The 141,325-nt window shown below is 41.5% G+C and overlaps 10 protein-coding genes, 3 long non-coding RNA genes, 1 other non-coding gene and 3 pseudogenes across 16 annotated transcripts; 6 read left to right on the top strand and 11 right to left on the bottom strand.

The window, feature by feature from the left end:
- Positions 1-7,682: 7,682 nt before the first annotated feature.
- On the bottom strand, positions 7,683-10,132 carry LOC123475769. 3 transcript variants are annotated; one of them, XM_045178800.1, is made up of 3 exons: positions 9,900-10,132; positions 9,493-9,830; positions 7,683-9,425 (listed from the first exon to the last, which is right to left on the bottom strand). In XM_045178800.1, the coding sequence occupies exon 3, from the start codon at positions 8,997-8,999 to the stop codon at positions 7,842-7,844; it is 1,158 nt and encodes a 385-aa protein (XP_045034735.1). In that variant the 5' UTR covers positions 9,000-9,425; positions 9,493-9,830; positions 9,900-10,132; the 3' UTR covers positions 7,683-7,841. The 3 variants fall into 3 exon arrangements, with proteins under 3 accessions (XP_045034735.1, XP_045034736.1, XP_045034737.1); XM_045178802.1 differs by having other exon boundaries at positions 9,030-9,425; XM_045178801.1 differs by lacking the exon at positions 9,900-10,132 and having other exon boundaries at positions 9,493-9,834.
- Positions 10,133-27,979: 17,847 nt separating this feature from the next.
- On the bottom strand, positions 27,980-29,672 carry LOC116916227. The gene is made up of 4 exons (XM_045178848.1): positions 29,045-29,672; positions 28,371-28,984; positions 28,205-28,297; positions 27,980-28,121 (listed from the first exon to the last, which is right to left on the bottom strand). The coding sequence occupies exons 1-2, from the start codon at positions 29,669-29,671 to the stop codon at positions 28,613-28,615; spliced, it is 999 nt and encodes a 332-aa protein (XP_045034783.1). The 5' UTR covers position 29,672; the 3' UTR covers positions 27,980-28,121; positions 28,205-28,297; positions 28,371-28,612.
- Positions 29,673-37,341: 7,669 nt separating this feature from the next.
- On the bottom strand, positions 37,342-42,899 carry LOC116936766 (annotated as a pseudogene).
- A 5,972-nt stretch (positions 42,900-48,871) lies between these two features.
- On the top strand, positions 48,872-52,793 carry LOC123475678 (annotated as a pseudogene).
- A 2,613-nt stretch (positions 52,794-55,406) lies between these two features.
- LOC123475677 (uncharacterized protein DDB_G0288805-like) lies at positions 55,407-57,075 on the bottom strand. Its single transcript, XM_045178677.1, has 7 exons — positions 56,988-57,075; positions 56,842-56,928; positions 56,691-56,777; positions 56,540-56,626; positions 56,306-56,476; positions 56,001-56,248; positions 55,407-55,938 (listed from the first exon to the last, which is right to left on the bottom strand). The coding sequence occupies exons 1-7, from the start codon at positions 57,073-57,075 to the stop codon at positions 55,759-55,761; spliced, it is 948 nt and encodes a 315-aa protein (XP_045034612.1). The 3' UTR covers positions 55,407-55,758.
- Positions 57,076-62,125: 5,050 nt separating this feature from the next.
- On the bottom strand, positions 62,126-66,121 carry LOC123475676. Its single transcript, XM_045178676.1, has 2 exons — positions 63,239-66,121; positions 62,126-63,118 (listed from the first exon to the last, which is right to left on the bottom strand). The coding sequence occupies exons 1-2, from the start codon at positions 66,119-66,121 to the stop codon at positions 62,126-62,128; spliced, it is 3,876 nt and encodes a 1,291-aa protein (XP_045034611.1).
- A 10,197-nt stretch (positions 66,122-76,318) lies between these two features.
- On the top strand, positions 76,319-77,461 carry LOC116930525. The gene is made up of 2 exons (XR_004398453.2): positions 76,319-76,408; positions 76,481-77,461. It is a non-coding gene; the product is annotated as an uncharacterized LOC116930525 (long non-coding RNA).
- LOC116930526 lies at positions 76,636-77,863 on the bottom strand. The gene is made up of 3 exons (XR_004398455.2): positions 77,010-77,863; positions 76,840-76,944; positions 76,636-76,773 (listed from the first exon to the last, which is right to left on the bottom strand). It is a non-coding gene; the product is annotated as an uncharacterized LOC116930526 (long non-coding RNA).
- Positions 77,864-80,379: 2,516 nt separating this feature from the next.
- LOC116930518 (dedicator of cytokinesis protein 3) lies at positions 80,380-105,375 on the top strand. Its single transcript, XM_045179254.1, is given in 28 exon segments — positions 80,380-80,770; positions 81,893-81,979; positions 82,337-82,377; positions 82,454-82,506; positions 82,701-82,785; positions 86,701-86,849; positions 96,644-96,728; positions 96,816-96,851; positions 96,928-97,085; positions 97,207-97,288; positions 97,434-97,749; positions 97,819-97,951; positions 98,097-98,211; positions 98,766-98,928; positions 99,002-99,310; positions 99,441-99,631; positions 99,708-99,808; positions 99,900-100,152; positions 100,220-100,654; positions 100,734-101,012; positions 101,095-101,238; positions 101,323-101,490; positions 101,567-101,652; positions 101,914-102,076; positions 102,146-102,345; positions 102,450-103,043; positions 103,111-103,331; positions 103,334-105,375. Coding segments are annotated over 28 exon segments (6,090 nt in total). The 5' UTR covers positions 80,380-80,733; the 3' UTR covers positions 104,740-105,375.
- Positions 87,789-90,710, bottom strand: LOC116930521 (innexin inx3). The gene is made up of 2 exons (XM_032937907.2): positions 90,507-90,710; positions 87,789-89,424 (listed from the first exon to the last, which is right to left on the bottom strand). The coding sequence occupies exon 2, from the start codon at positions 89,394-89,396 to the stop codon at positions 88,203-88,205; it is 1,194 nt and encodes a 397-aa protein (XP_032793798.1). The 5' UTR covers positions 89,397-89,424; positions 90,507-90,710; the 3' UTR covers positions 87,789-88,202.
- On the bottom strand, positions 91,769-93,248 carry LOC123475984 (innexin inx3-like). Its single transcript, XM_045179256.1, has 2 exons — positions 93,088-93,248; positions 91,769-92,891 (listed from the first exon to the last, which is right to left on the bottom strand). Exon 2 carries the CDS (start codon positions 92,885-92,887, stop codon positions 91,808-91,810), a length of 1,080 nt encoding a protein of 359 aa, XP_045035191.1. The 5' UTR covers positions 92,888-92,891; positions 93,088-93,248; the 3' UTR covers positions 91,769-91,807.
- Positions 93,396-94,988, bottom strand: LOC116930520 (innexin inx3). The gene is made up of 2 exons (XM_032937906.2): positions 93,962-94,988; positions 93,396-93,825 (listed from the first exon to the last, which is right to left on the bottom strand). The coding sequence occupies exons 1-2, from the start codon at positions 94,916-94,918 to the stop codon at positions 93,526-93,528; spliced, it is 1,257 nt and encodes a 418-aa protein (XP_032793797.2). The 5' UTR covers positions 94,919-94,988; the 3' UTR covers positions 93,396-93,525.
- A 23-nt stretch (positions 105,376-105,398) lies between the features above and the next one.
- On the top strand, positions 105,399-106,895 carry LOC116931308 (tax1-binding protein 3 homolog). The gene is made up of 5 exons (XM_032938879.2): positions 105,399-105,579; positions 105,687-105,815; positions 105,896-105,932; positions 105,994-106,034; positions 106,328-106,895. Exons 1-5 carry the CDS (start codon positions 105,532-105,534, stop codon positions 106,436-106,438), a joined length of 366 nt encoding a protein of 121 aa, XP_032794770.2. The 5' UTR covers positions 105,399-105,531; the 3' UTR covers positions 106,439-106,895.
- A 315-nt stretch (positions 106,896-107,210) lies between these two features.
- LOC123475983 lies at positions 107,211-115,229 on the top strand. The gene is given in 30 exon segments (XM_045179255.1): positions 107,211-107,380; positions 107,482-107,505; positions 107,577-107,725; positions 107,814-107,960; positions 108,084-108,266; positions 108,340-108,579; positions 108,728-109,236; positions 109,319-109,487; positions 109,584-109,898; positions 109,965-110,090; positions 110,168-110,266; positions 110,434-110,507; positions 110,581-110,797; positions 110,856-111,138; positions 111,222-111,374; positions 111,456-111,564; positions 111,627-111,936; positions 112,010-112,238; positions 112,329-112,468; positions 112,565-112,753; positions 112,814-112,954; positions 113,034-113,204; positions 113,299-113,596; positions 113,691-113,807; positions 113,810-113,835; positions 113,908-114,075; positions 114,261-114,344; positions 114,404-114,597; positions 114,671-114,881; positions 114,961-115,229. Coding segments are annotated over 30 exon segments (5,301 nt in total). The 5' UTR covers positions 107,211-107,328; the 3' UTR covers positions 115,135-115,229.
- A 12,547-nt stretch (positions 115,230-127,776) lies between these two features.
- On the bottom strand, positions 127,777-131,921 carry LOC116935171 (annotated as a pseudogene).
- Positions 131,922-138,144: 6,223 nt separating this feature from the next.
- Trnas-gcu lies at positions 138,145-138,226 on the bottom strand. The gene has a single exon. It is a non-coding gene; the product is annotated as a tRNA-Ser (tRNA).
- A 1,381-nt stretch (positions 138,227-139,607) lies between these two features.
- LOC116935169 lies at positions 139,608-140,092 on the top strand. Its single transcript, XR_004401164.2, has 3 exons — positions 139,608-139,705; positions 139,772-139,865; positions 139,964-140,092. It is a non-coding gene; the product is annotated as an uncharacterized LOC116935169 (long non-coding RNA).
- Positions 140,093-141,325: the final 1,233 nt, after the last annotated feature.

Raw genomic sequence — 141,325 nt, 5'->3', positions numbered from 1 at the left:
TCTTTTCTCGCTCTGCTGTTTGATAGTCTGGCCATCCTCTTCTATGTCTGGGTCTGCTTCGTAATATAACAGTAAATCTGTTATGTCCAGTTTTCCCGCTTTCACAGTCATATGAAGTAGTGTTTTGCCATCAAACATCTGGTTTAGAAATTCTGCCTTCGGATAGTAATCCCATGCAGTGGGACCCAATTTATTGATGCATCTTCTTATTTTTTCCCTTGGGGCGTCTATCAACCCTAAGAAAATTTGTTGATCACGTAGTCGTGTGATGGCTTGCGTTTTTTTACGAATGGCGTCTGCTCTTGCTGCGGATAAAGTTGGGTGCATTTTCATTTCACAGTTGCTACATTTTGGTCTTTTGTGTTGCATTTCGATCGAATTTGAACGTTGGTGGACAGTTACCGTAATCTCCGAAATGTCCTTCTCGTTGTGTTTCACAATCTATTTCAAATGTCACTTTCTATCCCTACGTAATATATTTCTTGTTGATTATCACTATCTGTTGCATCACTACGTTGCAATGCATCTTCACTGTACCGTTCCATCACTATTGTTTCTTAGTTGTTTTCCTTTACTACATTGAAACCTTCCATTTTCACTTAACACTTGATTGTTCGGTGGCTATTGTCGCGGGTGAAAGAGAAATTGGTTATCTCTTCGCAGAAATGAGTCATCCACTCCTTGGACAACGCTGCGATATGGTGAAGAAATTATCGGGAGAAGCCAGCTCTAAGAAAGATACGCAAATACGCAGTCCGACAGGGGATTAATTCGCGCGACGGTATAAAACGCTGCCCCGAATCTGCGTTAGATGAGTCTCCATCGGGTGAGCTCCCAGAGCTGAGCTCCCGGAGCTGGGCTCCGTTAGAGGAGTTCCCTGGTTTCCCTAGAGATCTTCAAACGCTTCTCCAATTTTTGGTAATGATTATCCCCTTTTGTTCGAGTAAAACCATTGTTTACATTTAAGTCATCACTTGTTGTATTCATTTTCTAATAATATATAAATATATAAATATATAAATAAATAAATATATAAATACAACTCGTGTGATTCTTTTTAACACTAATAGTATAGTGGAGACAAATCAAGTTTTTTTATTTTGATGTGTCACATTTTGAATTTAGTACACTTACTTCTTTTCTTCTATCCCCTTTCACCCATGCTACATTAAGAAAGTTTTGGGTCTAGTTGTTTTTTGTTATTTTTAATGGTTAGGGGAGAACGGGGTCAAAAAATTTCTTTCCTCTATATTTAGATTTCTATGTTCTTTTTCTAATATTTATTTTTAGTTAATGGTGCAGCACCTTCTTGGGTAACTCCACAATTTTTTTGTAATTTTTAAGTTTTAAAATAAACGAGTTATAAGGGTTTTAATGAAGTCAGGTTTTTTTAGTTTTTATTTAAACGGCGGGGCGAAACTGGACAGGGACGGTGTGAGATTGGACACTGCCAGTTTTCCTCATAAGGAGACATAAAATAAATTTTAAAAAAATATGGGTAGACTGCTTATTCAATATTTTATTCATTCATATTGAAATATTTGCAATAGAAATGAAAAATAGAGAGTTATGTCATTTTTACGAAATAGGGGGCTGAAATGGACAATTTGTAGGCGGGTAGAGTAAAATGGGAGGGCTTAACAGAGTATCGAGTATCGATTTGTCAAACGGGCGTATATGGCTTCTCCACAAGCACCTCCCACTCCAATATCGAAGTTGTCCGATATGACCCCAAAATTGTGTGTCCAAAATGACCCAACCCGGTGCTATTTAGTATTTGGTTAATAACTTAACACTGGAAAGGCATTAAAATTTAAGTTTTTTATCAATCATCAAAGAAATGAATTGGCTATTTCACATATCATTATTTTATTCAGTTGTGTTTTTCACTTTAAAAATGCTTACAGTAATAGGGAAGAATATTACATCAAACAGGGCCATTTTTTTAATTCTGCGATAACAAGAACAATAATGATTCGATTTTAATCAATATTTTTTCTAGAACGTTAAACATTGCAGTCTATACAAAAATATAAAAAAAAAACCATTTTTCCATAACATGTAGCACTTAGGGTCTTTGTCCAATATGAACCGTGTCCAAGTTGACCCCGTTCTCCCCTACTTACTTTTAGATTCAGCTTCCGTTGAGCATCTGCAAAAGTCTTCCCATACTATTCCATAACCCACAACGCAAGTGCACGTTGTGTGTTTTCTTGTGCATCTGTGAGGTTGATCCACTTCCCAATCTTCTTCCACTTTGGGATAAATAATTCGTTGTTGCCGTGCGCTTGGTTGGGCAGGGTGCGTTTGTGCAATTATTTCCATGGTAAGTGGTATTGGTGCGACTATTCTATTAAATGGTTGTTCTATAATTTCTTTTGTTGCTTAAGTGTTTGAATTCACAATCATTGAGGTTAACTAGTGAGCTTCTTCCAGGTTGATTCCGTATCTTCTCAGTCTTCTAGTTTGACGGATTCTTTCCATGATTCTTGTGTATGGGTCGCATATATTAGAAATATGCGTAGGCATATGAGGAATGCAATAAATCCGATAATAGAGAGAATAAAAATTTTTTATGTGTCGAACCATGAAAACATGGTACCGATCTGGTTATCTTGTTTTTCTGACATTACTATATCAGACACTGAATTTGCTTCTGAATCTTGCATCCTGCGATATCGTTCAGAATATTAAATTGTTCCATTTCCATTGTTTCGTGTGCTGAATGTCATTTCAGTCCATAGTCGAAGTCGTTTAGGTGTAGTTCTTCAAATTCTGTGAAGAAGAGGTCCAGGTTTGGTATGTGGATATTTGCTTTTTGTTTTATCCAATCTCTGTTGTCGTCCAATCGTCTGTTGATTTCCCAGGTGAGCGGGAATCCATTTAAATTTACTAAATGAGTTTTCCAGAAACAATCGGAGTAAGGATGAATAGACCCTCCGTCTACTCCAATTGTGCAGTTTTTATCTTCGTAGGTATGGCTGAAATCCACATTTTGATTCTGTTGCGGAGATCAAGATCCTTTTTGCTTTTCATTGTTGAAGTGTCATTTTTTGTCCAAAGCCTTGTAGCCTCGAGCAAATTGGAAGTCCAATCGTTGACGCAGCGAGAATGCCGTTACCTTCGGCTAAAATCACAGCTTGGTTTCTCTTTATCGTAGAAAATTGGCAGAAAGGTCGCGGATTTCTTAAGCGAGCTTGTTCTCGTGTTCAGTTTTAATGCTGATTTTTTATTGCTCGTACATTTTTGTGATCTCGAATTTAATTTTGTCGTTGAATTCATCTATGTTTTTGGGTAAGCCATTTTCCGGAGTTTCTTCTTTTATTGGTGCCTCTGGCACCTGCTCCATCGTTAAAGATGCTGCTTCAGGTATATTTTGATTAGTTGGTTGTTCAATGTCAATGATTTCTATTCCTATGTCCTCCATGGAGAAATGATTGTTGAATGGTGTGAATTGTTTGACCTTTCGTGACTGGAGGTTCATTAGCTATATCAGTTGTTGTATGCTGTCTTGTCGTTGGACTTGTTGATTGAGTTGTGGTTGTGGCCGTAGTTGTCATTGAAAACGTAGTAGTTGATGTTGTCGTCGAAGGCACTGTAGGTTTTGCAGTTGCAGTGGTAACCGGTGAAATAGGACCAAACCGAAACAGGATGGAGAAATAGGACTGGAAATTTTCAGTAGAAATACACAGCAGCGGTAGAGTACTTAACGTAACATACTTAAGTGGGCCAGGATTACTTACAAGACGAAACTGCTTACGAGCTTAAGATACTTAAATATTTTTTTCATACTTATATTTGTAAGTAACGATTAAGCATGTAAGTATGTGCCAGAAAAACCTCCAACATACTTGCAAAATTGTCCCTACTTACCTCATACATTACCTACTTGCACATTGTGGCTATTGCTAGCCTACTTGCCATTCAACCTATTAAACTATTAACCTGCTTCATAATGAAATCCAATGAATAGGCCCACGATTAAAAATTTCATGTTTATTTCCATGAAGAACAGTTCCAGATTACATTATAGTATGACACGTTATACACAGCATGAGACTTGACTGACAGTACTGACTTGGGTTGATGGCATCACTTCACCGAGGCAGCAGCATTTAAAAAGGAACCACCATTATTATAATAAGCGGGACTGAGAGCGATACTCAAATAACAAGAATGATAAACTTAATCGGAATCACGATCACTTTCGGAATTTTCTAACGCCAAAGACTCCGCAACTTCGTCTACGATAAAATTGTTGAACTTATTTAAGAAGTCTTTAAGACAAGTGGGAATTTTAACTCTCGACTTCTTTTTGGGATTATCTTTGGTCAAACATTTAACATCGATAATGGCGAGAACAGAGTAGGCGGCTGCGTAATCTCGATCAATGACGTACTACGTTGCCAACAGATTCAACAAAGCAATGCACACACTCTTAGTTTGGATGTTTTTGAAATTCAACACCCCCCGCCAAAAATTAACATGGAATGGACATCATCGCCCTCAAAAAACAACATTACACTGGGAGTAAGGCCATTGTAATTAGGCTCAACAGGCTTACCAACCTGACGTTTTTGAATAACCGGTGTAGAATCTGAAACCCCACGCTTTGTTGAGCACAAACTATTGATTGTAAGTATCACATCTACATCTCCACGATTTCCATTTGAAAAAGTATGTCCTCCATTTTTTCGTTTCGAAAGAAACTGGCGAAAATTGGTAATAAGTTCATCAAAGTTTTCACAAAATTTATCTATACCAAGATCACACATTGGCTAATTCTAGCAAAATCTTCATAGACCTGGACGAAAAAGAAAAAAAAATGTTAGCTACTGGAGAATTACTAGGGACTAAAAGCACTTTACAATTTCAAAATTGTTGTAACTCGGGATTTTTTCCAACATTGCCTTTGTCGACAACTTTTTTTTTGAATTGACAATTTCTCTTCTAGCCTTAAACTCTTCAATTTTTTTTTTCTTTTTCCTTATTCACCGAATCGTTGTTGGGGTGCTCGTCGTCGATATCATCTCCTGATGGTTGGATACTATTGCTAGCATCAAGAACATCGTTTGCTGTGACAGCGGCCGCCTGTTATTTTTTGGCATGCTTCTTTTGATTCCTGGCCAGCTTGCGACGTGCTCCATGTTGTTGACTATCTAAACGGTTATTAATGGCACGAATCACCTTTTTTGACAGTTACCTGCAATAGATAACGCAATATTTAACAAAGGAAACAATTACACAAAAAGATATGTATAAAATTACATATGAGATCGGGCCGTGGTCTCTCAGAACGTCGTATTTCGTCACAATCATGTCGGCGTAGCTTCGGTACAAACCCTTGTTACCTAAGAGCTGAGTCCTTTTGAAATGCATCACACAAACTGCAATGAATTGATTTTGGTGCAAAAGCAACGAATTGTTTTTAATTGCCAGAACAAGTTGTGGGTTAATCTCCCAAGATTCAGAACCTTTTTGGGGGAGCGTAAGTGGAACACGGGATTCTGTTAACAATATTGTAACGGGCAATCGACGTCAGAGCCGTTTATTTGGAAATCAAAGAGAATTGACTACAGAGTAAACTAAGAATAAGGGAAACAAGGTTTAAACAAGTTTGACACATATGAATAACTAAGACGGAAGGAACCCAGATCCAGCCGAGTGGTCTTCTTTTATACCATCGATGGACGTTTTCTCCTGTTCTAGGAATTTAAGTAATTGGGTGATAACCTTCCTGTGACATTTAATAATCATCAGTTTTATCTAACTCTCGGGAGTTAACCATGAGATAAATTCTATAGGTTGCATAACCCTACGTCAGCTGTGCGTTACAATATTAAAAGAATTAGCCCAAAATAGAACACCAAATCGGTCAACAGCCACAAATGAAAGACAAATTATTTACTTAGTTGTTTTGAAATTTCCGGTTCAGTCGCCTGATCTCTGGCTATCTCTCCGTCTGAATCGGCTTGGAGATGGTTTCTATTTACAGTGGTCTTAGAACCAGAAGGCCCTAAAAATAACGTTTGTTATGTGGGAAAGTGAAATATTTAAGAGAAAGGGGTTAAGAGGATTTTTCATCGAAGTGGTCAGCGTCGTACAAGGAACACGAGAGTTGCTTGCAGTTACATCATTCAGTGAGTTTATGCTGCCATCCAACTGACCAATGTCTACATATGTGCTGTTGTCCTCAGCTTCAGAGCTTTCTTTGCGTTGGCAAAATTTCTTCACTCTCTTGGTATTGACTGTCACCTACGGTGCTGCCCTCACGGGCAGGATTGTAGGTGGCAAGGGCCCTTTAAATTTATGTTAACGTTAAGAAGCCCTTGCCCCCTTTGAATTTTTTTAGTGTAAAATCAAGTATCGAGGTAAAAGGTACCCCTAGTCTCTCTCTCTCTCTACCACGTCGGTAAAATTGTCTCCCCCACCACATCTACACAGAAATAAAGTGTTCTTTCCCTCAAGTCATATTTCATTGTAATTATTTTTTCATCCTCCTCATCTCATCTCTGCTACAACGTCTCCAATGCACGTGAGCGTTAGTAACAATGTCAACGGTATAGAAAAGAATAATAGAATAAACAGTAAATATAGTTTATCTCCACAAAGAAGAATCTTATTTTTGTTGCTTGATGAGGCCCCAGTTAGTTCTAGTGAAACAGAATAAGGTGTACTTGTATACATCCTGTCTTCTTCCAAGCTGCTGTTAAGAAAGTCTGTACTTTCTGCATCTTCACTGATGTCACCATTGTTCGATACATTTTCTGAAATTGAAAGAAGTTTTAAGTTGTGTTTAACATTACATCTACTTTACAGATAAGTTCGAACAAGTTTTCTTACCAGTTTCTGACCTGGCTCCTCACACTCACTGAATTCAACTACAGGTTTACGCAGCCTTACCATTACTATGTCTTTATCAAACAAAACCACATCTGAATGAACTTCAATTGGTTGCCCGAAATCCTCATCGTATTTACAAATGATTAGATCCTCAACTCGTGTAAGCTTTGATGTGTTGAACTGTAAATCAAGAATTGACATGTCATCTAACATTTGTCTTAGCAAAGTTTCCTTCAGAATAACCAAATTCCTTCGCGTACTAGGTGCTGGCAACTTAACGCAGTTTGTTCTAACAGGATTTTTAAGTGACTCAAATTGTACGCATAGTTTGCGTATTACCGACATGCTGGAATTTCGAACCTCAGGCTCGATAGCCGACAGACAAGACGATTAGACGAAAAGCACATGCCTGGTTGTCTGCTAAAAATGGCAGCAGATGGGGCAGCAAAATGTAAATCCCTAAACACGTTAAATCAAGTTTTGTTTTCAAACCAATGTATTTTCATCACAACATGTGATAGTAGTTTGGGACCACATGTAATTCGCTTTCGTATTCAAATGAGTGAAGAGGCGCGTCAAAAGATAAAGCATGACGTTCGACGACACAAAATGTTTTTTGGGATACAGCAATAAAAGAAAATCGATCAAGACAAAATAAACGAGTCTCCATTTCTTCCATGATAAAATAAATGCCGTGATCAGAAATAATCGCGTCTGCGATTCGAAAAAATACTTTCTGTTTGCAATGATTAGGTAACTGTCTCAAAAATACAGTGCCAATTTTACATTTCCTCCCAGCCATGGTGATTTGTTTAATGGATTGAATTTTTGAATTTCCCCCAATGGAGTAGCGTCGCACAAGATATTACACCATCGCGCATATTTCACAGCAAAAGGGGTATGGCTTTCATTTACTGAATAATCTTCAAATTTACCAAAATAGTGACCTTCGCCATCAATTCTTATGTCCATGCCAACAAGTTTTTGATGGTGAGAGGCTAACGTCCAAGGGACGTAATGGAAGTTACAATTCCTTCGCATAATTTTCTTAAACGGGGCGTTCTTTGACTCATAACGGAAACACCACGAGAAGCGGGGGGGCCAAACTGTTTGATTTGGCTGGGAAAATGGATAAGTGTATGTAGTTTAGAAAAGATCGCTTTTCCAGCGGAATCAGTTGGCTTCGGATATAAAAACACATGATTTTTGTTGTGAATCTCGATATTTTTCTGTAGCACTGCCAATTGCTTTTCAGTAAAGGAATAAGACTGAAGGGACGTCATTATTTCGAGAAGCAGAAGGAAGTTTGCAAAATAAGGATTTTCGCTACTAACAAATTCCCCCAAAACAATTGCAAGACACATTGCAACTGATGACATCTCGGAAGACGAGAAAGACAACTTTTTTGAATCCAATATTTCACTTTTTCTAAATGGAGGAGGAGATGTGAACTCTCGGCCACTCTTAAGCGTTGAGATGTTGTAATTAACTGTTGCAATAATGTATGAGTCATCAGGTATGAGAACTCGAAGCAGTAAAGCTGTTTCGAGATTTAGAGTTCCTTCATAAAAAATGTGCATAAGATCATGCATGAAACATTTAGTGGCATAAAAGTATCTCAAAACGGAAAAAGGACACCTACGATTTACACCGTACTGACAAGACAAAGCATCTCTTGCGGCTTGTGTTTGATCGACTATTTCTAATTCCAAAACTTGTTTTTCATGGGACAATTTATCACGTAAAATGCAATCGATTTCGCAATGAATTGTTTCCAAGTTGTCACGATGAATAGTACAAGTTCTACATGGAGATTTAGCAAAACCCACCCATTCTTTGAACCCACCCACAAAGTTGTAGGCTGGCATATCACCAGCAAAATTCAGTAAAACACCAAACCACTTTTTTTTTTCGTTCCGGACTGTTAGAGTTACACCATTTTCAAAACGAATCAAATCCTCTATAAAAGATCTTAAAAAAACATCAGACCCACGTTGCTTCAACAAATCACAGCTGACGATCCCAAGTAATTGAATGCTACGCAGGGATGAGCGAAACTGAGGAGGGAGGTTCAACAACACCCAGTAAAATACGGAAACTTTATGTTTACCCTCCCTTTTACTACCCAAAGGGTTTGCGAGCTCAACTTCGTCCATGTAAATTTGAAAGCAAAGGATTGCACCATTTTCACGAATGAAACTAGGGATACTTTTAACAAAAGTTCCGTCCCAAATATCAGAGTAGTAATTCTCAATATCGGTTGTGTGAGATTGGAAACTTGACAGTACAGCGCTGTCCACTTCTTTTACTGACAGAAACTGTTGTAAGGACTCTAAAAAAGGGTACTACATACCCTGTCTTGAAGACCTCGTTCAAAAAAGTTTCTCATCTTTTATCCATTCATACAAAGGCTCATCTTGATTGAGAATGACCGACTTTGGCATAATAGTAGGAAAGAAGTTTGTCCAAATTTTCTCTAGTCGATGACGAGTGAGCTGCTCTTCTTGGTTGATTCGCAGGAAAGCTGCTTTAAACTTGGTACTACCAGTTACTTCAGTAGATAATAGGGCAGCAAGTTTTTCCTACAATTAATGAAAAAAGGAGTTAGATTCGTTGAATAAGTAGTTTACATGTATTCTAGAGTTCTACCTGAACGATGGCCATATTTCTTGAATAATGCTCATGGATGGACTCAGACACAAAGAGCAGGGCCTCGTAGGCCAGGAAATATCTTTGTCGCAATATAAGTAGCAAGCCAGCCTCCCATTCAAATTCACTAAACGCAGCACCAGGAGTGAAAAGGAGGGATTCAATTTCACGATGAGCAGGAACCAAATTTTGCTGGCCAGAATGTTAAGGTTGTTGTTCGTGATCAAAATCATGCCTATCTTCAGCTGATGATTGTTCAAGACCAGCCCTGACGTCATCAGTTGTGTTACTACTAGCAACAACCACATCTTCAATGGACGCGGGATCACTAGCCTTGTCTGAATTTGAATTTAAACAGATATAAAGGGTTACACACTTTTAATTTAAAAAATATATACTTCACTTACCATTAATGGTTTGAACAGCAGCAGCATTTTGTCTAACTGTCGAAGTTTCTGGATGGCATTTGTTCCAGTGCCTTTTAAATGACGCGAATAAATGGTACACACCGTCGCAACCTGGATGTTTACAAACAACATGAAAACCTGCCGATTTACCATGGCTGAACTTAACGTGTTCATAAAACGTTTTAGGGCGTCTTATTGAAATTGAGACTGAGCACATGGAACATGAAACTTTCTCCGACATTGTAATCGTGACAGTTATGTCGTCTGTACACCTCTCGAAAGTCGACTAACAAGTTGAATCCAGTAATCGATATATATAGGCTAATCGATATGGGGCTCAATCAAATTTCAAAAGTGAGCAAAAGTTTATTCGAACTTACAATAAATACACCATAATTCCCTGCCCTAGTGGAGTTTTTTGGTGTGGATCTGGTGTGGTGTAAAACACTTATTTCAAACCCTTCATTTATGGTTCAAATTGGGTGTGTTTCACGCAACCGAGGAATTTCAAATGAAAAGCCTCGTTTAACGTATTTCTGAATTTGCGATGTGAAAGCTGCATTTGATACTCTTCGGATCCTCGTGTTACGGAACTATTTTGCCTCATTTTTACTTAGAGTAAAGGTAATTTTTGTAAACCAGATTCAAGAGCATTCCTAACGGGTGCAGGACACTCCTTAATGATATTTCCCCCTCTAGTTGATGGCATTTTTCGGAGGGTGTCTGACACCAATATGAACTTTAGGTAGAACTAGATTTAAGCACCATAAAAATTCATCTAGTTGGTGTTGGGGATTTATTCGGGGAATATTGGTTTCATAATAGTGTCACACACTTACATTTTTTTGTAGTTTCTGCGCCTTTTTAAGTGTGTGTGACACCAGTTTGAAACCGTGGGTAGCCTAGTTAACGAAACAGCATATTGGTTTACTTTTTCTGCGATAAGGACTTAGAAATATTCATCAAAGTGGTTGACATATAGCTTTTAAAATTACATCTATATGCATTTCATATTGGTTTGCCACACTCATATTTTTTATTTCAATTTGTTACCACAGTTTGTAAGGAACATATTGGTTTGACACTGCAATGAAACGCGTCTACATCTCGTTTCATAAATAAAGTTTTCCATCCAATGTTTACTGCGTTTCAAACGCTCTTTTTACAATGTTGTAAAACACAAGTGGGAATGCAGACGACGACATATTGTGGTAGCCATGGATACCAGCAGTAAGAATGCTTTTGCTGTCGCTTATCAATCGTCTTTTGCTATTTGACTTTCCATACCTTTAGAATTCTCCGAGCTGCAAAAGCGCAGTCGAACTTGGAAAAAAGACTTTTCGCGTGGTGATCGCATTTAGTGGTGAATAACGCCGATGGTAAAACTAAGCTTATTAATTTAATATTTCCCGACTAATGTTTAATTATTCCTCGTGCATGTCAGTTGGGAATTCCTGTTGGCGAGTTTGTGTGAATTTGTTACTTCAAGCATTAGTTAACTGTTTTAGTCTTTAATTTGTTTTGTCGTTGGTATACTAAGAAGATTCCAATGTTAGGTTTTTACATTGTGACAATTTTTATTTAACATTTCATGGTTATTAGACCTTCTGGACTGCATCAGTCAATCAATTACTTGTTTTGTGCCCTAATGTCATGCTTTTTCATTCAGCAGTACAATAGAAATAAAATACGTGGCAGTAAAAAGCACTTGTCTGTTTACTGAAAATGTCTAGCTTGTTTGCACTCGTGAAAGAGACGGACCAAGATTGTAACTGTGAAAACTGGTATGTTTGAAGGGTTCAAAACCAGTGCGATGCACCAAACAAATGCAATAGGGTAACACTAGTGTGATCTACCAACAAATAGCATGAGATTAAAACTGGAGAAAATCACCAGTACATGTAAAGGGTTTGATACGGGTTTATGCACCCATTATACAAAAATTTCAGCTGTAGAAGTGCACCAGTTACATATTAGTGTATTACTCCGGTTAATATAGTAGGGATAATCAGAGAAGTACACTGGGACCAATTTGAGCTTTATACGGGTATATTTAACTAGAACAATACCGGTGCAAAATAACTATAAAATTTGCGGGTAAAGCTTTATAACTTACACCGGTGTTAAACCCGCCCTATCACGCGAACAAGAGGTGTAACACCAGTGTGTTTCACCAGTGTCACACTTCACACGGGTGAAGCACACTGGTTCAACACGGGATCCGACCCGACAAAACTCCGCTAGGGTGTTGGTAAAAAGAGGGTGTTCGTTCAATTTCGGGAGTTTTTCCCCATTTCCAACAATCTCAAATTACACGCAAATCTCAAAATTTTACGTGACTGAGCATTCACTTTCGTTCATCAGCCAAATGAATTTTTTGTGCGTGAATTCACGCGTGCAAATGTTACTTGCACTTTTATAATGGAAAACAGGGAAAGAGCCATTTCCCGAAGACGCCCGAACGTGAAATAAGACTATTTTTTAAAGTTGAAAGTTGAAATTTTTCTGGAGAGCCCCATGTTAAATGGGAGGGAAATCATCGAAAAAAGCGGGTTTGCTTATATCCTTAAGTCCTTGAAAATTACCGTTGACAAAATGTTAGCGCTTAATTCACTTGCAGCTTAAGAACTCCTTATAATTAAATTTTTTTCAGTATTTTAACCGAAATTTTTACAATATATAGTTCTTTTATCAAAAATTAATCATTTATAAATGTGAGTGTGATTTTACTTTGGTTATTATTTATTCTTCTTACGACTTGCATCATAGAGGGGCTACGATGGGTGTGGTCCTCACCCTTTTAGGGAGGCGGATGGTTCACCAAAGGGGCTGTGATTCCCAGATCTTAATGATCCCTCGCAATCCCCTCTGTGTTGCAAGATGTACGAAAAACTTACAGTAGAAAAAATTAAACAACGTTTAGATTTATCAAATTTAATTATTTGTTAAATGAGCTGTATTCAGTCAAAAATGATGGTTAATATTCTGCAATAAAAAGTTAAATAGGATAAGGAATTCTTAACATGCAAGCAAAGTAAGCGTTGGCATTTTGTCAACGGTCATTTTCAAGGGCGTTGGCATATAAAATCAACACTCCTGTACTGAAAGTTACCCCTCATCTTGCCTACCGGTCTGAAGGATCCTTGTCCTTAAATGTGTAAGATAAAGACAAGCGAAATAGCCTCAACTCCAAGGAGAAATAGGACTGGTCAAAGGAGAAATAGGAATGTTCTAAATGTGAGAAAATTGAAAGGGTCCGTTCCATCGATTTATGAATTTTCCTGCTGCCGGTGGCGCCTTCAGTAATACGTAGTCACCTATGTTGTATTTAGTAATTTTCGTGGTTACGTCGTAGTATTTTTTTCTGTCTTGTTTGGGATTTGAAGAGATTTCTCTTGCCAGTTTTTGAGCTTTTTCTCACTGCTGTGAATACACCATACTGATATCCTTGTAGGTCTCGTATCTTCTGTTAATCTTGATATCGTTGGGCATTATTGGTTCTCGTACAAAAAATAGAAAGAATGGTTTTTCTTGAGTTGAGGCTGGTTTTGCTGTGTTGTAGGCAAAAGTAACGAATGGAAGGTATTTGTCCCAGTTAGCAGGTTGGTCTAAGACATAACAAGCTAGCATGTCACCGAGAGTTCAATCCAACCTATCAACCCATCCATCGGTTTGTGGATGATGGACCGTAGTTCTTATTTGTTGGATTTTGAACAGTTTACACACACTAGTATCAGGATGGATAGAAAGTTAGTACCTTGAACTGTTAGAACTACTTCCGGAGATCCATATTTAGTAAATATCTTATTAACCAAAAACTTTGCAATTGTTTGGGCAGTTTGATTTCTCATAGGAACTGTAAAAAAAACTACTGGCATAATCTGAAAGAACTAATATATTCCTGTATCCCTTAGCGCTTTCTTGAACTGGGCCAACTATATCCATTGCAATCCTTACCCATACTTCTTCAACTAGAGGCAAAGGGTGCAATGATGCTTTACTTCCACCTACCGATTTTCTTTTATTACGCATCAAACAACTTTTAACGTATTCTATTACGGCGACATGCATATGCATGGCCATGTATACTGTCTTTCAAGTCTAGCTAACGTTTTTCCTACTCCTAAATGTCCTGCCAATATATGATCGTGATTTTCCTTTAAAATGTGTGGTATCAGTCTCACTGGCGTAACAGTTCGTCTTCTGACATCTGCTTATAATGTTTTTTCGTTTATTTTAAATTTATTTTTGACATCCTTACTTGGATTGACCTTTGCTATTTCTTATAATATTACTCGGCAATACTCGTCTTTGTGTTCGATCCATTTTTCCGTGTCCTTGAACTTATCATTTTCAATTTCGAAAATTGCTTGTTTTGCTCTAGTTTTTTTGGATTGTACTTTTTCGTTTTCTACTTCTGATTTCACTCTTGTACCTGTTGACCTTGTTTCTACTTTTGCTAACGGTACTATTAGTGTGCGGCTAAGAGTGTCAGCATTTTGGTGTGACTTTCCTGGCCGGTACCCAATAATGATATCAAATTCTTGGATTTTAAGAGCCCATGGAGCTAATCTTTCTGCTGGTTCTGTCTTACTCATTAGCCATTCTAAAGGTCTATGATCTGTAAATACGGAAAACTTACGCCCGTATAGTTACGTCCTAAACACGTCGATTGCATGGATTATTGCGTATACCTCATTCTCTGTGGTTGACCACTTGGCCTCGCTGTCGTTCAGATGTTTAGAGGTATAGGGTATGACGACTTCTACGCCGTCTGATTCACGGAGGTCCTGTCCGACGGACTCCGCTGAATCCAACGATTGAGGTGGAGGTTGTATTTGTGCCAAGACTGCTCCTATTCCATATCCTGAAGCATCCGTGTAGATGATAAATTCTCGAGAAAAGTCCGGATAACCTAGCAAAGGTCTAGTGATGAGAGAGTTCTTAATGCAATCAAAGGCGTCCCTTTGTTCCTCCCCCATTTACATTCCGCTGACTTTCTAGTGAGTGCAGTTAGTGGATGCGCTTTATCAGCCAAAGCCCGTATGAATTTTCTGTAGTAGCTAGCTAAACCTAAAAATGATTTCAATTATCTTACTTTCTTGGGAGCGGGATATCTAATAATCGCGTCTAACTTCCTTGTGTTGAAATATATATGCGCAATCCAAGGAACCCGACAAGTTGCCGAAACCGACTAAAGACAAAGGATGCTGTTTAGACTCACCCTTTGTCTCACTACTATATATACATCTGTCAAATCTTATTTCTCTCTCTTCTCTATCTGTCCAGACTGGATCACTGTAAGAATATTAATTAATCTGTATTTTCTCAAGAAGTTATTTAGTGATGTTATTCTCTATAACAAAATAATACATCTATAGTTATGCAAAATACAAATAACATGTCTAATATACTTATTTAAACTCAATAGGTTATGGGCCCAGTACTCTCACTGACTAAAGGAGTAACATTGAAATGGAATCTTCATCTCTAAAGGATATTGGACATCTAACTAAGTTCAATGGAAGTAATTTTCCCCGTTGGAAGTGTGGTTTGAGACTAATCTTGGAACAACATGGTCTTTTAGACATCATTGATGGAGTGGAACTCAAACCCGCAGAGGTAATATTGTACAGTAGGCCTAATTTATTTTACGAGCCAAAAACAACTACACATCTTAAGTTAAAACCTATCCTCTATTGCAAACTTAAATGACACTAAAATTTTTTCATCGTAAAATTGATTTTCGCAGTCGCTGTATATTTCAGACATTTTTTTAAAAATTAATTTGCATACCAACAATCATCATTATACTCAATAGTAAAAACAGAAATGTTACCATATCCTTATTTCTTTTCTTTTCGAGAAAAATCAGATATTTCGATTTTACTCATGGACTTTAAAGAGCAGAAAGAATATAGTAACTTCGAGAAAATCAGATATTTCGATTTCTCTCATGCACTCCCAAAGAGTAGAAAACAACATAATATTTAAACAGATAAATTTGACTTTACTCATGCACTCATATTCAAATCAATCAATGCATTTATAACTCATAAAAACAATTTTTTAAAATATTTTTTTTTTTTGAAAACCAGATAATTTAATCTTTTCTTTTATACATGTAATCATAAAAAGTTGGAATTATTATCACTCACTTAAACTGCTTAAACCTGACTATGAGTTAGTAATTATCTACGTACTTCAAGCATCACAAATGTTAAACTATTAAAACAAATAATAACCAAAAACTGTATTACAAATTTTAGGCTAGAGGAGAAAATGGTATAGTCACAAACGCCAATCTCATCAATAAATGGAAAGAGAAAGATGTCACTGCAAGGAATTATCTTTTCGCTACGACCGATGACGAACTTCGTGACACCTTGTGCACATCTCTTACTGCTGCGGAAATGTACGACAGGATCAGAAATCAACATGCTCGAAATGCAGCTGACAATAGGCTCATCTTACTTCAGCAATTCACTGAGTATAAATACAAACAAGGACACAACATGACAAGCCATGTCACTGCTATTGAACTCCTGTGGTCAAGACTCAAAGAAGTAGGTGAACAAATATTAGAGACACAAGTAATGTCGAAAATTCTGTCCACTCTCCCATCTACCTATCGTCATTTCTACACAACATGGAACAACTCACCCGAGGAAGGCAGAACTGTCAAGCTACTTCTCGCAAAGCTTCAGGAAGAAGAAGCAATCTCTCAAGCCTTTACTACGAATCAAGATGGGAATACATCTCAACAAGGCGGAGCCTATGCAGCAACTAATTTTCAAAGCTACAGCCATCCCAGTCAATTCGGAAATCTTCCTCAGGCAGTATGCTTTCCTTATCAGCAGATCGGCAGACCTCAACCTTACTTCATTCCACGCGGAACGAGAAGAGGTGGATACCCAGGTTTAAGAGGAGGTAGTCGTGGATTTGGAGGAATGTATCGAGGACGAGGAGGAGTTCCACCATATCAACAGCAACTTTGTGGTTATTGCGGTCTTGGTCCACACAAGGTCTCAAACTGTAGAGTGAGATTGAGGCATGAAGCAGAGCAACATCAAGCAAACGCGAATCTCTCACTTCTAGTTCAACCAGCAGATCAAGATCACAGTTATCTATCGTCAACTAGCTTTGACTTCGAGACCTATGGTTTTGTTGCCGACTCTGGTTCATCTGAACACATGACTGATAAAAGATCAATCCTTGTTAACTTCAAATCAATCAAGAAAGGAACTCATTCGGTCCTCGGTATCGGAAACACTTGTTTACAAGCTGAAGGAAAGGGTGATGTGGAAGTAACTAACAGTATTGGAATATCCCTCTTACTCACTGACGTGCTTTACGTTCCTGGCTTAGGAATAAATCTTTTTTCTATCAGTGCTGCCACAGCATATGGAATAGAAGCCATTTTTTCTGATGATATGGTATACTAATTTATCTTTCACATATTCACCTAAACAAAGATCGCTAATCAACTTTCTTTATTCCTTAGGTAACTTTCTTTCGCCACGGAAAGTTAGAGATGACTGGCAAACGCGTTAACGAAAAGCTATATTATCTTGATCTCACTGTAAAAATTCAAACAACGTCACATGCCGCCACCAGCCTGTCAATTTCTACTTGGCATCAGAGACTCGCACATACAAACAACAAGACCATCATGAAAATGGAACGTCAAAATGCAGTTTGCGGTCTCCACATTAATCATAGTAACTTCCCATCATCATTATGTACAGGATGCATGCTTGGTAAAATGCATCGTCTGCCGTTTCCAAATGGAAGAAGAAGAGGTATCAATGTAGGCGACCTGGTACACTCTGACATTTGTGGACCTATGCAAACGATGTCTCCAAACAAATCTCGTTACTTCGTTTTATTCAAGGACGACTTCAGTGGCTGGTCGGAGGTATATTTTCTTCAACATAAGTCCGAAGCCCTCAATCAATTCACGAAGTTCGTAGCCATTTTTAAAAATCAACATAATCGACAGATCTGCACACTACGATCCGACAACGGCGGAGAATATGTGAATCGAGAATTTGAAGAATGGCTTGAACAAATGGGAATCAACCATGAACTTAGTGCCTCATATACTCCAGAACAGAACGGCGTCTCCGAAAGGGCAAATCGTACTATAATGGAAGCAGCACGCAGTATGTATCTTGCACGAAATGTTCCTGATTACCTATGGGCTGAAGCAGTCGCCTACGCAGTCTACATACAGAACATGATCCTATCAAGAACTGGAAGTGCAACTCCTTATGAAATTCTGCATGGAGAAAAGCCGGATGTATCGCACCTGCGTATCTTTGGTTCTGTTTCCTTTGTACATATTCCTGATGCGTTACGACGAAAACTTGATCCTAAGGCTGTGCAAGGCATCTTTGTTGGTTGCTGTGTGTCCACAAAAGCTTATCGAATATGGATCCCATCAAAGAGAAAAGTTGAAATCAGTCGAAACGTCATTGTAGATGAGTCAAATGGGATCATTCCCGAGGTAAACAAACAACAAATATCTACGCCTTTTGACCCTCTTGTTTCCAGAGACATCAAAGATGCTGAAACTCAACAGACGGAGACATCAAATACAGCTGGCGAGCCGGCCGAAATTGTAGAGCAACAATGTCAAGTCGAGGAAATGGAGTCTGCAGAGGAGATGGTGGACACGGAACAACCTGCAAGTTCAGAGCAAATTAGGGGTTTGGAACAAACCGCAAGTTCAGAACAAACTACAAGTTTCGAACAAACTACGGGTTCAGAACAATCTTCAAACACAGAAGAAAGCATTTCAGCAGAATCAAGATCCGATCAGCAAGCAATAGCCCTACCTCGACGTCAATCATCTCGAGTTCCAGTCCACAACGAAAAATTTTTAGAATGGAGGAGGAACATAGCAAAGAAAAATCAGAAATCGTCATTTGGGATGGAAGCGGCAATCTCTATTTCTCCAGTTGAAAACCTTGAGCCGAAAAACTACAAGAAGCTATGAAAAGTGATGAAGCTGAACTATGGACCAAGGCTATCGAAGAAGAATACAAGTCACTTATGGCAAATGAAACATGGATACTTGTAAAACGGCCCACCGAGAGAAATATCATTGGCTGCAAATGGGTGTTCAAGATCAAACCCGGCTATCCTGGTGTATCTGAAAGATACAAAGCCAGACTAGTGGCAAGAGGTTTTGCCCAAAGCTACGGTATTGATTATAGTGAGACTTTCGCTCCTGTTCTAAAATATGACTCTCTTCGTACCATTTTAGCCATCATTGCAGTCCGAAACTTAGAAGTCACTCTGCTGGATGTAAAAACTGCTTTTCTTTACGGAAAGCTGAAAGAGCAAGTTTTCATGGAATAACCTGAAGGTTTTGCAGTAGCTGGAAAAGAAGATCATGTATGCCTGCCTGAAAAAAGTCTTTATGGCTTAAAACAAGCACCAAGAGTTTGGAATGAGAAGTTCAACATGTTTCTTGTCGAATTCGGACTCTCAAGATGTGAATCTGATCCCTGCGTTTATTATAGACGAAGAAGAAAGGATATTCTAATTGTTGCTATCTTTGTAGACGATGGGATTGTGTGTGGATCCAGCCTGTCCAATGTAAAGCATATCATTGATTTTCTTTCAAAGGAATTCGATATGCGCTGTCTACCAGCAACCCGCTTCCTCGGCCTTGATATCCATCGTGATCAAGAACAACGAAAAATCTTGATTAATCAGCCAGAATTTATCAAGAAAATCCTTGTCAAGTTTAAAATGGATACCTGCAACCCCACGTCTACCCCTGCTGATCCATGCACTCGTCTCAATTTAGAAATGTCGCCAACATCCGAAGAGGAGAAACTCGACATGTCACATGTGCCATATCGTGAAGCAGTCGGATGTCTTCTCTACTTGTCCATTACCTGTAGACCAGACATCTCATATGCCGTTAATCAAGTCGCGAAATTTTGCCAAAATCCAGGCCGGGCACGCTGGAGTGCAGTAAAAAGAATTCTTTCTTATCTTTCAGGAACGACCGAATTTGGAATTCTTCTTGGCGAAAACTCAGACCAACCTCTTGTTGGATATACAGATGCCGATTTTGGTGGTGATATAGACAGTCGCTGTTCTACATCTGGATTCACTTTCTTTGTATATGGTAGTCTTGTATCCTGGAGCAGCCGCAGACAAAAATGTGTGTCCCAGTCTACAACAGAAGCCGAGTATGTCGCAGCATCAGAATCTTCCAAGGAGGCTGTTTGGATCAAGTGCTTGCTGTCTGAAATTGGAGAAACTGAAGACCAACCTGTCCCTATTCTATGTGATAATCAAAGTGCGATCCGCTCTATTCATAATCCTGAATTCCACCAGAGAACTAAACATATAGACATTAGATATCACTTTGTCCGCTTCCTTCAAGAAGATGGTGTTATCAATGTTTTGTTTGTACCCTCTAAAGAACAGAAAGCTGATATCCTGACCAAATCCCTTCCAAAACCCGATTTTGAGAAAATGCGTGAAAGTCTTGGTATGTGTGAAAATAATCATTGAATTCCAGGTTCCTTGGTTTGAGAGGAGATGTTGAAATATATATGCGCAATCCAAGGAACCCGACAAGTTGCCGAAACCGACTCAAGACAAAGGATGCTGTTTAGACGCACCCTTTGTCTCACTACTATATATACATCTGTCAAATCTTATTTCTCTCTCTTCTCTATCTGTCCAGACTGGATCACTGTAAGAATATTAATTAATCTGTATTTTCTCAAGAAGTTATTTAGTGATGTTATTCTCTATAACCAAATAATACATCTATAGTTATGCAAAATACAAATAACATGTCTAATATACTTATTTAAACTCAATACCTTGTACTTGGTGTTATTCCTTTCCCGGATACTATGTACCCTAAATAATCTAATTCTTCTTTAAAAAATTCGCACTTCTTCCTTTTCAACTTTAAACCCGTTTGTTTAATAAGTTCAAAAACTGCTTCTAAGTGTGTCACATGATCAGTAATTGAATTACTGAACACTATGATGTAATTTAGGTAAACCAAATTGAATTTTTACAATACCGTTTTCAAAATTTTATTCATTTCTCTTTGAAAAGTGCTTGGTGCATTTGTTAAGCCAAACGGAATCCGATTAAATTCGTGTTGGCCAAATTCACAAATGAAAGCTGTTTTGTGTTTGTCCCTTTCCTCGATTTCTATCTGCCAGTAGCCGCCTAGTAAGTCCAATGTTGAAAAATAAACAGAGATGCACAACGCGTCGATTGTATAATCTATCCTAGGTAGAGGGTATTTATCTTTAACAGTAATTTTATTCAAAGCTCTGTAATCGATGCACATACGCATCCCTCCATCTTTTTTAGGTACCATTACTATGGTTGCAGCAAAAGGACTGTGACTTTTCTTATTATTTTGTTGCTTAGCATTACCTCTATTTTGGTCTTAACAACAAGTTTTAGGGCTTCGTATGTTTGTCTTCGATTAATGGGAGCGTGATGGCTAATGTTGATGTGATGTTTTACTTGTGTTGCTAGACCGAAGTGGGATTCTTGGTCTGCAAAAAGACATTCAGGTTTCTTTAGTAAAATTTCAATTTTTGCTCGTATGTCGTTTGATACATTGAGTACTTGTTCTAGTTTTCCAGCAATCTTAGTTATCTGCTCAGTTTTGTTGTTAAAGTCTAATTGAGTGAAGGATTCTAAGTTTTGATAATCTTGTTGTATAAGATCTTGGTGGTCTTCTCTATCAATTGGGATTAGTGGTATATGGATGCCTGCTTTGCTAAATGGTATGCTATAAATGGGCATGGTTTACTTCCAAAATTATGTTCTCATCCAAAGTGATCATAACATATTTGTCAATTTCTAGGGTTAATCTTCACATTATTTTTTGATAAGAAATCTAATCCTAAGATACAATGTTCATTTAAGTTGCTCGTAACGTAAAAGTGATGTTTAATAATATGATTATCGTTAATAGCAACTGCAAATTCCAATTTTCCTATCGATTTAAGTTCTTGTCCCGATACCGTCCTTAAAATTGGAGTATTCCTATTTTTCACTTGCTCTAAGTTTTCATTACTTTCTAGAGTATCTAATATTTTATTGGATACTAAACTAGCGGCGGCGCCAGTATCCACTAAAGCTATAATTTCCTTATGAAAAATTTTAGTGGGAATTCGTATCAGTTTAGGGATTTCTACTTGTACATCTGATCCTAAATTGTATGTTAGTGGGGAGTAACGTATTGGTTTTATGGTGGTTATCGGGGACCTGGATTGTTGGTACGGGGCATATCTGTCCAATATTCTTTTGCAATATTTCCTCTTCGGTTACTCTTGTATTAGGTTATTTCTCAATTTTCAGTGGTTCGAGGATTGTTGCCAGAGTTATGTTGTTGCTGTAGATGTTGGTTGCTGTTATAACGCATTTGATGTCTGTAGTTGTTAAAGTTTCTTCCGTTGTAGTCTCCTTGGCGGTAGTGGTATCCGTTCCTATTTGGAGGACGTTGGTGGGATGAAAATCTGGATTGCCTATATCCTGAAGGATTATAATTTCTTCGTACTGACAAATTGTAGTCTCTGCGATAGGGACTGTTGTCTCTGTTTTGACTGAGACTTCTTCCCGGACTGGATTCTAGGCTGTTGTGATTGTCAGCAAATCGCACTCTCGATTCACGTGATCTTGAGTAGCATTCACTTGAACATGGTCTTAATATAGGTGTTCGTATTAGTCAGTCGCAGCTATGGTTATGTCGTTTTCCTGTGAGAATCAACGTTTCGTATTAATACATTTAAATTCTGACAGAGCTTCTTTTAATTTTTGCTCAAGTAGTTTTTTTATCGTCTTGTTGTTTTTATGATGCGTTATCCCTGCTATGACAGCTGACATCTCTTTGTCTTCTGTAGCTTCTTTTGTGTGTAGAATTTTTAAAGAAATGTAATGTTGTTTACATAATGCGTCAATGTCTTCGGGATTTTCTGGTTTTCGTAGATAAAGCCCCTTGGGCGCCTTCGGAATTTAAGGTTAGTTTTAGTTGTTAAAGTTGCTGTTTCCAATTTTGTTTACTATAAGAAATAGTGACATCTAGTTTTTTAATTTTGAATAAGAAAAAAGTACAAAGGTGCCCCCTGTTTCCTAAATATTGAAGCACCCCAAACAGTCCAACATGGCCGCTTGTTTACTTTGTTATATACGAAAAAAACAAGCTAGTTGTCACATAGTTTAACAATTAAGACAATAAAAGGACGTGCATTACCATTTCTTACCTTTGTCATACTTCAAATCTACGAATTTCACCTTAAAATATCGTTAATGCTGTTTTCCCCCTTTCCTGCATTCCTATTGGTGGAAAAAATTCCAGTAAAGTGTTTCGGGGCCCCATCTGGAGGGGGAGCCTTTTCTAAGTTGTGCTGCGTTAAAGGCCCCTAAACCTTCGGTAATTTAGTAATTTAAATCCCGAAGGGATAAATTTCTGCTTTGTATTTTGGTAGGAGGCCTTGCAGTAATAGGGGAGACCGGGGCTGATTAGTACTTTTTTTTAAATCGTCATATCTCGGCTTTTAATAATGATATCTGAAATATTTCTAGTGTCAACGATAGACAACTATGTTTTCTATCTCATGATTTTTTTTTTATTATTATTTGTTTAAAATTATTGGAGATAAGAAAATTATAGTGTAAACCCCCATTCTTGGAAAACCCGAAAATAGTGGGGTTGAATGGACCCTCGTTGGTTTTGAATAAAATAATCATTCTTTTAATCTACAATTTATAAAAATCATGTTTTGTATTTTAGTACTAAATTCTAAATATTACAATATTGTCGCGGGTGCAAAGGGAGATTGGTTATCTCTTCACAGATATGAGTCATCCGCTCCTTGGACAACGCTGCGATCGTGGTGAAGAAATTATCGGGAGAAGTCCGCTCTAGGAAAGATACGCAGATATGCAGTCCGGAAGGGGAGTAATTCGCAAAAATAAAAATAAAACGCTGCCCCGATTCTGCGTTAGATGAGTCTCCATCGGGTGAGCTCCCGGAGCTGGGCTCCGTAGGAGGAGTTCCCTGGTTTCCCAAGAGGTCTTCAGACGCTTCTCCAACTTTTGGTAATGGTTATCCCTTTTGTTTGAGTTAAACCATTGTTTAGAATTTAAGTCATCACTTGTTGTATTCGTTTGTTCTTGTTCTAATACAACTCGTGTGACAATATGTGTAAAAAGTTACATAAATCTGCTTTCTTGTTAAATTATCGTGATGGGTTTGATTGGTTGATGGAAGATGGTTCTATTAATCATCGATTTCTTTAAAAAATAGATTGATTTCTAAGAATCTCCCATTTAAAAAAAACCCAGGAGCAATCTGCATTCTGAACATGGCCTTCGTGAAAAACGGTATTCCAATTGTTTAAAAACATAATTCACCCAACGTTTATCAATTAATACATTTTATTTTCAACCAAAAGTCTATTCAGCTCCTCCCATAACTCCTCCCCTTCAGTTCAGCGAACACTGCCAAACAACCCCGTAGGTGTAACTTACCCCAAATTTTTTTGCAAATAAACTTAAAGTTTCTAGAGAAACAGGACACATTAAGATTAGTGTAGAAAAATGAAGAATTTAATTTTCTACAAGTGTTACTATTTTTTGTTTTTTTATATTACTTACACTAAAAAATTATCTTTAAAATAAAAATTAAAAATTTTACAATTTCAGATACCTGTTTTTAAATTTTGTTCTTACTAAACAATAAAGGCGTTTTCACTAACGAAAATTCATCCCCCCAAGTTTTTTGGCATTTGCAATAAGCAAGTGCAAAAAAAATATTTTTACAACTGGTTTTTGAATAACATAAAAAAACCATGCAACCCCTAAAGGCCCAAAGTCCAAGCAGCCTCGAACTCCCCTATTTAGCTTTTTCTGTGATCTTGCATTTTCTTTACTTTGTTTAGTAGTTGGCCCTCGACGATAGTTTGGTTATGGTTAACTTTGTATTCTTTACCTGCGATGGTATCGTATAGATTGTTTAACCTTGATATGAAAGCTCTGCAATTTTCTTCCGGCTTCTGATTTAGTTTTGAAAAGTTTTTCTCCAATGCTGCTAAGTCGAATGTGTCTTGAAATCTTGCAAAGAGTGCTTCTCTCCAATCCTGTCAATTCAAGTCATCGCCTTCTTCCTCCACGTAGTTTTCATGCCATTCGAAGGCTTCGCCTTTCAATCAGTCATAGAAGAAATGTATTTTTTGGTTGTCACTCCACTCGTTGTTTCGCGCCACGTACTCGGCTCCTCGTAGCCACTCTGTTACTAGTTTGTCAGTGCTGTTTCCTTTAAAAGTTGGGATCGTCTTTTTGTCTTCCCTGGAGAATAGTTCTCCTAGTGCCATCACAATTGGTTTAGTGAGGTATTTGTTTACTTTTATGGCGTTTTCATTATCTTCATCAGTTTCTGGATTATCATCGTCCTTGGGTTTTCTTGGAAATATTTGCGGACATCTTCTGTGTTGTGTTTTTTGTAGTGTCCTCGTCATTGTGTGTTACGCCCATGTTGACCTTCTTCCGTATTTGCTGGTTTTCTTGCTGTGGATAGATGATAGTCTGGTTTAGGAGCTCTATCTGGTTCTTTAGGTCGTCTACTGTTTGCTCGAAGTCGTTAGTTTGTTCTACTTCCAGCTCGTAGTGGAGTGACTTGTCTCCACTGTCTGTCGGCAAGGTCAGCTGGTTTTTATCACTAAGTAGTTTGGATTTTTCTCCTGATTCGTCCCCAGCTAGCCTTGAATCCTTACAATCTTCGTTCTCGATGAATTGAACTTGAAGCTTTTGGTATTTTTTTACTCGCTTCTCTAGAAAATGTATTTGGTCTTCTTGTGTTCGTACTCGTTCTTGAAGTTCTTGAATTTCCTTTTCAAGGTTTTTGTTCGTTGAGGAAAAGTCTAACAGGTTTTGTCTTAAATTGGATTTTTCTGTCAAGTTTTTGTCGAGTTTGTCTTCCAAATTCTTTATCTTTTCCTGGAGCTGTTGTGCTGTTTCTAAGGCTCGTTTTGTCTGTGTTTTTGCAACATTGAGTTTCTGGATCAGCTGTGTCTTGTCACCTTCAAGTTTGTTGATTATTTCTTGGCCTTCTGTCTCGACAGCTGCGTTGTTTTCTTCTTTTCTTTCGAGAAGGTTTTGTAGCTGGGTCTCTGTTTCTAAGGTGGAAGCAATGCTTTGCAGAGATAAGGAGAGGGAACACTGTCGTGTTAAAGCTGCCATGACACTTTTTGTCGCACCATCTAGCGGCTAATGCCTTCCCTCCATCATTAGCAGACAAGTTTCTGTCATCTCGTTTGCCCAACTTAAAACTGGAATGTAAACACGGTGTAAAAAATTTAAGTTTGATATTGAAATAAGAGTTTTGAACACAATTTGGTTTACAGATTGTTGTTTAATATCAGCTTAGTTAACTGGTTACGTTTAGAAAATTCTTGCGATACATTTTGGTTGGATACTTTGATATAGGATAAACATCATACTTTAAGAAACCTCAAAGCGACAGATTTGACCAGGTTTTTGACTTGGCCCTTTTCAGAATGTGCTGGAAAATGAAGACTAGGAAACATGGTATTAACATCCATAATTGTTAGTACTTTATGGTTTGACATGGCAATTATATCACACAGAGTAGATTTTAATCCTTTGTTGATGTAAAATATGTGCGGAATCTGTTGACATTAAATAAATATGGCAAACCCTTCTCTCCTTTCATTCTTGTGAAATTAATGCGCTTGGGTATAGGGATGCTGTTTAGCACTCCCTACTCTCTCTTCTCTCTCAGACAGCTTTAGACAGCTACTGACTCTATCGCGTGCTTTTTGATTTCTCAACTAGTGGTTTGTTTCTACATCTAGTAAGTATAAAAGTAAACTATAGGGGAGACCGGGGTTATGTTGGACGTTTCCAAGGTTGGACAAATCAATTTGTCGTTAAACTAGTAGGAGTTAATGATTCAAAAAAATATTAGTATGTGTAGAATTGAAATCCATATTTAGGGATATAATTTAGGAATTCTACGTTATTTAGTTTTGAAGCTATGAGAAAAAAATATATATATGGATTTCTTTTGTAAATTTTTTTTTACACACTTTTTGGGTTGTACGTTAAACAAATGGTTAAAAGATCATAAGCAATACGCGATGAAATGAAAAGTGCATTTTTCTATCCACAGCCACAAATTTTTTATCATTTCCGTTTAAAATAAAAACATTATTTGTCGTTTTTCTTGAAAACCATGGTCTTTTGTAAAATTGGACATGCGAAGTGGGGGAAAATCGGACACTATCGGGGAGGAGCGTTGCTGTCAAGCGATTTTCTTTTTTCTGCTTTCTTCAAAAAATTTTCCACAGTTTAGTTCCACGGTCACTGTTGTAGTCTGCTCTTCCTTTTGACATTTCTTATTCTATTGTTTTATATTTTATTTGTTATTCTATTTCTCATTCCATTTTTTAAATTGTATTATTATTTTATATAAATAAAAAAATGTTCATTTGAATGATTCTGTATTGACAATTCTTTATTGACATAAGGAAATGAATCAGAGTCGGGCAACGCACGAGCGCGCTCGAGCGTGCTCGTTTTTTTTTTTTTTTTTTTTTACACAAAGTTAAGAAAGGATAGTAAAACAGCTTACAGCTTCTTCTTCTACCCCCTGGACTTTACCTTTGTCTGTAAGCTGTTTTACTATCCTTTCTAAACTTTGTGTAAAAAAAAAAAAACGAGAACGCTCGAGCGCGCTCGCGTGATGCCCGACTCTGAAATGAATGGATATATTACTCGTTGTGTTTCAAAATTCTTCACACGTTGTGTTTCAGGGTAGGCTTGATAACACGACCGAATCTTGAACGAGTCGATGAAGGTCCTTCCTCGGTATCGGAATGGTCTTGGATGTTTTCTTTGTCTGCCTTATCCTCGTTGATCTTGTTTTCACGTTGGATCCTGCGTTTAACTGTAGGGCGTGTAGCAGGAATGTTACTTTGGTGTTGGTTGTTTTCCTTCAATGGAAGTAAACGTCGTTTAACTGCATCTTTCTTGTTCTCCTTCTCTTTTTCCTCATGTAATCTTCTTCAATCTTGTTGGTTTCGGGTGAATCTGTCAAGATCCGTGTACTTCCTAATCTACTAGACGGCCTGCGTGAACCCGTGGATGGTATCACCTTTGGAAAAGGTCGAATGCTCTCCAGTGTCACATCATCACCTTAAAAAAACAAAATGTTTAATGATGAAATGGAATTGAAATTGGTGAAGTTTATGATTAGCCTACTGTATTCTTTATCATACCGATTGTGGAATTTACGTTGTTGCTCTCAATTGATGAACCAGCGAAAGCCTAATCTGCGACGTCTTCAGTGGTGTTTGTATGCTGAGTTGGATCTAAGAAACAAAAAAATATTTACGGATGCTAAGAAACACTAAGCGTCAAATACAACATGCATGATTTAACTACCTGGTCTATCCGTTACTCGACTAGGAGTGAATTGAGACGATGGAATAGCATTTCTATTAAACGGCCAAATTCCTGATTTCTTAAATCCTGCAATGATGTTTTCGGCGACAATTTTGGTGATAAACGGAACTTGTGTAAGACCAGCAATATCTTTTATTCCAATGCGTTTACCAGGATTAGATTGTAACCACTCATTGTGGCTGTGTCTCAATGCCCGCTTGAATGGGAAATAAACTGCAACGTCAAGAGGTTGGAGTTTGTGCGAACAATGCGGGGGAAAATGTTAGCAAAATTATCGAGTTTTCTTTTGCAAATTTCACACATGGAAATTCAAGGTGACTGGAATGATTATCCATTAGCAGTAATACTGGATTCTTCTTTGTGGCCTTCACGTGGTATTGAAAATGAATTAAGCTTTCGAGAAAATTTCCCCCAGTCATCCAACCAGATTCGTGATATAATCCTAACGATCCAACGGGAGAGCCAAGTAGCAGATTGGGATTTGGTTTCTTGCGAGGAAAAACGAATATTGGTGGAATCCTAGAACCACTAGCACTAACAAAGGCTAGCATAGTTACATTTTCCCCTCTCTCCGCAGAAACTGTTTGCTGGACCTAATAAAGAATTAACGTTAAAGTAACTTTTCTACAATCAATTATCTTCTTATTCATTACCTGTTTCATTCCTTTTGGTGCTATGACTTCTATCGGTGGAAGAACTGTCGGGTTTCCGGTTTCATCTCCATTCCAAACCCTGTGTGCTGGAAATTTGTGCTTGACGTATACTTCGTCTAATTTATCGTAAAATAGTTGCACAACAGGCTCATTAAATCCAGCAGCACGGGCTTGACTGGTGGCTTCTGGTTTCCTTATTGACAACGACTGATTACGTTTTAAAAAACCTCCCAGCCACTCTGATGACGCCTCTTCTTTTTCTTTCCAACTTTCAGGAATATTAAGATTATTTGCAATTGCAAATGACAACGCTAGCTTCTTCGTCTCTTTTGTAGAGAGGCCATGATTGAAAAGGCAGCATTCTTTTAAATACGAAACAAGCTGGCCTTCTTGTTTGGAAGTGAATATTTTAATGTGATGATCTTGTCTCTTGATAGATGTGGCTGCCATGACACTCGCATAAGTATGCTGTGATTTGTAAAAAGCCACAGTAGATTTCTTGACATTGTAAAGTTCAGAAGCTTTTCTAATTGTACAACGTCCACTAAGAACATCAGTGACAGCACATCGGAGTGATTCTTCAGATGGTTTTGGATTAATAGATTTTCTCAAATAATTTCTTGGCATTCTGCTAAAAAACAGAGAAAGAACTTTAGTAAGTTATCGTTAAATAAAAATTGTTAATCAGACATAGCCAGTTTTGGTTTGTATAGCAATATGATTAACACAACTTATCGCGTAAGATTGGTAGGCTACATTCTAGACATCAACATATGTTATACAAATCAAAACCTGGGGAAAAATAAAAACATACTTATGATCGTTATTCTAAACGTTGCTGACCATAAATAATGGAGTTATCGGAATAGGTGTTAGTCTCACACACGAAAAACTCAGCTGTGGCAGAATTGAAATGCTTTCCAGAACAATCGTCAAATAACCAATATGTTAATTCTCCTAATTTAGAGAAAGATATAATTTAGAAACTATCAATAACTTTTTTGGAATTAATATTATTACCTGTGACAAAATCAATTGTGTAAAAAGGAATTTCACCAAGGAACAAATTTTGATCAATGACATGTGAAGCCATTTGCCCGTTTGACTAAACTGCAAAAACTTTAGGAAGGAAGGAACAATCTATTATATATCGATACACAATACACCAATAATTCCCTCATCTAAGTATGGCTCCTCCCAAATTTGTCCAACTTTCCCCCTTCATTTAAATCGATAAAATGTCATAGCTATTAAATTGAAATTAAAAATTATTTGTACAAAGTCGAATTGTGTATTGGATGAAGTAATTCATTTACTTGTCAAAATTATTAGAAATTAATCGTATCGATATCTGTCCAGCTTTCAACCCTGCTTGCACAGTTTTACCCCCGCTTTTCTACTTTTTTTTTTATTGGTGTGTTTTTTTTTAAAATTCAGCTGTTCATAAAGTTACAGTCGTAGAGCTTTGAAAAAAATTGAAAATGACTACAGTATAATGAACTTCTTTATATTTTTTAATTTCATGTTCATAACTTTTACCGTTAATGGGAAAAAATTTAAAAATGTCCAACATAACCCCGGTCTCCCCTATATTGTAATTTAAATATATATATCTGCTGTTTGAACTTATTTAGTAAACTATCACTACTCGATAAACTGCTTGTCAAATATTATTCTTAACAGGTTATGGGCCCAGAATAACGTTTTTTTTTCACGAGGTTTAAAAATGGCCACTCAAAATTTATCTGCTAATGAATTGAGGGATTATGCAAAGTTTAACGGAATTAATTTTCCCCAATGGCGGTATGGTGTCATGCTCAAACTCAGAAGGAAGAAGTTGGAAAAACTTGTGCTCGGACAAGATCCAAAACCAGCAGAGGTAATTACTTTAACAAAACACTTTGTTCGCATGAGTAGATCAATTTTTAGAAGCATATGATGGTATCGTTATTTAAAGTTTGATTTCCACTGAGTAGGAAATAAGATTTCCACAGTGAATTCTGTTACGTCAATTTTTGGGATTCCACCCATAAGGTGATGTTGGTCATAGTAAATGTTCAGATTTATTTTTTTTTGATACCACCCGTGAGGTGACGATCACATCCCAGTGATTTTTTTTTGGATTCCACCCATAAGGTAACGAGTGAATTGGTGATGAGTGAACATTTTTTTAAATGCAATTTTGCTGGATTCCACCTTTAAGGTGACGAGTGAATTGGTGACGAGTGAACATTTTTTTAATGCCATTTTGCTGGATTCCACCCATAAGGTGAAGAATGTTGTTGAGAAATTAATTTTTTCTTGTTGGAATTTCCAGAATGAATTGATGGTCATTGGGAATCCGAATATGAATATTATATTTTTGATTTTGACGCAAGAAAAACAAAATTATTAAATCAGATGTTTTTATCTCAATACAGACGTTTAACGATGAAAATGAAGTAACGAATCAAGATGTTATCGACACTTGGATTGAAAGAGATACTGATGCCTGTTCCATTATTTACTACAATATCGAGCCAACATATCAAACTTCAATTGAAGGATCTGCCACGTCAGCTGAAATGTGGAACAGACTGGCTCAGGAATATGCACAAGTAGCAGTGGCTAATTCAAGTCAACTCACAGCAAAATTCTTTCAGTGGACCCTGGTAAAAAAAAATAAATAAAAAAAAAATAATTTAATTAATATAGGGGAAGAACAACAGTTTTATATCAATCTTTTACGTAAAATAGGACACACTGTATCAGCTCATGTCAATAGAATGAGACAGATGGCAGAAGAACTCAAGAGTGTTGAGGCTCCTGTCACCGATCAACAACTTATTGAGAGGATCCTTCAAACGCTACCTCCGAGCTACTATAACTTTATTTCGGCATGGGAAAGTGTTCCGCTTGCAGAGCGTTCGATTTCCAGTCTTACATCACGTCTAATACTTGAGGAAACAAGAATGAAAAGCAGAACCAACGGACCAAATCCGGCAGATATTGCCATTTTTGCGTCTCACCCGAACAACAAGCAACAGCAGGCAGCTGATTGTAATTCAGAGAACGCCTACGCAGCAAGCAAAAGTTATAATGGTGTTAGAGGAGGCTATCCAGGCTTAAGAGGTAATCGAGGCAGCTCTTCAGGTTATCGAGGTGGTTATCGAGGTGGTTATCGTGGCGGTAACAATGGTTTTCGTGGAAGAGGTACGAACTTTAAATTCTACAAATTTTCAGACCAATTTTTTTTAAATTTTTTTTTAAATATCAATTTTAAGGCTTTCACCGAGGCCCTAACTTTGATCAAATTTACTGCTGGGCGTGTAACCAACCAGGACATAAGTCTTTTACGTGCAGAAACAAAGGAAGAAATGAAGAACAAAGATCTTCAAGGCAGAACAAATTCGATAACAACCGCAACCTGAACAACGACAACAATGGTTTTTCTGCCTTGTCTTCCTTCTGTTTCGTAGCAAGAAAGCCGACAGACTGGTACGCTGATTCTGGCGCAACGCACCACATGTCTGAACAACGAAATTTTTTTACTACCTTCAAAGAAGTTCCTCAAGGGACATGGCACGTCAATGGTATAGGATCAGCCCAGCTGTCAGTACTTGGAGTAGGAAAGATTCAAGTGTACTCCCTTGTGGATGGCGAGAGAAAAGAAGGAGAACTCACAAATGTTCTTTTCGTCCCAGGACTTGGTACAAATTTATTTTCTATTGGTGCAGCAACAGAAGTTGGCATCACCGCACACTTCATCGACAATGATGTCTATTTCAAGAAGAACAGTAAAGACGTTATGGTGGGTCAAAGGCTTGGCCAATCCTTGTACCATTTGAAGATAGTTGCCAAAAATCCAAGCAAAGAAGTATCTACGGCTACTGCTGCAAAGGCTCAAACCTCCCTCACACTCTGGCATCAAAGATTAGCTCATTTAAACAACAAAATTATTTTGAAGATGATATCAAGTTACTCTGTCGACGGTTTTACCCTCAAGAAAGAAAATTTGGAACACGGCCTATGTAAAGGATGCATTTTCGGTAAAATGCATAGGTCTCCATTTCCTACAGGTCGTAGCAGAGCCAAAGAAGTAGGTGAAATCATTCACTCTGAGGTCGGTTTTGTCAACGTTCCAACACCAAATGGAGAGATCTGTTTCGTTTTATTCAAAGTTGACTTCAGTGGTTGGACTAAGGTTTATCTTATGAAGAGCAAATCAGAAGCCGACGACTACTTCCTTAAATTTGTGGCATTTCTGGAAGCAACCACGGGAAAGAAAGTAAAGATCCTGAGAACTGACCAAGGTGTGGAGTATAAGAAGAACAGAAGCTGGCGAGAAGAACGTAGCATTATTCATCAAACAACAAATCGTTATACACCCCAGCAAAACGGTGTGAGCGAGAGATTGAATCGCACTGCAGTGGAGTCTACACGCAGTGCTCTTTACATGAGCAGAAACAACCCGTCTAATTTGTTAATGAAAAGCAACAAAAGAGTATTAGAATTATGGGGAGAATTTCTGCGAAGCTCTTTTTATGTCTTGAATCGTACACTCTCAAGATCATCCACCGAGACTCCATTTGAATTATTTTACAAAAAGAAACCTAATCTAGATAATCTACGAGTGATCGGTTGTCGAGCCTATGCGCATATTCCTGACTGTTTAAGGAAGAAACTGGATCCAAAGGCAGTGCCATGCTGGTTAGTGGGCTACAACGAAGAAATAAAAGGATGGAAGTTATGGGAACCAGTGTCAAGAAAATTCATCACGAGTCGCGACGTAATATTCAATGAAGATCTACTGATTAACGACTTTGACGGTGATGAAGAAAAACTAAACGAAAGCAGTCTATTTGACCCACTTCTTCTCACAACAGAAATCCTTGGCTTGGTAAAAAAAAAAAAAAAAAAAAAATAATTTCATTGTACCAGACTTTGAATTTTTATTTTTTTCTTTGCTTTTGCATGTCAGCTGGAACCCGTTCATGATGTGACGCAAGAAGTTGAAGAAATGGCTGCTGCAAACGTCCAAGATCATAATGGGGTAAATTAAAATTTAATATCGATTTTTTTTTGTATTCATAGTTGAGTATTCTCAATTTTTTTTCGTTAGGTGATTCATGATGAGGTCCAGCCAGTAGTACGAGAAGATGAGGCTATTGTCGAAAATGATGCTCAAGAGATATTACATGCTGCTCCACTACTGCATGTTGAAATGGAAGAGGAAAACTACGATCAACATTCAGGAATTATGGAAAATGATCCGCTGATCCCAATAAATGAGCTTGGTGAGCACAACGAGTGGAGCAACCATTCGAGTTCCCGCGTAGATCCTCTCGTCCAAAACAATACAACGCCAGATACGAAGAATTTCGGCAGTCTCTAGGAAGACCTCTTGCAAAAATTGGACTCATTGGTACATTAATAATTTTTTCTCTATTGCTTTGTGTTTTAGAATACAATTTCTTCAAAGCAAACTCAATCGAGCAATAGACTAATTTTCTTTTTCCTTTTTTTTTGCATTGTATCATTTATACAAAACAGAAACATTCATAAATAGGCACGCATCAGCCTTGTTTACTGAAGCCTTTGAACCACAAAATTATCAGCAAGCATTAGTCTCCCCAGAATCAAAAAATGGATGGAAGCGTACAGAAAAGAGTTTAATTCCCTGATGGAAAACAAAACATGGGAACTCGTACTTCACCCACCAGGATGCACAGCTATCAACTGTAAAATGATTAAGAAATTGAAGCCAGCATACGAAGGAGTACCTGAAGTTTATAAGGGAAGACTTGTAGCAATTGGATCGCGACCAAGATACGGCATCGATTACGACGAAACTTTTGCTCCCGTTCCACATAGTGAAGCAGTGAAAGCCACACTAGCTGAAATTGCATCACTGGACCTGGAGATGATACAATTCGACATTAAAACAGCATTTTTGTATGCTAAGCTAGACAAACCTATCTATATGAGGCAACCAGAGGGTTTTGTCGTTCCTGGAAAAGAAAACTTTGTTTGCAAACTCAACAAATCACTGTATGGCCTCAAGCAAGCACCTCGACTGTGGTTTAAGAGATTCGACGACGTTTTACTTAAATTTGGATTGAAAAACAGTGCTGCTGACCGGTGTGTTTACGTTCGCAGAACTGAGGATGAGACCACTTTTGGCGTAATTCATGTTGACGATGCCATTTTTGGTAGCAACAAACCGCAGGTTTTAATTGATATCAGGTCTCATCTTGGAGAGGAATTTCAGATCCATTCACTTCCGCCAACGCGATTTATTGGTATCAACATCAAGCGTGATCGCCAGAACAAACGCATTTTTATGTCACAACAACATGTTATTGAAAAATTGGTAGCAAGATTTGGATTCCAGGATTTAAAGCCAAGAACCGTTCCTGCAGACCCAAATGTGCGCCTCATCTCTCATTTGAAGTCGAAGAGCGAGGGAGAGAAAATTGAGAACCATCGTGAACCAGTTGGCGCTCTTCTCTACTTGGCTCTGCAAACGCGCCCAGATCTTGTATATTCTGTTGACCAAGTGGCAAGGTATTGTCAAAACCCAAAAGTTGAGCACTGGCAAGCAGTACTTCACATTTTTGGATATCTCAATGGAACAAAACACTACGGCATCTGGGTCGGTGGAGAAAGAACTGGACTTGTCGGATATTCGGATGCGGATTTTGCTGGAGATGTCAACGACCGCAAATCAACTTCTGGCAGCATATTTTTTTTTTCACGGTGGGCCAGTAGCCTGGGCCAGCAAAAAGCAGCCTTGCACTGCCCTCTCGACAACAGAAGCAGAATATATATCTGCTTGTGAAGCTGCAAAAACTGCTTTTTGGCTGAGTTACCTACTTCAAGACTTCACCGAGAGGAACAAAAGAAGGTGCCACTATATTGTGACAACCAAGGAGCTGTCAGACTGGTCTACAATGCTGAATTTCATCAGCGAACCAAGCATATTCAATTGAGATGGCATTGGATCAGGGAACAGGCAGCCAATGAGATAATAGAAGTCAAATTTGTAGGAACTGAAAATCAGCTTGCTGATATATTTACAAAAGCACTTGCAGGACCAGTTTTTCATAACATGAGAAGGAGGATCGGCGTCGGCAAGCTATCCGATTAAGTCAATTCGGGTTTGAGGGAGAGTGTTGATGTAAAATATGTGCGGAATCTGTTGACATTAAATAAATATGGCAAACCCTTCTCTGCTTTCATTCTTGTGAAATTAATGCGCTTGGGTATAGGGATGCTGTTTAGCACTCCCTACTCTCTCTTCTCTCTCAGACAGCTTTAGACAGCTACTGACTCTATCGCGTGCTTTTTGATTTCTCAACTAGTGGTTTGTTTCTACATCTAGTAAGTATAAAAGTAAACTATATATTGTAATTTAAATATATATATCTGCTGTTTGAACTTATTTAGTAAACTATCACTACTCGATAAACTGCTTGTCAAATATTATTCTTAACATCCTTGTGACAACATTGTTTGGAAGACAGACAAGTGACAGTTGGATGATAAAGAAGCTATCACACCACCACTTTTTATAAGGAGAAGCTTTCTCATAATATACTTCACTTGAATTGCAGTGGAATTATTATTTAACTCACCCCTTAATGGAATAATGCTTAAGAAATGCTCAAGTGGATCTTGCTGAGTAAATCTTGTGCATAGACAATCTAAGGAGTTAGATTGAGTTAACACATCCCATGCAAGTGCTATAGTAGATTTGATTGTTGTTGTAAAGCCAACTGCAACTGCCTTTCGCCTACTAGCACTAACAAGTGTACCCGTAGTGAGTTTCAGTGATGTAAGAAATCTTTGCAATCCCAATAATTCTTTTTCTTTTTCTGCCAGGTTTGAAATTGTCAGTGGAGCTTTATCGTTCATTGGTTTCGGATTTCACAAGTTTAGCATGTCGAATAACTTGTTGAACTTACAGCAGTACTCCTCTGTGGCCTCACTTCCGACAAACTAGAGGAACGAGTAATTTTTAAGGGTAAAATAATTCAAACTTGCTTTCGCAACGCAACTAAAAAAAAATTACCTTTGGGTGTTTCAGTTCGTCGCGTAATTGGCGGAGAGCATCCGCTGTTGAGTTACTCAATACTTGCACAGCAAGTACTACTTTCATCTTGTGTGTACTAATGTCGTTGTGACTTTTTGTTAATTTGTTACTAAAACAAAATCCTTTTAGGTTCTGGTATTCAAATAGCTCGGTGATGTACGATCATTTTGCTGGATGAGAAAAGCCAGGTATCATGATTCCTTTTTCGGTTTTTGATACAAAATTACGTGCCAATTTTAACATATGGCTGGTATCTAACATCACGTGAATGAAATAAAGTTTTCATCGGTGCGTACTTGATGCGGTCGGCTTCGGTTTGCTGAGGAGTCCTCTTCCTTGGCCGTCCTTGGCCGTCTTGGAATGAATGTTATCTGGAAATTTGATGATGGCTCCAAGACAATTGACCATCATCATGTTTGCAACCAACCCGTCGAAAGTAACTACTTTTACATTTACGTCGAATTCGTGACAGGCGATAATTGGAAATTGTTCGAGGGAGCGCGTAGCGCTCCCGATGGACAATTGAAATTATATAAGGAAAGGAGGAAGACTTAAACAGTGTTGACCAATTTCTTTAATAGTTCTTTGTAGCCCCCAAAGGGGAAAAGAAAAGAAAAATTAGGGGCGTATTTTTAAAGGGGGGGAAAGAAGGGTTTTCCCCGTTCTACCTCCAGACCTTTCTTCCTCTGTGGTCTTGTCTACCAGTGGCCAACGGAGATTCAGTTAGGCGCTCCTCTGAAACGACTCCCTCCACGATTTTGATGAAAACTGAAAGAAAACAAACAAAGGAAACTTGATAATTAAAGCGCATCAGGAGACCGGGGTGGTGTGGGTGGGCAAGAAGACTGTTTAAGTCTTCCTCCTTTCCTTTAATAATTTCAATTTTCCATCGGGAGCGCTACGCGCTCCCTCGAACAATTTCCAATTATACTCGGAAACTTGTTCGACTTAAACAGTGACTTTAAAGCAGATTCTCTTACTCACTGTCGCCCCGCGACGGTCAGTATCGCATCTGATACCGTCTGGTTTGTCGATGGTTCCGTCTCCATGCGGTAAAACCTTGTGAAGGTCGATTCTGATGCCCAATTAGCCAATTCTAGGATTGATTGAACTGAAACTCCAGAGGCCGCTGCCTTGGTAGCTGCTGCGCCTCTTGTAGAGTGGTCGGAAAATTTCGCTTAATCGATGCCTGCGTCTCCTAATTGTCTTTTGATCCAACCCGAAATGGTTGAACCTACTACAAGCTTGTGTGGCTTCACTGAACTGATGAATAGATGTCTGCTGTTCACGGCGTTGCCAAAGTTGCTAGTCGAGTCCAAGTAGCAAGTTAAACATGCCACTGGATCTAGTTGAGCGTCTGGCAAGGCTTTTAAACGAAAATTTTGAGGCCCCCCCCCCCCGCGTGTTGACCTTTCCTAGGGCTCAGGAGAGAAAAGGAGACCGTGCCCGGGAAAAAAACTAATTGAATCCTTTGCTATGCCAGCTAATTCGGATACTCGAAGCATGCAGGCTAGGGCCAACAAGGTCGCTAGCTTGCGAGAGAGAGGGCCTTTGGTGAGCTCATCGTTATTCAAGGACTGTAAATGATTAAGAACCAAATGAACGTCCCAAGTGTCCTTATATTTCGCTTTCGGCGGGTTAATGTTGTAGATGCCTCTCATTAAGCCAGTAACATACGGATGCGATCCAATTGTGTGTCCGTCTACCGGATCTAAAGTAATTGATAATATGGAGCGGTATACATTAATAGAGCTGTAAGATTTTCCCTCCTCCAACGAGTCGGTAAGGAATTGGAGAATCGTACTTATCTCGCCTGACAAGGGATTGTGATTGAATCTAAGGCACCAATTCTTCCAAGAGGGCCAGGTTGACTGGTATACAGCGATAGTGGATGCACGAGAACCTGCAATGATTGTCTTGATAACCTTTTCCGAAAGACCGTCGTTTCTGAAACGATTCCTGATAACATCCAGGCGGTCAACTGGAATGAGGGACTCTGGCACAATGGATGAAGGTCCCCTCTCACTGATGTCAACAGGTCTAGCCTCGGGTTGAAGATGATCGGAACATCGCATGCCAGCTCCAATAGTGTTGGGAACCAGGGTTGGCTCAGCCAGTAGGGGCATACTAACACTAAGCTCGCTCGATCCTGACTGATCTTCGACAGACAGTCCTTCACCAAGGAGAAGGGCGGGAAGGCGTAACCCTTCACATTGGTCCAGCTGATTGAAAAAGCGTTTGTTTCCCAGGCTCCCGGTTGAGGCAACCAGCTCACGAAGGACTGTAGTTGAGCGTTCCATTTCGAGGCAAATAGATCGGTATCCATCTGCCATCTTCTCGAAATCTCCTAAAATGCTGATGGTGCCAGCCTTTATTCGCTCCAATCCGCTGCTCGCCTCGATTCCTGATCTGCAATAACATTAAGACGACCTGGAATGTGAACGGCCTGAAGGGTAACACGTAGCTTCTTGCACCAAGCTGCTATCAGCAGAGCTATCTTGCATAAGGCGTGACATTTAGAACCCCCTAATTTATTAATATAGTAAACGGCTGTAGAGTTGTCAATTTTTAGGACAATAAGGCAGTTTCTTGATAAATCAGCATAACTCTGCAGGGCAAAATAAGCTGCCTGCAATTCCAAAATGTTGATGTGGGCGTTCGATTCGTCGGCCGTCCACGGTCCCCCTGTCCGGACACCGTTACATACCGCTACCCAGCCCGACAGGGAGGCATCAGAAAATATAACAAATGTGGGCGCCTGCCTTGCCAATGATTTGCCTGTACACGACATAAGATTTTCGATCCACCATTCAATGTCCTCCCTTGCATTCTAGTCGATCAAAACTTTCGATTGCATTACCCCTCTCGCGGATTTGAGCCCGGCGATATAGAGATGCTGGATCCCCCGCACATGAGCCGGAGCGAAAGGACGGAAACGGCGGCCCAGGCAAAATTACCTAGAAGAGTTGCCTGATCTCGTAATGACGCTCCTGTGTCGCTTTTAGTTTTTTATAGAGTGCTATGATCGCCGCTCGCTTTGAAGTTGGGAGGGAAAGTGACATTGCCTGGGAATCTACCTCTAAGCCTAGGAATTCTATTACCTGTGTGGGAACCGGCCTAGATTTCTCCAGATTGATTACAAAACCTAACGAATGAAGAAGATTCTTTACTGTGTCTACCTGCTGGGCCAGTTTACTTCTACTTACATTCAAAATTAAGAAGTCATCGAGGTAAACTATAATCGTAATGCCTTGCTCCCGAAGAAAGCAGACAACTGGCTTCAACAGCTTTGTGAAAGCCAATGGCGCCGAAGATAAGCCAAAGGCTAAACACGTAAACTGAAAGATCTTACCTCCCCAAATGAATTGCAAATAATGCTGATCTGTGGCGTGAACGGGCACTGTTAGGTATGCATCCTGAAGATCTAATTAAGCCATCCATATGTTTGGCCTCATTAGATGCCTCATATGCACAAGACCATCCATCTTGAAGTGATGGTGAACGATGAAGCAATTCAGTTCTTTTAAATTAATCACGGGTCTGAACCCACCCGCGTTCTTAGGAATAACAAAAATTCCGCTTACAAAAGGGGCCGTGATCGAGACACAGGTTCAGGGGGAACCTGTGTCTCGATCACGGCCCCTTGTGAGACCAAGGTTAACACTTCCTTTTCGCAAATAGCTATCTGAGCAGCATTCATGCACATGTTCAGGGGAATCGCGACTTGAAACGGGATCGATGTAAAATCTAGCTTTAGGCCGACCGATACGGTACTCAAGACCCAAGGATCACCTGACACAGTTCTCCACTCTGCCGCAAAAAACCTCAACCTGCCTCCTATAAGCGGAAACTTAAAGCTATGCTGAACTGAGACACACTCTACATACCCTCCTCGAGTGGCGTTGAATCCTGATATGCCGGGATTGAAGTTAACGGTTGGATTCACCTGCTGGCTGCTGCGTTCGTCTCGATCCTGCTGTCCATTTAATTCTGCTCTCTGGTTAGTCCTGTAGGCGAGATGGTAGCTGTCGGCACCTCCTTGCCCGCGGTCATAGACGAAGCTTTTCCCGCTGTGATCGTGGCCTCTTCGGCCAAAAAAAAAGACTCTCTCTTGAGTTAGTTTTACCGCCATTGCGATTAGGTTGCCCTTCCCGGCTTAGGTTGCCCAACTTGGCTTGAGTGTCTGCTGATCTAACCATCGAGAGTATAAATGAGGCACCGAAAAGCTAACTAAACTGGTCTGGATCGAAGTTGTCGGGATTATTAGATATTATTGATTAGATAAACAAAGGACGGGCTAGTCTGGCGTAGAATATTATGGCGCCGTTGCTGCGTAATCTCGTGAAAGAAGTCACCTAACAGCTGAAGAGCATCCCTAATAGCCTCGTGGTGGGATTCCTTCTGTACTCGCTCGTCCGCTAAATAGAGAAGAGGCTTCGTTACTTCTAGTACCTTCTGCTGGACCTTGTACAATGAGCGCTCATTGGAATCGATGGAGCTCTTTGAGGCTGACGACCCTTTAATCAACATCAGACGCTGATAAAGACAATCGTCTAGGGAGGGGCATTGGAGTTTGGCCGATTTCTTCTCAAACGTTGGGAAATAACGAGCCTTAATTTCCTTACCCTCTGAGTCCTCTAAGCCTTTACCCATCCACTTGAAAAATTTCTTGCCCTTGCTCTTTGAAATTCCAAATCTATAAATGCCATCGTCCAGTTTTTGCCTTTTCTGCGGATTCTCCAACCAGTCACCATGAGGCTGAAGCAGGGGATCGAGGGGTAACACTGGGGTAGTGGACTCCTCGTGTTCTGAGACCACGCTTTCGAATGTCTCCCTACCCATGCTCACTTCCCTTCCTTTACGTCTACCGTGGATAGTGTCGTCTCGAGACGACCCTTGCCTACTGTCACTTTCACTACTAGACATGGTAATTTTGTCGACTTATTTACACAAGAGCTGAGAAAGGTCTGGAGATAGAACGGGTGAACCCCTTACTTCGCGCGCTTTGCATACTACGCCCCTAATTTTTCTTTTCTTTCCCCTTTGGGGGCTACAAAGAGCTATTAAATAAATTAGTCAACACTGTTTAAGTCGAACAAGTTTCCGAGTATAATAACATCATTAAGCACTTTTGACTGGCCTAGCCCCATTAAATGAGTCGTGAAGTAGTAAGCTACGGGAGATCTCCATTTCCCATCCAATCCAACGACGTAGAACACTAATATTTGAGTAGCAAAAAGTTGATGATCCGTTTCTCGACTGGATTGTTTATCATCAGGAAAATCTGTGAATCCCAAATATTGCTTCAATTGTGGATCGTAGCATAACGCATTCTTGATAGACATCTCATCCAGATTCAAAGTGACATCTTTGCCGTGATTTCCGTCTGCGATGTCTTCTTTTATTTGGGATAATGCATTTCTTAAAATTCCGGAATGGCAATCAACTGGAGGAAGGAAGCGCCGCAGACTCCGAACAGATGGCAAGGTAAAGACCGATCCAATTTTTCATATGCGTTGTTGGAATAATAACTTAGGTTTATTGCCAGGTTACGGAAGAACGACGAGTATCTTTGTTTTCCCATTTTCTTGCCAGAATTAAACTTCTCGTTCACATAGAGTTGGTAAGCTGTTTCAGAGATGTCTGTTTTCCTGATGGTGTTTTTTTCAGCTTTCTTGAGATCGTGACATTGCTGTATGGACTTCTTCAACTGCTCAAAATTTTAATTTTACCCTCTTTGACGTTTAGTTCAATGTGGCGCTTGCGCTCACGGGATGACATTCCGGACAATTTTGGTTTTTTACAAACATTCACTTGCTTGAGGTAGTCTATTTCACAATTGTACTTAACATGTAGTTTATGAGTTTCTCTCTTTATATTGTCTATGTGTTCTTCGTATTCTAGTCTTAAACGATTCTTTTCTTCTGTAAGTCTGTTGACGTCATCAATAAAGCTATTTCTTTTCGGCGAAAAACTATCTTTGTCATGTAATGAAGCTTTTTCTGAGTTGATGAAACTTACACCGTCCACAGCTGCATCGAATTCATGATCATTGTCTATTGGACTGGTACACTTCCTAAGTGGAGTTTCGAGTGTTTTTTAGTTTTAATCTAACCTTGCTCTTTTAATTGGACTCGTAGAATCAGTGATGAGTCGTCTCCGAACAGTGTGAGAAGAAACCGAGGGGGATGTATCATGTTTGTCCTGTTCTAAGTTTACCGATAATACAGTCTACACTTTTTACAGACATTTAATACCTAGGGCAAAAAAAAGTGTCTGGACTGACATTACCCAACCTCCCTGATGACGATTTTGCGCCAAAACCGCCTACCTCTCCTTAAAAAGGTAAACTATTAATATTTTCTACCCACAGATGGCTTTTTCAATATAAATCGGTGTTCGCCTTTTTGTGCAGGATACTGCACTTGGTTGCTGAAAAGCTGTCAAATTTTCCTGTGTTTCACCCTTGTGCGATTATGTCGTCTTTAAGTGTTTTAATAGTATTTGCGATAGTTTCGGCGGTTACACCATCTTCTGCTTTTAAGGTTTGTTCTAAAAGGTAGTAGTAAGTATAAAAGTGCAGCAAATTTTGCGTCGCTAGATGTGCTTTTTGTTTTGTCTTTGTATCTGTTGGGTGTTTTCAGTTGTTGAGGTTGTCTGATACGTTTTACTTTTTTCTAAGTCTTGCTTATATTCTAAGTCTATGAAGATCTTCCAATGGTCCAAAAAATTTTCTCGATGGTGACTTAGGTTTTCGTATTGGTCAATTAAATCAGATTCTTGTAGTACGGGGTATAAAGATGGTAGTGTGTTTTCGTTGAGAGTAGTCTTTTGCACAGGTGAATCAAACGGCATTCGCTCACCTCGATGGTGTTCCGATGTCGGTTGCTTGAAAACTTGTTGATAGCAGCGTAGAGCACTTGCAGCTGGCAAATGAAGCACAGATCAGAAATTTTTATTCCAGAGTCTTGTTGGGACCTCCAAATGTAAAGGTTTCCAAACTGTGTATTTACCAATAGACAACTCTGATTATGATGTTACAATTGAGTCTTTTTATACTGATCATTGAAGGTTAAGATGGGAGATGGCAAATCAAATTTTACTAGGTAATCATTACTACGGATTAGATTTTATAGGTTATCAATACCCTCCATTTAAAAATACTCATACGAAACAAAAAGATTTAAATTCTTGAAATTGAAAATAGGTCTAAATCTGTCCTTAGTCATCTTAGAAACGACAAAAAGTGCATAGCACTATACCTTCGTGTAAATTAAATCTAGAATTGTGAAACAAAATGATGGTGAAAACGAGCCGCGTTCATCGGTGGCTATTGCAGGTGCGTGCGACGATCCGCTGCCGAGATTGGCGTGTATGTTTGTAAACTTTTCTTTCGTTTTCTTGGAAAATGGAGCAGTGAGGCGCTGGTTAATTACTTGACCCCCAGCTGACCTTCTTACCTTCTTGTATTTTGTATATTTTTAAATCATGACGGGTTCGGCACCGTTCGATGCGTTGGCTCACGCTGATTCCGGCAGTATGAATGTCAGCGCTAGCAACGGTACCGTTCGGGAGTTATGATTTTTTTGCCCGTTCACACCAATTCCCTGACTCCCACAAGTGCCTGGCTCGTCTATCCCATTGCGTCCAACCCCCATGGGATTTTTTCTATCCAAATATTTTTTCGGTCTCGAAACCGGTATCATTGGATGCGGCTCGTCAAACTCGTTCCGATAGTGAAGGTCCCGCCGTGATCGGATACACCGTTCGGCCGCAAACGATTTTTAAAGCTCGAAAAATGATGATGGGCCTCTACCTGCCAATTCTAGGAATTCGACGTCAAAAGCGCAGCCGTGTTCGGAATTAATTTTCAAAAATTCATAGCAGCTGAACGGTGCGTCGGATAGCGAAAATTTTTCGACAGCTGCGATCGCGTGATTGCGCTTTATCCAGCGGTACCCGATGAGGAGCCGTGCGACCGCTTCTTCCGGTAGCTGACTCGGCCGGTTTCGGCATATCCGATTTTCATGCGGATTTCACGGTCCAGCTGCTCCTGCCCGGCTTAATTTGTCATTTTCCCATTCGTAGGGCGATCCGAGTTCACGTACAAAAGTTATTCACGGTCAAACATGGCGACAGTGCGCTAAAATTTCAGCGGAAAAAGGCCCGTTTCCCGGAATTTTGTAAATGGTTCTTATGAATTTTGCCGCCTTTTTTCCGCCGAATTTCTCCGGAACCCGGTTTTGGTCTGGGTGTAGCCCCTTTCCCTCCTCGTCCCTCCCCCTTGTCCCTCCCCCTTGCCTCCCCCTTATCTTTCCTCCTCTTTTTTTTGTGTCCGTATTGTAAATTTTCGGGCATAAATCCGGTAATACCTTCGGTAATATTGAAATACTAAAGAATATCAATATTTACACTCAGGGACAAGAAGTGCATAGCACTATACCTTCGTGTAAATTAAATCTAGAATTGTGAAAAAAAATGATGGTGAAAACAAGCCGCGTTCATTGTTGGCTATTGCAGGTGCGTGCGACGATCCGTTGCCGAGATTGGCGTCTATGTTTGTCAACTTTTCTTTCGTTTTCTTGGAAAATAGAGCAGTTAGGCGCTGGTTAATTACTTAACCCCCAGCTGACCTTCTTTCCTTCTTGAATTTTTTATATTTTTTAATCATAACGGGTTTGGCACCGTTCGTTGCCTTGGCTCACGCTGATTCCGGCAGTATGAATTTCAGCGCTAGCAACGGTACCGTTCGGGAGTTATGATTTTTTTTGCCCGTTCACACCAATTCCCCGACTCCCACAAGTGCCTGGCTCGTCTATCCCCTTGCGTCCAACCCCCATGGGATTTTTTGTATTAAAATATTTTTTCGGTCACGAATGATCACGAAACCGGTATCATTGGATGCGGCTCGTCGAATTCGTTCCGATGGTGAAGGTCCCGCCGTTATCGGATACACCGTTCGGCCGCAAACTATTTTTTAAGCTCTAAAAATGATGATGGGCCTCTACCTGCCAATTCTAGGAATTCGACGTCAAAAGCGCAGCCGCGTTCGGAATTAATTTTCAAAAATTCATAGCGGCTGAACGGTGCGTCGGATCATGAAAATTTTTCGACAGCTGCGATCGCGTGATTGCGCTCTATCCAGCGGTACCCGATTAGGAGCCGTGCGACCGCTCCTTCCGGTAGCTGACTCGGCCGGTTTCGGCATGTCCGATTTTCACGCGGATTTCACGGTCCAGCTGCTCCTGCCCGGCTTAATATGTCATTTTCCCATTCGTAGGGCGATCCGAGTTCACGTACTAAAGTTATTCACGGTCAAACATGGCGACAGTGCGCTAAAATTTCAGCGGAAAAAGGCCCGTTTCCCGGAATTTTGTAAACGGTTCTTATGAATTTTGCCGCCTTTTTTCCGCCGAATTTCTCCGGAACCCGGTTTTGGTCTGGGTGCAGCTCCTTTCCCTCCTCGTCCCTCCCCCTTGTCCCTCCCCCCTTGCCTCCCCCTTATCTTTCCTCCTCTTTTTTGTGCCCGTATTGTAAATTTTCGGGCATAAATCAGGTAATACCTTCGGTAATATTGAAATACTAAAGTATATCAATATTTACACTCAGGGAAAAAGAGTGGTAATAAAACCATTGTTGTCGGGAGTAACAACAATCGCGCTTTTACTAAATAGAGCATTGACCTCAGTGTTACAAATACTCGATTTTTCTTCATCCATTACAATTTCAGAGGGCCACTTTTCTTGAAGGGGAGGTTGGGTAAATTCAATATGGTAACCTGATTCAATGATATCTAAGATCAATTGATCGCCTGTAATTGAACGCCAAGCGTCTAAAATTAATGAAAGTCGTCCGCCGACAAAATAAACACCAGACACGGGTGAAGAAAAATCCACGTACTTGTTATTGGGGTAAGAGCCTTGCTGCTGTTTTCCTTGCTGCTGCTGAGGCTGCTGCTTTCTCCAATTCCAGTTGCCACCACCATTGTTGTTGTTGTTGGAATTGTGGTTAGTGCGGGAACCGTCACCCTGTTGATCACATTTGCGATGTGAATAATTGCTCTTACGGCTAGAGGAATGACCGCCAGAGCGTCCAATTTTATCCATTTTGGAATCCATTTCCGCTTCCTTATTCAGAACGGTAATAAATTTCTCTCTAAAGAGATAACGGTGTTCTCGGGAAGAGAAAAGCAGAGGGTCAACCACCATGCCGGAGAATTTCGGAGCCACATAAACGCATGGCGTTAAAGCGTCGTATCGGAGTCATATAAGAAAAAACATTGCCCAACAAAGGAGTGGCCGTTTGGCCAGGCAAATAAGCATCATTGGAATGCGGAACGGAATTCAACAAATGAATGAGAGGCGGAAAAACTCGCGTTCGGATACTTGTGCACTGATATGCCGGCCAGCGGCTACAAGTCATAAAAATTTAAAAAAAAATTTTTTAGATACCTTTATCTATTATTAGGCCACAAAATTATTTTCATTGACTTAGGTGGATTTTTTAACCCTCTTTTTCTCAATCGCGCTAAGCGCGCTCCGTCATTTGAATCCATGCTAAAATGGTCCGAAAACGCGAAGTGTTCGGATACTTTTGGCACCTACTGTATATATTTTTCTATAATACCATTATACAAATATAATACCATATAATTCCTTATATGGTAATTTATATGTTACGTACAGTACCCGCACTTAGTATCCGAACGCTAGGGTTATTAAACCCAGCGTCTTATGGCGAATGGTGTGTAGCGCGGATAGGGAAATGGGGTAGTAAAAATTAAAATAAAGCTACAAAAAAATTGTCTAGTCTTAAATAAACAATAAGCTATCCAGTACATTTTTTTTTTATCTACAAGATTTGTTGACTAGCATGTTAGTCATCAAATAGCCGAACACAGTCGGATGTCCAAATCATGGCCAACATCCGTTAGATATCCCCGTACTCAATGGGTAGTTCCAGGGAGGTCCACCGGCAATCATATTTTAAGTGCAATGGATGTGCCAAAGTTACATTCTACTGACTTCCTTCCAACAGCCAAAAATTTTTAAATTGTTCCATTTGGGGATCGGACCAAGCCAATCGGGGCGCTTTATTGCCGATCGGGATTCGCATTCGGGCCATCGGTGCGTGGCTCATGGTGGAAAATTCTACTCATTAAATTCAATTGGGGTTCCATCAGGGTACTTAATCGGGGCTGTTACCCCGATTGTAATCAAACGATTTATGCAAAAACACAATGTATTGACTTTTTTACCCGATCGCTCTGATAACAACCCGGATTATAGCTCGTTTTACCCACCTGCCCTGATTTTTACCCTGAAACAGTAAGAACGGCCATTTTTAAAATGGGGTCGGGGCAATAGGGTAAACTCAATTTTTTCCCCGCCCTGCCACGGTTGAAAAGGCAGCAAACCAATTCAACTCGAATGGTCTTTTCTCTGCGGGGCGGTTAACCCGTTTAGAGCTAATTTTGGCCGATCGCCAAGTTTCATTGTTTATTGTCAAAATTAATTTCGTTCCAAAAACGGGGGAACATAACCGTGTTCAAATTTTTCCCTAGAACCTTTTTTTATTTTAAGTCTACCATTTACTAAGAAAAATATTTAAAAATTTAGGGGTGAATATCTATTTGCGGGTACGGTTTTTTTCTAATTTATTACTATATAATGGAATAAATATACAGTACCCTCCCAAAATAATATACACTTAGCAGTTTTTGGCCTTTTTAACATGGCTTCTTATGGTAAAACATGTCCCCGGTTTTTATTTTTTAACGTTTTTTGTAAGAGTTATGTCAAAAAAAAAGAAAAATTGCATACTCATCCATGAGTTGGCTTTCGTGTAATGAGTGGCGCATCCATGTAAATGATTTACCCTGAATGATATTTGTGCATTCAGGTGTATACGATATCCCCCTGTCCCCGTTTTGCGAGCCATTACTTTGTTAGTGGTTAACAAAAGAAACAAAATCTTTTTTATTTCGTGCATAATTTTTTGTTAAGAATCGCACGAAGTTCTAGTTTTCCTCTCGTATTAAGAATATGTTAAGCTTTTCTTTTTATAAATATAATTTTAAAAATTTTAACGTCATATTGTCCTTTTAACAAAATTCGTTGTAGGAGCCCAATTTTGATTTCCAAAATCCATGTATATTATTTCATGGTAGGTTAGCTTAGATTTCATTTTTGGCCACTAAAGGGGTCTGCTACATCGCTTGTCAGATACCTCCGTTTTTATATTTTCCTGAATCTCAAGCCAGTTTACCTTAATATAACGTCTATGGATTTAGAAAACATTATTTTGGGAGGGTACTGTATGTAAGTCGTGAGTTTGTTTGCGCGGGCTTCCGTTCACCTTACGGGAACCAAGCCGTCGGTAATTAACTTAAGCTATAAAAAAAATTGAATTAAAAAATATATATATTTTTCGGCATTTTATAATATTTGAAGCAAGCATGATAATGATAGAATTTTAATTTCAAATAATAAAAATTTTAAACTTAAAACTTAATAAATCATGCTGAAGTTTAAAATTAAAAAAATATTTAGCATAACTTGTTCAATTCCATTTTATACACTTCTGTTTTACCTTAAGTTCGACAGTGACTTGACTTTTTAAAAATCCTGTTGATGATTTGTTATCGAAACTGAAGTGTTTTACAAAAATTCGATTCGATTATTCGCAAACCACAAAAATTTTATATCTGTACATTGGTTCAGTGGAAGAAGGTTCTCAGTGAAGACCAAGGGGGAGTCAACTCCAAAAAATAGAAAAAAAATGAACCAAAAAAGTTAAAGGTAAAGTGGTAAAAGAAATTTGTTGGCGCGAAATGACAAAACATTTGATAGGAAAGGAAAAAAGAAAAAGAACAAGGAAAAAAATTTTTCTCTTTCCGCTGACAAAAAGAAAAAAAAATTAATTATTTTGGTGAAAAAGCAATTTGTTTAGGGGGAAAACAAAAATTTTGACCATGCTTGAGGGGAATTTGATGCACGCGACACCTGGAACAATTCCTTGCAGTTTTCATTAGTCATATCGCTACTTGCGTGTTTCTAGGGTTGTAATCAAGGATGAAAGTGAACTAGATTATCCAGAAAAAAAAAGGTAGTCTCTAAGATGCAATTCATGAATGTATTAATGATCCCATGTTTTTTAAAACTGACGAAGAAAAGTTAGTTTTTTTAGGTGAGAAATTTGCGAATGATCCATTAAGATTTAAATTCTCTTTTCGAGAGAAAATTGCACTTCAAGAAGCGGTCACGATGTCAAAACGCATTTTAGAAGAGTACTCAAAACAGTACACCTTTTCTCGTACGACGGAAAAACGGAAGCGCTCAGTTCATCAGGATACTTTAATTCAAAAGAAACCTCGCCTTGACGATGTGCTATTGGACGTTGGCGTTGGCCCATCTACGGCTGCAGCAGAAGAATTGACCACTACTGTTGCTGAAGCATCCACAGCACCGCTCACCAGGAAAGGGAAAAACCTTCACGAATACGTCATGAAGTGGTTCAAAAACACAAAGCAACTTGTTGAGAAACAAATTGCCTATCTTCCAACTGACTGTGAAATAATTGCTGAAAGGAGTTCAATAAAGTGTTTGAAGTGAAATTTAATAATTAAGACTGATGTAGAGTAAAAGGGTTGCTGGAAGATAAGTCGCTTCGTAAATCATCATCTTCCACGTTTCCACAAAATAGCTCCCGAGCCGCAAGAAACAATCTTACACCAACCTGTCATTTATCCAACGCATGGACTCAAGATAACACCGTCAACAATCACCAATAACGAGGAAAACATTATTAACTTGAAAAACCAAAATTTCTTAAGGCCGAGAACGAAATTAAAGCTCTCGTTCCCGGCTTTTCAACGTTGCTCAAGTGGATGTAGGAACAAAGTGTGTTGAATCACAACAAAAAGTCTAGAGGACGACTCTTTAGAAATGAAGCAATTATCCACTTTTGTGTAAATTTTTATTGTATGGCAGGTAAACATTCTTAAGAAGTTCTTTATGCCAATTTTCACAGTGCCTCGGTGCCATACCTTGTCTACGTACAATCAAATAAAGGTTCTCTCGATACGACGGATCTGTGTCGGAAGGTATAGTAAACGTCAAGTACTTAAAGGATTTTTTCATTCAAAACAATTTGCCTCTCATCGTGTCTCTTAGTGAATACTGCACCGCAATTGTGTCACAGAGAGATTATGACACCGCTTCCAATTATGGGTGTTAGTCTGCCAATGGAAGTGAATGGACTAAGAAATCATAAACGAGCAGTAGTCACAGATATCAAATCAATTATTGACGTGTTTGAAGAGTTCCGTCGAGCCACGCTGATGCTTGTAGTAATGGCACTACCCCTAGTCGACCGCCTTCCACCGATCCGCATTCTTTCTTTTTGCACGGACAACAAGTTCACAGCGGAGGACGTAAAGGCTCGCATGCATTTCATTATATCCGCATTCGCAGCTGAAGGGATTCTTGCTCTAGTTTGTTCCGCAGACGCAGATGCCCACGAAATGAAGTTTATGCGTGAAACGGAAGAGCTGGGTCTCCCCGTTCCAGAAAATATGCAATTATCTGTTATTTTCTAAATATTTAAGTTCGTCTTCTATTTGTTTGATTTTTTTAAATCTTTTGTAAAGCTATTCCTGGCGGCCAGGAAATGCTCTATTCTCTTAAACTGACATATTTCTATTTTGCTGCTATTAGGATTGGATGTGGCATACCAGTTCAATTTCCTGTTCATCAAGGTATAAATTAATCAACTGGTTTAGTAGTAAAAATTAATAGTAATGAATGTCAGTTGTTCTAGTGGCGAAAGAGTGAATGAGATTAATAAGATCAGAAAATGTTTTAGCGAATGTCAATTACATTGCTTCTCCCGTCCACTTACAAACACTTATGAATCAACATGATAAAAGTCGACATCTTCTAAAACCTGAGGATCTCAACGTGCACTGTAAGATGAACTATGGATCGGCAGAGAGATTAGGTCAGCTCCATGTTCCCCAACTGCTCGAATATGTTGAAGGTAGTAGCTATGAAGAAGAATTCTTTAAGAATCAGTTATAATCTATGTTAATTTTTTCGAATTTAAATAGGTTCGGAAGCGACACAGTTTTATCTAAGGCTGATTTATTACTCAGCTTTAAGTTATGTGGATCAAAATTTGTCGCCACTGGAGCGAGTATATCGAATGTGGTACGTGGTGTTCAGTCTACGACTTTGGCGCTATTGGATCACCTGTGATACAGCTTACACACTGGCAGCCAATTTTATGACACTAAACGTTTATCTTTGCGTCGAGTTTAACGCCCACGCTTTAGTACTTATGATATTATCTTTAAAAGACAATCCAGAAGCTTTCAAACCATGGCTGTGTACCAGCTAGCCATGTGAAAGCTCCTTCCGAGGTGGCCGCTCTTGCACTGCGAACTGCTCAACAATGGTTAACTTCACCACTCGCGAGTTTTTCAAATCTCGATGCCGCAAAATTGATGCAGCCAGTCGCCTGACAGCATATGGAGTGAAGGATGGCCTGTCCTACCCTCGTTTCGAGCACCCTTTTGACCAGCCCCGAAACCAATGCTCGTGGAAAATGCCGTCAATGGAAGAGATGGACTATAAAATCCGCGTTGCTCTCGACGTTGCCGACAAAGACTTTTAAAAAATGTGCCAAATCGGACTCTTCTAAACTATCTGCTTATACATTTTTAAATCACGATGATAGTTTAACTCAAGAGGCAGATAGCTTATAGCTACATATCAAAGAGATTTGAAATCCTATTTGCTTATTGGCAAAAGAAAAAACAATACGAAAAGTGATCAACTGATTATTTACCTGGTATCCCAGGAATGCTTTTATCTTTTATAGTATCACAAAATTCCTCTGAAGCTTCCTCCGATAAGGTAATGGCATTATCTATAGATAATTCCGTTGTTGAAAGCAAAGGTGCCAAAATTCTATCCTGTTGCAGTTCACTGTCCGAATCACTGAAATCACCTTCTATTTCAAAAGTATCGTTTTTCCTTCCCTTAACCTGGTTTTTCTCCCACCCGCTACCGATTTTATTGTTTTATTACCTTCTTCCGTTTGACCGAGGTGTCAATGTTTTCACTTTATTTCTTGACCTTGTTTCACACCAGTTCACGTTCCTTCGTAAACTGGTGGCTTATGTTTTCTTTTTTATGACCCACGCCAACTTTAGCGTCCCCAAACCGAGATGCAGTATAAAACCCAAATCTCTTTCGCCCCCGTGTCAGTCGCTTCTTAGCAATCGTGAGTAACAGTAGACCGTAGTGTGTAGTGTCTCGACGTACTGTGTGTAGGGCCGAGGAGAGGAAGACAATTAAACTGTTTAGTACCTTACTCGTCAGCCTTATTTCATCCTTCCCACCAGCACCATTTCGCAGCGCCAGCCCCGTTCGTCCGTCAGCCGTGCCACAGCAGTAACCGTACAACCCTACTTGACGCCGGAACGATGTCTCCCAAACCGTGAGTAATCCATGATCTGTTCTTCCTCTCTTTCTTTTAATTGTTCTTTCCATATCCGGGCAGCCGACGTGACTGGCTGACGGATCATAACACTATAACCTATGTACCACCCATGACAAGTCTGGCCAGAAACTTTCCCCTTGTTCTTGACTAACCCTGTACCTTTTGAGTGTTTTGGTGGTAATAAATAAACCAGTCACGTCAGACGTGACAGGCTAAATTATTGCATAATAAGAACGATAATTACTTAGCATTCTTGGAACTTATTACTGAGTATGACCCATTCTTACCTAGCCGCATCAAACAGTATGGCAACAAAAGAAAGTGAAATGTTTCTTATTTGTCGGCTACTATTTGTAAAGAGTTTATTCAACTTTTTGGAGACGCTGTAATGGAGTTTATTATGAACCAATTAAAATAAGCTAAATACTATTCCATTGTATTCGATTCAACACCCGACGTGTCTCACGTGGATCAACTTACCTTCGTCTTTTGCTACGTGCAGGAAGATGGGACTCATGTAGAACGTTTTATTGGCATCATACCAATGTCTGGCCATACAGGTCCTGTATGTGCATCTGGCTAATACAAGATAAGAAAAAATCGAAATCTTTTTTATATCTTTTTTATCAGAAGATTAATGGAAAATATACTTTATCTTTATCTTATTTTTTCATTTTTTTCTAAAATATAAAAGATATTTTCACGGGTGAAAAGGGAGATTGGTTATCTCTTCGCAGAGATGAGTCATCCGCTCCTTGGACAACACTGCGATCGTGGTGAAGAAATTATCGGGAGAAGTCCGCTCTAAGAAAGATGCGCAGATGCGCAGTCCGGAAGGGGAGTAATTCGCGCGACGGTATAAAACACTGCCCCGAATCTGCGTCAGAGGAGTCTCCATCGGGTGAGCTCACGGAGCTGGGCTCCGTTAGAGGAGTTCCCTGGATTCCCTAGAGGTCTTCAGACATTTCTCCAATTTTTGGTAATGGTTATCCCCTTTTTGTTCGAGTAAAACTATTGTTTAGATTTAATTCTCCCTTGTATTCGTTTGTGCTTGTTTAAATACAACCAGTGTGACAATATTATCTAAGATAACTAGACAATTTACATTCCTTTAAAAATGTATAAATTAATAATATAAAATAAATAGAATGTTATATCGGATTAGGCACGTTCTAATTGCTTTATTATAATCCATTATTATTGTCTGCTTAAGTAATTGTGTGTGGTAACGACTAAGTCAACTCTAATAATTAATATTAATTGTAATTGTGATTGGTTGAAAATCAATAAAATGAGAAGAGGTGCAATTCCAGGTGTGAGAACATTTAGTCAAAATAATGCTCGAGGAGGAAGAGAATCAAGTCGATGACGAGGACGTATTTGTTTGAAACAGCAAAAAAATTGTGTAGTGCATCCTTTTTTGTTTTTTCGCATTATTTTATCTAATCTTATCGATGTCTCTAGAAAATTAGATAAAGTAAAATTATCTGTATCATTACTTTTTTTTCTTATTTTCTCCCAAGTAACACACGTTGTCGGTCCGATATCGGACCGTGTTGGCATTTGTACCTAGCCGATATCACGTGCCAACCTAAACCGATATCGGCTGGAGCTCAGTTTGGCGCACCGATCTGAGTAGGCCCGATATCCCGACCGAGGTCGCACCGATACGGAACCCATGCACTGTATCCTACCAATTTCGGTATTTACTTTTTTTATTTTATTTTTATTCTTAATTATTTTGCAAAAGAATATATTACAGAAGAAGTCATCGGTCATTGTTGTATTTGTAACATTTACTTATTTTAACAAAAAATGAACAAACGGAAACTGAAAAAACAGATCAACTAATATAAATTTTCAGTCCTCATCCGAAGTCCCTTGGATATTAATTTCATCGTCTTCATTTTCTTCGTCTTCATTTTCTTCGTCTGTGATGTTATCGTTTTCTTTGTTTTCTTCATCTTCTCCAGCAATCTTACGCCTTTGGTTCCTTCCGCCTTTGCGATCCTTTGAACCACGCAGGAAATTTACAATGCAGTTATTAACCGTTGAATTATCGTAAATTTTCTTGTGGCGCTTACGAAGTGCAACTAAAAAAAATAATAAAGAATAAATACCTTTTAAAAATATTTTAGTTGACTTTACCTTTATATGCTTTGTAAAATTCAGTTGCGTTCAAAGGTTTTTTTTTCAGTTTTCCTTTTCCTTGGTGGCTATATTCGATTGCAACAACCTTGTCTAAGCAATGCCTTAATAAAAGCTTGGAAGAATCAGCAAGAGTACCACCTCCCAAAGATATAAGGTAACGAACCTTAATAGAAAAAAAATAACTTGCTTTAAATGAGAACATTAAAAAAATGGAAATAAGCTTACAAAATATATCTTGAAACGTTTTTGAAGCAGCTCCCTCTCCAATGAAAGAAAGTCTTCCATAGAAGAAATAGGGAAATCGGGAAGTTTTTCTACGAAATCGTCGTGTTCTTCCTCAGACGTAGTGATTGGTCTACTAGCAACCAGGGACTGAACTACTCGAAAAAGCTCGTCCTGTCGGACCATTGATTTTGTTAGGTAGTCCACGATCTCATTTGGTAGCTTAATATTCGAAGCGGATGGTTCAGTATCTGAAAACAAAAATCATTTTAAGGATACATTTCATTATTACATCTTAAAATAATTACCGTGTCCTTTATGATGGGATATGCGGGAAACCCTCAAGGAATTACTATCCGATTGTGTCTCCTTAATTAAGGTTCGTTTATGGACCGGTGTGCTAGAAATGGGTGCAAAACTAGTTTGTTGTTGAGAATTTTGACTTGAACTTATTGGTGAGCTCCCTAGTGAGATATGATCTATATTAAAGAAAATTAAAAGTTAGCAAGGGCATGATTCTAGCAAATAAAATTAATACTTACAATTGTTAAGGTCTCTATTGTTGAAACGATTTTGCTGTTGAGAATGTTGACGTAAATTCTTAGGTGAGCTGTCTGGTGAGACATGATCTAAATTAAAGAAAATAAACAGTTAGCAAGGGCATGATTTAAGCAAATAAAAATTAATACTCACAATTGTTGATGTCTCCATTGTTGGAACGATTTTGCTGTTGAGAATGTTGACGTAAATTCTTAGGTGAGCTGTCTGGTGAGACATGATCTAAATTAAAGAAAATAAACAGTTAGCAAGGGCATGATTCAAGCAAATAAAAATTAATACTCACAATTGTTGATGTCTCCATTGTTGGAACGATTTTGCTGTTGAGAATGTTGACGTGAACTCTTAGGTGAGTTGTCTGGTGAGACATTATCTTTATTTAAGAAAATATAAAGTTAGCAAGGGCATGATTCAAGCATATAAAATTAATACTCACAATTGTTGATGTCTCTATTGTTGGAACGATTTTGCTGTTGAGAATGTTGACGCAAACTCTTAGGTGAGCTGTCTGGTGAGACATTATCTAAATCAAAGAAAATATACAGTTAGCAAGGGCATGATTCAAGCAAATAAAATTTATACTCACAATTGTTGATGTCTCTATTGTTGAAACTAGTTTGCTCTTAGGTGAGCTGTCTGGTGAGACATGAACTAATATATACAAGAACATATAGTTATGAAGTGAATGATTATACGAGTAAAATTTACACTCACAATTGTTGAGGTTTCTGTTGTTAGCACTTAACTGTTCCCGTAAACTGTTGGATGAAATGACAGGTGGGCTGTTAATTGAACTATTAAAGCATTCAACGGCTGGTTTTTTGGTTTACCAACAGCTACTCTGGCCAACGTCTTTGGAGGACACATTCCTATTTCTATGATGGAACAATTAATTTATAAACTTCAAGACTGGGAATTTCAATATAATACCTCTGACTTTTTTTACTTTCGACTTCACTGATCTCTGTCGCAGATAGGACTCGCTAAAAGTTAGGTTTTTTGCTGGCTTCCCAGCCGTAATTCTTTTACTACGTCTGGGAACCATCTTAATAAAAATAGTTTAAACACATAATTCAATTAACAAAGTCGTGAAATTGACTTACGATTGATTGTCTGTCCATTATGAAATAAAGCATTTTGATTAAATCGAAACGCCAAGAAGAAGACGCAACCACTCTTCTTGACAGTTGATTGTCAATTGTTTTCAACGCTAACCACATCTATTTAGAATATTCAATATAAGAAATTTGTTTCGTAGCTCAATAATTATGACTCTTCACGTGCATATCTTAATGGACATCTATTTGGCTGATACAAAGCACAAAGACAACCCTCAGTATACATATAATGATGCAATCAAATGAAAGGAGGACTTACCTGATACAAAGCACAAAGACAACAAATTCGATCACGGACGTTCGGCCATAAGTAAAGTCAGCTGATACGTCTGTCTTTGTGTCTGAATCAAGTGGGATGGGAAATTTGGGTTAAGCAATCATCGAGGGTTAAGCAACAACAAAAAATGTCTCTGCCGTCGCTCCATTCTCCCCCTAAGTCCGTCTAGCTGGATTCTGGCTGGACGGAATTATCAGCTGGTGTAAGCAAGCAGAGGCGAGTGATCGGGCGGAGTGATTGGCCGGCTTCTGTTTTAACGTTGACGACTCGAACTAAATTGTCGGGTCCCGGGAAAACCTCGGAAACGACTCCGTGATTCCACATTCCTCTTGGATGATTCGGGTCGGCAATCAAAACGTGATCTCCCACAGCAAAGTTTCTCTTTTCTTTCTTCCACTTCTTTCTTGCTATAAGGGATTGTAGATACGGACCTTTCCAAAGATCCCAAAATATGTTGACGGCACGACGCAAACATCGATAATGTTCTGAAGGTAGGGCGTCTTTGAAAGAGCCAGTGGGAAAATGGCTCGTTGACGGACGATTCAGCAGATCATTTGGTGTAAGCGGACGTGGATCGGACGGATCAGGGCTTAGCTGCGTGAGAGGGCGAGTGTTTAGCAATCCCGCCACTTCGAATAACAGCGTACGCATCGTCTCTTCGGATGGGTGACATGATCTACATGGTGGAGATGCAGAACTTGTGGTAAGTCTTTGCGCTGTTTCATTCTATTGTGCTCTAGTTGTGCGGAGGCGGAGGCTGTCAGGGGCTTCCGAGAGTCGTCGACCCAACTGGCCTATGCGCCTTAAACTGTTGGGGTACGAAGCCACAGCACCGGCCGTGTGACAGGCGATTAGGATGTGATAGCGCGGGGACGGCCATAAGAATTTCTGGGGAGGTAGGTGGGACCTAGTGGTGATTAAGGGGGCGTAGAGGCGGACAGTGGTGCGCTGCAAGGCGGTAGATCACCGCCGGTAACGATTGAAAAATCGGGAGTTTAGACGAAGAGTCGTTCGTCGGGAGGCGGTAGGTTACCGTTGGGAGCGATCGGAAGATCGGATTTAGACGAAGAGTCATTCGTCGGGAGGCGGTAGGTTACCGTTGTGAGCGATCGGAAGATCGGATTTAGACGAAGAGTCATTCGTCGGGAGGCGGTAGGTTACCGTTGTGAGCGATCGGAAGATCGGATTTAGACGAAGAGTCATTCGTCGGGAGGCGGTAGGTTACCGTTGTGAGCGATCGGAAGATCGGATTTAGACGAAGAGTCATTCGTCGGGAGGCGGTAGGTTACCGTTCTGAGCGATCTGATGATCGGGTTTTAGACGAAGAGTCGTTCGTCGGGAGGCGGTAGGTTACCGCTTGTGAGCGATCGGAAGATCGGATTTAGACGAAGAGTCGTTCGTCGGGAGGCGGTAGGTTACCGTTGTGAGCGATCGGAAGATCGGATTTAGACGAAGAGTCATTCGTCGGGAGGCGGTAGGTTACCGTTGTGGGCGATCTGAGGATCGGGCTTTAGACAAATAGTCAGAAGGCAGTAGATGAGTGGGGGTGCTGGTAGAGCCAGGGGAAGACAACGCCCTCGCGACGAGTTTGGGCGATTTGCGCCAAGGGTTGATCAAGCAATTGTAGGTGGTATCGTCGAAACCCTCAACCCGAGTAACCTTGTGCGAAGGAACGGGAGTCGAGTGGACGACTGTGTAGGTGTGCCAGGAGGATTATCCGGGTGGGAAGACCGTACACGGGTAATAACGAGAGAAAGTAATTTGGGGCAACATAAAGCTAGTATTAGCGAGGAAGAAACTGTAGCGTGGGCTGACGGCGAGGACAGCTCCAATTCGGAAAGCAGTGAAGGGGAGTTAGAGTGGGGATTTTGAGGCTTTTCGGCGCAGATCCTCGGTGGTAAGCGCTCGATTGCTACGCAGCAGGGCCGCCAGAAATCCTGTTGTAGCTGGGGTAGTCGCACCCCTTAATCCCGTAGGGATGGCGGCCCAGATTAAATTCCAGACTCCCCCCACATTCACCGGGCGGGATGGGGAAGACGTAGTAAGTTGGATCCATCGCTACGAAAAGGTGGGGAGATACAACCGGTGGGGTGAAAACGAGCTCAGGGACCACATCGAGCTGTCGTTAGAAGGGGCTGCGGGTAAATGGTATGCATGCATGGAGGCATCAGGCAACCTTCCCGCTGCGTGGTCAGACGCACAGGGGCCCCCGGTGGTGGCAGGAGTAAAATCAGCGCTGTTAACACAGTTTACGCCCGTAAACTATGTGCAACATAACGAGGTTAAACTGCGCGGGAGGAAGCAGGGAAGTGAAGAATCGACCCTAGAATACTACTACGATGTGCTCGATCTATGCCGTAGGGTAGATCCGCATATGGCTGAGGCCACGAAGCTAGCACGTCTCTGGCAGGGTTTGCGTCCTAGTGTCCTAGAAAAACTATGGAGTTTAAAGCCCACCAACTGCAATGAGTTTCTCCAAGAAGTAAAACGCTTCCAGGAGATGACCGATCGAGGGAAGCAATACGAGTGGGCTATGGGAGTTATGGGAAGGGAGGAAAGACCCACGCATGACCCATCGCAGCAAGATGCAACGGTAGAAACGAGGTTGGAAAAAATCGAGAGAATGCTGGGAGTTATGGGAAGGGAGGAAAAACCCACGTATGACCCATCGCAGCAAGATGCAACGGTAGAAACGAGGTTGGAAAAGATCGAGAGAATGTTGGAGGAATTAATGTAGAGAAGAAAAAGAGCGGCGTGAAAGCAGCCGGAGAAGGAGAAGCAGAGGGGAGGACTTGGCCAAGTTGAAGACCCAATTGGTAGAGAAGAGCGACACTGCATGGAAATTCTTCGATGGCAGGAGCGGTTGACTTGCTGAAAGTGGAAAAATCCCCCAACTTATGTTATTTTATGAACTCATGTACTTTTTTTTTCCTCTCTCTCTCGGTTGATGTTTGGCAAGGTATTGTCTTTGTAGAGTGTAGAGGGGTCAAATGTTCCCCATGGTATGTTGAGTTTTTGGGATATAGAGTCTTATAGGAAAGTAATAGCGGTCGGGACGACTCGCTATCTAAGGAGGGAGATGTCGCGGTTATTTGAGGCCCCATGGACTAGTTGTCACGTCCGGCGCTTCTGTATCGGCTATTGACCGCAACTCTACCCGAGATGTCCGGCAGTCTTGTCAGCAGATATTTCTCCCGGTAGCTGAGGCCTACGTTAGTACATAAATACTTGTGTGTGTCCCTTGCTGTGCCCCCAGTCTAGTTGTAACTGTTTGTTAGTACTGTGTGTGTGGGGAGCGCACCGACAATGAATACAAACTTAATCGCTACTTGAGTCTCAGCGTTATTCCTCGGTGTTACAATAGCGATGTTTCTTGGCTTCTTGATCTAGCGCTTCGTACAACGCTCTTTTCGCTGACTTGACGAGGCTCTCGTGGGCACCACCAAAGTGCGGGGCGCTGGGTGGTTGAAATTTCCACTCAATTGGCGGAGCCGTCGGATCCGGACGAAAATCGCGAAGAGCTTGATCTTTTCCTAGGGTTTCTACATTTTGCACTAGCTCCTTTTCTGCACCTACAAAGTTGGTCCCATTGTCAGAGTAGACACATCTTGGGGTAGTATAGATACCGATGAATCTTCTGAACACCATAAGAAAATCGACGGTTGAGAGTGAAAGAGATAAGTCCAGATACACGGCTCGTGTGACCAAACACGTGATTAAAACTCCATAACGTTTTGTCGTGCGATTTCGACCGAAACCAACAAAAAGCGGACCGAAATAGTCGATGGCGGTTCGCGTGAATGGCGGAGTGTACATTTCCAGGCGGTAGAACGGAAGCTCTCCCATGAGCTGAGAAGCTAGTTTCGATCGATTCCGCCGACATTCCAAACACCTTTCTTTAGCTCTTCTCACTGCTTCCTTTCCACCCACGATCCAGAAATGTTCGCGGATGCGAGCTAAAATGAATTCTATCCCGGCGTGACGATAACCGCGATGGAATGCGTCGACGATCTTGTCGGTGAGTGGATGATTTCCCGGTAAGATGATTTGATGCAGATTTTCATACGGCAATGGTGCTCTCCCGATTCGGCCACCCAGTCGCAATAATCCATTCTTTCCGATAAACGGTGTGAGGGAAAGAAGGCTTGACGATGAATGGAGCTCTTTTGATTCCTTCACTCTTCGTAGTTCTCTTTCAAACGATTCTTCTTGGCATCGTTGTAGTATCTCGATGTGTTGTGGTTCCCTTGGATAACATTTTGTAAATCGTTTGGACCGAACTGTAGAGATGACCAGTCCATTTGCGGGCGGATTTCAACTTCGGCAAGGAAGGTCCGGGCTGATTTTATTTCTTCCACGACGGACATCCAGGGCAAATCGATGGGCCACTCCTCTTCGGGTTGATACAGGAACTCTGGACCCTTGAACCAAACGTCAGGAATGGTTTCAATTGACGAACGGGTGGCTAGATCACTACAATTTATACGGCCGGGTACGAATCTCCACTCAGAAGACTCTGTCAGTACTTGGATTTCCCCCAGTCGATGAGAGACGAATGGTTTGTAGTACGCGGCTGTCGACCTAATCCAATTTCTTACACAGGAACTGTCCGTCCAAAATCTTCTTCTAGTAACCGGTCTGGTCAGAGAGTTGGTTACATAGTCGGCTAATCTTGCACCCATCAAAGCGGCTTGTAACTCCAGCTTCGGGATGGACAGAACCTTCTTTGGAGCCAATTTGGTTTTGGCTATCACTAAATGAATGATGACTTGGCCGGATAAGTAGGTATGTCTCAGGTACACTGCTGACGCAAACGCTTCCTCTGATGCGTCGCTGAAGACGTGTAGCTCGGAACTCGTGATCAATTCTTCATCCGGGAATAAACACCGTGGGATCGCCGTTTCCTTTATCGTGTTGAGCGACGTAATCCATTCTCTCCACCAGGTCTGGTCATCCTCTGCGATGATTTCTTCCCAGGTGACACCTTTAGTACTGAGCTGTCTGGACTTGATCTTTGCCTTGACGATCCATGGTGAGGCGAATCCAAGAGGGTCGAATATGCTGGAGACGAAACTTGAAATGCCGAATCGATTGTAAATAACATGGTCTGCTCCACCAATAACAAGAGATAAATGATCAAGTTCGGTGTTCCATCTTATTCCGAGAACCTTTATTTCATGGTCGCTTTACGTAATCGTTGACTCGGAATTGAGTATTGCTGAAAATGCCGGAACATTTGAAATCCATTAATGGAAATGAAAGTCTCCCTGGACTAGGATCTGCTTCACATCTTTTGCGCGTTTAACGGCTTCGTCTAGGTCTCTCGCACTGTCCAGATAGTCGTCCATGTACATATTTTCCTTGATCGCCTTTACCGCTTCCGGTTTCTCTGCGCCATGATCGTCTGCTACTCTTCGGATGGTGGCGATCGCGACGAATGGTGAACATTTGTCACCAAATGACAATCGATTCATCTGATAGGTGGTAAATTCTTCTGATCCTTCTTCCTTCCAGAGGAACCGGTGATAAACTGCATCTTCTGGGCGGAGACGAATTCTGCTAAACATCGCTTCGATGTCGGCTGCGAAGGCGATTCTTCCTTCTCTGAGACGGATTAAAACTGATGGAAGCTGAACCTGCCAGGCAGGGCCGCTGAGAAGCGCGTCATTAAGGCAACGGTTTTGATAAACGGCTGCGGAGTCGAACACAATTCTCAGCTTTCTTGAACTTTTCTTATAAACGCCATGATGTGGGAGGAAATACTGTTTAGGGGTGTTGAGTTCTAGCACTGGAACCTTAGCGGCATATCCCTTTTCAAAATACTTCTTCATAGCCTTCGCATAATCTTCTTTGTAGACGGGATCCTTCTCGAACTTCTTGAATAAGCTAGGGGCTCTAAAGACGGCCAGTTGGCGGTTGACGGGTAGGCCAGGTGAGGCCGCTTTCCATGGCAACGCCACTTCGTAACCTACTTCCAGTTGTCGCGTTCCTCCGGCGACAATGTCGATGGCTGCTTGATCTTCTGGGGTCATCCGATCCTTCTTGTATTCTGTCCCAAATGATTCCGTGTCCGCAAATTGACGAATGGCCGTATCTAAGTCAGATATGTTGCAAGATGAAATCACGTTGATCCGGGCGGATTGCTTCGGATCAGCTTCTCCCAGTACTCCTCTTACAATCCATCCTAATTTCAATTTAAACGCGTAGGGTTCGTTGTCTGCTCCACTGCGAACGTCCAAAGGAATGACGAGATGACTGTGGTCAAGTCCCAGTAGAATGTCAATACGACCTCCACTCTCCTCCAAGGGTAGATCTTTTAAATGAATCCAGTTGCGCTTCTTGTCGGCCCAGTTGGTCAAGGGTTTCGGATCGCAGACGATGGGAAGAGATGCGACGTTCACACAAGCAGCTCCTCCAGATGAAAGTTCAATATTAAGAGCAATTTGTTCTGACTTAAAATGACTTATCTCCGCCCGGACACCAGAAATCTCGAGTAGGATTGGTTTGCCTTTGAATCCTAGTCGGCGTAAGAATCCTTCTCTCACCAGCGACGTGTCGCTGCCTTCATCGTAGAATAAATTGGCTGTTTTCCATCGGCCCGATCGATCCCGAACGTTGACTCGAAGAACTCCAAAGACGACTCGATGATTTGAAGCAATCTGGGCGCAGGCAGTACTGCCCGTATACGTCTCCACAGAGGTCGGGTTGATCGGCTCTTCTTGATGAATGAGAGAATGATGTCTACGTTTACAGTTGTTAACACCACATATCTTAGAGCTGCGACAAACTTTCGCTGAATGGAAGGGACGAAGGCATCCGTAACATAGGCGGTGTAGTTTGACGAAATTAATTCTTTCTTCAATGGAGAGGGATTTGAACGACTCACATACATCGATGCGATGACCTTGCTGACATTTGTAGCACTTGTGAGGAGGTCGGTTGGTGGCGACATGGTTCGTTCGAGCCCGCTGCCTACCGGGCTCTCGCTGTGGTTGTTGTTGTTGATCTGAAGCGACGTCGTAAGGAGTCCTGTAGGCAGCTGCTCTGAAACAGAGCCATTCACCAAACTGCTCCAAGGTTCTAGTTTCTTCTCTGGATCGCTTCGAATCGTTCCATGCGAGTCGGTCATGTACGGAGAGTTTGCTGCAAATCTTCTCTATGATATCGACTGAGTTGCTGCCACCAATTCTTCTTAAGTCGAACAGATGTGTTCTGATTCTCTCAGCATACCTTTTGGGTAGAGCTCCTCTTCCGGGATCCAATTTCTCTACTGCTTGCATATGGGCAGCTCTCATGACATCTCTTCTGCCACAATCTTGTTTGAGGCGATGTAATGCTTCCTTATAAGCGGGCTCTCCTCCTCCTAATCCGTAAACGATATCTTGACAGTCCCCCTGAAGATTTCTTCTTAAAATGGCCAGCTTCTCTCCCGGTGAGCAGTTCGAATCGTGCACAAGTGATTTGAACAGGTCGATCCAGGTGAACCATTCAAGTGCTGAACCTGAGTATGGACCGAGATCAGTTTTGACAGTTGTTTTCCATCCCACCTCTCTCGTGATTGGCTCGCCCGCACGTCGGCCTGCCTTGTAGTCATCTATCCAGTCATCAGGGGCTGGTTCTACACCTCGAACTTCCGAAAACTGACTTCCTTCTTCTTCTAACACCGACAGCTGGTAATCTGGGAACCTGGTATTATGAGAATGTTGACTGCTTACGTGAGTTGAAGGTGTTCGCGATGGGGTGACGACTTGTTGATGGATCTGGTTACTGATGACTGATGGAGCTTCTCCCATTCTTTCTCTGAGATACTCCTCCACTATCTCTTTTGTGTCGGCGAGACTCTTGACGTAGTTGAGCTGCTTCTGGAACTGTTTCTGATAGTCTTCATTGTTGGCCGAATTCAGTTCCAACTCGTCGTTTAGGGCGTTGGAGGCCTTCATAACCGACGATGCTTGTTCTAAAAGTGTGGTTACTGCTGTTCTCGAACCTCGTTGCTGGACGGTCTCATTGGTGACTTTGAAGAAGTTAGTTAGCTGCGTTCTCATCCTTTTCCTTAATTTCTTCTTCTGCTCCAGTTCGATTACAGCTGTGTCAGGTTCAGTAGTGGGTTGGACTGGTGATGGAGTAGGTGGTGAAGGTGAAACTTTCCTCTTCGGACGGCCTCTCCCCATCCTATCTTACTTGAGAGAAACGTGTTTCCCAGATTGAAACAACGTGCGTGAAGTACAGCCAAATGATAACCTCCGGTTCGAAGGACCAATGTTTCGTAGCTCAATAATTATGACTCTTCACGTGCATATCTTAATGGACATCTATTTGGCTGATACAAAGCACAAAGACACCCCTCAGTAAACATATAATGATGCAATCAAATGAAAGGAGGACTTACCTGATACAAAGCACAAAGACAACAAATTCGATCACGGACGTTCGGCCATAAGTAAAGTCAGCTGATACGTCTGTCTTTGTGTCTGAATCAAGTGGGATGGGAAATTTGGGTTAAGCAATCATCGAGGGTTAAGCAACAACAAAAAATGTCTCTGCCGTCGCTCCAAAATTAAAAAGCAAAAACTTATTGTTAACAACTGCTATTTGAAATTTAATGTTTTTCTTTATCAACTAAATCAGAAGTGTTTTTTAAGTTTTTCCATTTTTAATGTTGTGTGCCAGAAAAGAAGGTAAAGAACAACGCCACCTACACTACAGCATTACAACTTCTGTGGCGTTGCAACCATGCAACGCTGTATATTGCAGACAAACAGTATCTTTCTTATTTTCCTCCAAAGTGGTTGCTTTCATACTCGCTGTGTCATTTCATTACTCTTGATTTACTGTTAACACTTCATTTATTTTTTCTCAGTTCTTCTCAGAACTACAAATATCGATTGCAGTGATTCAAGACATCTAAAACGGTTGTATGGATTTAATTTTGTTTACAATGCCACCCGTTTTCTCTAAATCTCGTCACGCCTTGCGCCGGCAAGTTAGTGTTTATAGGAAAATATTCTCTACTCCATTTGTTTCTGTTGAGCCCAGGCATAGAGGTGATCATAGAGATATATTTTTAAATATTCATGTAAATGTCAATCAAGAAATTAGAAATCAATGTGGTTTTGATTTTGAAGAATCAGACACGGAAATGATGGTTCAGCAGTGTCAGACAGTTGATTTTGAATTAGAACAGTCAGGTATTTCTTTAACAGATGGTATGGAAAATTTAAACAATCACATTTTTCTATCATCAGGGAACGAGAGCCTACAAATCAATGGTGAGGTTGATGAGTCATTGAGTGTATTTGAGTTTAAAGAAGACGCTGATTTAGAGTTCAGGGAAGATTTGGCAAAAACATTTCTGACGTGTAAGACTCCTCATAAACACATTGAAAAAATTCTTGGAGTTTAAAAAAAAATGGTCATCCTAAGTTGCCATTAACAGCTAGGACTCTTTTGAAAACAGTTCGTAAAGCATCGCTTCAGACTTCAAATATGGCATACTTTGGATTAGAAAAGCGTATTTTGATCAAAATTAAGGGTGGATTAAAACCATCGGGGGATGGATATCAGGTTATCAAGCAACAGTTTAACATCGACGGAATTCCTTTGCATCGCAGTACTAACAAATCCTTTTGGGTGATTTCTTGTCGAGTCGTTAATTCAGTTAATGATTCGCCATTTGCGGTTGCCATTTTTTGTGGTAGTTCCAAGCCAAAGAGTGCGAAAAAATTCCTTGATACTTTTATAAAAGAGTTAAGGAAACTTACAGATGAGGGAATTTTAGTAGATGGAAACGTAATGGGAATTAGAACAGAATCTTTTATTTGTGATGCTCCGGCTCGTAGTTTCGTTAAAGGAATCGTTGGCCACGGTGGCTACAGTGGTTGTTAACGTTGTTGTCAACGGGGCGTTCATTTAAAAAAAAAAAGAGTTTTCCCAGAGATTTTGATCCCTTCCGAGTATCTGCGCACCAATGATTCTTTTCGTGTTATGGACGATGAATCTCACCACAAATATGTTTCGCCTTTCCTCGACTTGATTAATGTTGACATGGTTTTTGATTTCCCACTAGATCCTATGCATCTTGTATATCTTGGTGTTGTCAAACGTTACTTGACTATTTTATACAAAGGTGATAGAACAAATAAAAGTCGTTATCGTTGAACAAAAATCAGAGGAAAAGGGTAAATATGCTTCTTCAAAAACTTAGAATTGCGCATCCCTTTGAATTTCACAGGAAAAGAAGAAGCATGGAAGAACTGAGTAAGTGGAAGGCAGTGGAGTTTCGTTCCTTTCTTTTATATGTAGGCCCGATTGTTTTGAAGCAGGTATTAGGGAAGGAAAGGTATGAACATTTTTTGAATTTACACGTCGCAATTCGTTTGCTCACATCAGAAAATTTAACTGAAGAAAACATTCGATATGCTGATGAACTCCTTAAATATTTTGTCGATCAGTTTGAGGTTTTGTATGGCGATCACCATCTTGTTTACAATATTCATTCACTTTCTCATCTTGCCAATGACTGTAGAGTTCATGGATCATTAGAATCTTTCAGTGCATATCCGTTTGAGTCTTTTTTGGGTTCTATTAAAGGACTTATTAGATAAGGATATAGCGAACTAGCACAGATTGCTCGCAGACTTTCAGAATATGACGCTTTCGAAACGGAACCGATAAATAACAATCGAAAAGAAGGTTTCAGTTGGCGTACTATTATCCGTAGTTCAAAGGCAAATGCTTTTTGTATGCTGAGGAATGGTTTCATTGTAAAAGTTACATCTATTACTCACTATTACTACTACTATTACTCACATATTTGGGCAAACATTTTTCGAACTTTCGAATTATTATACTGAACCGATTGAATCTAGCAAAGTTGGAGTTTACCAATCATCGCAGTAAATAGCAACATAACGTCTTGGCCAAAAGCTTTGTTTGAAACATCTGCTAAAAAATGTATGGTAGTTAAACCTTCTACCAAATATGTGATAATGCCCTTAATTCACCAGTTTTGATAAATTCGTCGCATCAATTTTCATCGACATCGTTTTGGGAGAAAACCCATACGTAAGTTACGTACGTTACAATCCTAAATAATGCTGAAATTTATGAATATTTTTAATTTTCTAGAAGTCTTGTTCCAAGCAGATGAAACAAAAATAAAAAAGGGAAGTCATTACGTATTCACTTTATTTCATAAAATCACATTTAAAATTTCCTTTTATTTAGATCAACTTGGCGATATTGATCCAACCCATCACTCTTTCTAAATATTTATCGAAAAATTTTGATTCTATAATGATTATGATATGTATTTTTCGTCTGAATTAAAATACCATTTGGATCTTTATCAAAATGCTGACATTTTATTTTATTACAAAAATGTTAGGGGATAAAGACGTAAAAAAAAATTAATCAGGATTGTTTCTCATATTGATGTCGGCCCAATATCGGACGCCAACATAAAAACTTGGCAATTTTTAAATGGTCGGCTGAGAGTCGGAGGAGAGTCGGCTAAGTTGGCCGATATTGCCAACCAAAATATCGATCGGGCCGACATCGGCCCAATAAAGTGTGTTACTTGGGCTCGTTATCTTTGTATTTTTTGGAAAATATTTTCTTTATCTTACTTTTCAATATACTGAAATTTGCAATTTTAACTTATCTTTCAAAAATCGTCAGATGCAAAACACTGACACAGGACCACCGATGGAAAATCTAGTAATGAAAAGCTTAAAGAGCACGCGATCAAGGTTGAAGACTGTCGTGGACACTTGGACAGTCCTACGATAATGCATCAAATATTCCGGAATTTACAACGGACTACAAGCACACATTAAAGAAAGAAAGACCAAAACTAATTATGTCTCGTGTGGTGGCCATTCTTTGAATTTGGTAGAAGTTTGCGCGGCTGAATGCAACGGAGCTTGTGTTAAATTTTTTGGTTTGATTCAAGAAATCTACAATTTCTTATCCGCCTCTCCACCAGCTTGAAGTGATATTAAAACATAGGAAGAAAACATAAAGTTCCAAAATATTTTTCGGTGACCAGATGGTGCGCTCGTGTCGATGCCGTTCAAGCCATTCGTGAAGGATAACCTCATTATATCAAGGTATTTGACGAAAACGGATCCTATTAAATAAAGAACGCCGCATTTGTTAGTGCAAAAAACATTAATTTCGCGTAGTTCAAAATTCATTGGTGAAAAACGCGGTTTTAACACAGCACTTATTAGGGAAAGAGCTTGTGTCCTTCGATGAACGAGTGTGTAGGGGCGTGGGGTTTAATCCTACAAAAAAGTCAAGTGTGAGGAAATTAAAGATCTATTCTTCTTTTGATCAGCAAAAAATAAAATAAAATTCTATCTCTAGACGTTAAATATTTATTTGAATTTTACTGACACACGTTGCACCATAAGAATACATGGAAATAGAGGGGGGTGTTCTTAATCATTTGGTGGGCACTGTATACAACTGTATCACAAATAGTTTAGTAATAAAAGAATTTAGAAATTCTTTGGTGGCAAATCCACAATTGTTGCCCGTTTGTTTTATATCAATTATCTCTTTATGTGATATGCATATCATAAATAAAAAATCTGCATATTCAGAGAATTTTTTCCTTTATTAAATGTTTGCAATTGATTAATCTTCATTAAATATTAAACCAGTAAGAAATAGTTTGTTTTATTACAATCTGGGTTGATTCAAGTTAATACCTGGCAACATGGGGCATGTCGGCAGTATAACATGCCTGTCAAAACGTCAGTGAATTGTAAGTGTAATTTTGGCTAATTATGAATAACTTTCATGATAGTTAGAAATCTGAATTTCCTATTAGATAACATTTAGCACGATCTGGTTTTATCCCTTCAGCCGTGATTACGTGCCCAAAGTACGAAACAGATTGCGCTAAAAATGTACATTTCAGCAGTTTCATTTTTAGGTGTAAATTCTCTAAGAGGGAAGAAACAGTTTTAAAATTAGAAAAATGCTCCTCGATTTTTAATGAAAAAATGACAATGTCGTCGAGATTGGCGGAAAAAAAGATTCAACGAAAAAGGACACGATGAAAGAGAACCGACAAAAAGGACCCAATGAAAAAGGACCCAAACGAAAAGGGTCGCTTTTACTGAAAAATAAAAGTTGTCCATTTTCTCCGTCAAAGTGAGCCTTTTTCTAATTTCTTTTTCATAGTTCTGTTCATTTGTATGAGACTTTCCTAGAACTATTACTTGGTGGAAGTTTCTAGACGCACTAGACCGATTCTCTACAAGTTTTTGTTTTATTAAATTGATGGAATCCATGGTTTTAAATTTTATATAATGTAATTTGGATTTTTTAATTTCATGTTTTAAATACATCAAATAATTTTGAAAATATTTTATAAAAAGCGTAATAGCTATTTTTGGGGCTCAGTCCGGATTTAAATCAAATCGGGTACACCGCAAACCCTCACCGAAAAGAGAGGATCTGGGACACTCAGTGCGTTGCTTTTATTTTCCGGTGCTGTTCGGTGCTAGAGCCGGTGCTTCACTAAAAGCCCCCATTTTATATTGAAATTAAGGCTATTTTGAATAAAAAGGAGGAGTGAAGGTCTAAGTTTTATTTTAAAAATAAAATAAAAAATCAGAAAGCTAATTGTGACCTAATACACCCCAATAGACCTCTTGCAGAATGCGGATAACAGGATTCCTGTAGTCCAGCAATGTTGCTATCCGCCATCTTATGAAAACCATATCCTTTTTTGACAGGGTCTCCTATTGGATTTTTTTTTTATAGTTGAATAATCTCTAAATTGGTTTATGATAGGAAATAGTAAGACACAAGGTGATGAACTATATTATTCCGGTAACATTAATAATTCAAATTTTTTACCGTAAGTGTAATGGAAAAGATTTTAATTTAAATTTTTTTAGAGTTCGTCTGCTGTTGCCCACAAGAAAAGCACTGGTGATGCCCTTACCAATGTCAACTAGATATCGCTCATCGCGACGGCTCCCAGATATGCTTCGTGGTGATTCTGGGCGATGGCAGCCTACAGCGGTATGCACTTTTGTGCACAGCGCGATGCATTTTCTTTTATCTTCCAATTTTCTGATTGGTCGCTGGGCTTCCCCTCCCTACCGTTACCCTCACGGCGAAAGCAGACGATATATTTCTCTATGACAACTTTATAATCAAATATTTATTCTTGTCATTTGATTTTTAACTATGCACTTATATTAAAGTATAAGCTTGTGTAACGTGTCAAGAGTAATACAACCAATGAGAACAGAATGAGTGAAAACGATCTTTTTAAACCGGTATTTAAGACTGTAGAGCAAGATCTGAGACAAGATGATGAATTAAAAGGAAGAAGAGGGGATCATTGTTAGGAGTGAGATTGTCCCTTTATAACTCCTCTTGTCTGACCAACTAACATATCAGCAATGACAATGTGTGTTTATAATGAAGACGCTGAAAACCTTGTCTTCGAGCAACGAACAGCATGATGCAATAGACAGCATGATTGGAGGCTCTAGTAGCTGTTATTAACCAACAACCAGACAAGTATAATTTAAAATGTATATAAAGCAAACATGAAAAGCAATTTAAATTATTTTAACAGCTTTACAGCAAATAATTGGATAGCTCTATTTCAAGTATGAAATGCAAGTAACTGGCAAAAAGCACAAGAAAAAAAAATACTCGGGAAGCAGTAAATCAGAATACAGTACACAAAAACAGTATAAGAGAGAAAAAAGCAACATGGGAAACTAAAAGAAGAAATTTGTTGGAAGCATCATCTCAGTAATTTCATATTTGTGTTTGCCATGATTGCAACACAACAACTCCCTGTGTAAAGTGCTTATCATACAGGAGGATTTTGTGCTATTTCTGTGATTTATTAACACATACAAAAATGGTGTTTCATGATCGGGAAATCGCTTTTAAATGTTCACATTGTGGTCTCGTAAGGGAAGCAGTTACGAAAGACTATACATGTTCCGGCTTTTCGCCGGGTACTGCTGATGATAAAAGCTTCAATTTATTCTGCAGAGATTCGCTTAAAATGTGGTACCATCCTACCATTGACACCAGTTTTAATTTGCAGCCAAAGAATTTGAATATCAACAATATTTAATAAAAAATGAAATGAAGCTCATCGATAATATCAAATGTAAGGCTTGCGGGAAGGACGCCAAGGCTAGTCATTGTTATGCCGGCATAAAATGTACAGGCGAACGAGTAAAAACTTTCATTGTTGTTTGTTGATGATGATTATCATTATTGATTTTATGATATGATGTGTTTATTGATGAATATAACTTTGCCAGATTAAACGATGAACACTTTAAGATTACAGCAGTAAATTTTGATATTAATTAATTTATCAGTCAAAAAGAAAATTGTATTTAACTAAGGAAATAAGCTGATCGGTTCAAAGAACCTGTTACTTATCCCGCTTTCTGACGCAATAACCCGACTATCACCCCAATTGTTAACCAGCATTTAAACGAAAATAAAATCGTTATATTGTTCGACCAGCTCCAGTTCTTCACCATCTTTAGTTTCTTCCTTATTAGATTTGTCCTCGTCGTATTTTTGAATAAATCGGGAAAGAAGAGAGTCCTCTACTTCCATAGTGTTCTCATCTGAGATCGAATCAATCTCATCCAAGAATTACTTTTCGGTTTGTACGTCGAAGTACAGGTGGCAATCAGCAAGTATATTCTTTAGTCTCAGATATCTGCATTTTGTAGAACACGTTTCCCTTGACTGAGCGCGTTTTTTTCCCCTGCTAGCGAATTAAATTTGGAATTAGGAAACGATAATTTAATGAATAAATAATTTTTTAATACCTAGTAAATTATTAACAGAGTCCTTTTCGGTTTGGGGAATCTTTTCCTTGAATCTTTCCCATAGCATCCATTTGTCCACTAGAACAAAATCGTCGTTGATGGTAACTACTGAAATAGAACGCATCAATAAATATTATGAAAAATAAAAAGAGTTTCTATTCACTTATCATAGCCCTCTGTTTGCCACGGAAATGTGCTAGTGGATCTGTGGGTAGCGGTCAACTCTACTCCACTCTGTTCCTCAATAAGCTTCATAAGCTCTTCAGATTACGTTTTAAGATTTGAAAGTTTTGCGCGTAGGTGGTTTCGAGCATTGCATCCATCTAAAAAAACTAACACATTTACCACTGTATCAATTAATCAATATTGTCGCGGGTGAAAAGGGAGATTGGTTATCTCTTCGCAGAGATGAGCTCCTTGGACAACGCTGTGATCGTGATGAAGAAATTATCGGGAGAAGTCCGCTCTAAGAAAGATACGCAGATACGCAGTCCGGAAGGGGAGTAAATTGCGCGACGGGATAAAACACTGCCCTGAATCTGCGTTAGAGGAGTCTCCCGGAGCTGAGCTCCGTTAGAGGAGTTCCCTGGTTTCCCTAGAGGTCTTCAGACGCTTCTCCAACTTTTGATAATGGTTATCCCTTTTTGTTCGAGTAAAACCATTGTTTAGAATTAAGTCATCATTTGTTGTATTAATTTTTTCTTGTTCAAATACAACTAGTGTGACAATTGGTGGAGACGCAGCTCGTTACTTGTAAGTGACGAATTAGTGCTGCAGAGTTTTAATTTTTAAGACGCAGCTCGTTACCATTAAGTAACGAATTTGTGCTGCGGTGTGGCAATTGTTGAAGACGCAGCTCGTTGCCTCACTGTAAACGAAATCGTGCTGCAGTCATTGTTAGCCGATGCCGAAGAGGACAAACCCACGGCTACCTAGTTGCCTAAGAGACCCCAGCCGACGATTACATCCGCTTCGAGAACTGTCAAACGTTCCGGTAGAAGCTTCACCTACCCCAGCCTCATCGTTGGAGAGTGGAACTTCCTTTTTTGGTGAAGCCCTAAATTTTGAAGGTCCTATTCCAAAGGACCATTTGACCGAAGAAGCTGACTGTCAGGGTGAATCAGTCGAGACTGCAAGAGGTTTAGACTCGGATCCAGAAACTGAGGTCGATTTGAGAGTGACGACGAGTCCAGTTGTTCCGGTCGGTGGACAACAATTTGTAGTGCCATCAAGGCATATTGAGCAGCCGCAAAGACAAGCTATGGAAGCTGTCAGAAAATTTATTAGCTCGCCAATCTTCCAAAAAAGTTCGGAAGAAGATGTGCACTAATGGATGGAGTGCTTTGAAGAACATTCAACCCACAGCAGATGGGGTTATATTGAAAAAGAAGATAATTTGAAAAGTATTTTGATGACGCCGCCAGGAGCTGGTTCAATTCTGCAAGGCTCCCGAACGAGTGGATGGTAAATCCCAAACTGCCAGAAGATATGCGATTGCAGCGCCTCTTCCGTGGACGAAGGCAGGTGGTTTAAAAAAAAAGAAAAAAAAAAGAAAAATCCTTAAGACTATCCGGGAAATACAAGAAACATTTGAACAAGTAAGCGCAACCGGAAGGAATAAAAACGATGAAGAAAAAGTCCCTTATTTGCCAAGAGGACGTAAGCTGATTTTTTTTAGTCTCATTAACCTTTGTGGATCGCAGAAGATTAGTGCAGTCGGGTCGCCTGTCTTGAAGAAGGGGGACCTGTTGCGGGTGAAAAGGGAGATTGGTTATCTCTTCGCAGAGATGAGTCATCCGCTCCTTGGACAACGCTGCGATCGTGGTGAAGAAATTATCGGGAGAAGTCCGCTCTAAGAAAGATGCGCAGATACGCAGTCCGGAAGGGGAGTAATTCGTGCGACGCTATAAAACACTGCCCCGAATCTGCGTTAGAGGAGTCTCCATCGGGTGAGCTCCCGGAGCTGGACTCCGTTAGAGGAGTTCCCTGGTTTCCTTAGAGGTCTTCAGACGCTTCTCCAACTTTTTGTAATGGTTATCCCTTTTTGTTCGAGTAAAACTATTGTTTAGATTTAAGTCATCCCTTGTTGTATTTATTTGTTCTTGTTCAAATACAACTAGTGTGACAATATGTTTCCATACCAGCCGCACGCATTTCCCTAGATCTAATATGATTCATGGTGCAAGTCACACCCTCCAGTTCCCTCTGAAGATTCTCCAGTGACCAATCCGATTTAGGAGTTTTATCTATGAGCGCAGTGCTTATAGTAGTTAATCAAAAATAATAATAATATAATATAATCATCAGTTAACTTTTCAGAAGGATATCTCTTTCAATTAGCTTCATTTTTATATCCCGTAAATCGCTGAACGATAAATTCGTTACCGTTAGTAATTCACTTAATAGGCTGTGTAACAGTGAAACCTCTTTCTTAGCCTAAATGGCAAGTAAAAGTAAAAGTACTGTTGGTTGGAGAGTGCGATGTACAATCACTGCACTCGTATGAGAAGAGGCTTCTCATCTCAGTACCCCGTATTCTCAGTTGTCTCTTTCAGTTGTCAATGTCAGTTTCTCAGTTGAAATGTTTTTCAGTATTCTCTTCTCAATAAAGCAGAGGTAAAGACTTAAATCTCCATTGGTGTATATTTTTCTTCATTCCAACAAGTACCAATTTGTAAGAAATTACAGAATGTATTGTGCAACGTTTAGTACAATGACAAGAACCCTGTACAATCCTCGAGGGAGAGAGAATAAATTATTTTCCAAATCGAAACAGTTGATGTAACTGTTTCTAGAAATACTCGTGGACTGGTGGTACAAACGGTACCGAATGTTAAGCGAATCTCTGCAGAATAAGTTGAAGCTTTTATCATGGGCAGAGCCCGGCCAAAATCCGGAACAGATATAGTCTTCCGTAACTGCTTCCCTTACGAGACCACAATGGGAACATTTAAAAGCGGCTGTTTTCAATTCAAATGAACCTATCAATTACAATGCGATCAGTTAATTACAATATTCTTGAACAGGATTTTCTTCTTGAATTAAACCTGTGTTTGTTGTCACTCTCACATCTCTTGAACCAAACACAGAACTGAGAGTATGAGACATTCCACATTGACAAATGTTAAGTAGAAAAAAAGGGACACTTACATCTGAAAAAAAAAATATCTAATAAATTATATAAATGCATGAGCAAAATTTTCTTTGTAAATCATACCTTGAATTTCTATTCACCAATAATATTCATAATCATAAACTCATTCTGTAACAAAAGCCTAACAGCTGTGCCTTCACAGCAGATTTCCCGATCATGAAACACCATTTTTGTATGTGTTAATAAATCACAGAAATAGCACAAAATCTTCCTGTATGATAAGCACTTTACACAGGAAGTTGTTGTTGTGTTGCTATCATGGCAAACACAAGTATGAAATGACCGAGATGATGCTTCCAACAAATTTCTTAGTTTCCCATGTTGCTTCTTTCTCTCTTATACTGTTTTTGTGTACTGTATTCTGATTTACTGCTTCCCGAGTATTTTTCTTTCTCTTATGCTTTTTGTCAGTTACTTGCATTTCATACTTGAAATAGAGCTTTCCAATTTTTGAAGATGAAGGCCAAGGCAATCTGGTGAAGGCCAAAGCAATACAAGTTGGGTTCCAAGAGCAATTGCCATGAACTCTCTAACTCAGCCATCTCTTACAGCCTGCTGCGATGCAGAAGAAATGCCCTTGTATACACCAAGGACCTCCAAGTGGTTTTGATAACTTCTGGTTTAGACCAAATAGATGAATATGTCTGTGGGGGAAATTTTGGGAACAATTGGGCAACAATCTAATCCGTGTTTCCACATAGAATTGGGAATTGAATAGGGAAACTCACTATTTAACCATTTTAACTTATCTAAGTAACGAGTTTTTGCATCACTTACGAGTTCATATTGTAAAACCCCTACTTACTTCATCTTTAAGTAAATAGCTTTTACTCGATTAAGGGAAGCTGCGGACTTCGTTCGATGGTATATTCCCGTAAAATGTTAACATGATTCAAACAAATCGATAAATGTCTCAAACGATTGGAGGCATACATACAGGCCGTAGCCGTTTAGCCAGCGTCAAGCACAACAAAGACACAAATAAGACAAGTTTAAACGGGGAACGAGCAAGCCAGTAGCAGGTCGAATAAACGACCTGACACTTGACTCGCGAAGGGGTGAATCAACACTAGACTGGGTGAACAGCACAGCGTTGACTAACGAAGAATTACAATTGATGGGGTTTTATACGACAAACAAAGTCAACGCGATCACCAACGCAAGGTGAGCGTAATGAAAGGATGGAAAGGAAAATGACTTGTTTCCAGGAATGAGAGGAAGGATATTTTTCCAAGAAAGAGTGAGCTGATGCATTCCTTACAATATGCATAGTCGGAACACGACATAGTTTTACACTAACACATGAAACAAAACGATGAATAACGTGAAACGAAGCACACATTTTTTCAGCGAAACTTTTAAATTTATTAATATTTTGCACAATAACAAAATACCGTCATAGCAGACATAATCGGCCGTCAAATGCTGCGTTGCGCGATAAAATCAAATGCGAAAAAAGATGTCAAACAGCTAGGGCTCGGCCCCGATCAACTTTGATCGGGGCAACCCGTAAGTCGTATAAAAAGAAGCAATTTTTTCGGGGCTGGGTTTTGGGATTGTAAACTTTGGGCGGGGAAAGGGCCGAGATTTGGCCGCCCCGATCCGCCCCGGAGCTCCCTGCAAAATTTGACCAGACGAAAAAAATTTTCGGGATTTTTAAATAAGCCAATCAAATTCATTCATCATTTTTGGGCTACCAGCCGTACCATCTACTGGGGAGTATTGAGTATATACATACATGCATTGTCATAGGTCAGACAGAGTTATTGAGTCAGATATTCGACATTCGATAATGAATTAGATGAAGCTATTAGCAAATGGCGACTTACCTGTCCGGTTGTCTCTCTCCTTCGTGCGAACAGAATTTGTTGAATAACGGCGAAGAATAAAAAGTCAAAGACTGCAGTAGGGTCTCAAAATAAAAGACCAAATATTCGATCGACTTCGGTGTTGACCATTCCCGCCCCAAGCAGGTCCAACGAAAGGGCGTTCAGCGTCGGGAAAGAGGTTATCGGTATATCAAGAATGAGTCTCAGCCCTGAAACCGTAGAAGCCTTACTATGTCTGCGCTCATGGTGCAGAGCAGGAATGCTAGAAGATGTGAATGTCGATGCATTTATTCGTGAAATCGAGAATGCGAGTGTTGATGACATTGATGATGAAGAACTAACTTACGCTCACATGCAGTGTAATTCGTAGTTTGTAGGTTGAAAAAAGCTTTGGTAATGCAACTTCTCTCGTAGAACAAATTATAGTTTGTAGTAAATGACGTGTTAAACCCTTGGTAAACCCGCGGGGCGAACCCAGATCAGAGCGTGGGACGAACCTGCCGGGCAGCCTGCAAGAACCCGATCAAGATCGGGGCGTGAATCGCTTGCCCCACGCCCCGGAGGGTTGAGAAATAAAAAGAGTAAACCCACCCCGATCACCAGAAAGTCATCCCGATCAACGCGGGGCCGAGCCCTACCTATAGCCCTGACATCACCCTTTTATTTTCCCTTTCCAGGGATCGGAATCCCACTGGTTTGAAAACGGGGCAACAACCAGCAACTGAACAGTCAGTTGGAAAGCAACTTTCCAAGCCTACTATACAACTAAGGACATACCTTTTAAATCTAATTAGGTATTTTCCAATGTATAAATCTATTTCAATAATCAAATAATCAAATCAATTTGTTTGCTTCACTCGTTGTATTAGTTTTGTGTTGTATTTGAGTAAGACACTTGCTCCTTACTTTTTAGAATACACTTAGATTCTTTTTAAAAGGTACTTGTGTTTACATACAACATTCCTGGTTATTTAAAACATTTGAATAATAATAAGTAAAAGTCAGAATTCAAATTTGAATAAGGCGCTTCATCAAAATGGCCACCACAATGGATGTTTGGAAAGGGGGTAAATTTTATTGTAATTTTTGGATCTTAAGCTATAAAAATCGATGTAAACTATCACATCAAACATTCTAGAGATAATAAAGAATCTCAAAAACATATTTTCTGTTTAGTTTGGTATATTAATAACCAAACAACGTACCAAAAAATGTCTGTTTTTGGTCCCTCCCCCACCCACCCCTTCCAAAATATCATAAAATGAAATAATTAATTACGGTCTAATTTTTTAGCGGATTTACATGAATTTTACGGCAATCGATAGGTAATAATAAGGGCTATCTACTCGGTGAATTTCATTGAAAAATATGAAAAAAGAAAAAATTCCCAATGTAACACATTTTTTCATTTAATCGGTCTAGCGCAATATTGGACCTAAGCGACAAAACTAACAAAATCGTATTATGAGTATACTGAGAGCAGCTGGTAGTACACGTTGCTAGATGGCAGCTGCAACCCCAGATAATGCTTGATGCCAGCAGGGCCACCTTTGTTGATCTCTGTTTCGCCGTGACTCTGAAAAATCCCAAAATTATTCATGCAATCAAAATGATCCAGACTTTTATTTACATTTTGTTTTTATTTCCCTTTTGATCATTTTGATATTTAAAATTGAGGTATTTTAGTTAACTTTCAAATTATAACTAGGTTGTCCCTGGCCTGCAGCTCTGAAGTCCGGCTAGTGAGGATAGGCTTTGTAAATTGTAAACTCCTCGCGTTTGTTTCGACTGCTTGGAAAAGGGGGCAGCTGTTTGTGTGTGTTGTGTTTGTTCTATTGGTGTTGGTGACAGTCTCCTGAAAACATTCGTTACAATGAAACTGGCAAACCTTTCGTAATTGTGCGTCTTATAGTCCATGATAGCACTTAGTTTTTATTCGTCGCGGGTGATGTCCCATTATGTGGAATTACGTGTCTGAGAAAACTATCGGAGTGGGTAAGATATTTCGTGCTTAATATTTATTTTCCCAGTGCTTTCTTTACCCTGTTGTTGTATCAACTTGGGATTAAAGTGGAAATTGATGCACTCCCCGGCAAAAAGCTATTTCTCTAGTGCCTAATTAACAAGCTGTCAGTCTGACTGCTTCATCAGAAAAAATTAGCAACTGCTCCGTGGCACAGTGATTCCCTTTTCCCTAAACTTGCCATCCGTCAAACCTGAATTGTGTGCCATAACATTACCTGCTGTTTTCCATTCCAGAATTTCCACAACTAGAGAAAATGAGAACAACAGAAGTTGAAAGTTTGATTGGAAAGTTTTTTGCCAGCCAGTGCTTTTGACCCCAAAGCATAGCATATTACACGCGCGGAAGCTTGGAGGACGCCTCTGACGCAGAATCTCCCTACCTCTCCTGCCCCCTTTCAATTTCCTACAACATTGTAATCCCCCATTTTCCCCTCGTCTTTTTATCCGCTTAATAACCTTAGGCTGTCGCTGTACACATGCAGCGTGTATTCAAAAAGTTTGAAATAGCTAGGCACAAGGTATTGATGGCAAACGTGTCTTATAATCCCGTCAAACTCACGTTCCATTCCGCTTTTCTTTTCCTACGCTGGCAGATGGACCGAAGAAAACAAAAATGGATGATCTGCCTGTCTATTTTGTTTTTAGTCTTTTCTTTTTACGGTCCAGCACAGATCAATATTCGCACAATCGATTTCTCTCTTTCCCGCTGACTTAAGAAAAAAAAAAAAAAGAAAAAGAAAAAGACCGTCCCCATTCATAGTGGCAATAAGGAAATAGTTGTTTGGCTTAGTTTTAGTTTGCGGCATTTGACGGTTGATGTTGGGTGGCCCATCAGTTTTCCTCCCCCGTTGTGTACAACAGCGTAGGGACTGGACCCAGCCGTTGGTCACATCTCGTACTCGTGAAACGAACCCTCCATTCATGAAGACGCGGAGAAGGGGAGAGCGAAGGCAGAGAGAGAGGACTTCCTGTTGGGTGGGACTGCGATAACAAAGGCATCATCTCTCTCCGAAATCCCTTGAACTTGAATTCTATGAATGAAAACTTCTTTTAACCAATGTTTGTTTTTGTTTTCTTTCTTTGTTCCAAAAGCTATCAGCCACTTAGACGGAGCTTCTATACCTCACGGATTGACGTTGCAGCTGGGCGACCTAGTGGAAATCACCCAGATATGTGAAGGTAGGAGTGAATTCTCAACTTATCGCATTGTCGGAAGTCTTTTCCTTCACGCGATGATATAGTGTTTATGGAATTGATAAGAAAGAAAAAATTTAAAAATAAATAAATAATAAAAAAAAAAGTCGTAAAACGGAAAGAGATAAACTCTTTCCTCACACCATCATTAACTCCGCACATGAAAAACACGCACAAACACCCCCCCGTAAGTGCTCGTGGGAATGTCGGTCATGACTACATCGACATGTGTTGTTGCCCCTAAAGATAACAGCTGCGAAGAGATTCCTCTTATCTAAAAGTTCATTGATTTCTTTGATAAACATGTTTCCTGTTTGAACGCTTTGGTTTTCTTCCTGTTAGATTGGTACCTGGGCGTGAATCTGCGCACCCCTAGCCTGCAGGTAAGCAATGGTTCCCATACACTTTGCCGCCAACACTGATTTCGTTTATGATCTTGTTTCTGGCGTTATTTTACAGGGAATTTTCCCGTGTTCCTACGTTCAAGTACGACCTACATCTGATCAGGAAAGGTATGCAGCTGTTACCAAGTCTACCGTCACGCTTTATGGGTTTTCTCTTTTTAATCTTGAGTTTATTTCTGTGTACAAATTAGATTGGCTTCATGGGATTACGTGTTTTTTTTTTTTTTTTTTTTTTGGGGGGTTCTTTTGTTGTTGTTGTTTGTTTCTCCCGAATTCTTACTTAATGATTTTTCTCCGCTCAGGTGTTGGCATTACGACGATCCAGTAGTCGAAGAAGCCACTAACGTGTTGCGAGAATGGGGCGTTATCTGGAACCGATCGTTCGTGGTGAGTGTCATTTAGTTTCATTTTCTACCGTTAGATGGCTGTTCGCTACGCACCTTTGTACACACAAGAAAAAAAAACTATTTCTAATGTCGATAAAGACCTGTGGAAAACGGTGAACACGTGCACAATTCGAAATTTCTGCCTTTCCACCTTTTTTTGTTTTTATTTTATTTTTATTTTTTTTTGTTGAGGGGGGGGGCATTCTATTTCATTATTACTTGAGCGTTTACGCAGCGGAATGAATGTCAAAGTAAAATTGAACCACTTGTTTGTGCATATCTGTTGATGGAAGTTTCTAAGTTTCCCCCGAAAATTAAAGTTAAACACGAAATGGCGTAGCCTAAGAAGAAATGTTGAAACGTCTTCAGACGATGGTTGTTGCTACGTTGTGTAACTGTTCCAGACAAAAGAAAGAGCGAGAGAGCGAGAGAGCGAGAGAGGGCGAAGTAGACAGAGCCGAAGGAGACAAAGTGAAGCCACCTGATGGCTGGAGCTCGTACCGGATGAGACAAATGACTTGTGTCAACGGTGGCAGATATCGGAGCGAAAGCTTGACGGCCCGGAGCGAAATAATGCTCTCTTCCCTACTAGTTCTGGAATGTTTTCGTGTCGTCCGATCCCCATTTTCTTCTATCCTCTTTTATTTTTTTCTTCTTCTTCTTCTTCTTCTTCTTCTCCTTTGTTATTCTTCGAATCAAAAGTTATTTGGAATCAGGCAAACAGGGTCATTTAACAGCCAGCGCCAGAGTTACTCTCTCGAAACAAAACAAAACACATCAAGTCATTTTGACTTTTTTTTGTTTTATTTGGTTTTTTGTTTTTTGTTTTTTGTTTTTTCATCTCTTCCCTGCTCGAAACTTATACGGTACCCGCTTCGCATAGACCGAAGAAGAATTGTTAAACAAAAGCCGCCTGCTTTAGGGGAGAAAATGACATTCCAATTCCTCTCGTTTTGTTTGGAGGGGATTCTCCTTGCATCAGTCAAAAAAAAAAAAAAAAAACCAAAACCAAAAAAGAAAGACCACAAAAAAAAAAAAAAAAAAAAAAATCTGTCTCTTTCAGACAATGAAGAAGAAAGAAACGAGGCCCGCCCGGTGCGATACGGGTAGTCGTTTATTGTGCCATCGCTGTAGTTCCGTTACCAGACGCATGCCAACTCGAGCTCTCTTTGTTTTGTTTTGTTTTGTTTTGTCTTTTCCCTTCTTGCCGTCTTTCTTTTTCTTTTTTCTTTTTTTAAATACCCATCTGATAGTTAGGTAATTGAATTGTATCATTTCGTTGATAACAATCTCAGTTTTAGTTTGCGTCCTAATGAGCCATCCGCTTCTTTCTCGCTCGCCTTCCGAGGCACTAAACTCAACGGATTTTAAAGCCGGTTCTTATGCCGGCGGAGGCGCCTTCTTCCCTCGTGACCTGGGATTTTAAATTTAAAAAGAAACACACACACACATTTATAAAAGTAAAAATTAAAAAAAAAAAAAAAAAAAAGATAGAATTTACGGGGAAAGAGAGAGAGAGAGTCTCGGCGTGACACGCAGATCGAATCCGCGCCCGTTCTGGAGGTGCTTGTCATGCCACAAGACTAGGCTCTTTATTTTTTTTTAAATTTTTTCTCCCCTCTCTTAACGAGGCGACGGGTTTAACTTTACAAAGAAAATGGTAAAAGGAGGAAAGAAAAGAAAAGGGAAAAAAAAAAACACAGAAGAAGGACGATTAGAATCTCTTTGATGGGAGCCAATGAGCTGCTCCTGCTCTTGCGACTCAAAAGGCCAAAGAGATGTCGGAAAACGATCGAAGAGAAGCAGAGAGGAATGACCAAATCGGGTCATCGCGTCTGTGCCCTTGTGACCGTTTGTGCCCCGATGGTTTCACATTTATTTATTTACCTTTCTTTCTTTATTGTATTTATGTCTCCTCGCTCTTTTTTTTTTGTGTGTTCGGATTTCCGAGGGGAAAATTTGCCGGCGCTTTCGTGTCACAATGTGATGGGACGCATGAACGGCATCATCTTTCGTTTCCAAGCAGCAGCAACAACAACAAGTAGTAGCAGATCGTATATCTTCTGGTGATTGCTTGCGTGCGTGAAGGCCACTGTAAAAGCAGCGGCTCGCGCGCACGGGTCTCCCCATTATTCCCCAAAATACCTGAAAATTGTTTTCTTTTTTTTCTTATTTCCGGACAGAGAGAGAGAGAAAGAAAGAAAAAAAAAATCAAGAAGCCAAAGGCTGAAAGGCAGGCAGGTGTGTGTGTGTGTGTACAGTATATTATACCTAGAAAAGAAAAAGAAAAAAAAAAAGTTCCACCGACAGCCCTCCTTTCGGACTGATGTTTCACAGCGGGATAGCTACCGACACAATCAGCCCCCGGTTGGCCATCGTCCGCTCTTGTGCTGCTCCTGCTGACCAGTTGGTTGGAGGGTCAGAGGGCCTTTCAGACCACTGGCCCAGCATCAGGAGCTTCTGCTAGTGCGGACGTTATCGATCACGTAGTTGATTTACAACGTGGAAAAAGAAAAAAGAAAACCTGTATTCCGTAGTCTTTGTCGTATTTGTTTCACAACAAACTTTTTGAGACCTCAAGCCAAATAGAAATAGAGCTAGAAAATGAAGAGAAAAAATAAGAGAGAGAGAGAGAGAGAGAGAGAGAGAGACTGACTGAGAGGGTGGGGGAGATGTTTCTCACGCTTTTTTCCACTTCCCCCCCCCCTAACTCCTGAGTCACACACACACACACACACACACAGGTAACACAGACAGCGTCTCTGCTATGCCGCCGCCGCCCACTAGGGTCAAGGACTTGGACTATATCATAACGCTATAGGCCCTTTATTTCCCCTCTGTTTGGACGACATGTGCAACGTCATCCCCCCTCAACAATTTGGAAAAAAACAAAAAAAACATTATTTTTAATTTTTTTTTTTTTTTTTTTTACCTTCTATTAAGTTTGTTTTGGTTTGTTTTCTTCTTCCCCTATTTTCGGCAGGATATGGGGGGGGGGTTGATCTTTCTTTATTCTAGTCCAACATCCGGAGGTTGTTGTTTAAGTTATTCGAGAGTAAATATTTTGGTGAGAGATGGATGTCGTTTGTGAGTCGGTCGAACGTTTTCGATTGGGCGTTTCATGGCTGCGGTACACATGTTTCTAGTAGTAGGGCATACATAAACGTTGCCACCACGCCCAACATATACCAGTTGATGGATTAGTCGTTGTTCTTTTTGATTGATTTCAAATGGGGCGAAAGAAAACAAAAGAAAACAAAAAAAAAAATAGTTCACGGGGCTTCCGGAACATCTGAAACCGCAAGGCATCAAATACTGGCGTCTTTTTGCATCGTACAATTCAATTGCTGCTGCTGCTGCTGCTGCAATCCGGGAAAAAGGTTTTTTATTTGATTTCTTTTTCTTTCCCTCTCTTGAGATTACAGGTGATGGATGGAATCGTCTGATAAAAAAAAATTTTTTATTTTATTTTATTTTATTTTTTTTCTTCGGTCATTGATTGATTCCGCGTTGATCGATCCCGTCCGTATTGTCCAAACCAGGGGGGCTTGAGAAATTCCTTGGCTGAAGATGAACGACGCTCGTTATTATAAATAATTCTTTTACCTTTGATATCGGCGCTCATCTCGGATGTTCGGAATGGAAATGGGAGGTGGGAGAAACACGCCGGCCCCGTCGGTGTCGGGCGAGGGCGTGGGAAAATGAAACGGGAAGAAGCCCGGACTGTGTATAGATAGACAGCCTCTCTTTGCTATCTGCTTGGCATTTTTTATTTAAAGGGAAAGAGATGAAAGGCGCTCCCATGTTTTTCTCTTTTTTTTTTCTTTTTTTTTTTTCTCGTTTTGATTTGCATAATGATCTCGTGTGAGCCTCTTTTCTACATTCTAACGGGCGATGTTATTTGACTGTTATGCAGAGACGTCAGAGAGAGCAATGCACGATGCTCCGATCGGCCATTTTAGACCTGATGGACTGGCGTCTTCAGCTGATGACCGGCACCTTCACGCTGGATCATCTCCGCGATTTGCGGCTACGCATCACATCTCATATTGACTCTGGCAACAGGTACGTCACGTCAATTTTTATTTTGTTTTTTTTTCCCTGTTTCTTTCCCGATTTATTTTTCAACAACAAGAGTATGTCGGACATTGATGAAACTGTGTGGGTTTTATTTTTATTCTTCCGAGTTGAGGTCCTTATGGGCGTGCGCGTTCAGACGTTATGCCAGCCAGTTAAGGGACCGCTACCCTGTCAATTATCTTGGCAGTTTCTTTCAAAGCTGTGTGTACACTTTTTTTTTTTCTTAGTATATGTTATTTTTATTTATTTATCTATTTTTTTCGAAAAAGAGCCAAGCTTCAAAAATGATTGCCATCTGTGGGTTTGTTTTTTTGCTGGTACCAACATTCTATATAGACGCATACAAATATGATTCGGTTTCATCTTTGTGTGCATTAAGTGATGCAAGAAGGATCCGGTTTTCGTGCGTGGTCATCACTTGTATAATGGCCATCAAACGTTGGCCATTTGTCGAACGTCTTTTCAAAAATTCCCCCGATTTTTTCGTGTGTCTGTGTGTGGGTCGCTGGGCTTTCTATTCCCTCATCCGAGGTGAGAGAGAAGAAAACCGGTCTCCTTTCCAACTCCTCCTAGTGTTTTTGGTGAAACGAACTTACGAAACTGGCATTTCAGGGTTTAGAAAAAAAGAAAAAAAGAGAAAAACTCTAAAAGGTCATCATCCTGGAGCTTAAACAAAAAAAAAAATAATAAAAAATTTTAAAATGGTAACCGTGTCGAAAAGGTGACACCTTTCCATTTACGATCGGCTCGTATTGGAGCACATCAGACACACTGGAAGTCATTGGATTTCAAATCCTTTTTGCGGTTGACCCCTTTTCAAGAAATTTTCAACAGCTAAATTCAATTTTTTTTTTTATAACTTTTTTTTTTTTTTTATTTGTTCATTTCGTTATTTACATCTTTTTTTTTTTTTTTTTGAAAAAAAAACAAACAACCAATACTCGTTCCCGTTGGGTAGCAATTTTGCAAGAAATAAAGAAATTTATGAGGTGTCTCTTGGTGGCACTGGCTGTTCAAGTACACTTGCAGGAAAAGGAATACATCGAATTAAAGTAAAACAACAAAAAAAGTACCAAAGTTAAGTGTAAAAACAAAAAATACAAAATAGAAAGGATTAAAAATAGAAAACAAAAAAACTACACACATTTTTGGACACAACTCGGTGGCGCGCACATCACAGTGAATCTTGCTGGCTCATGTAAATAAAACCCCCAAAAAAAAAATCTTTCACGAAATTGAACAACAAAGATGAGAGCTCCCCCCCTTCCCACACATTCACATACAAACACACAAGAAAAAAAAAATAATAATGTGGGTTCGTCTCTTAAAACGATAAAATCATCGTTCGCCAGGGCTTCCGTATCGGGCGTTTAGAATGGGCGCTGTTTCCAGGCCGGCGGACGAATTAATTTTGCCGGCATCGTTACCGGCCGTGAAGCGATGAGCCAAATCGTCGATGAGACCGTTGAAGAGGAAACCTTCCAAATTTTTGCCGAGCATGTGGATGAGGAAATAGTCGCCGAACGGGACACGTCGGATGACCGTTTCGGCCGAATCGATCGACGGCGAAGAGACGCGCCGCATAACAAAGAGGCGGGCAATGGGCGAAACGACGATGACCAAGCGATAGGCGAGCGCGAGGGCGGACAGAACGGAGAGCAGAATGAGCCAGAACCACAGGAAAATGTAGATTTTCTCGTTGAAAATGTTCCAGGCCAGGACGCAAAGGGCGTCGTGAGTCTGGATGGAGCCGGACGGCCCGTAACGATGGAACGTGCACTTGGTCATGCGCGGAAAGACTTCGATGAGCACGTCGTCGCGATCCTCTTGGTCCATGTTCGAGTATTGGATGACGCGAGTGCCGTAGTCGAGGAATGCGCCGTTGAGGAACTTGTCGATGAAGAAGATGTTGCCGACGACGTTGACGAAGTTGAGCACCTCGCAGGCGATGTAGACGAGAGCCAAACGGCCGCGCGTGTGCAGCGTCTCTTGCAGATAGTCAGACAGGGCCGAAGAGCGCATCTTGCGGTCTTCGGCCACCCAGCCCAGCAACAGGCCGCGACTTCCGTCCGTCATGTTTCGCACTTGGCCGTCTTCGCACTGCTTCCAGATCCAGTGCGGCAGATAGAACAAGATGCCCTGCAAGAACAGGACGAACGGCACCCATTGGTAGTAGCTGTGGATGCGGCGCTCGCCCTGGCCCTCGTAGGCCGGTCCGACACCCTGAAAGGCCTGCGGATATTCCACCACTTTACCGCCGGCCAGTTTCGACGAGCCGGGCAGGGTGAACGTGTGCTGAATCCAGCAGTAAGTGTTGATGACCTCGGGCCGAGAAATGGCGTCGTCCGTGATGCAGTCGATCGGACTGCCGATCAGGTCAAAGGCCGTGATGATGACGCAGGCGGCGAAGAAGAAGGCGCTGGTGAAACGGTAGTGAAGACGGAAGATGGCGTTATCGATGTCGGCCTTGTCGTGCAGGTATCGCACACGCACGAATCCGGCAAAGCTGCCCAATAATCCGATTAGCGTCATGGTCGTCCTGTTGCACTCGATACCAGTCCTGCAATCGAAAACAAGCGATTCATCATTAAGAACATGTGGAACACACAATCATTCACTGGTTAACGATGTCGACACGGATGGGGCATGTGCAACAAGCGAGACATCAGCAATCTCTTTTTCTCTTTTGTTATTGTTGTTGAAGGCATCATCTGCAAGTGCACACAGACACACTGGAGGCCAAGAATGCGGCATAGCCGGTTTGCCTTTTGTGTAACGTGGCTGCAGGCTAAGCTGCATACCTGTCCGGGCATGTCTTGTGAGCTTTGTGTTCAACTTTGTTTTTTTTGTTTTTTTGTTTGTTTTTTTTGCTTAAGTTTAAGTTTTGTAGCGTGAGCCGATCGAACACTTTTAAATGCGTCAGCGTGTGACATGATCGTGGCCTATTCGGCTATCGAAAGACAGTGAAAATCGGTCGTCGTGTTGAACGACAGAAAGAAGGAAAGAGTCGGGACGTGATCGGCATCCGCAGTTGCACGAGGTCTTTTTGGAATGTTTTTGTCCCTCTGCCATGTTTGGCTTTTTTTTTTTATTATTATTTCGTTTTTTTTTTTTTCCTATCGCCCTCCTTCGATTTCTCCCCTAAAATATCTCAAATGCTTTCCCAATAGCCTTAAGGATATTTTTTGTAACGCACAACTACTTCAGTAGTCGCAGATCAATTGCAGCTTGTTATCGAAAAACGTTACAACGACGTTGATTCTACAACTAAATTTTCGTTTCTTTTTTATCTTTCCGAGAAAGAAAAAAACAAAAATTAAACAAGAAAAACAAAAAAGTTTGGTTATTTTTGCCCTTTTCAACAAGCAAAAGAAAAAGAAAAAGATAAAAAGATTGGAAGAATGAATGACTTGATCATTGGGTTACGCGCCCATAGAGAACACGTTGGGAGTTATTGCCCGTTGGTAATAACGACTTGGAGGGAAGAGATCACCTGCCGTGAAAAGATACGACTAACAAAAGACACCAGGTGTGGTCTTTACGAGCAAAAAAGAAAAAGAAATATGCCTCACACGCTGACCAATTTGTTTGTGTACTTTGTTTCTGTTTTGACTTTAGCTAGTTTTCTTTGTGCATTTTTACCTAAGAAAATGTCAGATGATCCGAGAAAACTAACGAAGAGTTTCTTTTGCCAGTCGAGTTGTACCACAACAGACACTGGTTGATAAGACACTGCGAGTCGACAACAGAAAAGCACAACTGAAATTCACTCGAGAACAACGCACACAACACAAACACCTGTGGTCGGTTGGAGCTCTCGACTCGCAGTGAGAGCCAGTCCCGTCAGCTAGGGCCTTGTTATATAGCCGACCCCCCTGGACACACCAACCAGCGAGACCAAAACAGGTTTCCTCGCTTAGAAATCTCTTTCTGTCTCTTTCCACTTGCAACACACACACACACACACACGCACACGCACAAAGAACATGGAGCTATAGTTACTACATTCTGACATACACACACACACACACACACACACAAATTGCATGTTTATTAGTATATGTGTGTGTGCGTGCCCACCGTTGTTTGATGAGTGTCTTTTTAACTGGTCCATTGAATGGTGGCGTGTGTGTCTTTTTGTTTTGTTTCTTTTGAAGCTATGAAGTATCTTACAAGCGAAACATGCGTATCATTCGCCGACGTTCATTTGTTTCCTTCAACATGCACAAAAAGATGGCCCAATAGAGAAACGCACAATTGGTACTAGACGATATATTTCTAAATATTTTCGGTCTGTGGTTAGAGGGGGTTTTGTGAAGTTGCCGCTGCCCCCCTTGTGAGGTCATGTGATGGATTATCCCTTAGTGCCGGTTACTTTATTTCATTTCTTTTCCCCCTTCGTGTTTTCATTTTTTGTTTTGTTTTTTCTAGTGCTCTTTTTCTTCTTTTCTTTTCTTTTTGGAATGAAATTTTAGAACAGTTCAGCAAAAGTAAAATGGAAAAGATGGAACAAAAAAAAAAGGGGGGAGAGAGAATGGGCGTATGGGAGGAGGGGTGATGCAGAGAGAAAATCGAGTTGTCTATCTCATTTCGTATGGCGCTGCTGGTCGACCAAGGCCAAGAAGAGTCAGACTCATTATTCATCCCGCGGCATCTTCAATGGCCTCTTTTTTATTGGCTTTTGAAATCTCAATTCTTGTGTCAGAGGCATTTTACCCCCCCCCCCTCCTTCTTCTCCTTCCAATTGTTGCGTCCCAATGTAATAATAATAAAAATAAAAAAAATGACTCCCAATAACGAGGCCTTTTACTTCTGGTCCAGGTGGGCCCACCGAAATCTCTTTAATAGAATGCCCCGATCGGCTACCGTATTACTACGTATTACTAAAAAAAAATGAGCTAAACAGTAGTCGAAAGCATTTGATTTAAGAACTCTTAAAACATTTAACAATTGAGATGGGAATGATCGAGGTGATGGGCCAAATCGTCCAACAAATCACGATACGCCACATCTTGCAAATTCTTGCCCAGCAGGAAGACCAAATAACAATCGGGATAGGCAAGCCGTCGACTCAGGATGGCCATCGATTGCGGATCGCTAGTGGTCGAACCGATTCGTTTGAAAACAAGATGGCGGACGGCGGGCGACGTCATGACAAGCAAGCGGTAGAGCAGGGCGAAAAGGGAAACGACGGCCAGGAAGACCAGCCAGAACCAAGCGAAAATGTAAATCTTCTCGTTGAGCACGTTGACGGGTAGGATGCAGAGAGCGTCGTGTCGCTGCACGCTTCCCGACGATCCGTAAGTGTCCAACGTGCATTTGGTGACGCGCGGGAAAATTTCAATCATGTGATCGCGTCGTTCCTCTTGGTCGAGGCTTTGCCGTTGAAGAATCTGCCATCCGTAATCGAAGAAGTAGCCACCGAGGAACAGGTCGATCAAGTAGATGTTGCCGATAGCGTTGACCAAATTAAAGAGCTCGCAAGTGACGTGGGCCACGCCCAAGTAGCCGTGCGTCCCCATCGTTTCGTTGAGGTAACTTGACAGCAGAGGTCGCCAAAGCGTTGCATCTCGACCTTTCAAATCGAACCCGCGCCTGCCTTCCGTCAACTGGCCGACGATGCCGTTCTCGTGCTGCTTCCAGATCCAGTGCGGTAGGTAGAAAAGCAGGCCCTGGAAGAACAAGACGAACGGCACCCATTGGTAGTAGCTGTGGTAGCGCTTCTCACTCGATGGCGGCCCGACGCACGGATGAATTTGATGGCTCTCAAATGGGACGGTGAACGTGTGCTGGATCCAGCAGTAAGTGTTGAGACCGCGCCTCTGTGGAAACACGTCGCCAATGCAATCGATGGGTTTGCCGAACAAGTCGATGGCCGTGACCAGGACGCTGGCAGCGAGGAAGAAGACGCACGTGAATCGATAATGCAGTCGGAAAATGGCGTTGTCAACCACCGGTTTGTCTTGCAACAATGTCACTTTGAGCAAGGTGGCAAAAACACTCAAAAGGCGGGCGACTGACATGTCACTGAAAGTAATCAAGTTCAGAAGAAGAAAAAGAAAAGAAAAGAAAAAAGGGAAAATCAGAAAAGAAACAAACAAAACCTTTTCTTTTCATTAAAAAAAGAAAAATGTCTGAAACGGTTTGGTTTCAACGTCAGAACCGCGTGATTGACAAGCGGGAAGAAGTCTCTCATTCGGTTTTTATCTCTTCGTTTTTATACCTGTTAAATGTTGAGCGTTTGGCCGGTTGGTTGCAAGTTGACACTGGCAGCACTCGAAGCCAGAAATGATCTCGATCGTTTTTGTTGGGGGGAAGAAATGAGACTAAAAGCGACAAGCTCACACATTCCAGACATGTGGAAAACGAAACATTTTTTTTTTTTTCTCTCTCTCTCTTCTCTTTTGATTACCTTTCCTCCCCAAAAAAGGTAGAGAACCCCAGGGCTGAGACAAGAAGGGCAGGGAGGGTAAAGAAAAAAGATCAATCTGACAAAAAACAAAACAAAACAGAAAACAGAAAGAATCCCACTTTTCGTTAAAAGCAAACCGAAATCCAAGTGTATTTTTGAATGCCAGAAAAAGAACAGAAAATTCGAACAATACCCGCGATTTCGATAACAAAAAGAAAAACAGAAGAAAATCAAAATAGTATAAATGACTCAATCAATGCTTTGCGATTTAGTAATGGAGGATTCTTCCATTGGCAAGTAGATTGCCTTCGGTTCCGCCCTGAAAGAAGCGCGCTTTCCAACCGATGACATCAGCTCGGACAATTTGGACGTCTGGCGTGTGAACGGGCCACGTCGTCGTTCCTCCGCCTCACTGGCGTTACTCGTCAGGTGCTTAGCCAGGTCGTCCATCAATCGGTTGAACAGGAAGCCTTCCAGGTTCTTGCCGAGCATGTGAAGGAGAAAGTAATCACCGACAGGGACGCGCCAGACGACTGTCTCTGTAGAGGCCTGTCCATAATACGAACATTTCTTTAAACAAATTTGGAATCGTCCCGTGGAAGTTTGGGCTTTTTATTTTCATTTGCATTTTTTTAGCTATAAAACGAAGTTGTTTGTTTGAATGATTGAGTCAATTGAAATTTACCTTTGATGGCGATGCCAGGCGACGGATGAGAAAGAGGCGTAGCGTCGGTGACATAAACATGGCTAACCTGTAGATCAGGGCTAAACCGGTAATGACTGACAGGATAATGAGCCAGAACCAGAGGAAGATGTAGATCTTTTCGTTGGCGATGTTGAGCGGAAGGAGACAGAGGGCGTCGATCTTCTGGATCGTTCCCGACGAGCCGTACATGTGGAAATTGCATTTGGTCATGCGCGGGAAGACCTCGACCATGGGATCGGCACGATCCTCCTGGTCCTCGTCGGACAGCTGGACCACTCGCGTGCCGTAGGTTAGGAAAGCGCCGTTGAGGAACCGGTTGATGAAGTAAATGTTTCCCACCACGTTGGCGAAGTTGAGCAGCTCGCACGTGACGTAGGCGGCGATTAGATTGCGATGATATCGCATCGTCTGCACCAAATAGCTGAAGAGGGCGGCGCAGTGATCGTGACGGGCGCCTTCCTGTCCGATGCTGGTGCCTCGACTGCCGCCGGTCATGTCTCTGACGCGGCCGCCTTCGTTCATCTTCCACAGCCAGTGCGGAAGGTAGAAGAGGACGCCTTGCAGGAACAGGACGAAAGGCACCCATTGGTAGTAGTTGTGGTAGCGATGCTCGCTGTCGGATTTCTCCGCACCGACTCCCGGATGAGCGAATTCTATTCCAACGCGTTGGCCTTCTTGGCTGGCCAGCGTAAACGTGCTGTGAAGCCAGCAGTAGGTGTTGAGCGCTTCCGGTCTTGAGAACGGCTCTCCGGTTATGCAGCTGATCGGATTGCCGAAGAAATTGAAGGCCGTGGTGAGGACGCAAGCGGCGAAGAAGAAGGCGCTGGTGAAACGGTAGTGAAGACGGAACACGGGGTTGTCTATGACGGCCTTGTCGTGCAGGTAACGCACTTTGAAAAAAGCGCCGATACCGGCCAACAAGCCCACCACCGACATGTTGGTGGAACTAACTGCGTGTGTCTTTGATTCAACTGAACCTCGACTCTAAGCGACGGAGTTGTATATTTATCTTTGATTGGGTCGGGAAAAGGAAGAAAAAAAACCCACGATTCTTTCTTTTCTCGCTTTGGTTTTCTTCTGCCACCCAATTGACGTCACGTCAGCCTCTTTTTGTGTATTCCGAGCGGAAGACAGCGAGCCAAATTCCTTTTATGGACGTGAAATCGGGTAGTGCAACGGCCGGAAATGTCACAATGTCTTTGGGGTTTTTTTTTTTTTTCTTTCTTAACCAACACATTGCTTCATCAGTTAACTAACCTTACTCATTTTCCAGTTCGTTTGTTGTTGTTTTTTCTCTCCTTTCTCTCGACTTGTTTTGTTATTGGCACGTATTTTTAGTTCTTTTACCTTTCATTTTTCTTTGTTGTTGGTTGTAGAGCTCGCCCACCCCCACATTTCTCGAAGGGAACAACAACGACAAAAAAAAAATAAAATAAAATAAAATAAAATAATAATAATAATAAAATGAATTCCTGTTTATGAGTTGTGTGCATGGCTAAGCAGCTGCCATGTTTCTTTTTGAAAGATATCGGCGCCGAGATCTGGTCGGTGGATTCTTTTTAAACCCTGTCTTGCATTTTGTCACGCTGTTACGCAAGTGTCGGATGACGACCGAGAAGAGATTCGAAACCTGCGATACCATCGCAACAAAATATTTGAAAAAAAAAAAAAAAAAATGAAAATAAATAAATAAAATCTTTTTGAAAAAAAAAAAAAAAAAAATGGCGGCAAGTTTTTTGGGTCGTATGTCACGGAATGCGGAGCTAAACTTTCAACTCCCCCCTTTTTTTTTTTTTGTTTTTGTTTTGTTACTTTGATATATTTTTATTTATTTTTTATTGTTTAAGAAAAGAAGAAAGTTGACAACCAGGCATCGGGCTACTGCAAACGGTAGTCTTGAACTCTTGATACGAGACACCGTCTTTACGGCTTCTAGATTTGTTATTAAATTTTCGTCTTTTTTTTTTTTTTTTTTGTCTACCTTAATTTAAATATGTTAGCTCTTCACCATTCTCTCAGAGAGAAGGAAAACCAGTTGACATTGCCGTTTTTTTTTTATTTAGTTTTTTTCTCCCTTTTTTTTTCCCCCCCTCAACATGAAAAATAATTTTAAACCGGTCTTGGCCAACGTGTAAAAAGCGGTCGATGACGGCCACCCTATTTGGCCATTGGGTTTCTCTGTGTGTCTGTATTCTTTATCGTCTAAGATACAAGTTCGACCGGTTTTTTTTTTAAGAAGAAGAAGAAGAAGAAGAAGGAAAAAAAAAAGAAATTTCTTTTATGTATGTCTGGCGCATTTTAAATTGAAATGGGTATAATACTGAATTTAAAGGCACGGTCATAGCAACACGACCAACACCATTTTTACGGCTCCAGGGGCCCCCATGCTGCGCTTGTTAAATTGTAAAAATCCGAAGAAAAAAATAAAAATAAAAATAAAGGCCAGAGTTTGTCTCCAATGCCATAAAGTCACATTTGCCCGTCTCATTCTGGCCGTGTCACGTTCGTTCGGAAACATATTTTTTCCATGCCAATGCCAGTTACATTTCGACCGAAGCTTTGTTAGAAGACGAAGGAAAGAATAAAAAGGGCTCATTTAACACGTTTTTTTTTTTTTTGTGTGTGTGTCTCTGTGTGTGTGTGTGTGTAAATTCTGTTTAGGAAACTCGGACTCGACTTGGTGCCGCGGATCGACGAACGCATCGTCGGACCCGATACCCTTGGAGTGTATCAACTCTACAACGTGGTACGTTTGAGTTTCTTATACGTTTCGTTAACATTGAATAGTAACGTCAATTAATGCTCGCCCTTTCTTGAAATATATATTCACTAGCATGTGACCAGTGCCGAAAAGAACCGCAGTGCTACGGTAGGCAAAGTTTACAATGACATTTAAAAAAAAAATGCTGTTGATTTTTTTCGTTTTAACACTGGACTTGATGTAGTGGAATTCCACTCTGCCGGCCAGAGGTGGCAAGAATGCGGAATCGCGTCCGGCAACTCATCACTTGTACCTGTCGATGCGTCACTTTGGCTGCTCGCTCGGCGAAGATGCCGAAGTGTATTTCGTCCTGTACGACATGCAACATTCGCGCTACGTGAGGTGAACTCCTAAGACCCGTTTGTTTTCATTGATGTCGTCTATTTGTGTTTGGGTGTTAAGCGTTTGGCGTTGGGTCGTCTAGTTGACAATTGACATTCATTTTCTTTGGTCTGGCTCGCAGCGAAAAGTTTCTAGTCAAGGTTCTTAAAGAGGGATTCTCCAGCTACATCGGCAAAGCCAACAACAGCGCCACGCTCTTTACGGTACGGCCGCACCTGCGCTTCTTTTTCGTCCATCATCCCAATTTGCATTCGATATCGATAGCTTTAAAAGCTTTTGCGTTTCTTCTGCTTCTCCTTCCTCTGTCTGACGTTTCGTTCTTTGTCTATGACGTGCCGTTAATTTCAGGAACTGGGCAGCGCCGATTTGAAAAAGGATTTATATCTGGTGGTCCAAGTCGTCCGACTCGGCCGGCTGCTTTACACCGAGTCGTCGAAAAAACCGCTCAATCAGACGTACCGACGTCCTCACGCCGTCGCCGTCTTGCCTCTGGCCGAGTTGCTGGCCGACGCCAACGGCCTCGGCGCCGAAGACGAAGAAGAGCGTGAATATCCCCTGAAATTGTATCAAAGCGACGAGAAGGATTACGGTCTGTGGCAACACGAATTGGTAGCCAAGAAATCCACCAGTAAATTCAGCCTCCTTTCCGGACAAATTTCTCAAGGTGATTGGCTCGTTTTTTTTTGTTTTCTGTTTTCGCGATTTTTCTAATCATTTCCGCCTCACTACGTAGGTGTGGTGGTTTCCCTGCGACTGTTGCGTGGCGAATTGGCCGCCTTGCGTCACGAGTACATCCACCTGTTGAAAAACATAGCTTTGACTCAGAAGCTGGGCTTTCCCGACGTCATCATGCCCGGTGACGTCAGGTGCGGTTAATTAGACTCTTCGGCGTCCATGCGCAATTAGTTTTGCCGTGCGCACTGTTCGCCTTGCTTGTTTTGTTTGCGTCTGGTGTGCTGCGGGCCGTGTTGTTTATCATCTAATTTTTCTTGACGTCTTGCCTGTCGACAGGAACGATTTGTACTTTGTAATCGAACGAGGCGAGTTCGAACGTGGAGGAAAGTCGTCGAGTAAAAACGTCGAGGTTACCGTTCAAGTTTTAGACGAGTTTGGCAGGCCCATCCAGGTACAAATTCTTATTCGTTTGTCGCACATTTTGTTTGTTTTTGAATTCGCTATGCAATGACAAGTATTTAACATGCAATGGCACGAACTTTAAAAAACAAAAAAAATAACATTTCCTATTCAATGGCGTTGATGTGGCGCAAGCGCACGACGTTCCCCCTTTTCTCTCCCACGATCAGCGTCAGGGGAAATAAAAGGGGGGTGAAACCGGCTTTTCCGATGATATCAACAATGTATTTGATTTTATTTTTTTTTATAAAAAATTTTTTGGTTTTATTTTTTGTCTTCCTTTGTGTCGTGGTGCAAAATGCATGAATAATCCATGCGTGCATACGTATATTAACCGGTCCAGACCGGCGTCGTTGTCTCCCGATGCAAAACGTGGCCTTGATTATCGCCGTGCCATCTTTTTTCTTGTTAGACTTGCTACATTCATCCCACCTGTTAGCCATATCGAGACAATGGATAACTTGATCGAACTCTAAGAAACGCACTTGATCAAGTGGAATCGATATTTTCCTTCGCCGTCTGAATATTGTTTTCTCTTTGGCGTAGAACTGCTTGTACGGAGCGTCGAACGTGGACGGAGTAACCCAGCACCATTCGGTCGTCCTCTACCACATGAACGGCCCTGTGTGGTACGAAATGATTAAAGTCTTGTTGTCCATCGAAAAGTATTACGGCGCCCATTTGCGGCTCGAGTATCGGCACTGCAGCAGTAAGTGGTTGATGTTGGCACGTCCATTTCCGATCGATTTCATTTCGTTTTCCGTTCGTTTGGTTTCGTTTAGCCAAAGATAAGACGGAGAAGAGACTGATCGGTTTCTCGTTCATCCCGTTGATGGACCGCGATGGAACCGTCCTACCGGATGGGCAACACCAACTGTTGGTTTACAAAGTGGAAGACTCTGCCCGCTTGAAAGATCCGTCCGTCTCCTATCTGCAGTTGCCCTACTCGGCGAAGCAGGTGCAGTCGGTCGCCGTTCAGGCCACGTCATCCATCGCCTCATCGTCGCCGTCCTGTGCGTCGTTTCAGCGTAACGGCCGTGAGTCGGTCACGGTGGCTTTCTACCTTTGTTCCACCAAACTCACTCAAAACGGTATCAAATCCATTTGGAACAGTTTCTTTTTTTTTTGGGGGTGTGTTTTTGTGCTGGCGTAACGAGATTTATAATGCAAGGACTAATGATTTTTCACGCGTTTTCCTTTTGTTTTTTTTTCCTTCTGCAGCCAATTTGCTGTCGTTGCTCAAATGGAAATCTCACCCGGAACGCATTACCGATACGCTCAACCTCGTCATGCGTTTGAGAGGGGAGGAGCTAGTCAAGTTTCTCCAGGACGTGCTGGATTCGCTCTTTGTCATGTTCTCCGACGCCGAGGGAAATGCAACCCCGCATTCGGGCTTGGTCTTTGAAGTTCTGGTAATCTAATCATGAGCTTATTTTCCAATGTTTTGAATTTTTTAAGTACTCATCTTTCATGTTGTACTCGTTTAAGGTGAATATTCTGAGTTTGCTGGACGACAGTAAATTCCAGCATTTCAAGTCGGTGGTGGATGCCTACATTACCGATCATTTTTCGGCCGCTTTGGCCTACAAGTAAAATGACTCTAACATTCTGAATATGAAGCCAATGATTGGCTAAAAATTCCGTTTTTTTAATTTTTTCTTTCAATTTTAAATTGACAAGGGGTTTGCTGAGTTGCGTCCAGCAGTGCACCGACCGCGTTCATTCCAGCAGCGATTGCAAACACGAACCCATTCAGCAGTGCTTCCGCGCTTTTGAGATCCTCTTCAAATTGGTCATCCAGTCGCGCCGGCTCTACGCAAGGGCCATGCTGGAAAATCAGAAAGAGGACGATTTCCGCCAGTTCCTTCAGTCCCTCTTTGCCACTTTCAACAAAGTCGCTTCGCTCTGCAGCGACGGGCTTGTCAATACTCAAGTAGGCTCCATCTCCTCTTCGTCCAGTTTGAATGGTTTTGATTACGTTTGGCCTTTGTTCGCTGAAGGTTGTCTTGCTGCGCAATATTTACACGGTGGTGGAACAGCTGAGCCAAATTCTGAGTCAAGCGGAGGCAGCCAAATTATTGTCGTCGTTGATTGACAGCCTTCCGAAAGAGCCCCATCCGCTGATAGCCACAGCCAGGATGCAGCTCGTTCTCACCACCGTCAGAGGGCCACTGTTCACGGAATCGTCAGCCGCTCGTGCCATTTTACTGGCCACAATCTGCCGCCAGCTGCGGCTCCATTTGTCGCAGCCGTTGGTCACGTCGTTTTGCACGGAGACGCTGGGCCACATGATGAACTTCTATCGAAACATGAGCATGGCCGACGACACGACAGAGGACAATGTTTGGTACCGCGACGTGGAAACAATCGCCTTAGCCACGTTGGCCGTTCTCATCCAAGCCGTGCAATCAGCGCAGAAAACGGATTCCAATGTGGTAGCGGCTCTTAAACGATTCGAATGATGGCTCTCCCTTTCTCACCATGGCTTTTCCTTTTCTTCATTTCGATTGCTAGGGCCCACTGGTCGCTTGCTTGCTCAGCGTGTTGGAACTGCTTGATCAGGGCCATTACGATCGCCTCTGGTCTGAATTATCGGAGCGCAAGCCGCTCAAGGATTTTCTGTTGCAACTTTTCGCTGTGCTGCGGACGCTGGCCCGTCAAGGCGAGCACGTCTTCCCGTTCGAATGGTCGACCATGCATTGCGTTGTCAACCGGGTCATGCTTTCAGCCTTGGATCAGATGACGCAACCGCTGGTGGCCTATTTTCTCGATTGCGGATGGTTTGACAGTCAGGTAACACAGGACGGTTGAAGACGAAATATTAAAGAGAAATTTTGCATTGAATGCGCTAACGAGAGGCATTTGTTTCACGCAGCTGTGGAGCAATTATTTTGACCTGGCCGTCTCGTTTTTGACGCAGCCCAGCTTGCAGCTGGAAAAGCGTACAGCCGGCCAACGATTGAAAATGGTCCGAGCTCAGGGCGGTGATATGCGAGTTCAAATGGGATTCCAAATCCTTGTAAGAAAACGTCCCCATTTTGTTGGTTCAAAGTGTCCCAACTCACTTGTTGTTTGATTTCGCTTTTCGCTTCGCTTCGTGCAGACCATGTGGAATGCTATCGGTGATTACAAGATTCACTTTATACCGTCGATGGTTGGCCCGTTTCTGCAAGTTACCCTGGTACCAGAACCGACTTTACGCCGGGCTACTCTGCCCATTTTCTTCGACATGCTCGACTGCGAGCATCGACACCGCGGCAATTTCAAACAGGTGACTTCACAATGATGAAAACCATCTCATTTTTTTCATCCCCCTTTGTTTTTGTGTGTGTATTTTTGTTGAACAGGTCGAATCAGAACTGATTGATAAATTGGACGTCCTGGTGGGAGAGAATAAGGGCGACGACAATTACAAGGAACTTTTCAATACCATGTAAGTATTTCTTCTTCATATTTGTTTATTTTTTTCTCTGTCGGTTGGTCGACCTCCAATCAGCCCGTTTAGTGCGATTGAATTTTCCATTCTTATTCATGAATGCTTCTTAACAAATCATCTTTTCTTTAACGCTTCTTAACAAATGAAAGGGAAATGTTGAGCTCGATGTAAGTATGGGCACAAATCCAAACGGTTTGTGTGCACAACCGATCGGCACTGAGGTTCACGGATAATAACTTTTGATTGACTTGATGACAGACTGCTGGAAAAGGTCAAATCGTGCGACGTGACGTGGCAGAAACACGGCAAGGCATTTATCGGTTCCATTACGCGGCTATTGGAACGATTGCTGGACTATCGCAACGTCATGGAAGGAGAAGAGAATCGGGACAAACGAATGAGCTGCACCTTTAATCTATTGGCAAGATGATTGCGATAGCAAATGTTCAACGATTGTCTTGTTCTCGCTAACTGTTGGCATTTCTTTTAGAATTTCTACAAAGACGAGGTTGATCGCCGTGACATGTATCTGCGGTACATCTACAAGTTGCACGACCTCCACTTGTCTGCCGACAATTACACCGAAGCGGCCCTTACACTCCAGTTGCACGCCAGCCAAATGGGCTGGTCCAGTCAGATGATGCCCGCCGACGGTCATCACTCATCGCAAATGGAATGGCAACGCAAAGAGTATATAACTTTGATTCTTCTTTTGAATTGAAGCCACCCCCCTTCCCCCCTAAAAATAAAAAAGACATTGATTTATGAAATTTTGTTTTTCGACGTTCGTCTAGGCAACTGTACATGAAAAGCATCGCGTATTTCGACCGCGGCAAATGTTGGGAAAAAGGGATCCCACTGTGCAAAGAGCTGGCAGATTTCTACGAAACGCGGCTGTACGACTATGGGAAGCTATCACACATCCTGCGGATGCAGGCAGGTTTTTACGACCACATCCTGACGCAGCTGAGACCCGAACCCGAGTACTTTCGCGTTGGCTTCTACGGCCAAGGGTTTCCGCTCTTCTTGCGAAATCGCCTGTTCGTCTATCGCGGCCTCGAATACGAGCGCATTGGTGCATTCACTCAGAGACTCCAGACCGAGTTCCCCACTGCGCACATATTGACGAAGAACACGCCACCAGGTGACGCCATTCTGACCTCCGAGGGCCAGCACATTCAGATCTGCAACGTGAAACCCGTGGCTGAGGATCACCCCGTCTTTGACGCTGGACTCGTTGGGTTTCACGAGAAGATACGCAGCTATTACCGCGTCAACGACGTCCGTCGTTTTCAGTTGGACCGGCCCGTCCATAAAGGACCCGTCGATCGAGACAACGAGTTCAAGAGCCTTTGGATTGAACGCACTTGGCTCGTCAGCGAGCACCCGTAAGTCGATATTGGATTTCTTCTTCAGTCGACTATCATTTTTGTTTTGGTTTCAATTGTGACTTAGGTTACCGGGAATTTTGCGATGGTTTCAAGTGGTCGATCGCCACGTCGAAGAAATCGCTCCGGTTCAGTACGCGTGCGAGACCGTCATGTCGGTCAATCGCGAACTGCAGCAGTTGGCCTCGTTGCACGCGGCTGAACCCCGCCGCAACATCAACCCGTTCAGCATGCGGCTTCAAGGCGTGATCGACGCCTGCGTCATGGGCGGAATCGCCAAGTACCAAGAGGCTTTTTCAATTCCGATTTCCTAGTCAGCCATCCGACCCATCTGGAACACGTCCTCCAGTTGCGCCAGTGTATCGTCGAACAGGTGCGCATCCTCGAAGCAGGTCTTACCCTTCACGGCAAACTGGCACCGCCGGAAGTCCAGCCACTCCACAAGAGGCTGGTCGATTGCTTAGCGCAAATGAAACAGCGTTTGAAAGAGTGGGGGTTTCCTTCACCGGATACGGGCGCCCGCTACGCCAACAGTCAAACGCCGGCAGCTTTGGGCCATCATCACCGACGAGCCGATAGCGACGCCGGAATCGAGTACAGCCCCGCAAAGTTAAACAGCAGCAATGCGTTGCTCAATGCGTCATTGTCGATGGCTTCCGACCGAGTTAGAGCGCAGCGATCTTTAATGGCTGGCGGCGGCCCGCCGAGCAATCGATCCTCAAGCTCCAGCAGCAGTTTGTACGGCCATCTAACAGTCGGCGAAGTGGGCAGCGAGGACGAGGAAGATCTGTATTGCAAGCCATCAGAAATCCTGGAGAAATTGCAAGCGGCCAACACGGCCGCGTCTGTGCCACTTCAGCCTGTTCATTCAACGAATTCGACGACGCCGAGGTCAGCCGGCAGCGTCGCCACTGTTAGCCGAGCCAAATCTCCGCGCTGGGCCAATGAGTACATATTCTTCAGTCCAGCTTCGTTGCGAGATTCCGGTTTCGGTACGGATCGCGATTCTTTGGCCTCCAATAACCCCGTCCATTCGTTGACGATAACTAGGACGCCGCTGAGCAGCAAACTTCCTCCGACTAGCCTCACGCAGCAATCTCGCCACACCCATTCATCGCCGAACGTACACGACACTGTCGATTCGACTTTGAGCCGAACTCCGCCCCGTCAGATCGCGCCACCTCTGCCTCCCAGATCGTCGAAATCGTCGTTCGACGAGTCGTTCATGGGCGGCGATTCTGCGTCTCCGCCTCCCATCCATCCGAAGAGAGTGCCAAAAAAAGGCCAGCCAGGAATCCCGTCGTCACTTGTCATGTCCCCAGAAGCGGGGGAATCCGGTACGATGCGGCATCATCGGCCACCTCCTGCCCCACCTCTGCCTCCTAAATCTGGGTACACGGCGTCTCCGATGTCGCCCACACCAGGAACATTGGGCCTTCCGGTGACGGCTCCCCCGCCAGTACCCCCGCACGGTCGTCCAGCGATAAACAACAGCACGTCATTTTCAAATCCGCTGGATCTCGGAAGTGGAAGTGGCAGCCTGGTCGACGAAGTCTGTAGCTTGTTGGCAGCTTCCGGCTGCCGGATGATGTCCAATGGCAGCAATAAAAGCCCTAGTCCTCCCGCATCAACCCCGCCACCTCTCCCAGTCCTTCCACCCCCTGACGAATCACTCTACTCTGTAGAAACTGCTTGAATGGTTTGCAGGCCGTGTGAGGTCGATGCACCGTGCCGTGGTGTTAACAGGACGGAATCTGCCGCACCATCCCTCCCCCGACGTCTATCCAAAGAAGAAATTTCCTGCGTTGTGTAGATCTTGTGTTTACCTTTAGGTTATTAGCATTATTTTCAAAATGACTATACTCATATCATATATTCCTTGACGTTCCGTATCGGACCTTACGTCCTTTTTAGGTTCCAACGTGCGTAGTGCTGTGTCTAATTATTATGCCCTATCGAGTATTATTAAGGAAGAATGTAAGTTCCTGTCCTTGTGTGTTGACATATCACAATATCTGAGTGTAGTCTTCCATTTCTATATTCTCGGCAGTTACTTGAACATCTGCAGAGTCAACGACTGAAGAGTTTCCTCAAATAGCATTCGCGTATTTTTCTTGTATTGTGGCGAATTGGATTTCGACAAATCTGCATGAACGATAGACAACAAAGTCGGATATTTCATGCAGTTCAAAGTTGAGATTCATTTATATCGTGACTTGAGATCCAGTTGCGACTCACGTGTCCTAAACAGCTTATTATCAGAAAGATTTTATGTAGATGTGCATTTAGAAATGTAGCTAAATAATTAAAATAAACAATGACAGCAAATCTTGAACTTGTGCGAGATTTGGCAACATCGCCAATGATTGGCTATTTTATCGTTTGACAGCTCATTCGACTGACCTCAAAGGGAAAAATACTGAATTGTCATTTTGACATTTACCCACTTTCCTTGCAGAAAAAGAGTAAATTAGGATTTTGTAACCAAATGTCTACCTTTTTTCACCAGGCGGGGACGGCAATGGAGTGCCTCAGTGTAAGCCATCTTCTTACTTGATGCGTCATTGTCACACTTGATGAGTCCTAACAGGTCGCTACCACACAAATAATAGCTAAAAATATGAACACTCTTATTTCTTTTAGATTCCCATCACCCTACACAAGGAATCTGTCTTGGACCATGAAGGGAGAGAAGTGCATAGATGTGGCTTCAAAATTGGAGGAGGGATTGACCAGGATTTCAGAAAGAGCCCTCAGAGCTACTCGGATAATGTGAGTGGCTCATTCCAGCAGTTCCTATCTATTTAGGAAGCTTTCAGTGTTTTTTGGTTTTGTTTTTGCATTTCTTTTAGGGAATCTATGTAACTGAAGTGCAAGAAAGTAGTCCAGGTACCAACTTTTTAAAAAATTCTTTTCAACACCTAGTGCTAATTTTTGTTTACAACTACAGCAGCAAAAGCTGGTCTCCGGGTGAATGACAAAATATTGCAGGTATTTATTTCTGTTGGTCTAATATCAAAGTTAATAATAATGCTGATGTCTTAAGTTTTTTATAAGCTGTTCTAAAACTTGATTTGTACCTAAATAACCTTGTCTTTAAATGGGAAAAAAAAAATGCCAGATTGAAGATATGTTTTTACCAGTCACATCTCCAGTTGGCATAGCTATATCCTGTGTATTTCTTCAGTCTGGCTCTTTTTTGACCTCATTTAATTTAATTTTATTATTATTATTATTTATTTATTTATTTATTTATTTATTTATCTATCTTATCTGTTTAAAAGTGTAACGGGTACGATTTGACCATGTGCACTCACAAGAAGGCTGTCGACTACATCAAGAAATATCCTGTCTTGAACATGCTAGTGGCACGTAAAGGAGTGACACATTCTTGAATGCCGGACTGTTTGGAAAACGTGGACCATTATCAGCTTTACATAGATATTTATATATTATTTGTGGGGGAAAAGAAAAATCCTTTGGTACATCAAATGACGTCAATTTTGCTTTTTCACTATCTGGTTTTCATTTCTAGTTAGCGCGCTTTTCTTCTCATTTATCTTCTAACGCATGCTCCAAAATCGGAGGAAAAAAAAAAGTCGCAATACGTTGTATCGTGTCGTTCCAGTGCCAAAGTTCCCTTAGATTGATATTGTACTCCTTTCGTGGAATGGGTTTTTTTCGTTTTTTCGCTTTTTCTTGTTTGTTTGTCCTTTTTTTTTTTGGTTTTTGTTTTTCTCGCGAAGGGACGAATCGCGTGCGTTATTTTGCTGACTGACTGGAGTCGATCATTGAACTTGTCATCTTTCTGCCTGTAAAACTTGCTTTCAAATAAAAACTTTATAAAACCAGCCAAATCGTTTGGTGTTGACCGACCAATTTTGCTGATTATTGTTTCAATAGCTGAAGTCGCAGTAATGATTATTATGGCGCAAAACACTCGCCCGTGTCAGGGAAAATTGCAAGCAGCTGAATCATGAGCAGATAAAAGTCTGTCCTGCGACCGATTGCTGAATTGGCTGCGTGGAATCGTATTGCCCTAAAGTCCAAGGCTCCTTCAGGTCAAACGGAAAACGCGTATTACTTTTCGCTGTTACCGCACATGCTGCCCCTGCGGCGCCGTGAGTGGACTGTCCACTGGCCGCTCGCAATAATCAATCGATAATGATTAGACATTCACTCGCCACACATTCTAGCCCATCCAACAGTCGTATTTGCCAGTGCTGGTGAGCGCTCGCTAGTCTATAAATACGTTGATGAGCTAGTCGATTCGAATTTCACTAGGATGGGCATGAAAACACGTTTAGCCGTCCTAATGGGACTCGTCTTGTGTCTCGGTAAGTGTTTCCTAGTGTTTCGTGTCGGTGTTTTGCAATTCGTGACGGATATTCTCCTCGTGTTTTTCATATTTCGTCGCCACCTGCCATCCCGTCAACAGCTTCGGTGTCGTCTGCTCGATACAGTAAGTTTCGATACCTCTCATTTTCGATACAAAAACGGCATCAAATGTGTACTTGTCTTTGCCAACGAAAGCACCATGGGCGGCGGGTAGTGAATACGTCTACCGACTGCACGCCATCTCGGTCAGCGACATTCCCGAGCTGGGCCCACAGGCGGCCGGTGTCAAGTTCGATGCGCAGTTGATGGTCCAGTGCCGCGATGCTGGTTCCATCATTGTCAAGGTAAGTTCGAGTCATCGGACACCGGGTCAATTTATTCCATCGTGTTTCTCTTTTTTTTTTCTTCTAAATGGAGTTTGAAATCAATTAGCTGGCCGACGTCACAGCGAGAAATTTCCACACAGATGTCAGCGAAAGTTGGAGCGAACTCGAGTCCAGCCAAATTGGCACACAGGTCGTCGTCGAAGGCAAACATTTCCTCGAGAAACCATTCATCATCCGTCACCGTGAAGGCTTGGTAATCATTATGTGCTTGCTTCATATCCGCTACTCAATCGTTTCAATCGCTTCGTATTTGAATGAACTAATTAACAATGAATGCGGCGTCGGTCTTGAACACAACGGTTGAAATGAAATGCAGTTCGAGGCGCTGGTGGTAAGTCAGGATGAACCATTTTGGTCCATCAATATGAAAAAAGCCGTGGCGTCGAAACTGCAGCTGCACGTCTCTGGAAGTCGAAGCGTCGAATCAGCGTCGCGCAATTTCGGCCTGCCGACCGAAGACTCGACAGAAGACGTAAACACCGTCTTCAAAGTCTTGGAGGTAGGTTCAGCAATGGAGTTACGAAGGGATGTGTCTACTGTAATTCGAAAATTGCCTCAACGATGCGATGTAGAGTGGCGTTACTGGCGAGTGCGAGATGCTCTACGAAATCGCTCCTTTATCGGACGCTCTCATCCGCTCCGACAGCAAACTCAACCCTATGCCCAAGCTATGCGTCGAAGGCACTTTCTTCCAAGTGGTCAAGACCAAGGACTACAGCAAGTGTCGGCTAAGCAAGCCCGTCTATACGGTCATCGCTCCTGCCGGATGGCAATGCAAACCGGGTGTCGCCGCTTGCGGAACAGCTCGTTCGGTAATTCACTAACTCAGTAACGTTTCTACGATTAAATTAACGAATGGCCCTTTCATTTGGGTTTCCATCGCCAACTACCTATTTCGCATATTTATTGTTTAGCGGCTAAATTGTAAACTAAATTTTCAAATGGAATTGTAAAACGTAGCGTTCGTCCGTCACCCGTTACATCGGATGCGGTAGCCTGGAATCCTTTACGTTGCTCAAGATGACGCATCAAGGCGAAGTGCGGACTAGTCCATACGCATACGACACGGAACAGCTGAGGTCCCTTTCGTTGATGAAGCTGATACTGCAGGCCGTGCGCCACGCTTCGTCGTCATCGGCGTGGCCACCCAAAGAATTGGACACTGGACTTTCTATCGGCTCGCTTGTCTATTCCTTCCCAGGAACGAATGCCAGTGGTAATCATTGGCTTTCGGACGGGCTAATGCGGATGCCTCCTCTGCGCGATGCCGACCAACTTCACCAAGGCGTTGAGAACATGCTGGATGAGGTAGAACGTCTGCTGACCCAGGCCGTAGACCGGATAGAAGAAAGCCAAGAGGAAGCAGCGATCGATACGATCTCAGCCATTTCTCATCTCATCCGTCACTTGGATTATCAGAAAGTCAGCACATTGGTAGGCGACGTTGGCCATCGCTCCAACCTTGAGAGGTGATTTAGCCTTATAGCCTTTTCCAGCTGAAAAAAACCTATTCTAATTCATTGGATTGTCTTTATAACTGAATTTGAACAGGAGCATTTTGTTGGATGCAATGATCGCTGCTGGCAGCAATCCTACTGTCACATTTTTGAAGGAATCGATTTTGAACCGTCGTCTCAGCAAGTCGGAGAGCCTTCATGCCATTTCCAGTTTACCGCTGTACGTCCGCACGCCGACCGCTGAACTTCTAAACGAACTTTTTGTAAAAAAAATATCATGAGTCTTTTTTTTCTCTCAAATGAATCTCATTGTTGGGCGTGACGTGATCCATAATAGTGATTTATTGTACATCTCTTAGAGCATGGTGAAAGCTACAAGCACTTTTTCGGGCTCTGAACGGCCCATCTACCATTCGGCGATGATGTCTGTCTGCCAATTGGCGCACGTGGCCTGCGTGAATGTGAGTGAGGCTCGCACTCGTTTCCCCAGTGGTCTCTATGGCGAATTTTGTCAACCTAACGACCCGTTCATCACCAGCAGACTGGTACCGCTTCTGTACAAAGAAATCAACGGCGCTGGTTCCATCGAAGACAAAATGGCTGCTCTGACAGCCCTCGGAGAAATCGGCCACGAATCCATCCTCTCTGTCGTCCTTCCTATTATCAAGGCTAAAGTAATAAATAGATGAGATGGCAGCCGAGTGGTGTCTGATTGCTTCATCTTTGTGATCCACTTGTAGGGAGATTATTCTCCACTCATCAGGACAAAAGCTGTCATCAGTTTACACAAAATCGCTCATGACTCGAACGCAAAGGTTATACAAGTGCTGTCCACCACATTTCAGAATCCGACCGAGAGTAGCGAAGTGCGTAACAGGCGAACCAGTGAAGGAAAATGTAGAAAAATGACGGAAGAGATAATTGTCTGTTTATTTCCATGTAGGTTCGCATGGCGGCTTTTACGCTGCTCATCTTAGCCAACCCTCCAGCTTACCGCTGGCAAAGGATTGCCGTGTCAACTTGGTTCGAACACAGTGCCCAGGTTTTTAATAATTTACTAATCTAATTATGTACGTCAATCACATCTACATTCGTCATGTAAATGTATCAAGTGCAAAATGACAGGCTTGGGTGGAAAGATGGTTGACAAGTCAGAGTTCTGTTGGATAAACGAAACTCTACAAAACTGGCCTTTTTACTATTATATAGGTAGCCTCTTTTGTCTACACGACTCTTCACAGCCTGGCCAGCAACATTGAACCAGTCGAGAACCTAAAAGAGTTGTAAGTCTTTGCTTTTAGACACATTTTACCTGTTCAGAATAGTCGTGATTATACTTTCCCACCGACTAAACAGATCGGAGAAGGCGCAGATCGTATTGCCGCTAGCCAAACGCGTTCCTTTAGGCTTGAAATACTCCTACAATTTGAAACGGTCCCACCTGGTCGCAGAAAGCAGCGCTGGCGCAGAGTTTCATAGCGAAATGTTCAATTCCGAAGAATCCATCTTTCCCAAAAGCCTTTACGGCCGGCTCAGCTGGGTCCTCGGACCGTACCACTTTGACATTTTCGAGGTAATGTACAGTATGTCGATCAGCAGCGTGAAAATTGTTTAATGGCAAGTACTTTTAGCTGGAGGCCTACGGCGAGAATTGGAGAAGTGCCTGGGACAGAATCCTGGCCAAATTCAACCCCTCCTCCGAGAATGTAGAAACTTCCCAGTCAAGAAACGGTCGTTTTCGAGAATTTGACCTGCATCCCGACCTACGTCGCATGAAGAAACAGCTCAACGCCAAGAGCCCCATCCCCGCACAGGATGCCGGTTCGGCAGACGCCTTTTTGCATTTGAGCTTGATGAAGGCTGTCCATCATTTCACGTCCTTCGATGAAGCCGGCATCACCGACCTATTGCAAAGTGACTAACCAATTTGTTTCTTACACCTGCGCCTCTTACCAACAGTCGGTCAAACTAAAATCAATTTTGGAAAATGGCGATAGGTCTTTGGACGTCGGGTAGCCTCTCTGTGAAGCGAGAGTTTTCTCGTCGCAGGTGGATGCCTTTGACTCATGCTGAAGTTCTGGTGCCGAGCACCCTCGGCTTCTTTATGATTAGCACACGAACTCAAGCCCAGGTCTTGTCTTCTTTTAAAGGTAACGATTATTTCACGTAATGATCACAATCCTTACGTTTTGTTACTGGTTCGACCCAACCATTCACATCTCCTTCGCCAGGTGACATTCAAATTGTCAGCGGCCGTGCTGATGATTTAACAGATCTGAAGAAATGGTCGACCCCTACTTCTACAAAGAATTTGGGTTTGGAGCTAGACGTCAAGCCAACGTACTTGAAAATGTTTGAAATATTTCTGAATGACGTACACAAATTTCTGTTGGCTACCACAGGGTAGTTGTCAAATTAGCAGCGAGTATGAGCGTCAACGTGGAATTCACCAAGGCTCTGCCTGTCTCGGGTGTTGCCACCCTTGCGACCGTCAGTCTTCCTGGTCGATTGACCCTTGGTGTCGAATTGGACAACTGGAAAATGATAGCCGCTTGGAAGCCAGCCTCGTCAGGGCCCGCTGGACTTACCACCCTCTTTCATTACCGCGTCCAGCCATTCACTGCCCTACAGGCGATAAGTGCTGACCTACCAACTTATCCTAGTCCTGGCGAATTGAAAGATGTTCACGCCTTTGGCGTGGCCGCTCAGACGGTAACCAAATTCAACAAAATGCGATATTTTTCTACTTTTTTCTACGTTTTATGAAACGTTCTGACACTTTCAGCATCAACACCCAGTTGGTGGTATATCTGGATTAAAACTGAACTGGACCAGCAGGAAAGAATTGCCCCCTGCTGTCAACCATCGATCTGTTTGGCAGGAATCACCCTCAAAATTCTTCATGAACGCCAATTTTGCTTTGCTACCTGCTTCTCTGCACCTTCAATCAAATCGCGTCACACTCGACCCGATCGCCTCGGAAACGACGAAAATTGTCTTCTCCTTAAATATTGGTGAGTAAATTGGGGACGGCAAATTTTTAAAGTGAAGTCATCGCAAGTAAAGAGGCAAACTCTGAAACGTGTGTGTTTCACGTTTTGTAGACGCGGCAGACAAGTTGGATAGAGGCACCCAAGTGTACAGCACCGGTTCAAAATCACCGGCCGCCGTTAAGGAGCCAGTTAACCGCATTCAGTACCTATCAAACAACATGGAGCCTCATATCAAGAAAAAACTGAACAAAGTACTGTCTGTTGCATCTTATTTTTGACTGTATGATTTTTAAGTCGACGAAAGCTACGGATGATATTCGTTGAGATAACTGTACGTTTCCTTGAAGGTTTTAGGTCCCGTGCCAAAAGGATCGGCCATTCACGTCGATGCTAAATTGATTATGGAGAAGGTCGGTTTGCCTGCCAAAATTTACGGCGCTTCTTTTGCCGGAGCTTATGGAACGGAGGGCACCAAACTCGCCATCAATGCCCAGCTCGAATTGCCCATCAATCAAGAAGTGTCAGACCCGTTTACGGTAGGATTTGAAATCCGAATTCATCAGGCTGATTTGGCACTTAACGACAGTTTTTGACAGTTGTGCATTGAAGGAGGTGGAAATTATCCGCGATTACCCTCACTGGATCGTCGCACAATGATCGATACTCCGATGGAAGCCTCCTGGAACGCCAATATCGGTTTCGGAGACTCGTGTTCGGAGCATCAAATCGCGGTTGATGTACGATTTCCTAATAGACCTTTACAAAGTTCTTGGTTAAAAGCTAACGATTTGGCTTTCAAAATTGTCTCACTATTAGGTCAGCATGAGACGCAGCGAGGCGTTCATCCGGTACGTCGAGGACTCACCGGGGAATCGTGATTGCATCATGCACGAATCCCGAGGAGAATTTAGCCATGAACAATGCCTGGCTGTCAAAGAGCTAGCCACTGTTCTGGACGAATACGACGCCGTCGTTAAATACGGTCATGTATGAACAAATGCTTCGCATGGCAATATTTTCATTTTCGTCGTTCAAAAATCCAGTTTTTAAACGTTTGCTTTTTTCCGTTTCATTCACGAAGATGCTGCCCATTTTGATGAACGCCACGCTGGGCGTGGAAGGCTGGCTTAAAAGCAAATTCTATGCCCACTTGTCGGAAAACCGTGTGGAAGTGAACAACGCCAACAAGCAGTTACGAATCTCAGCCAAAGTTCAGCCATCCTTGTCGGCCGTTGACCTGATGTTCCACAAGCCGCAATCCAACACCTTATTCCGGGAATTACCGCTTTCCGAAACAGCCAACGTGATATTCCCGGTCAGCGCCAAGAGCTCCTTGATGGAACGCTTGATCGACAACACTATTAGCGACGGATTTGCTCGTAAGGATATTTTTCAAGTTTTCCCATTTTTAAATGTTTGAGTTTCACGAGCAAATTTCATTTGAAACTCATACATATTTATAAAATAAAATAGCAATCTGTCGCCTGGAAAGGAATAGCATCACAACCTTTGACAAAGTGCAGTACAACGCGCACATCAATGACTGCGAACACGTAGTCATGACTGTACCGGGCATTGAGACACTAGCCGTGTTATGCGTCAAGACGGCGAAAACAAGGTTTGCGAGACTGATTTACCTTAGAATGCCAATTAGCTTGTGTAAGACCAATTTTTTTGGTAATTTTCATAGACTGTTACCCTATTAGTTGGTCGAGACAAATTAGAAGTTGCAGCGGCCAGTCTTAAGATTCGCTATAATGAAATTGATGTGGTCGTCACCGAGGATCAACCGCTGGAAGTTCACCACGCTGATATGACCTACCAATCCAGCTCTCGACCTTCTATCGGAGTCTATAAGGTTAAGCTTTCTCCGCTGAATTGTGGAGCAATGATTTCGTACAAGTTCAATGTTCAACATTTATTGGCTCGTAATAGGCCTTCTGTGTCAGCTAAATGTAATTTGTTGAATGCCTGTTTGACTCTTTTGGTTTTGCATAGTGTGTGTGGTACTTAATTTTGTCTTCCTTTCTTTGGTTCTTTAAGGTCGGACCATCTGCTTTCAAGCTTTCGTCTCACGGCCATGATATCCATATCATAGCCGATGCATCGAGTAGCGTCACCGTCAAAGTATGTTTTATTTGACGACTTTTTCTAATAGCGTTGAGAAGACATTGGTTGATCGTTAGGCACCCAGGTCGTTCCAAGGAAAGATGATCGGCCTTTGCGGTAACATGGACGGCGAAACTGTTTCTGAATTGCGTGATTCTCAGCGTTGCACGCTCTCGTCTGGAACTCTGATGGCCGCTTCTTATCAACTGAACGACGGCCATCAAGGAAAGCAATGCTTCGGGCTGCCTGACAAAGTCCGAGGCCAGTTACGGTAGATGATCATCATTACTATCGTTTTTTTACAATACAGTTGTGTTATCTGTATTGTCTAAATTTTTTTCCAGTGAGGAACAAAATACCTGCCACAACAAACACGATCTTCCTCTTACCCCCATACCTTCGCCCCCTAGCTCTCCGCCCAATGATGGATGTATCATACGACGTACGTTGGTTGTTGTGCGCAGTTCCGATGAAGCCAAATGTTTCTCTACTAGTACCGTGAAGGAATGCCGACCATCATGCTACGGACTATACGGCCACTTCAAGCCAACTATCGTAGGAGAATAAATAGATGTTTTTTAAAAATACGTGGTCTATAGTTTCATAGTATTAAATGCAACTTTTAATTCGGAAGGTTGGGTTCCACTGCGTTACGAACCCAAAATTAGGTGAAGAGTTGGAGCAGGAGGCTAAGCACAAAGTCTTGACTTTTATGCTTGGCAAGAAAGAGGACATCCGCACAACGCTCTATTTGCCCACACTTTGCCGGCCGAATGCTGAACAGGTCGATCCCACCCTGTTAACCTAGATTTTTCAATTACGGTCTCGGATTGTCAAACTTTTTGCCTTCTTCTAATCTGATACTCATACCCAGTACTATATAATACAATGAAAACGCTTGGACGCTTTGCATAATCTATTCGACGATCGAAGCGCGGGTATAAAATAAGATCAGTGCAGGTTCATCGGGTTGTTGAAGCTTGGCGCGTACATCCAAAACTATGTTTGATCGTAAAGCAACGCATTTTCATTATTGAAAAAAAAAAATTCAGAATGAATAGTAAAAAAGTCCATTTTCTAAGGTAGAATTCTCATTCACCGTGAAAAAAAAAAATTTTCTAGTTTCTGCTTATTGTTTGAACTCGCTCTTGTTAGTCTCGCAAATCGCAACAGGAAAATTAGAGATCTAAAACAAGACCAAGATGTTCTAGATCAGGCACGAAGCCATGCGTTACAAGATCGTGAACCAAGAATAACGTAGGAATCAAGATCAACAGCATAGAGAGCAACGCAAAAGGGACCGGCTGATGCAAGAGCAACGCCGGCAGGAGGGGCATGGCCCAAACGAGGGTGACAAACGACAAAGACCCTGCCAGAGAGATCCTTTCACAACGTAGATTTGCTGTAACGAGAAGACGCATGCGGATTGTCAGAGATTGGATAACCTCAACCTTTCCTTCGGAAGCCAAACAGCTACGAGGAAGTTTTCTTCCCAGCTTTACTGACACCGATTTTGATGTGAAATATCCACTGTTGGATTCAAAAACTCCGGGCTAGGAGTTTCAATGATTTGAAGTATCACGAAATGTAGAAAGCTGAGGCCACTGAGAAGTCATTAAAATCCGAGCAGTACAAGGTCCTGGAAGTTGCCCGTTCACTCTTATTCTTGAAAGAACAAATGGCCAACGGAGAGCTACAAAACTCTTCCATGGCGGAGGCAGTGGATGTGGCTCTACGTTTTTGGGGCCACACCTTTCACGGCGTCACTGCTAGCCGACGGGAAAACTTACTAAAGGTGTCAAACCCCAAAGTTTGTCTCCTTGTTGAAGGAACCTGAGCGTTTCAAGACCAATCAGTGAAGAGCTCTGTTCGGCAGTTATTTTATTAAAGTAGTGAAAGAGACAACGAACGATCATAAAATTTGAAAACACCAGACGCCCAAACATTCAGTCATCCAGCTACAAGAATCGTTACCAAGGAACCAACTATGGCTCAAGAGGATCATCAAGCGGCTCTCAGCGTGGAAGCTACAAAAAAAACATTTGAGGCGGCAACTTCGGCGCAGGCAACAGCTCGAACAGTATGTTGCGGATTATGAACTGCTATCTGGCGGGCAGCTAACTAGGTCGAGCCGACTCGTTCGTAAACCAACTATATTTGATCTGTAATACATGTAAGGCCGCCAGGGGCGCTGTAATCTGCGCCTTCTTGGTGGCCGATATCGACGAAAGCCCTCCTTCACAAAACTTCATCAAGGTAAAGCAGACGTCACTATTTGTGTCAGAGTTCCAATAAAAGAAAAACCAGTGTAGGGGAGACTGGAGTAAGCCGGGACGGTTTTCGTTTTCCCCCTATATCTCCCAAACTAATCATTAAATTAATTTATTATTTTGTTTTTATGTATTCCATACGGTAATGTACCCCCCATATTTTTTATATAATTTAATAATAAACCATTTTCCCATATAAGACCTTTAAAGTTTTCTTAGATTTGTGGGAGGAGCCTATTTTGAGGGGTAAGTGAGGACACTAGGTTGGGTGGTGAGGGACGTCCTCCGTTTTCGCCTTAAAATTCATTAAAAAATTTGGTAAAAATTGAAATAGCGTCCCACTGCATAGACTCTATAAGTTAATAAATGTTTCAATTTGATTATTGTGTTAATAAATTTTTTTTCTTATATGATAAAAAACCCTTATTACAAGATAGGTGGGGGGTTGGGCTTATTGTAAACGATTAATATGCTGAATAGTCGGTTGCTTGTGATCATTGTAAGGAACAGTAATGGCATCATGAGCTCGGTGATGATTGATGGGCTTGAAGGCCAAACCCGCCCACGAATATCCCATTTTAGTCAAAAACAGCTGTCCCGATTTCCCGATAAAGACTATTTTTTTAAAACGTTAATATTATCTACAGTAATTGATCGAAAATTATAATTTTTGTTTGTAACAATAAAGAAATGATTAAGCTTCATTTCCATATTAAATTTACATGCCATTTGCGATTATTTTTTTCTAGAAACATTAAATGGCGGAGACAAAATTAACTAAAAAAAACCGTTTTTTTAGTTTTGTTAATAACTGATACAGTTATTGACATATCTGGACTTCCTAAGGGGAATCCTATTTCCTCGTGAGCCTACATCACCAGAGCCTATCTACCCGAATATTCCCTTGTCAGCGCTGTACTTCAACATCCAACACCACGTGAGCCAGATTACGGCAGGGATCCAATCTCACGATTCTACAGGTGCCAAGCACCAAGAAGTATCCTGGGCCGTACAGCTTAAGTGAAGATCACTTAATCGTTCCAGCGCAGTCTGCACCTTTGCCAACAAGGAACTTAATCATTCAGAATTTCCTGGCAAACGAGGCGAAAAGAGAACAGACAGAAGGAGAGAGAGAGACGAGACGAAAAAATTATCGAAGTGGACACAAATTTTTCAATTAGAACCGAGGAAACAGAAACTGCTGTTATACAAGATGATAGTGAAGAAGAAAGAGAAACAGTAAAAAGAGAGGAAAGTGAAGAATAAGATTTACATCGATTGATTCTGGAGAATTCGTCTTGGCCATCCATGGTCAATAGTTATAGGATCTTTTAGTGAATTTGCTCAAAAAGAGACTTCACTTTTTTTGCCCCTTACATTTAAGTTTTCTAATCAAGATCTCAGGCAACTAGTGGTGTAATTAAGAGGTTGTGTACACTGTATCTGTAACTCGACGAATACGTCAAAAATTGTTTTTTCAACAGCATATTTTCTTGTTGCTTTCTCAAGATTTAAAATAGTGCCTGGAACAACTATAATTTTTGTTTTCTTTTTCTTATCAAATCGATTTTTTCAGATTCTTAGATTACTGAAATCAGTGTAGTTGCACAAAATGGCAACCTCGACTAAAAAGCAACAGGCGCAGACCTTAGCCCTATTAACAATAGAGATATTGAAAAGAGAATTACACAAGAAATTGAAAAGTTATGATGAAGCTTGCAGAGACAATTTGTTGTTAAATGCAGAAATAGCTTACGAACTCGCACGAAATAGAATGAAAAGACTAATGAAGCAGTATAAAGCAGTCATACCCCAACTCGACGGCGAGACACAAGCAAAATATATCGACAAACACGAAGAATTTGTAGACCGTTACCATAAAATGGTTATCGATTGGAGAAAAAGAAGGCCAACTGAAGAGGATCTACCCGAACATTCGGATAATGAAGAGGAGATTACTCAAACGACCGCAAGGGATGCTGCACAAGCAGCAACGGCAGTTGCACAAGCGACAACGCAAGCAATCAACACAATCGCATTGCAACCACAGCAAAAGATCATGAGCATTGCTCATCTGCTACCAAGAATTGAATTCGACTTAACAGAAGAAAATAACGACAAGGCAATAGAGATTTTAAATAGGAAATACAACAGGCCGAGATCGACAAAAACTGACCACTACATCGCAATTACGGAATTGCCTAGGGTAGATCGAGTAGAAGACTACAAGGCGATGAGGAAGTTGCACGACCAAGCGATGGGTCACGCTTTGAATCTTGGCAACTTGGAAACCGCTTCTGCACAGAATGAAGCCATTTCAGAGATAGTTACGCGAAAACTGCCTCTTGAATTAGTTTCAAAATGGCATGGGGAAACAAGAACATCCCGTAAAACGTTGAAAGATCTCTTTACCTTCATTGATAGCGTGGCAGAAGATTGGGAATATGCATTCTCGACTAGAAAGCAACCTGGATGGCGCTTCTGCAGAGAATGAACGTGGACGTCGGATAAGATAAATTTGTTCACCATTTATGAAACATCTATATCGCTCGGTCCTAAAGGACGTAGCTGGGATATCCCTATGACGGCAGAATGCTATGTGGGGTCTGAGCCATCTATATTTTTTTATTTTAAAGCTGATACCTAGCCAACCCTGACATATATTTCAGTTCTTCCCTACCATTTATCCAACCACGATATCTATATATTTTTTTAATTACAAGAAGAAGTAAGGATACACCATTGAAATTAACTACACACAAAACAATGTGTGAAGCTGTCCAATATGTTAAGAGTAGCTGGTATCAGCTTTCTATTTAAAACTATAGATGTCGTTTTACCGTGTCAAGTAGCTGTCAGTTGATGATTTTGAATGTAAATATCATTCTATAATCATTTATTTAAAAAAATTAGATAGAGAAGGTTATTTAAGTTTTTTTATTAAATCAGAATTAATTCACGCTACACATTAAAACTACATTTAAGCAAAAATTTAGCCTAATAACAATGCAAAGGCCCTCTTGAGAAAAAGTGTTTTTAAATCTTAGCAATATTATTAGTGCATATCTAATGCTTAAAGAAGTAAACATGATTACAAAAGAAATCATAATAAAAAAAGTAAAGTAAATTCCGAGTTGAAATAAATATTACAACATCGCCTAATAACTAAGCTATCTAAAAGTACGAAGAATGTGTAGGAAAACTATAGAAATGCAGCCAATAAATAAGTTTACTCACGATACTCTCCATAAGCCGCCATGCGTCACGTCAATACCATAATCGTCCACCAACACCGAGTCCGTATACAACGAGAAATTTTTACTGTAATATAACTGGCAACCCTGGACGTTTACAAGCTCTATTGAACAGAAGCTTCGCTCACACATATACCCTTATATTTTAACAAAAGCACCAGGGTGCAGTGGAAGATAAAGATACGGATTTGAGTGGGAAGTTTAAGTGATTTGATTTTTTCTTTTTTTTAATCGCTATTAGGGCTCGACCCCGATCACAGTCGGGGAGTCGTTTAGCTATTGTTTGTGAATGGTTTATTGTTCATCCCCTTGTAGCAGACGAATTTCTGGCAGCAAACGAAATTCTTCGGCTAAAAGAGACGAGCAATTTACAAACAAAAATAAAATAAAAATAAACTTGATCAACTGGGGCTAGAAAAAAAAAATTCGGAAATGAAAAGATGAATAGGGTATCCACTGCTAGGAATAAAAGGGGGAAATCTAAATTATAGTTATGAAAACTTAATTTTTAACGTGAAGAAGATGGTTTCTCCATAAGACGCTGCAGCCGCAGCAGACCAACTTCGACACAAATAATATTTTCGTATTTGTGGAAAACGCGCAACGCAGGATGCTTTACTGCTCTATTGTTAAAATTTATTTGTTTCCAAAAGGGGAGGACTCAACCGTGTTCAAACTTTTCCCTTGAACGTATTTTTATTTTAAGTCCAGCATTTAATACAAAAAATACAAAAAATAAAGGAGTAGTTATCTATTTGCCGGGTGGTTTATTTTTAAATTTATTACAAAAAATGAATAAAATATATGTAAGTCATCAGTTTGTTTGCACAGGCATGCCGTTTAGCTTACGAGAACCAAGCCATTGGAAATTAACTTACAGAAAATATATATTATTCGGCATTTAATAATATTCGAAGCAAGTATACTTATGATAGGATTTTAATTTAAAATAATAAAAAACTTTTTTAAACTTAATAAATCATGCTGAAATTACTAATTAAAAAAATATTTAGCATAAATTGTTTAATTGCAATTGATACACTTCTGGTTTAACCTAAGTTCGACATAATCTTAACTTCTTAAAAATCCTGTTGGTGATTTTTTATCGAAAGAAACTCAAGTGTTTTACAACAATGCGATTGGATTGTTCGAAAATGATGATTAGTCTATCTGTAGATTGGCACAGTGGATAGTTTATGGAGGGGTTTCCAGAAGGGGAATAAACATGTATGGGGTGGGTGCATTTAAAAATATTACTAAAATTACATAAATAAAATAAATAGGAAAGAGTCTACTAATCTACTGGGTATGGAGTTTCTACGGGAAGAGGGGGGATATCCTCAGCTTCGGGGTTTGGTGCACCATGATGGAAATGGTGACACACCATATCCATTGATCTCTGGATCGCTGCCAATCGGACCTTGAATCGGAAGGCACCCCATGATCTTCCGTTGATCCCAAGAATCGAGTGGATTTCGTCGTTCCTGGGGTACCATGGTCCAAGAGTACAAACAACCAGGGGGAGAATCCTCACATGCGAAGAATATTTAGCATATTTTTCGCTGGTAGGCATTCTCCATACTCCCTGGTTGGTCATAGCAGACCATGACGTCGACCATCACCCGGGAACCGTATAGTTGAAATTCATCATCCGGTCTTAACCTATGCCCGGGTATGGCATTGTTGATCGTGACGTCGTGTCCCTGCTTGACTAGCAGCGACTCCAAGAGATCTAGGATGGTGTTGTGCCTCTTGGTGGCGAGCTGGAGACCTTCTTCACAGTGGTTAAGCACATGAAGCCCGGCCTCGTTTTCCTTTCCGCATCGGCGGCAACTCGTATCTTGCTACTGTGAGCAAAACCACGACTGCCCCCGAAGAGGAAGGATGTCGAGCCGGGCCCTGAGAATATATCTCCAATTTCGGAAGGAGAGGGGCGTACGGCAGGATACCAGGCGAGCCATGTCTTTCGACTTGTCTTTCAGGGAGAGGCCAGCGGCAACTACTCCCTGGTGGCTCTTGTATGAAATTAGATCCCTGGTATAGCACTGCCGAGCTACTTTCCGAAGTCCGTGGACGGCCTTTACTGGGCTTACGGAGACGTCATCGGCGACAATCTTAGATTTTCGTCGCCGGATACATCAATCCGCACTCCCAGTCGTTTTGCAGCTGACAAGAGTACAAAGATTGAACCCTGCCTCCGGGTACCTCAGTCTGTAGAGCCATGGATCCCAAAAGATGTTCCCCAACTGGCAACACTCCTGGATGCTGGTTTTTGAACCCTCGCCGGATGGGGTCATGGAGCTGCTCTCTGCATGTGTTCCTCACTGTGGGATCTCTACAAGTGAGGAGCTGAGCAGCCCTGGCGATGGTCCAGATATCGGCATCATCAGAGGCGGCATGTTTCTAGGCCCCCAACCCGCCGGTCCGCGTAGAAAAACGGCACCGTTGCGTGATTGGGAAGGTTGAAAATAAGGCGTAGGAACTTCCTACACTCAGTGTTCAGTTGGGTAAGGCAGTCTTTCAGGACCCGACCCGAAGCGAGGTGATGGGAAAGGGAGGGAAAAAGGTGGCTACGGAAGATTTCAAGTTTTTGCCATGGTGCGAGGTGGGACGCGGCAATCTTGTCGAGGTTCGGGATAAGGTCAGTTGGTGGTCGGAACCGCAATTTTCCACCGATCAGTGTACCAAGATTTGTTTCTTGGTCGTCTGGACCCAAGCACCGAATTAACTGATCACCAATTCAGCACTGGGTGTCAGACAGCTTGCCTTTGTCGAAGACCAGGCAAGCACACTTCCCGGCATTAAATTGCAGTCTCAAGGTGTGTGCGGTGAGGGTAAAAACGTTTAAAATATTTTGGAGCTCGGAGGGAAAATTTTTAACCACGGCAATGCCATCAGCATAGACCGTGGTTTTCACGAGCGAGCCAAATAATAAAAATCCGGGGTTAATATTGGACTTTCCGGCCATGACGAGGGGCTCGGAAGCCAGGTTAAAAATAGGGGAACTAAGAGCGTCACCCTGGCCAACACCTGCTGTCGGAAAAATGCGGATGGATTCTTTCCCAGCGGCAAAATCCATCCGATTTCCCGAATATATGTCCACCAGGATGCGCCGGAGGTCCTCTGGTATTGGAAGTGATGTGAAAAGCTCATTCAGAACGGCGTGAGGCACAGATCCAAACGCGTTGCACATGTCCAGCCATGCTATAGACATGTGCTTTCGTTTGGTCTTTGTCTCCTCGACAACCGTCTTTAGAAGCTATGTATGTTCCTGGATACCATGAACCCCCGGGAGGAAACCTTTTTGGTCGGGAGATAACCAGCCAAGGTCTGAAGCGATTTCCGTTATTCTTTGGCTGATCACTTCCGAGAACAGTTTGTAAATGGTAGGAAGAAGGGATATTGGTCTAAAGTTGGAATAGTCGCTAGTGTCCTCTTTCTTGAAAATGGGTACAGTTCGCGATGTCTTCCAACAATTAGGAATACCTAGCTTCCAAAACATTTTACAAACTGTTTCCAGCAGAATGCAGTTGGGGTCGATGGCTCCAAAATGACGGTATTCTAGGCCATTAACCCCTGGTGATGTGTTAGTAGCCCGGCGAAGCTTAGCATTAAGCTCTTGTTGGGTTGGCGCACGATTAAGGAAGTTCATCTGGTCCTCTGAAGGTTGGGACCAGTCACAGGTGTCGTAGAGTTCCCTCGCACTTTGGCCCTGCTGCGGAGATGATTTCAATCGGTTGTAAGTCCTCTTGAGATATTCCTCCGCAGCTTGTACAGTACCATCGTAGCAGGGTGAACGGTCTTCGAGCACTTCTCGAACGGTTCTTCTTGGGTAAATGTTGAATAGCCGCTGAATCTTCCTCGCCTCGGACGCCTTTTTCTTGATCTGCCGCCGGGCTTTCTGCATCTGCCGGTTTTGGTTTTTTTTTCTTTTGTCAGGGTTCCCTCGGGGTTTTCAGGGCTAGGTTCTTTCAAAATGTGTGCTTTAGGGAGCCAGTCAGCTGTGCAACGTTCGAGGACGTCGTCTAGGTCATATGTAGAGTCTCGCAGCTCAAGAAGGCAGGAACCCAGAGACTGACAAAATCGTCGTCTCTTTCGCTCTGCTCTTCTTAGCTGTTGTGACTACGTCCTCGATTGCTTTGCTGACTGGGGACAAAGGTTAAGGTCTCGGGGTTAGGTGAAGGGTCTAAAATCTCTTGTGATAAAATTGTTGGGCTAGTATTTTCTAGTGGGGGGAGTTCAAAAAGCCAACTAAAATTTTGTGTATTAAAAGAGGAGGCGAACTCCCTCCCATGATCTAAAATAAACTAGCGGTAAAATTTGCTGGAGAAAGAACATTATCAGGGGATTACTCGATCGCTGGGATTTCCACCACGGATAGATCATCACGCTCGTCTTCTGTTGCAGCCTGCGAGCCAGTCCTCTAGAGAGATCACTGCAGCAGAAGAGTCATGGTTGGAGCCATCCACACTGAATATCCCAGCAAATCAGATGGAGAGCGATGGGTTGTGATTGAAATGTAACCTTTGGTAATGTCCTTTTAGTGTAGGGCCATCTCCAGCAAATCCACACACTCCGCATTCCCAATATTTAACTAGTCGGAGTGTGTGGGCTGTCTCTGGGTGTCTGTGGATACTATCCATGGCTCTGGTGTTAGTTGCCAAGGTAGTCCACTCACACCTAGGCCACTTCGTGGGTTTTCCAGGATATTTTTAAATTATTTTGTCCCCTTGTATTCTGGAAGGGGAAAACGTGGGGAGAGTAGAGTAAGCGGGATTAGGAGACCCTTGCGAACCATCCATTGCAGATGCAATGGTTAGTTCGAGGGATTGGCGGAGAATACTGGTAAAAAGGGACAGTACAAGGTCTTGCATGTCTGCCGGCTGAAATAAATGAATTAAATTCCTTTTTACAGCCAAGGCAGACATACTGGGTGGTGTACTGAACCCCTCTCCTAGAATGTCTTTCTTTTATGTGCATCTCCGCCAATTTTCTCTTGCGATCTCCAGACCAGGGACTGCTACCCCACTCACCTTGACAGGTTTTTCTCCCCACATTTTAAAATGTTTGGCAGAGGAACTGGGATTTTAATGATTGTCCAATGGAGTCTTACTCTAGTAGCATTTCTACTAGATGCTCCTACCTCTGCCATTACTACCCTGGGCCCACTTACAAATTAAAAAATAACAGTAATTCTTATTGACTAAAAACAAACAAGTAAAAAAAAACGGTAAAATATAGTTAGAAAAATATTTAAAAAACCATTAAAAATCTGAAGGGAAAATTCTAAATAAATATAAAAATACAGGATTTTAAAAAATTTAAGAAAAAAAGTAAAAATAGTAAAATTTATGTTTTAAGTACTAAAAGTTAAAAATAAAATAATTTAGTGAAAAAAAAAAATTAAAAACCGTAGAAATTGTGGAATAAAAAAATTTAGTGGAGAATAAAAAAAATTAAAAAACCGAAGAAAGTGTGGAAAAAAAAATTCAAGGATAAAAGGAATAAATAAATAAATTATATGAAATATTAAAATTAAAGAAATATATGGATTAAAATTTAATATTTGTTTTGGTAAAAGCATAAGAATTTTTAAGGGTTTTTCGGATGACAATGAATAAAATGTAAGAATAATACAAGAAGCTAAAGCACTTCATCAATAAAAACACGGAGCTCTTTAAAAACACGTCTGCTCTCCACTAAGTCTAGCGACACCCTCTCCCTCCATCAAATATTCGACTGTGGTGCGGGAGACCCGAGTTCGAATCCAGATATAGCCTAATGTTTTTTCAAGATTAGATATCCAATACATGCAATATTTTAAGCCAAATGAAAGCCCGTTCGGATATCCTTAGAATGTCAAAAGGCGCTGTTGAGGGTGGTCAAAACCACTAAACAATTACACCCACGAAGTCGACATCTGCCGGACATCCGACGGATTATGAAACCCACATATTTTCAAATAAGTCATACATTACCTTGATCCAAAATCACGGTAACCATGTCTCGAAAAATGAAGAAGCCGACAAATTTTCAAAGTTTTTTTATCTTGGTCGAAAATAAGGGTGTCCATGTCACGCAAAATGAGGAAACCTTCAAACAAACAAAAAACAAAAAATCTTACATTGCTTTGATTCAAAATAACGGTCATCGTAGCAAACCAGCAAAGATGAAAACAGCGTTTGCTTCTCGGCTCACGGTCACATTGTTGTTTTCCGTCTGCTATTGTGACATTCTGGATACGCCATCTACCTGTAGAATGTCAAGTGCGCTAGTGGCTTCGTTCTTGAGTCCTTCACAAGATGGCCTAACACGGCAGAACACCACCTACCCAACAGGTTTCGTTCATGGAAAACGCACAGAGTTTAAGCCGCGTTAACAAAATAATTGGACATCAAATACTGAAAGCATATTATTCATTTATTTATTTCACATGAACTATGGGAGTTTCTACTCTTGGTACAGATCACCAGATTTAAGTTGCGCGTGCTGACAAATTAAGCTGTTTATTAATTTAGGTAGTAAAGACTTCACGGTATCATAGTGTCACGTTCCGTCTGTTCTCTAATACTTTTGTTCTTTAGTTGAGCGCTAGATGGCTTCGCGGCGACCTGACTTTCCTCTTTAACCCTTTTTCCCTTAGCAGATTCTGTCTACTTGTTGCGTCGGTCGGTCGCATCTGTTCTCTCGTCCGAGTTTGCTCTTTTTGTCTGTATGTTGTTTGTGTGTTAGCGTGTGAGAGTGTGTGTGTGTAAGTTGGTTGTAGACCCATTAGGGGCATCATCGGCGTAGTGTTAGAGTAGATAAGTGTAGAGCCGATGGTGAAGACCACCGCCTTGTCCTGTGCCGTGTCGATTGGCCAGCATTGCGGTGCCTTTTGCAATTGGTTTCTCAACAACGAGTGTGCTAACTTGATTGCCCGTGACAATAGGATTGTTTCTCTATCGAATGTGTTGAATACATATACAAGCCTCTATAGCGCAGTAGTCAGCGCGCGAGTCTCAAAATGTCGACGTTGTGAGTTCGAACCTCACTCGGGGCAGTATTAAGTAAACTAACTAATTTTTTTCCAATAAAAGTCAATCTCTGTAAGAGCTGGTTGGTTTCTAAATGCTGCATGTAAAACAAGAAACACCACGGTACGATAATAAAGGTTCTACCGAGATTTAAACTCAGATTGTCAGAGTCAGGGTCTGAAGTGCTAACCATTACACCATAGAACCACTGCTAATAAATGATCAAACACTATAGAATTACTTATAACAAATGAGGCTTTCTTAATTGTTAATATAATGAGGTCGCGTAGCGACCGAGGTGGAATTTTCATTAGACGACTCATTAAAATACGAGACTTTAACGGTGTAGAACACTTTGTATTTAGCTCCTCCCAAGAATACTTAAGCGATAGCAGCGCCATCGCCAATATATGGGAGAATACCCTCTAAGTCCTCAGAACTCTTTTACACAGAAACCACAAATAAGTTCGAGGGAGTGTTTAAGAGGCTAGAACATGGTTTTAAATGAAAATTGTAATTATTTCTCGATAAGCTCTTGACCTGTTGAAACAAAACTGCCCGGAGATTATCAGTTGCGCTGGTTGTTTTTGAAGCCTCTGTGACCACCTCTGAAAAGGAAGAAAGGAGATTGACGATACACATTAGTAATTGGGTGGAGCGGGTGGGAAATAGAGACCGTTAAAGTCTCGTTTTTTAATTAGTCGTCTAATTAAAATTCCACCTCGGTCGCTACGCGACCTCGTGGAATTAACAATTACACTCCTAACGCCAATACTCTACTTAAACGGTGACTTCAAAGTGAAATCACTGAAAACTTATTTGAGTTAAAACTGCTTCAGCCACCGTTGTACCAACCAAATCCCGATGATAATATCTTTGAAAAGTGAATTCCTTTGACCAGTTAGCTGTTTTAAGGACCGAATACACCTTGCTTCACCGCTTTAGAGGCCGCGGCGCCGCGAGTAAAGTGAGCAGGAAAAGACGACGGGTCTAGACCAGCGTTTGACAAACATGCCTTGATCCAGTGGTCTAGAGTCGACGAACTGACCGGCTTGTGGGGCCTCTTAATCGACAAGAAAAGAAAAGAATACTCTGGATCTCTCCAGTCACGAGATATATCCACGTAGGACTCAATACACTTTACTGGACAACACTTGCCAGAGAAACGAGGTAACAAGAGGGATTTAAGTTGACCCGAGTTCTGCGCTTTCTTAGGCCGGGTTAGAGAGAAACTGACCGCTGTCAGGGAAAATTTTAAAGAATGAAAGGAGATGGAAGCGATCTCTGAAACTCGAGAGATAGTAGCCAGAGCTAATAACATGGCAAACTTCTTAGAAAGGGTGGACACACTGAGATCGGAATTATCCGGCAGAGAGTCTAAGTATTTCAAAACAACATCAGGATCCCAGAGGGAATTATATCTAGCTTTAGGAGGTGTGCGATTGAAACAGCCTTTGAGAAGCTGTACGACAGTAGGGTGTTCACCGATTTTGTGTCCATCAATAGGATCTAAAGTGGACGAAAGCATGGAACGGGCTGTGTTGACGGTACTGTATGAAGAATTAGAGTTAGCCATATCCGTTAGAAATTGCAGAATGAATGTTAAAGAAGAAGACATGGGACTCGAACCCCGTTCGTGGTTCCAATTGACCCAATGCTTCCAGGCGGACTGGTAACTAGAAGTTGTGAACTCACTTATACCTTCCATGAGAAGGTCGATAGTCTCTTTTGAAAAGCCTTTAGTTTCGAATCGTTTCCTGATACATACCACGCGACTAGAAGGAAATTCTTCGACTGAATTAATGGGTGTGGTTCCAGTATTGGCGAGTGTAGCTAAAGATGATGCGGAGCTAGAACACGAGGAATTTCGTGGTACATTTGTAGTAGCAGGGGAAACCAAGGTTGAGATAACCAGAGAGGGCACACTAGAACAAGATCTGCTCTATCTCTCTTTATCTTGGTTAAGAAGCGAGGAATTGGTGCGAACGGGGGAAAAGCGTAGCCGAGAAACCCCTTCCAATTCAACGCGAAAGCCTTGACTGCTGTCGCTTTGGGTTGAGGTAGCCAACTCACGAATTTGGGGAGCTGGGCGTTCCAAGCCGACGCAAAAAGGTCGATTTGTACCGCCAAATTTGCGACAGCGGTTTGAACTTGTCTTGCAGCAGCATCCAATCGAGTCGAGAGCCGTCCTCGATTCCTCGTCTGCAATAATGTTACAATTTCCTGGTAAATGAGAAGCCAAAATACTAATATTGCGGGCTTCACACCATTGAATAATTTGAGCCGCAATATTAGAAAGAGCTCACGAGAGAGTGCCCCCACACTTATTAATATAGGAGACTGCCGTAGAATTATCTAGGAATAAATGAATCGAAATGCTATCGGAAGAGTTTGCGAAAGCTTGCAACGAAAAATATGCGGCCAAAAGCTTTGTCAGCAGCTGTCCAAGGTCCCCGAGAACGAGAGACGTCACAAACTGCACCCAAACCGTAAAGGGAAGAGTCAGAAAAAATAACCAAATTTGGGTTGTCAGGAAAAAAGGTTCTGCCATTACACTTTTCCAGATGAGAGGCCCACCAAATCAGATCGGCTTTGGCAGGATCAGAGAGCGAAACCATTTTGTTCAAATCTCCCTGGGATTTCGACAGAAAAAGATTTTGTAATTTTCTGAAATGCCCTTGCGCGAAGGGAACGGAGGGGATTGCCCACGAAAATTTCCCCATGACCTTTGCAAGGTCTCGCAACTTTACACACCCAAACTTGTCTGAAACAAGGTCGTCGCAAAGCTTTACAATAGATTTGACCTTCTCCGAGGGCAGTGAGAATGATAGGGAAAGAGAGTTAATTACCGTGCCTAGATACTCTAGAATTTGCAGGGGAACAATAACCGATTTTTCGTAATTAATAATAAAGCCCAGAAACTCCAATAACCCTATGACGACCTTTTGGTCCAAAAGAAGACCGTCATGAGACTGGTTCAGAATAAGCAAATCATCGAGATAGATTATTAACCGGATGCCACGCTCGCGTAAAAATGCCACAACAGGTTTTAAAAGTTTTTTAAAAACTCGGGGAGCTGAACAGAGCCCAAACGCCAGACAGAGGTACTCATAGAGACTGCCTTTCCAAAAGAAACGGAGAAACCTACAGTGATCGGGTGCCAGGGGCACTAAAAAATAAGCATCCTGTAGATCGAACTTAACCATCCAATCACCACGTTGAAGCAGATATTTGACACACTCAAGACCCTCCATTTTAAAATGTTTGTAGGCGATGAAAGCATTTAGACGTTTTAAGTTGATGATTGGCCACCATCCGCCCGATTTCTTAGGAACTGCGAACATATTAGAAATGAAACCATCACTAGAACTGGAAATAGCAGGTCTAATTGCCCCTTTCTCCAGTAAGGTATTAACTTCCTGAACGCAAATGGTTTCCATCTCTTCAGACATAATAGGGGAGAACGGGGTCAAACTGGACAAAAAATTTTTTTCCTCTTTATTTAGATTTCTATGTTCTTTTTCTATTATTTATTTTTAGTTAATGGTGCAGCGCCTTCTTGGGTAACTCCACAATTTTTTTGTAATTTTTAAGTCTTAAAATAAACGAGTTATAAGGATTTTAATGAAGTCGGTTTTTTTTAGTTTTTATTTAAACGGCGGGGTGAAACTGGACAGGGACGGTGTGAGATTGGACACTGCCAGTTTTCCTCATAAAAAGACATAAAATAAATTTAAAAAAAATATGGGTAGACTGCTTATTCAATATTTTATTCATTCATATTGAAATATTTGCAATAGAAATGAAAAATAGAGAGTTATGTCATTTTTACGAAATAGGGGGCTGAAATGGACAATTTGTAGGCGGGTAGATATATCGAAGTTGTCCGATATGACCCCAAAACTGTGTGTCCAAAATGACCCAACCCGGTGCTATTTAGTATTTCGTTAATAACTTAACACTGGAAAGGCATTAAAATTTAAGTTTTTTATCAATCATTTAAGAAATGAATTGGCTATTTCACATATCATTATTTTATTCATTTGTAGTGTTTTTCACTTTAAAAATGCTTACAGTAATAGGGAAGAATATTACATCAAACAGGGCCATTTTTTAAATTCTGCGATAACAAGAACAATAATGATTCGATTTTAATCAATATTTTTTCTAGAACGTTAAATATTGCAGTCTATACAAAAATGTAAAAAAAAAAAATTTTTTCCATAACATGTAGCACTTAGGGTCTTTGTCCAATATGACCCGTGTCCAAGTTGACCCCGTTCTCCCCTACAACCTGATGGAGTTGAATACTGGACGGGTTTTCGATAAAGTCAATGGAATAACCATGAACGACTGCAGATAAGATCCATTGATCGTTAGAAAAGGAATGCCACGCATTTGCAAAATTGCTCAAACGACCGCCTACATTATTAGACCGAACGGGAGGCCCAACAGGAAAAACCGAGAGAGAAAGGGGAAAGAAACTACATACTTGTTAATGACACCCTGGAGCGGCTGCTTGAAGAAAGGAGATCCCTTGTCGTTTTTTCCGCCTTTTCCTCTGTTGCTGAAACCCCCGTTTTGGTTATTACGGTCGTCGTGTGAGTTCTGATTTCGGTCGCCATTGCGCCGATTGAAATTGCCACGACTCTGGCTGGAAGAGGAACCGCCATCGCGTCCGATTTTTGCCAACTTAGCGTCGTCATCCACTTCTTTCACCATGACGTCAATAAACTTAGAGCCAAACAAACGCTCAAACTCGCGAGAAGAGAAAGCCCTTGGGTCTTTCAGCAACGGTTTCATGGAAGGGGCCACGTGACGAATTACATTTTCACGTCGCAACTTGGAAACGTTGGCAAAAGCAAAGCCCAACAGACGGAGAGAAGACTCTAAACTATTAAACAACGGATCGTCAGTCCTCAACTGGTTCCAGGCATGCAGCATTGGCCGAATTGAATCTAGCATTTGATACTGAATGGACTTCAACATAGTCTCCTGATAGTCTTTCAATTTGGGCAAATTCTTGCTTCTTAACCATTTACGTTCCATGGAATCATCAAGCTTAGGGCACAATAATTCGAATGTACCATCAAACTCTGGCTTGAAGTTAAGGCGTAAAGCCTTGGCCTCGTTGGCAGGTAAGCCTTGCAATAGCCATTTACGAACCTGACGAGATTTAGCACGAGTAATATGGAAAGAATTACCATCAGCAGCAGCAGGGTTTGGTGAACGACTACGTGACCGAACAATGGAAGGCGAACGAGTTCGCGAGCGTCCCGAACGAGAACGAGATCGAGAGCGAGAGACGCTCCGATCACCACGTGTGCGTTGATTACGATCGCGCTGTGACTGTGGGCTGTTGCGAACGCTAGGCAGAATGGATAAAGAGTCGGGATCTGAAATAGAAACCCGTGAATCGAAAGGCGAGTTTCCACGTGCCAGAGGATTCGCCGAAGAAAAGAGAGCACGTTGACGAAGAACGGAAGCACTAGATTCGACAGACACGGCAGACATTTTGATGTGTTTACTTAGCAGGAGCTAAAAGAGTTGGTTGGTTGGTTGAGTTGGTTTTTTTAACTGGCGAACATCAGGCTGTGTAACCTATTTTCGCCAGGATCTTGACAGGAGGTTCTCTTATTCTTTGCTGCTCCGGTTCAGCAGACCTGTTTTCTTGAAGAAGAATAGGACTGCTCTCCGGGTTTCTTTGGTTTGGAATTTTAGGAGGGTGGACAAAGATATTTCTTCTCGGGTTTTCTGGTTTACACTTTTGTACATTTCTTTTCTTTCTTCTCCGTAGCGCGGGCACTCCATCAGTGCATTTTCGGTGGTTTCGTACTTCTTACACGTCTCGCAAAGGCCCGTCGGGTGAAGATTTTCCTTAAATAGCTTGTAATTAAGGTTGAGCTTGTCAAGGCGAATTCTGGAGAGAGACAATTGTTCTGCTCTCGATTCCCCAAAGAAAGCTGGGCGGAAAAGCGCAGTTGGGGAGTGTTTTATGTAGAACTTGCCGGCGGAGGTTTTCGGCGATGACCACTGCCTCTGCCACGTTTTCTTGGCGTGCTCGTCTTACCTGCTTTTTTGAGTATCTACCGATGGTCTGATGCTCATGATTGCTGGTAATCCAGCTGCCATTTATGCTGCCCGGTCCGCCTCGTCGTTGCCTCTAATTCCGGAATGGCCTTTGATCCATGCAGATTCTAGGTGAGTGCCTCTGCCATTTACTTCTTTCCATATGTTTTGGATGCATCTTGCAGTTGTGGATGTCTGGCTCACTGAGATTGATGATATTTTTCCTAAGGCCGGTCTTGAGTCAGACATTATTACGGCCATATCAGTGACGTTTTGCTCCACCCACTTCGTTGCCATAAGAAGGGCTGCCAATTCTCCCTCCTTCGTTGACTCTATATTTCCGAGTGGAAAGAGTTCTCTTATTCCCATATCTGGGACCACGAAAGCCGCTCCGTAGCTTCCGTCGCTTCTTCTTGCTGCATCAGTGAAGATGAGAGTATGTTTGCCCCACCTTTCTTTGATAAAATCATTTGCCTCTGCTGAAATAGCGGGAGCTATAACGATCCCGGGTGCTGTCATCCGCCATGGGGGCTTTGAATAAACGTGGAATTTGTCGGTTGTTTTTAGATCGATCCCTGCTGCCTCGATGAAACGGGAGGCTCTTTCGATGAAACAGGATTCTTGATTCCATTCTCTCTTGAACAACGGCTTGTCTATCTCTCTGATCAGTGGAAAGCCGGTTTGGGAGCTGATTCTCACCAGATGATTCTCACCAGACTTTGCTGCTTCGAGATTTCTTCTTATGCTGAGCGCCATCTCACCTCCTTCCATTAATAGAGTCTCGTTGGCGGTTGATCTTGGAAGGCTTAGACACACTCTTATTGCCTTAGCTTGGATGGAGTCCATATTTGATTTCGCTGTTGTGGATGCCGATTCGTACACCTCTGCCCCATAGTCTATTTTCGAGCGGATGAGGCCGTAATATACGCGCATCAGTTGGCTTGGATGAGCCCCCCATGTAGTTCCGCTCAGCATTCTCAGGATGTTAATTGATTTGTTGCAGCTTGACTCTACTTCTTTTATGTGTTGTTTCCAACTTGATTTTCTGTCAAAATTTATTCCGAGAATTTTTGTGTCATTTAGGACAACCACTTCGGCTCCTCCAATTTTCACCACCATCTTTTTCGGCACTCTTCTTTGGGAGAAGACTACTGCTGTAGTTTTGTTGGGTGACACTTGTCGTCGGCGTACATACCAGAGTAGCTGTGTCGAATACTTTTTGGGAGATCATTCACCATGATGACAAAGAGAAGGGGGCTTATTACACTCCCCTGCGGTGTGCCGTTTCTTAAGGATCGCTTCTCCGATCTGCCGCTTCCGACTTTTACTTCGAACGATCTATCCGTTAGGAAGTCGCGGATCCAACCTAGAGTTCTGCCTGTGATGCCCAGCTGATGTAATTTGAAAATAAGTCCTTTTATCCAGATGAGGTCACAGGCTTTTTCTAGATCCAGAGTTATCGCTAGCACGTACTGCCCACTTGATGTGGCCTCTTGAATGCTGGGCTCCATTCGTATGAGTTTGTCGATGGTGCCCCTTTTGCTTCTGAAACCACTTTGTTCTTCCGCCAGGAGTTTATTTTGTTCTAGGTACCAAGACATTCTTCTGTGCACCATTCTTTCCATCAGCTTGCCTACACAAGATGTCAGGGCTATCGGTCTGTAGGAAGAAGGCTCTGTAGTTGATTTTCCTGGTTTAGCAATCGGGACCACTGTCGAGTGCTTTCATTAAGGCGGGAGAGATGACTCTTCCCAGGATTTGCTTATTAGTTTCAAAAGTGTCGATTTGGCTGTTGCTGATAGGTTGCGGATCATGGGACTGTGACTTTTTCATCTCCTGGAATTGAAGCTTTCGCGGACTCCAGAGCCTCCTCTAACTCTTGTGGAGAGAAGAGGTCGTTGAGGTCGGAGTGAGTTTGGCTCTCCCCTTCTATCTTGCTTTTGTTCTGTTTTTCAAAGATCTCTCTTTTTTCCAGAAACTCTTTTGAGAGTTTGAATCACTGCTTACTTTCTCGTAGACATCGGCAAACATGTTGGCTTTTTGCTCCTCATTTGATATAACATTGCCGTTTTCTCTCACTAGGACGGATGGAGCACCGGATCTTCTTTTGGACATCATGTTTATTTTGGTCCATAATTCTATAGAGGTTGTGGATTTTGTTTTCTGCGTACAGTACTCTTTCCAGTACTCTGCCTTTGCTGTCTTGATGGCTATTGTGCATGCCGCTCTCTCCTCTTTGTAGATGGAGTAGTCCGGATTTCTTGTGCGTCGCACTTTGTTCATTGCTTTCCGTTTGGCTTTAGTTGCCTCCTGGCACTTATCGTTCCACCATGGGACCCCTTGTTTGTTTTGTATTGACTTGCACCTCGGAGATGAGCTTTCTGCCCACGACAAGATGGCCTTCGTTAGCGTATTGTTTTGTTCGCTCACGTTTTCTGATCCAGTTGCTATCTCTTCTTCACTTAAGATGGTGAAATTGTCCCAGTTTATTTTCTTTATATTCCACCTCTCCTTTGCTTGGATTGGTGGTGCTGATCGTTGTCCTTTGATGCAGATGTGAACAGGAAAGTGATCGCTTCCAGCGGTTGTTGTATGATCCACGGACCATGTGGATTGGGAGGCGAGTCGGAGGGTTGTCATTGAAATATCGATCGGTGATATCGCTCCTTTACTTCCTAGGCAGGTACCACTTCCATCGTTCAGTACTACTAGTTCGGCCTCTTCTATGAAGTCTCCCAGTGATTTCCCTTTCTGGTCGGTTTTCCTTCCTCCCCACACTGGATTGTGTGCGTTGAAATCTCCACAGAGAAAAGCCGCCGATGGGAGTTGTAAGAGAATGTCACTGAAGAAACACTTTTCCGATTCTGGTTCGGCATGGTAAATATTGCAGATAGATATTCTCACGTCTTTTAGTATCACTTCTGTTACAATGCATTGAATGGAAGGGTTGGTTGACACGGGTAACACTCTGGCAGGCACATCGCTTTTTATCCAAGTGGCTACGCCACCTCCCCTTTGGCTCCCTCTGTCATTGCGATGGCAATCGTATTCTTTTAGTAGAAATTCTCTTCCTGTTTTAAGCCACGTTTTTTGTATGCATATGATGTCGGGCTTTGTCTGTAGGCATTCTATGTAGTGTTCCAGTTCTGTGCCGTTTGCTATTACGGACCTAGTGTTCCAGTGCATGATGTTTAGGGCTTTGGGTGGGGCGGTTGTTTTGGTGTGTGGTGCTGCCATATATCTGATGGTAGGGAGGCTGTCTCGGCCATTTCCGGCTTTGTTGATGTTCAAAGAGTCGGGACGTTTATTCTTTTTCTTCTTTTTCTTTTTCTTGGTTAGCTCGCCCTTACTGGATTTATGGAGAGCGGTGCTTTCTCGATTTTCCTCTTCAGAGGTTTGGGACGTAGCATCGGAGAGTTCAGTCTCTTAAAGCTCCTCACAGGATTCTAATAGCTCTGCCGCTGATTCTCTCAGACTTTCTATTTTCTTGCTTGGGATGGCTTCCATAATTCCGTCAATCAGTAGTTTCAGCATCTTTTTAACCTCTTTTAGCTCTTTTTCTATTCCTTTCTAGTAATCTTCCTTCCCTTGGTTTGTTGTGCCCGGGTCGGTTTTTTCCTCTTGAGCTTTCTGTGTGGAGCTTGTTTTTAGAGTCCGACTAGTGTCTTCTGGTGCGGATTTCTGGGCTTGAACAGGAGCCTTTGTCGCCATTGCCGCGAAAGTCAGGTTGCCTCTGAATTTGTTTCTTGCTTCCGCTTTAGGAATGTTCAGTTCTTGGGCCAATTTGATAATCTGCTGTTCTTGCTTCTTCTTTGGGCAACCACCAAACGCAGCACTGTGTGGTCCTCCGCAGTTTACACATTTGAAATTTTCTCTAGGCCTGTCGCACTCCATCGTTGTGTGGTTTTTTTCCAAATCTTGCACATCTTTTCGCTTTATTGCAGACTCTCGCCAGGTGGCCGAAGCCTCGGCAGTTAAAGCATTGGGTTGGAGCTTGGTTAAAAGGCCTTACCGGGTAATGGGTGAACGCCATGAACACACTTGGTGGGAGCGTCGAAGCCTCAATCATAACGGCCACGCAGGTAGTTTGCTCTAGTCGTCCGTTAATTCTTTTCATTAACCTCTCTGCTTTTGTAATTGTGCTCTCCGCTGACATTGCTTCCATCATCTTTTCGTTCGTGATGCTTTTATGCACTCCCTGGATGACTCCTTTTACCAGTGACTTTTTTTCTACTTGAGTCAGGTCCCAGGTTTTGAGTCTAGACAGTATTTTGATCTCCAGGAGGGCGGATTCGTCGTTTGCCAAGATTGTCATTTTTCCTTCTCTGTCGATTTTTACTGACTTGACTGCTCCTTTGCTTAGTACTCCATTGATTCTTTTGGCTATCTGGATCTGGCTCACTTTGTTCATGTCGATTACCGTTCCGTTTTCTGACACTCGGAACGTGATTGACATAGAGCTAATCGGAGGGAAACGGAGCTCTGAGGCTTTGGGTGTGTCGAGAGAGCTGACTTTCATCCTGGTTCTCTTCTTTGCTTGGGCTCTAGTCTCTACTAACGACCATCGGCCGTTTTTCTCAAAGTTATCCAACAGGTCGCCCATATCTGGGTCGCTAATCATCTCATTCCCGTCCTCTAGTGACGGGATTGGAGCTGGGTTGCCTGTGGCCGAACCCTGAGACTCGCCCTCCATTACTCAGTTCCCGCCGCCTCTGGTGGCATGCAGTGAAATTTGGATTGAGTCTTGGATATTGTTTGGTGAGCTGATTATTTTATAGCTATTTTGTTTGTTTTCACTTACGGTTTCTCTTCAAAACTTCTTGAGATTGTTGCACTGTAACTAGCTGCTGGTAATGGTTGCACTTTGAAACCTTCACTGTGTATTAACAAATTAGGAAATAAGATATTTCGGGGGCTCTGTTTGCAGCGACTTCACTCTGCTAGCAGAAGACGCGGTTAAGAGTTCTGAGGACTTAGAGGGTATTCTCCCGTATATTGGCGATAGTGCTGCTATCGCTTCAGTATTCTTGGGAGGAGCTGAATACAAAGTGTTCTACACCGTTAAAGTAGAGTATTAGCGTTAGGAGTGTATTTTGAATGCAGCAATCAATGTTTTCAGGATGTAGGGGAAGGATGGGATGTACAGCATCAAGGATGTACACTTGACTATGGCAAACATCTTTGGCATCAAAATTGACCTATAGTTTCCCGACGAAGATGGGATTCGAACCCATGCGTGCAATGCACAATGGATTAGCAGTCCATTACCTTAACCACTCGGTCACCTCGTCAGATTCTCCTTCGTTCAGTACTACTAGTTCGGCCTCTTCTATGAAGTCTCCCAGTGATTTCCCTTTCTGGTCGGTTTTCCTTCCTCCCCACACTGGATTGTGTGCGTTGAAATCTCCACAGAGAAAAGCCGCCGATGGGAGTTGTAAGAGAATGTCACTGAAGAAACACTTTTCCGATTCTGGTTCGGCATGGTAAATATTGCCTCGTCTCCAAATCTATCTATCTAGTAAATCCTACTAACAAATCTATCTAAATAGTACCTCGTCTCAACCACGTTGAGGTCTTGAGCCCTAATACGTTAGCGGATGATTTCAATAACATACAAATTTAACGAAAACACCGGTAATGAGAACTCGCTGGAAAGAAAACTCTTCAAATTACGCCCGATGAGAGACTTGAACCCTCAACCTCAGGGTTAAAAGTCCCGCGCTCTACCAACTGAGCTAACCGGGCTACGAAATACATGCCTATGTTATTCAATACATTAACACCACGTAGTTTCTTTGATCATGTGGCGACAAATTATAAAACCCACATATTTTCAAATAAGTCTTACATTACCTTGATCCAAAATCACGGTATCCGTGTCTCGAAAAATGAGGAAGCCAACAAATTTTCAAATTTTTTTTATCTTGGTCGAAAATAAGGGTGTCCATGTCACGCAAAATGAGGAAAACTTCAAACAAACAACAAACAAAAAATCTTACATTGCTTTGATTCAAAATAACGGCCATCGTAGCAAACCAGCAAAGATTTATTTTATTTATTAGGTGTCACTGGACATGGCGGGGAGACACTAGTTACAGATTACGGGCCACCTTAGGAGGCCCTTACACACCGATATTGCATATTGTGACATTTTTATTAATTACTCTTATGGGGGCTTGTGTTAGTGGGATTTAGTTGGCATATTAATTACGGTTATATTCTTTCTAATAGTTTGGACTTGATTAGGAAAACAATTAATTTCTAGGCAATTTTTTGTTGTTAGTGTTTAGGTATTGAGCAGTTGATTCCCGTTAGAGTTGGTTCCTCCATTGGGTACTTCAGCTTTTCCAACGTTTGTTTCAGTTCTTCTCTGGCTGTGGAGTACGTGGGGCATTGTAGCAGCACGTGGGATGCGTTTTCCGTTTCAGTGCATCCGTGGGGGCAGTTAGGTTGAGTGTCCATGTCCCATTTACTTATTGTTCCGTTGAGTTTGCTATGGCCACTGTGAAGTCTTATTAGTGCCGACTGGATTGGTCTCACACTGTGGGTGTGCTATGGAAGGATTCCCATGCTGTACCGGCTTGTAACTGCTAGGTTTGTTGTTGTTGCTTTGATGCGTTGGAGCATTTGTTGTTTGTGGTCATTTATTATTTCCCGTATTTTTTCAGGGAAGCTGTAGACATTCTTGAGGATTGATCCATCCTTCTCTGTTCTCCTTAAGTTTGCTAGATTGTCTGCTACCATGTTCCCTGCTATTCCTGCGTGTCCAGGTATCCAAAATAATCTTACATTTGTGCCCGATGCTTTGAAGTTTGTAATGTGTCTTATGATTCCAGGTATGTATGCACTGGCATCCCACTTGAAGTTTGTAATAGCCTGGATGGCTGATTTTGAGTCGGTAAAGATGGTTATTGTGTCCCATTCCTGGTGGTAAGTATGTTCAAGGACTTGCATAATGGCTGCTAGCTCTGCGTTGAAACTGTTGGTGTATTTTCTCAGTCTCCATGTTAAGTTTTCTTTTGTTTTAGGTATGTGGCATGCGCATGTTGATGTCCTAGTAGTTTCGCAAGAGGATCCATCGGTAAATATGGATAGGTGGTCTGCTGGTTCATAGTCTGTTAACTCTTGGAAGAGAGTTGAGGTACGTATTGGGTTAGCTGTTGCTAGATGTTTGTTTAATGTGAAGCTTCCACTTGTGATTTCAAATAGGCCCCAAGGTGGGATCTATATTAGGTTGTGAGGATGGTAGGGTTTTCGGGTAGATCCTGTGTGATTCCTTGAGGGCCTCCACGTGTCTCACAGCTGCTGGAGTACTTCTGGGCTTCCATTGTTGTAGGGGGTGGGTTAGTGTGTATATCGTCTCATAAGCCGCGTTCCACGGTTTGTTGCATAGTTTGGTTAGATATTTTTTGGCCAGCAAGTCCCATCTGTCCCTAATGGATGATATTCCTGTTTCCACATACACCAGCGCCGTTGGGGTGGACTTGAAGCAGCCTTATATCGTCTTCAGTATTTGGTTTTGTTTTATTTCCAGTTTTTGCAGTTTTGACCTGGGTATTGATGACAGTGCCAGTGCTCCGTAGTTCAGCTTGCTTCTGGTCATTGCGTTGTAGATTTTCACTAGGAGTGGAAGTTTTAACGTCGTTTTTCCGTATGTTAACATTTTTATTAGGTTGTGGCTATGCGTCAGGCTGGCACTTAGGAGGTTGATGTGGTTTTCCCAAGTCATTTTATGATCGAATATGACTCCTAGGAATTTGTAGTTATTTGTTTCTTTTAATTGAACGTTGTTAAGAGTTAGGTTAATGTTTCTTTCTTGTGATTTTTTCCTTGAGAAGTGGACCAGCATGCACTTAGTTGCGGAGAATTTCATTCTCCAGTGTTTTGCCCAAGTTTCAATTTTGTTTAGGTATCCTTGTAGGTATCTTTCGACATCACAGTTTTTTTCTGTGGTCGTATGGATTTCAATATCATCGGCGAAGAGCGACACTTTACATTCCTTATCTTGAATTGGGAAATCAGCCATCATGATGTTAAAAAGCAGTGGGCTTAGGACGTATCCTTGAGGTACACCTTTAGTCAGTCTTCGTTTTTCTGATGTTGAGTTGTTAACTTTCACTGTTATTATTCTGTCACCGAGGAAATTGTTGATCCATTTGAGAGTTTTTCCGTTGATGTTGAGTTTGGTAATCTTGTACATTAATCCTGTTATCCATGTATTGTCGTATGCTGTTTCTATATCCAGGAATATTGCTGTTGTTGATTTCTTGACATTGAAGCCCTGTTGAATATCCGTTTCCAGTCTGGTGATGTTGTCCAAGGTCGTGCATTCCTTTCTAAAACCAATCTGGGCTTTCGGTAGGTGGATGTGTTTATCTATGTACCATTGA

Source organism: Daphnia magna, linkage group LG9 (assembly GCF_020631705.1).
Source record: "Daphnia magna isolate NIES linkage group LG9, ASM2063170v1.1, whole genome shotgun sequence".
NCBI classification, from domain to species: domain Eukaryota; kingdom Metazoa; phylum Arthropoda; class Branchiopoda; order Diplostraca; family Daphniidae; genus Daphnia; species Daphnia magna.
This window is presented reverse-complemented; position numbering and strand designations above follow the sequence as displayed.

What these genes read in the sequence shown, in the direction of transcription:
- LOC116930520 (XM_032937906.2), bottom strand. Translation starts at nt 94,918, where the DNA reads ATGTCGGTGGTGGGCTTGTTGGCCGGTATCGGCGCTTTTTTCAAAGTG. An exon ending in GCCTGGCATCGCCATCAAAG is followed by an intron (nt 93,826 to 93,961) that starts GTAAATTTCAAT and finishes TATTATGGACAG; the next exon opens with GCCTCTACAGAGACAGTCGT.
- LOC123475677 (XM_045178677.1), bottom strand. Translation starts at nt 57,075, where the DNA reads ATGTCTCACCAGACAGCTCACCTAAGAGTTTGCGTCAACATTCTCAAC. An exon ending in CAATGGAGACATCAACAATT is followed by an intron (nt 56,778 to 56,841) that starts GTGAGTATTAAT and finishes TCTTTAATTTAG; the next exon opens with ATCATGTCTCACCAGACAGC. An exon ending in ATCCCATCATAAAGGACACG is followed by an intron (nt 56,249 to 56,305) that starts GTAATTATTTTA and finishes TTTTGTTTTCAG; the next exon opens with ATACTGAACCATCCGCTTCG.
- LOC116930521 (XM_032937907.2), bottom strand. Translation starts at nt 89,396, where the DNA reads ATGACGCTAATCGGATTATTGGGCAGCTTTGCCGGATTCGTGCGTGTG.
- LOC123475984 (XM_045179256.1), bottom strand. Translation starts at nt 92,887, where the DNA reads ATGTCAGTCGCCCGCCTTTTGAGTGTTTTTGCCACCTTGCTCAAAGTG.
- LOC116931308 (XM_032938879.2), top strand. Translation starts at nt 105,532, where the DNA reads ATGTCTACCTTTTTTCACCAGGCGGGGACGGCAATGGAGTGCCTCAGT. An exon ending in CTCAGAGCTACTCGGATAAT is followed by an intron (nt 105,816 to 105,895) that starts GTGAGTGGCTCA and finishes CATTTCTTTTAG; the next exon opens with GGAATCTATGTAACTGAAGT. An exon ending in TGAATGACAAAATATTGCAG is followed by an intron (nt 106,035 to 106,327) that starts GTATTTATTTCT and finishes TCTGTTTAAAAG; the next exon opens with TGTAACGGGTACGATTTGAC.
- LOC123475676 (XM_045178676.1), bottom strand. Translation starts at nt 66,121, where the DNA reads ATGGGGAGAGGCCGTCCGAAGAGGAAAGTTTCACCTTCACCACCTACT. An exon ending in CCGTTAAACGCGCAAAAGAT is followed by an intron (nt 63,119 to 63,238) that starts GTGAAGCAGATC and finishes CATGAAATAAAG; the next exon opens with GTTCTCGGAATAAGATGGAA.
- LOC123475769 (XM_045178800.1), bottom strand. Translation starts at nt 8,999, where the DNA reads ATGGACGAAGTTGAGCTCGCAAACCCTTTGGGTAGTAAAAGGGAGGGT.
- LOC116916227 (XM_045178848.1), bottom strand. Translation starts at nt 29,671, where the DNA reads ATGCCAAGAAATTATTTGAGAAAATCTATTAATCCAAAACCATCTGAA. An exon ending in CACCAAAAGGAATGAAACAG is followed by an intron (nt 28,985 to 29,044) that starts GTAATGAATAAG and finishes ATTCTTTATTAG; the next exon opens with GTCCAGCAAACAGTTTCTGC.